General features: G+C 42.9%; 7 protein-coding genes, 2 long non-coding RNA genes and 2 pseudogenes across 19 annotated transcripts in view; 7 read left to right on the forward strand and 4 right to left on the reverse strand.

Annotated features, from left to right (window-relative positions):
• LOC115175647 (ATP-binding cassette sub-family F member 1) overlaps positions 1-13,928 on the forward strand; it is an 18,823-nt gene extending 4,895 nt beyond the window's left edge. For both annotated transcript variants that reach the window (XM_029735054.1, XM_029735055.1), the window contains 13 exons: positions 3,960-4,082; positions 4,764-4,950; positions 5,165-5,304; positions 6,290-6,438; positions 6,943-7,026; positions 7,194-7,318; positions 9,099-9,211; positions 9,307-9,481; positions 9,561-9,635; positions 9,721-9,791; positions 9,913-10,114; positions 10,475-10,612; positions 13,056-13,928. In XM_029735054.1, the coding sequence (XP_029590914.1) occupies positions 3,960-4,082; positions 4,764-4,950; positions 5,165-5,304; positions 6,290-6,438; positions 6,943-7,026; positions 7,194-7,318; positions 9,099-9,211; positions 9,307-9,481; positions 9,561-9,635; positions 9,721-9,791; positions 9,913-10,114; positions 10,475-10,612; positions 13,056-13,222 (1,749 nt within the window). In that variant the 3' untranslated portion in view covers positions 13,223-13,928. The remainder of the gene's footprint in view (positions 1-3,959; positions 4,083-4,763; positions 4,951-5,164; positions 5,305-6,289; positions 6,439-6,942; positions 7,027-7,193; positions 7,319-9,098; positions 9,212-9,306; positions 9,482-9,560; positions 9,636-9,720; positions 9,792-9,912; positions 10,115-10,474; positions 10,613-13,055) is intronic.
• Positions 13,929-15,816: 1,888 nt separating this feature from the next.
• Positions 15,817-21,438, reverse strand: LOC115175648 (28S ribosomal protein S18b, mitochondrial-like; annotated as a pseudogene).
• Positions 21,439-21,598: 160 nt separating this feature from the next.
• On the forward strand, positions 21,599-23,173 carry LOC115175650 (uncharacterized). Its single transcript, XR_003872078.1, has 2 exons — positions 21,599-21,729; positions 21,926-23,173. It is a non-coding gene; the product is annotated as an uncharacterized LOC115175650 (long non-coding RNA).
• Positions 23,174-25,675: 2,502 nt separating this feature from the next.
• LOC115175649 (uncharacterized) lies at positions 25,676-29,123 on the reverse strand. Of its 5 annotated transcripts, XR_003872077.1 has the most exons (7): positions 28,830-29,123; positions 28,532-28,618; positions 28,237-28,334; positions 27,954-28,022; positions 27,735-27,801; positions 26,161-26,245; positions 25,676-25,853 (listed from the first exon to the last, which is right to left on the reverse strand). It is a non-coding gene; the product is annotated as an uncharacterized LOC115175649 (long non-coding RNA). The 5 variants fall into 5 exon arrangements; XR_003872075.1 differs by lacking the exons at positions 25,676-25,853; positions 26,161-26,245 and having other exon boundaries at positions 27,608-27,801; positions 28,992-29,118; XR_003872074.1 differs by lacking the exons at positions 25,676-25,853; positions 26,161-26,245 and having other exon boundaries at positions 27,608-27,801; positions 28,923-29,118.
• Positions 29,124-29,677: 554 nt separating this feature from the next.
• LOC115175651 (serine/threonine-protein phosphatase 1 regulatory subunit 10) lies at positions 29,678-44,311 on the forward strand. Of its 3 annotated transcripts, XM_029735058.1 has the most exons (17): positions 29,678-29,700; positions 29,886-30,182; positions 35,273-35,381; positions 35,573-35,659; positions 35,839-36,026; positions 36,263-36,346; positions 36,458-36,598; positions 36,861-36,969; positions 37,274-37,398; positions 37,972-38,093; positions 38,239-38,578; positions 38,930-39,176; positions 39,294-39,369; positions 39,614-39,850; positions 40,065-40,194; positions 41,571-41,942; positions 42,183-44,311. In XM_029735058.1, exons 3-17 carry the CDS (start codon positions 35,275-35,277, stop codon positions 42,344-42,346), a joined length of 2,529 nt encoding a protein of 842 aa, XP_029590918.1. In that variant the 5' UTR covers positions 29,678-29,700; positions 29,886-30,182; positions 35,273-35,274; the 3' UTR covers positions 42,347-44,311. The 3 variants fall into 3 exon arrangements, with proteins under 3 accessions (XP_029590918.1, XP_029590917.1, XP_029590919.1); XM_029735057.1 differs by having other exon boundaries at positions 29,684-30,182; XM_029735059.1 differs by having other exon boundaries at positions 29,684-30,182; positions 38,239-38,557.
• A 7,286-nt stretch (positions 44,312-51,597) lies between these two features.
• On the forward strand, positions 51,598-54,631 carry LOC115175652 (anterior gradient protein 2 homolog). Of its 2 annotated transcripts, none has more exons than XM_029735060.1 (8): positions 51,598-51,701; positions 52,144-52,280; positions 52,578-52,641; positions 52,885-52,937; positions 53,311-53,387; positions 53,603-53,666; positions 53,866-53,949; positions 54,320-54,631. In XM_029735060.1, the coding sequence occupies exons 2-8, from the start codon at positions 52,157-52,159 to the stop codon at positions 54,367-54,369; spliced, it is 516 nt and encodes a 171-aa protein (XP_029590920.1). In that variant the 5' UTR covers positions 51,598-51,701; positions 52,144-52,156; the 3' UTR covers positions 54,370-54,631. The 2 variants fall into 2 exon arrangements, with proteins under 2 accessions (XP_029590920.1, XP_029590921.1); XM_029735061.1 differs by having other exon boundaries at positions 51,619-51,701; positions 52,148-52,280.
• A 586-nt stretch (positions 54,632-55,217) lies between these two features.
• LOC115175654 (tetraspanin-13) lies at positions 55,218-60,706 on the reverse strand. The gene is made up of 6 exons (XM_029735062.1): positions 60,484-60,706; positions 59,125-59,292; positions 58,318-58,398; positions 57,835-57,948; positions 57,428-57,538; positions 55,218-57,219 (listed from the first exon to the last, which is right to left on the reverse strand). Exons 1-6 carry the CDS (start codon positions 60,544-60,546, stop codon positions 57,145-57,147), a joined length of 612 nt encoding a protein of 203 aa, XP_029590922.1. The 5' UTR covers positions 60,547-60,706; the 3' UTR covers positions 55,218-57,144.
• Positions 60,707-73,262: 12,556 nt separating this feature from the next.
• Positions 73,263-97,187, reverse strand: LOC115175655 (basic leucine zipper and W2 domain-containing protein 2-like). 2 transcript variants are annotated; one of them, XM_029735063.1, is made up of 12 exons: positions 97,093-97,187; positions 79,908-79,978; positions 78,453-78,629; positions 76,614-76,717; positions 76,025-76,090; positions 75,717-75,852; positions 75,516-75,625; positions 75,058-75,228; positions 74,723-74,869; positions 74,419-74,557; positions 74,103-74,225; positions 73,263-73,897 (listed from the first exon to the last, which is right to left on the reverse strand). In XM_029735063.1, exons 2-12 carry the CDS (start codon positions 79,969-79,971, stop codon positions 73,869-73,871), a joined length of 1,266 nt encoding a protein of 421 aa, XP_029590923.1. In that variant the 5' UTR covers positions 79,972-79,978; positions 97,093-97,187; the 3' UTR covers positions 73,263-73,868. The 2 variants fall into 2 exon arrangements, with proteins under 2 accessions (XP_029590923.1, XP_029590924.1); XM_029735064.1 differs by lacking the exon at positions 97,093-97,187 and adding an exon at positions 80,368-80,476.
• A 1,554-nt stretch (positions 97,188-98,741) lies between these two features.
• On the forward strand, positions 98,742-104,932 carry LOC115175442 (ankyrin repeat and MYND domain-containing protein 2-like; annotated as a pseudogene).
• Positions 104,933-108,513: 3,581 nt separating this feature from the next.
• Positions 108,514-112,033, forward strand: LOC115175656 (sclerostin domain-containing protein 1). Of its 2 annotated transcripts, none has more exons than XM_029735065.1 (2): positions 108,514-108,870; positions 109,459-112,033. In XM_029735065.1, exons 1-2 carry the CDS (start codon positions 108,675-108,677, stop codon positions 109,962-109,964), a joined length of 702 nt encoding a protein of 233 aa, XP_029590925.1. In that variant the 5' UTR covers positions 108,514-108,674; the 3' UTR covers positions 109,965-112,033. The 2 variants fall into 2 exon arrangements, with proteins under 2 accessions (XP_029590925.1, XP_029590927.1); XM_029735067.1 differs by having other exon boundaries at positions 108,515-108,870; positions 109,480-112,033.
• Positions 112,034-142,318: 30,285 nt separating this feature from the next.
• Positions 142,319-143,061, forward strand: part of LOC115175657 (homeobox protein MOX-2) — an 11,085-nt gene continuing 10,342 nt past the window's right edge. Inside the window, exon 1 of the mRNA XM_029735068.1 lies at positions 142,319-143,061. This exon is cut by the window's right edge and continues 294 nt beyond it. Coding sequence (XP_029590928.1) covers positions 142,821-143,061 — 241 coding nt within the window. The 5' untranslated portion in view covers positions 142,319-142,820.

Consider the following 143,061-nt stretch of genomic DNA (forward strand, 5'->3'; position numbering starts at 1 on the left):
TCAAAGTTCTTGTAATGTTCCACATTGACTGACCTTCATGTCTTAAAGTAATGATGGACTGTCGTTTCTCTTTGCTTATTTCAGCTGTTCTTGCCATAATATGGACTTGGTCTTTAACCAAATAATCTTCTGTATACCCCCCCCACCCCACCTTGTCACAACACAACTGGCTGAAAAGCATTGAGAAGGAAAGACATTCCATAAATTTACTTTAAACAAGGCACACCTGTTAATTGAAATGCATTCCAGGTGACTACATCATGAAGCTGGTTGAGAGATTGCCAAGAGTGCAAAGCTGTCATCAAGACAAATCAAAGTTTATTTGTCACGTGCGCCGAATACAACAGGTGTAGACCTTACAGTGAAATGCTTACTTACAGGCTCTAACCAATAGTGCAAAAAAGGTATTGGGTGAACAATGGGTAAGTAAAGAAATAAAGCAGCAGTAAAAAAGACAGGCTATATACAGTAGCGAGGCTATAAAAGTAGCGAGGCTACATACAGACACCGGTTAGTCAGGCTGATTGAGGTAGTATGTACATGTAGATATGGTTAAAGTGACTATGCATATATGATGAACAGAGAGTAGCAGTAGTGTAAAAGAGGGGTTGGTGGGTGGCGGGTGGGACACAATGCAGATAGCCCGGTTAGCCAATGTGCGGGAGCACTGGTTGGTCGGCCCAATTGAGGTAGTATGTACATGAATGTATAGTTAAAGTGACTATGCATATATGATGAACAGAGAGTAGCAGCAGCGTAAAAAGAGGAGTTGGGGGGGCACACAATGCAAATATTCCAGGTAGCCATTTGATTACATGTTCAGGAGTCTTATGGCTTGGGGGTAAAAACTGTTGAGAAGCCTTTTTGTTCTAGACTTGGCACTCCGGTACCGCTTACCATGCAGTAGTAGAGAGAACAGTCTATGACTGGGGTGGCTGGGGTCTTTCACAATTTTTAGGGCCTTCCTCTGACACCACCTGGTGTAGAGGTCCTGGATAGCAAGCAGCTTAGCCCCAGTGATGTACTGGGCCGTACGCACTACCCTTAGTAGTGCCTTGTAGTCAGAGGCTGAGCAATTGCTGTACCAGGCAGTGATGCAACCAGTCAGGATGCTCTCAATGTTGCAGCTGTAGAACCTTTTGAGGATCTCAGGACCAATGCCAAATATTTTTAGTTTCCTGAGGGGGAATAGGCTTTGTCGTGCCCTCTTCACGACTGTCTTGGTGTGTTTTGACCATTCTAGTTTGTTGTTGATGTGGACACCAAGGAACTTCAAGCTCTCAACCTGCTCCACTACAGCCCCGTAGATGAGAATGGGGGCGTGCTCGGTCCTCCTTTTCCTGTGGTCCACAATCATCTCCTTAGTCTTGGTTACGTTGAGGGATAGGTTGTTATTCTTGCACCACCCGGCCAGGTCTCGGACCTCCTCCCTATAGGCTGTCTCGTCATTGTCGGTGATCAGGCCTACCACTGTTGTGTTGTCTGCAAACTTAATGATGGTGTTGGGGTCGTGCCTGGCCAGGCAGTCGTAGGTGAACAGGGAGTATAGGAGGGTACTGAGCACGCACCCCTGGGGAGCTCCAGTGTTGAGGATCAGCGTGGCAGATGTGTTGCTACCTACCCTCACCACCTGGGGGCGGCCCGTCAGGAGGTCCAGGATCCAGTTGCAGACGGAGGTGTTTAGTCCCAGGATCCTTAGCTTAGTGATGAGGGTTGAATGCTGAGCTGTAGTCAATGAATAGCATTCTCACATAAGGGTTCCTTTTGTCCAGGTGGGAAAGAGCAGTGTGGAGTGCAATAGAGATTGCATCATCTGTATCTGTTTGGGCGGTATGCAAATTGGAGTGGGTCTAGTGTTTCTGGGATAATGGTGTTGATGTGAGCCATTACCAACCTTTCAAAGCACTTCATGGCTACGGACGTGCGTGCTACGGGTCTGTAGTCATTTAGGCAGGTTACCTTTGTGTTCTTGGGCACAGGGACTATGGTGGTCTGCTTGAAACATGTTGGTATTACAGACTCAATCAGGGACATGTTGCAAATGTCAGTGAAGATACCTACCAGTTGGTCAGCACATGCCCGGAGCACACGTCCTGGTAATCTGTCTGGCCCTGCAGCCTTGTGTATGTTGACCTGTTTGAAGGTCTTACTCACGTCGGCTACGGAGAGCGTGATCACACAGTCGTCCGGAACAGCAGATGCTCTCATGCATGCCTCAGTGTTGCTTGCCTCGAAGCGAGCATAGAAGTGATTTAGCTCATCTGGTAGGCTCGTGTCACTGGGCAGCTCGCGGCTGTGCTTCCCTTTGTAGTCTAATAGTTTGCAAGCCCTGCCACATAAGACGAGCGCCGGAGCCGGTGTAGTATGATTCAATCTTAGCACTGTATTGACGCTTTCCCTGTTTGATGGTTCGTCGCAGGGCATAGCAGGATTTCTTATAAGCTTCCGGGTTAGAGTCCCGCACCTTGAAAGCGGCAGCTCTACCCTTTAGCTCAGTGCGAATGTTGCCTGTAATCCATGGCTTCTGGTTGGGGTATGTACGTACAGTCACTGTGGGGACGACGTCGTCAATGCACTTATTGATAAAGCCAGTGACTGATGTGGTGTATTCCTCAATGCCATCGGAAGAATCCCGGAACATGTTCCAGTCTGTGATAGCAAAACAGTCCTGTAATTTAGCATCTGCTTCATCTGACCACTTTTTTATAGACCGAGTCACTGGTGCTTCCTGCTTTAATTTTTGCTTGTAAGCAGGAATCAGGAGGATAGACTTGTGGTCGGATTTACCAAATGGAGGGCGAGGGAGAGCTTTGTACGCGTCTCTGTGTGTGGAGTGTAGGTGATCTAGAATTTTTTTCCCTCTGGTTGCACATTTAACATGTTGATGGAAGCTTGGTGGAACTGATTTAAGTTTCCCTGCATTAAAGTCTCCAGCCACTAGGAGCGCTGCCTCTGGGTGAGTAGTTTCCTGTTTGCTTATTTCCTTATACAGCTGGCTGAGTGCGGTCTTAGTGCCGGCATCTGTCTGTGGTGGTAAATAAACAGCCACAAAAAGTATAGCTGAAAACTCTCTAGGCAAGTAGTGTGGTCTGCAATTTATCACAATATACTCTACTTCAGGCGAGCAAAATCTAGAGACTTCCTTAGATTTCGTGCACCAGCTGTTGTTTACAAATATGCACAGACCGCCCCCCCTCGTCTTACCGGAGTGTGCTGTTCTATCCTGCCGGTGCAGCATATATCCCGCTAGCTGAATATCCATGTCGTCATTCAGCCATGAAACATAGGATATTACAGTTTCTGATGTCCCGTTGGTAGGATATTCGTGATCGTACCTCATCTAATTTATCGTCCAATGATTGCACGTTGGCGAGTAGTATTGACGGTAACGGCAGCTTTCCCACTCGCCTTTTCCGGGTCCTGACCAGGCATCCGGCTCTTTGTCCTCTGTACCTGCGTCGCTTCCTCTTGCAAATAACGGGGATGATGGCCCTGTCGGGTGTTTGGAGAATGTCCTGTGCGTCTTACTTGTTGAAGAAAAAGTCTTAGTCTAATCCGAGGTGAGTGATCGCTGTCCTGATATCCAGAAGCTCTTTTTTGCCATAAGATACGGTGGCAGAAACATTATGTACAAAATAAGTTACAAATAACGCCAGAAAACCACATAATAGCACAATTGGTTGGGCGCCCGTAAAACTGCTGCCATTTCTTCTGGCGCCATTGTCAGGGTGGCTATTATAAGAATCTCAAATATAAAATATATTTTTGGTTACTACATGATTCCATATGTGTGTTGATGTCTTCACTATTATTCCACAATGTAGAAAATAGTATAAATAAAGAAAAGCCCTTGAATGAGTAGGTGTTGTAAAACTTTTGACCGGTAGAGTATGCTCGACCAGACACAGAAGAAGCTTTGTATTCATTGGAAGTGTGTGTCCATGCCTCTGTGTTTCTAGATAGAATATGAGAAGCAGGTGGCCAGTGTGCGTGCTGCCAATGCCATCGAGGGCGATTTCTCAGTGTCCCAGGCTGAGTTGTCTTCCAGGCAGGCCATGCTGGAGAACGCATCAGATATCAAGGTGACCTGATCGTCTCAACTCTTCTACTGTTACTTTATTCTGAAGAATTAAGTGAAAACTTAATAGAACACAGTTCTTGAATACTGAAGAAAATGTATTAAATGTTTCTTTGTAAGTAAACAGTATGAGGTAGTTCCTTCAACCTTTCTATACTGTAGAAAAGGGATGGGCAACTTTGATGGGCAGAGGTTTTTCAGTTTTTTAACTAATTTCCTGTAATTCTACACATTTTGCCATAGGGTGGAGAGAAATGTTTTCAGTTTTGAATATGATATCTGATTGGGACTGACTAACAAAATCAATGGGGGCTCCCCGGACGTTAATTCGACCATGATAGTACATTTAGATTGCTGGCCGCTAAACTAACTTAGCCCATGTCAGCTAACATTTTTTAGATTTACTGACTGACTTACTATCAGTGACTGACATAACAAGAGAAAAACTGCTAGTGCACAACCAAATTTCGAAATTGCACCTTGTGTTTTCTACTGCTCTAACGTGTGACAGTAAGTTCACACCCCAACTGAGTTTCTAATTAAAAACAAAAATGGAAATTGATCTGAGGGCCTTCGGGCCGCCAGTTGCCCATCCTGCCTGTACAATGTCAAGTGGGAATCCATGAAATTCTATGAGTATCAGAGTTCACTTGTAGGGGTTTCAGTGTTTTAATGTCTCCCTCAGCTGGAGAGGTTCAGTATATCAGCTCACGGGAAGGAGCTGTTTGTCAACGCAGATCTCCTGGTAGTAGCAGGAAGACGCTACGGTCTGGTTGGACCTAACGGGAAGGGGAAGACCACTCTCCTGAAACATATCGCCAACAGAGTTCTCAGTATCCCTCCTAACATCGATGTGCTGCTCTGTGAGCAAGGTATGTCACTTGCCCTCTGAAGAATACCCCCCCACCCCATCATACCCTTCTCTCTCTGTCTCCCTCTCATCATCTGTCTCCCTCTCATCATCTATCTGTTTGCATGTCTTTTGTCCCTACCCCCTGTCTCAACACTCCTCTCTCTTCTCCCTTCACCCCAACCCTCTCTCTCCCCCCTCTCTAACACCCTATGTCTCTCTCCATCTCTCCATAGAGGTGATAGCTGATGACACCCCGGCGGTCCAGGCTGTGTTGAAGGCAGACACGAGGCGTCTGAAGCTCCTAGAAGAGGAGAGACAACTCCAGGCTCTGCTGGAGAAAGGAGAAGACAGCGTGGCTGAGAGACTGGACAAGGTATGGTGAAACATTATAATGAAACCCTAATACTTAGTTAAATAAAAACAAAGATAAAATACAGTTAGATCTGCCAGGCGAAATATCCACTTCCTCATTTCTATGATAATGTATTGGATTCAGCGTTTTTTAATTCAGACTGTGGTAACAGACTTTGGAGTTATTGTCTCTTAGGCTGCATTGAGACAGAAATGTACCGTAAATTCCGGACTATAAGCTGCAACATTTTTCCCAGCTTTGAACCTCGCGGCTTAAACAATGACGCGGCTAATATATGGATTTTTCCCGCTTTCAATTTTTGTATTTTATTTTTTCAAAAAAACACATTCTGTGACGTGCTCAGTTTTTTGCCGGCATGAAGATTTCATTAGACCAATGAAATTGCTGAACGGGTTAAGGTCAAACAACTTTTTTGTTTACTGTTTAGAGTAAATCGAGCGCTCTCAAACTTCCCATCATTCTGATTACGGTAGTCATTTTGTCACCCTCATCATGGCAAAGACACGGAGAAATGCATATGATGCAGCTTTCAAGTTGAAGGCGATTGATCTGGCTGTTGGAAAAGGAAATAGAGCTGCTGCACGGGAGCTTGGTCTTAATGAGTAGAAGATAAGACGTTGGAAACAGTAGCGTGAGGAATTGACAACTAAAGCTTACTGTTCATTTTTTATTTTTTGTTATAAGCCGTATTTCGTTAAAGCCTATTTATTTTTGTTACAAGCCGTGTTTCGTTAAAGCCTATTTATTTTTGTTACAAGCCGTGTTTCGTTAAAGCCTGTGCAAAGTTAATTTGTTTCAATGTACCGGTAGGCACCTGCGGCTTATAGACATGTGCGGCTTATTTATGTTCAAAATAATATATATTTTTTTAATTCAGTGGGTGCTGCTTATATTCAGGTGCGCTTAATAGTCTGGAAATTACGGTAATATCTGTCAATAGACTAAGCCACTGCTTGTCTACATGTTGTGTGTCCGTCTCAACCAGGTCTATGAGGAGTTGAGGATTATTGGGGCAGCAGCTGCGGAGGCGAAAGCCCGTCGTATCCTGGCTGGTCTCTCCTTCACCCCAGAGATGCAGAATCGAGCTACCAAGAAGTTCTCTGGAGGCTGGAGGATGAGAGTCTCACTTGCCAGGTAAGACTTTTTTGGAAATCCAGATGTAGGATCTTAATTTGATCACTCTTTTGTTGCTGAGAATTTGAAAGGCAGATGAGTTTCATGATTTCAATAAATTCACTGAAAACCCACACTACCACATGGTTATTAACAGTATCACACTTTCCATGTAACCTACTTTTGGCCAGCTAATAGCATAACCACCAATCAAGCAACATTATGGACTTAACATTAAAATCCTGTTGCTGCAGGATTATTTTACCGTGACAACATAGGTCAAATGAAGATCCTATATCTGTAGACCCCCCTAGCCCTGCACAGGCACTTCTATAGATCTGAAAGGATTTGATTTAGAGGTTTTAGCTATATGACAATTTCTTCAATTGTTTTTTCTTTAGCTACTTTATTATAAGTGCATTTTTGCAGAGTCACTTTTAGAGATAATAAAACAAAAGCATAACAGAGATAGAAACAGCAGTGAAAACTGTAACCTAAGCTTCCTGTGGCTGTCTCTCCTACCAGAGCTCTGTTCATGGAGCCCACCCTGCTGATGCTGGATGAGCCCACCAACCATCTTGACCTCAACGCTGTCATCTGGCTCAACAAGTAAGGGCACACCACACAGTCTTTTACTTAAATATCATTTGTTTCACAGGGACAGGACACAGTGATAGGCCGCACAACATGCAGCTGCTTACTCAATGGGTCTCCTTTCAGCCCTGCATCTGTGAATGATACACTACAGTGGCTAATATATCAATCTCTCCACCTAGCTACCTTCAGGGCTGGAAGAAGACTCTCCTCATCGTGTCTCACGACCAGAGTTTCCTGGACGATGTGTGTACTGACATCGTTCACCTGGACAACCAGAAACTTTACTACTACAGAGGGAACTACTGTGAGTATTAGCTAAGTACATTCTTTCTCCTTCCCCACAAACTGTTTGCCTGGAAATACTTCAACACAACAAAAAACAAAAATGTGTATTTGGTTATTGACGTACTACACTGAACAAAAATATCAACCCAACATGTAAAGTGTTGGTCCCATGTTTCATGAGCTGAAATAAAAGATCCCAGAAGTGTTTAATGCGCACAAAAAGCTTATTTCTCAAAAATGTTGTGTACAAATGTGTTTACATCCCTGTCCTTTGCCAAGATGATCCATCCACCTGACAGGTGTGGCATATCAAGAAGCTGATTAAACAGCGTGATCATTACACAGATGCACCTTGTGCTGGGGACAATTAAAGGCCTCTCTAAAATGTGCAGTTTTGTCACACAACACAATGCCACAGATGTCTCAAGTTTTGAGGGAGCATGCAATTGGCATGTTGACTGCAGGAATGTCCACCAGAGCTGTTGCCAGAGCATTGAATGTTAATTTCGCTACCATAAGCCGCCTCCAACGTTGTTTTATTGAATTTGGCCGTACGTCCCACCGGCCTCACAACCACAGACCACGTGTAACCACGCCGGCCCAGGACCTCCACATCCGGCTTCTTCACCTGCGAGATCGACTGAGACCAGCCACCCGGACAGCTGATAAAACTGTAGGTTTGCACAGCCAAATAATTTCTGCACAAACCGTCTCAGAGAAGATCTGCGTGCTCGTTGTCCTCACCAGGTTCTTGACCTGACTGCAGTTCTGTGGGTAAATGCTCACCTTCGATGGCCACTGGCACGCTGGAGAAGTGTGCTCTTCACAGATGAATCCTGGTTTCAACACTACCGGGCAGATGGAAAACAGTGTGTTTGGAGTCGTATGGGCAAGCGGTTTGCTGATGTCAATGTTACGAACAGAGTACCCTGTGGTGGCGGTGTGGATATGGTATGGATAGGCATTATCTACAAACACAATTGCATTTTATCGATGGCAATGTGAATGCGCAGAAATACCGTGATGAGATCCTGAAGGCCCATTGTCGTGCCATTCGTCCACCACCTCATGTTTCAGCATGATAATGCATGGCCACGTGTCGCAAGAATCTGTACATAATTCCTAGAAACTGAAATTGTCCCCGTTCTTCCATGGCCTGCATACCAGACATGTCACCCATTGACCATGCTTGGGATGCTCTGGATCGACGTGTGTTCCAGTTCCAGCCAATATCTAGCAACTTCGCACAGCCATTGAAGAAGAGTGGGACAACATTCCACAGGCCACAATCAACAGCCTGATCAACTCAATGCGAAGGAGATGTGTCGCTGCATGAGGCAAATGGTCACACCAGATACTAACTGGTTTTCTGAACCATGCCCCTACCTTTTTTTTTTAAGGTATCTGTGACCAACAGACAGTCCTGTGAAATCCATCGATTAGGGCCTAATGAACTGTAACTCAGTAAAATCTTTGAAATTGTTGTATGTTGCATTTTTTTGTGTGTAGGTACATGTTCAATTAATGTAGAACATGTATCTGATCTCTCCAGGAGTAGCATCAGTTGTTGTCTTTTGCATGCTAGGGGCATCTAACCCTCGCACTTGTCTTTTTCCACTGGCACCGACTTCATTGATAACCACTTTATTGACACAAAATGTACTTAATACAACTGAGATTTGGTTATTTATGACTGAGCTGTCTCAACTAGCTATCTTAAGATGAACTGTTGCACTACATCTGGATACGAGTGTCTGCTAATTTAATAAAATGTATTTTTCACTCTGTCTCTCCCTCAGTGACGTTTAAGAAGATGTACGTTCAGAAGCAGAAGGAGCTCCAGAAACAGTACGACAAACAGGAGAAGAAGCTCAAGGATCTCAAGGCTGGAGGGAAGTCCACCAAACAGGCTGTAAGTTTAGTTCAGCTACCTCTGTTTAGACATGGTTCTACCTGAATCTGTCTCTCTGTACTTCTCCCATCATCCACTGTTTTCTGTCTCTCTAGGAGAAGCAGACTAAGGAAGCCTTGACCAGGAAGCAGGCGAAGGGAAAGAAGAAGGGAGGAGTGGAAGAGGAGAGTCAGGAAGCAACAGAGCTGCTCAAACGACCCAAAGAGTACACTGTCAAATTCACCTTCCCCAACCCCCCTTCTCTCTCTCCTCCCATCCTTGGACTGCACAGTGAGTTCTCCCTATCTCTTTTTTCTCTTCCTCTCTCTTTGTATATCCCTGTTAACCCTCCGCTCTCTGTCTGTCTCAGGTGTGGACTTTGCCTTTGAGGGACACAAACCTCTCTTCAAGAATGTGGACTTTGGTATCGACATGGAGACTAGAAGTATGGAGAAATGATTTCTGTTTGAAAACCTTGGCCATGTCATTAGCCTCCATACTATACCTGACAGCTCTTTATCCTTGTTCAGTTTGTATAGTTGGTCCCAATGGAGTCGGGAAGAGTACGCTACTACTACTTCTCACTGGCAGGTTAAATCCAGTGAGTTTGCCTCCAAACAAAAACAACAAAAGTATCCTTACAAATGCAAATACGGCATCTGCTTTTTCACTGATGGGTGTAACTGTGTGTCAGACTAAATGTGTGTTGATTTGCCTTTCAGACCAAGGGGGAGATGAGAAAGAACCATCGGCTGAAGGTGGGCTTCTTTAACCAGCAGTATGCTGACCAGCTGAACATGGAGGAGGCAGCTACAGAGTACCTCCAGAGGAACTTCAACCTGCCCTACCAGGACAGCAGGAAGTGTCTGGGCCGCTTCGGACTGGAGAGTCACGCACACACCATCCAGATCTCCAAGCTATCAGGTTAGGATTAGAAACATGCATGCACACGCATGTGCAAACACACACCATCCAGATCTCCAAGCTATCAGGTTAGGATTAGAAACATGCATGCACACGCATGTGCAAACACACACCATCCAGATCTCCAAGCTATCAGGTTAGGATTAGAAACATGCATGCACACGCATGTGCAAACACACACCATCCAGATCTCCAAGCTATCAGGTTAGGATTAGAAACATGCATGCACACGCATGTGCAAACACACACCATCCAGATCTCCAAGCTATCAGGTTAGGATTAGAAACATGCATGCACACGCATGTGCAAACACGCACACCATCATCCATCGTCAATCTGTTTATGTTCCTCTCCATCCAGGTGGTCAGAAAGCCCGAGTGGTATTCGCTGAGCTGGCCTGTCGGCAACCTGACGTTCTCATCCTGGATGAGCCTACTAACAACCTGGACATTGAGTCGATCGATGCCTTATCAGAAGCGATCAATGAGTACAAAGGAGGTATGTACACAAATGTAAGAGGCTGTTTGGTATTGAGGGTTTCTTTTGTTTAAATGAAGGATCAGAAAGTAGCCTCAGATATGGGGTAGTGGTGGCCAATTGTTTTCGGCACTGAGCAAATTTCAGGTCTGCTGAGCACAAACTTGAACGTTGTGAAAATTCTGTGTGACTTCTGGTGCGCGTTTACTGTGAACACTGAGGCTGTACCTGCTTTGTTACAGTTTTAATAGTGGTCAAGTAGGCCACTGTGGCTATTTGATCATAATGTGGGCCTATCAGAGTGGCCTACCATAAAATTTTTTGGGGAAAATGCATAATATCCCATAATATATTAACATGGAAATAGCTGTTCTATCATTCATTCTACAGTAGCAGCCAATGTGTGGTGTTAAATGTAAGCCTACATTCCATGAGACTTTTGGGGGGAAAAAACATGTAGGGATTGACATGAACCTGTTTATCCACTTGTCCTTCACACAAGGTGACTGAAAGAAATTGATGCAAGAAACAACTTTACAAAAATCTAAACGCAACATGCAACGATTTCAAAGAGTTTACTGAGCTATAGTTCATATTAGGAAATCAGTCAATTGAAATGAATTAATTAGGCCCTAATCTATGGATATCACAGGACTGGGAATACAGATATGCATCTGTTGGTCACAGGTACCTTAAAAAAAAGGTAGGGGCATGATAAGAAAACTAGTCGGTATCTGGTGTGTCCCGCTGCAAGAGACCACATCTCCTTCGCATAGAGTTGATCAGGCTGTTGATTGTGGCCTGTGGAATGTTGTCCCACTCATCAATGGCTGTGCGAAGTTTCTGGATATTGGCGGGAGCTGGAACACGCTGTCTTACACGTCGATCCAGAGCATCCAAAACATGCTCAATGGGTAACATTGGTTAACAATAGGTAAGAGTATGCAGGGCATGGAAGAACTGGGACATTTTCAGCTTCCAGGAATTGTGTACAGATCCTTGAGACATGGGGCCGTGCATTATCATGCTGAAACATGAGGTGATGACAGCAGATGAATGGCACAACGGGCCTCAGGATCTCGTCACGTTATCTCTGTGCATTCAAATTGCCATCGATAAAATGCAATTGTGTTCATTGTCTGTAGCTTATGCCTGCCCATACCATAACCCCATCCCTCCCATGGGGCACTCTGTTCACAACATTGACATGAGCAAACCGCTCGCCCACACAACACCATACACCTGGTCTGCGGTTGTGAGACCGGTTGGACGTACTGCCAAATTTTATAAAACAATGTTGGAGGCAGCTTATGGTAGAGAAGTGAACATTCAATTATCTGGCAACAGCTCAGGCTGACATTCATGCAGTCAGCATGTCAAGTTGAGGGAGAGTGCAATTGGCATCTGTGGCATTGTTGTGAGACAAAACTGCATATTTTAGTGGCTTTTTATTGTCCCCAGCACAAGGTGCACCTGTGTAATGATAATGCTGTTTAATAATCAGCATCTTGATAATCCATCCACCTGACAAGTGTGGATTATCTTGGCTAAGGAGAGATGTTCACTAACAGGGATGTAAACAAATTTGTGCCCAAAATGAGAGAAATAGGCTTTTTGTGCGTATGGAACATTTCTGGTATCTTTTATTTCAGCTCATGAAACATGTTGCGTTTATATTTCTGTTCAGTCTAAAATTCATTATTACCATACTATTATTAATCAGACAAGTTATGCTACCCTCTGCCGACAGACTACTTAGCTTATTCAAGCCTGTCTCAAAATACAACACTGCTCTTTACCTAACTTGCTTTTCAAAGATGGCTAGAAATGCACACTTTTGTGCTCTTGTAGGAAGCAACCACTGCCCCATTGTTGAGCAGAAAATAGCTATAACTGGGCTAATAACTCACGAACTAGCAAAGAATATGAACAAATGTACACACCTACATGCACTTGTTTTGAGCTCAAAGCAAGAGCTGCATCTACTCTCGACCACTCGTGCTGTAAACACAGTCCAGTTCAAAGTAAATGGCTCAGATCCATATGGCAATGGTCTATTTGCATATAGGGATACTGAGGGCTGATGGCACACCGGCTTCTATAAAGTATGGGCCTGAATCGTGCCTGTCAATGCAGTAGAATCCGACTGCAATGTGCTCTGCCTACAATAAAATCTATTGCATTGTTCGTTTTGTTTTGGTATGTTGATTTGATCACAATTCGCACAGTAGAGGGAAATGTTGTTAACTAGTTTTCCCCTTTAAACTCAACTAATCTCATGCTTCTCTGCGCGTGCTGATATTTCTCCTGCGGGAGCTGCACAGAGCTTAGAGGGAAGTGGTGGTGGCATAAATAAAATGTCTGTCAACATCAAGCATGCTGCTGATGGTGTCTTTTGGTAGACACTTCTGACAGTGTTTTATCATATGTAACATGTTTATTCCTTGCTGTTGTCCCTCCATAGCGGTGATCATCGTGAGCCACGATGCCCGGCTGATCACTGAGACAGCCTGTCAGCTGTGGGTGGTGGAGGACCGGTCTGTCAACCAGATAGACGGGGACTTCGAGGACTACAAACGGGAGGTCCTGGAATCACTGGGGGAGACCCTGGTCCACAAGGTCAAAGAGTGACCTACCTACTGCAGAACCAGCGCTCTATTGGCACTCTATTCCCTGTACTGCACCATTTTTCACCAGAGCACTATGGGCCCTGGTCAAATGTACTGCCTATGTAGGGAATAGGGTGCCATTTTGAAAAGACCCCAGGAGGAAATAGAAATGTAATGCAAAATAACCTACCACTGAAGCTGGCCATGTCATCAGTTCAGTGCTGGAGTGCATCTCGATAGTCTAAAGTGGCTTTGTTTCCTTGTCTCGCCTGATCGTTCACCACTTATTTGAATAAGCGTCATGGCTGAAGTCTCTCCCAAATCAGTTTATTCAAAGAAAGGTGTGATGAGGAAGCCACGTTAAGAGTATTGAGGATACACCCCTGGTGTACTGCAGTATCCTCTCGGCATATGAGATGCATACATTTTCTTAAGTCCAATTTGCCACCTTGCCCCTCAACACAACTGTAGATCTGAAAAGAAAGGGTGTGATTTGGAATTCAGAATTTGACTGGACAAGTGGGCATGTGTCACCCAGGTGACAATGGGACAGAAAGAAAGAGCAATATGCTGAAGTATTTCTATTGTAGAGGAAATGGCAATACATTACCACTGGATTCACATGTAGAAACCAAGCTCTTAACTGGGAATAAACATGTTGACACCTGTATGATCAAGTATTTACTACAGACAAAAAGGCAATTAAATAAATGGATTTTGCATCTTAATGTCTTTATTGTACAACTTGTCTCTGAATATTAAACATAGATATAGAACAGATTAGACATCAGCTCATGTACATGAGTAATCTAAATCACTTATCAGGCATCCTGTTGTAGTCACTTTACCTCTACACATACATATATACACATACAGTAGAAGTCGGAAGTTTCCATACACCTTAGCCAAATACATTTAAACTCAGTTTCAAAATTCCCTGTCTTAAGTCAGTTAGGATGACCACTTTATTTTAATGTGAAATGTCAATAATATTGTGATTTATTTCAGCTTTTATTTCTTTCATCACATTCTCAGTGGGTCAGAAGTTTAGACACTCAATTAGTATTCGGTAGCATTGCCTTTAAATTGTTAAACTTGGGTCAAACATTTCAGGTAGCCTTCCCACAATAAGTTGGGTGAATTTTGGCCCATTCCTCCTGACAGAGCTGGTGTAATAGTCGGGTTTGTAGGCCTCCTTGCTCTCACACGCTTTTTCAGTTATGCCCACAAATTTTCTATAGGATTGAGGTCAAGGCTTTGATGGCCACTCCAATACCTTGACTATTTTGTCCTTAAGCCATTTTGCCACAACTTTGGAAGTATGCTTGGGGTCATTGTCCATTTGGAAGACCCATTTGTGACCAAGCTTTAACTTTCTGACTGACGTCTTGAGATGTTGCTTCAATATATCCACATAATTTTCCTCCCTCATGATGCCATCTATTTTGTGAATTGCACCAGTCCCTCCTGCAGCAAAGCACCCCCACAACATGATGCTGCCACCCCTGTGCTTCACGGTTGGGATGGTATTCTTCGTCTTGCAAGCGTCCCCCTTTTTCCTCCAAACATGGTCATTATGGCCAAACAGTTCTATTTTTTTTTCATCAGACCAAAAAAGTACGATCTTTGTCCCCATGTGCAGTTGCAAACCGTAGTCTGGCTTTTTTAATGGAGGTTTTGGAGCAGTGGCTTCTTCCTCGCTGAGCGGCCTTTCAGGTTATATCGATATAAGACTCGTTTTACTGTGGATATAGATACTTTTGTACCTGTTTCCTCCAGCATCTTCACAAGGTCCTTTGCTGTTCTGGGATTGATTTGCACTTTTCGCACCAAAGTACGTTAATCTCTAGGAGACAAAATGCATCTCCTTCCTGAGCGGTATGATGGCTGCGTGGTCCATGGGGTATATACTTGTGTACTATTGTTTGTACAGATGAAAGTGGTTTGGAAATTGCTCCCAAGGATGAACCAGACTTGTGGAGGTCTACAAAAAAAAATTGAGGTCTTGGCTGATTTCTTTTGATTTTCCCATGATGTCAAGCAAAGAGGCACTGAGTTTGAAGGTAGGCCTTGAAATACATCCACAGGTACATCTCCAATTGACTCAAATTGTCAATTAGCCTATCAGAAGCTTCTAAAGCCATGACATTTTCTGTAATTTTCCAAGCTGTTTAAAGGCACAGTCAACTTACTGTATGTAAACTTCTGACCCACTGGAATTGTGATAGTGAATTATAAGTTAAATAATCTGTCTGTAAACAATTGTTGAAAAATTACTTGTCATGCAAGTAGATAAGCATTTCACTGTTAGTCTACACCGGTTGTTTACAAAGTATGTGACAAATACAATTAGATTAAGTTGTAGCCTGTGAGGAGAAGGGGCTGGAATAAATCAGTGATCTGTGACATGTTTTAGCAAAACTCAACCAAAAGCAATAAAAACAATATTGCCATGAAAACAATGTTTTAAAGCTGCAATATGTAACTTTTAGTGCGACCCCGACCAAATTCACAGAAATGTGAGTTGTAGATCTGTCACTCGTGGAAAGCAAGTCCAAGAAGCAGTAATATGTTCCGTGCACTATTTCTATGCTTAAGTTTACTTTTAGCGTCTTGTTTTTGTACACCATCTGAAAATACACATATTTTGGGTTATGGAAAAGATTTCACACTGCGGTTTAGATGGTACAATGATTCTTTACACTATACTTGCTTGTTTGTTTTGTCACAAACTGAAATTGGACAAACTATTAGAATTTTAGCAACCAGGAAATGGCAGAGCGATTTCTGCATGCATCTTTAAAACTTGCTCTACTACTTCCAGAAAGCCCAAATGAAATCACCAAAAATAATTTCACCATGATTCCTCTGGTAGGCCCTAGTCTATGTCAAATAGGCCTCGTTGGTCTTCTTGACTTCAGTCTCGTGTGGCTGTATGGTACCACCTGTACCAAGGGGTCATGGTGGGGGGAGGAGGGGCCGAGCCAACTGAGTCATAGGAGTTGGAATAGTCCTCCCCTGTGAAGTCCACATGAGGAACCTGGAAGGGTAGTAGCCCTGGAAATATGGACAATATGTATGCACTGTAGAGAACTGCAGTTTCTCTTTTGGTGGCATTGTTGAACCGCTGCACTGGTCACAAAAAAATTAATTCTTCATTACTGTACTGCTCCAGCATTCTGCTCCTTAGTCACAGAGGCTGAACTTACCCTGGTCTCTAGCAATGCCAATCGCCTGATTGAGTTACTTTTTCTGTTTCTGACACTCCTGGATAAAAATGTAGAATAACATAGATTTGGCACTTTAGTTACCTCACAAAAAGTGTTGGTCTTGAACCAGATGTTACTTTATGCAGGACTGTTTTCATCACTTAAACACCTATTGGAAGCCTCTCAGATTCCTGGCTGTGTCAACTGTAAATTCATCATTCATCAAATCAAAGACAACTTATTTCGATGAAACCAGCAAGCATTTAGATAACACCTGCTGAATTCAGCATGGTTGATTCAGATTCATTCATAGAATTGTATACACATTACATAAATAGAAACCATCTTACCTGTCCATGTGGGATCATACACAACGCCTGTATATGGGCTGATAAACTGTTGCTGCAGCTTCACATTCTGCAAAAAGACAATGGTCCATTGCTTACCAAACATAACATTGAATAGCTTGTTAAATCACCCTAACGAAATCAAAGGTAATACCATCTAATTTTCCATCTCTCATAATGATTGTGTGTGTATATTCCATAAGTCAATGTGAGAGACCAAACCTGATAGTGGATGATGACGTTGGGGTCTCGACAAATTGGATGGGGGTTCCCACATATCTTGTCTCATCTCTGATCAAAACAAAACAGAAATAGTGATTAGAGGTTTTTAGTTTTTTTTTCACCTTTATTTAACCAGGTAGGCCAGTTGAGAACAAGTTCTTATTTATAACTGCGACCTGGCCAAGACAAAGCAAAGCAGTGCAACACAAACAACACAGAGTTACACTTGGAATAAACAAACGTATAGTCAATAACACAATAGAAAAATCTATATACAGTGTGTGCAAATGTAAGATTAGGGAGGTAGGGCAATAAATAGGCCATAGTGGCAAAATAATTACAATTTAGCATTAACACTGGAGTGATAGATGTAGAGATACTGGGGTGCAAAATAACAAAAATAAATAACATGGGGATGAGGTAGTTGGGTGGGCTATTTACATATGGGCTGTGTACAGGTGCAGTGATCAGTAAGCTGCTCTGACAGCTGATGCTTCAAGTTTATGAGGGAGATATAAGTCTCCCAGCTTCAATGATTTTTGCAATTCGTTCCAGTCATTGGCAGCAGAGAACTGCTGGCGGCCAAAGGAGGAGTTCGCTTTGGGGATGACGAGTGAAATATACCTGCTGGACCGCGTGCTACAGGTGGGTGTTGCTATGGTGACCAGTGAGCTGAGATAAGGCGGGGCTTTACCTAGCAAAGACTTATAGATGACCTGGAGCCAGTGGGTTTGGCGACGAATATGAAGCGAGGACCAGCCAACGAGAGCATACAGGTCGCAGTGGTGGGTAGTATATGGGGCTTTGGTGACAAAACGGATGGCACTGTGATAGACTACATCCAATTTGCTGAGTAGAGTGCTGGAGGCTATTTTGTAAATGACATCGCCGAAGTCAAGGATCGGTAGGATAGTAAATTTTACGAGGATATGTTTAGCAGCATGAGTGAAGGAGGCTTTGTTTTGCGAAATAGGAAGCCGATTCAAGATTACATTTTGGATTGGAGATGCTTAATGTGAGACTGGAGAGTTTACAGTCTAACCAGACACCTAGGTATTTGTAGTTGTCCACATATTCTACGTCAGAACCGTCCAGAGTAGTGATGCTAGCGATCGGTTGAAAAGCATGCATTTAGTTTTACTTGCATTTAAGAGCAGTTGGAGGCCACGGAAGGAGAGTTGTATGACATTGAAGCTTGTCTGGAGGTTTGTTAACACAGTGTCCAAAGAAGGGCCAGAAGTATACAGAATGGTGTCGTCTGCATAGAGGTGGATCATAGAATCACCAGCAACAAGAGCGACATCATTGATATATAGAGAAAAGAGTCGGCTCGAGAATTGAACCCTGTGGCACCTCCATAGAGACTGCCAGAGGTCCGGACTACAGGCCCTCCGATTTGACACACTGAACTCTATCAGAGAAGTAGTTGGTGAACCAGGCGAGGCAGTCATTTGAGAAACCAAGGCTGTTGAGTCTGCCGATAAGAATACGGTGATTGACAGAGTCGAAAGCCTTGGCCAGGTCGATGAAGACGGCTGCACAGTACTGTCTTTTATCGATGGCGGTTATGATATCGTTTAGGACCTTGAGCGTGGCTGAGATGCATCCATGACCAGCTCGGATCCAGATTGCATAGCGGAGAAGGTACGGTGAGATTCGAAATGGTCGGTGATCTGTTTGTTAACTTGGCTTTCAAAGACTTAGAAAGGCAGGGCAGAATGGATATAGATCTACAACAGTTTGGGTCTAGAGTGTCTCCCCCTTTCAAGAGGGGTATGACCGCGGCAGCTTTCCAATCTTTAGGGATCTCAGACGATACGAAAGAGAGGTTGAACAGGCTAGTAATAGGGGTTGCAACAATTGCGGTGGATAATTTTAGAAAGAGAGGGTCAAGATTGTCTAGCCGAGCTGATTTGTAGGGGTCCAGATTTTGCAGCTCTTTCAGAACATCTGGATTTTGGGGGGGGGGGGGGGGGCAACCAGGTGGAAAGCATGGCCAGCCGTAGAAAATTGCTTATTGAAATTCTCGATTATCGTGGATTTATCGGTGGTGACAGTGTTTCCTAGCCTAAGTGCAGTGGGCAGCTGGGAGGAGGTACTCTTATTCTCCATGGACTTTACAGTGTCCCAAAACATTTTGGAATTTGTGCTACAGGATGCAAATTTCTGTTTGAAAAAGCTAGCCTTTGCTTTCCTAACTGACTGAGTGAGTATATTGGTTCCTGACTTCCCTGAGAAGTTGCATATCACGGGGGCTGTTCGATGCTAATGCAGAACGCCACAGGATGTTTTTATGCTGGTCGAGGGCAGTCAGGTCTGGAGTGAAACAAGGGCTGTATCTGTTCTTAGTTCTACATTTTTTGAACGGGGCATGCTTATTTAAGATGGTGAGGAAAGCACTTTTAAAGAACAACCAGGCATCCTCTACTGACAGGATGAGATCAATATCCTTCCAGGATACCCAGGCCAGGTCGATTAGAAAGGCCTGCTCGCTGAAGTGTTTTAGGGAGCGTTTGACAGTGATGAGGGGTGGTCATTTGACCGCGGACCCATTACGGACGCAGGCAATAAGGCAGTGATCGCTGAGATCCTGGTTGAAGACAGCAGAGGTGTATTTAGAGGGCAGGTTGGTCAGGATGATATCTATGAAGGTGCCCGTGTTTACGGATTTGGGGTTGTACCTGGTAGGTTCTTTGATTATTTGTGTGAGATTCAGGGCATCTAGCTTAGATTGTAGGACGGCCGGGGTGTTAAGCATATCCCAGTTTAGGTCACCTAACAGTACGAACTCGTGTGACTGTCTGTCTGGTGGAGAATATAATAATAATAATAATAATATGGAGTTACACAGCCTAACACAGAGCAGACAGCATCATGGTAGACATCCTCTGATTATCTGTGCACTCTCCAAAAAAGCCTAGACAATAGCTCGGAGAGCTGCCACAAGTCTTCAGGTCTCAGGCAAGATTACAGAACCACTACTGTTACACCTACAATGCAGGTCTTGCATGTCTTCTGAGGGGGAATCGCTCCTTTCTGGTTCCTCCTGTAGTCAGACCACACTGGACTGGTTCCATAGCGCTCTATGTACTCTAGAGATAGGAGAGGTAGACAGACACAAAGTCAATGGTCACAGATATGGATGGATTAACAGTAATTAATTACACTCCATTGAGCATGCTTTCTAGTGCAGGAACAAGGAGTAGGCTTAATCTGGGTCCGATGAACCATTCCTTAGAAAACAGCAGAGCGCATAGAAAATACATACAATCTCTAATCGCCATACCTTTGCTCTCCAGGTAGCCCCATGGTCTGTCCTTGCAGCGGTTAAATTCTCCACTGCCACAGCAGCGTCACTGGGGAGTTCAGGTTATGCTGCAGTGCACAGAGAGAGGCTGGACTTCACACTTGGAAACACAGCCTGGGTCCAACGCATGACAGGTAACCTCTTTGGAAGATAGAAACCAAACAAATACAGTGACTGTCAGTCAAGTCATCAAGTGCAAAACTTGCAACTACAGTGTGCTGTACAGTACACAAGACAATGACGCTGATACATTTGCATAGACTATGGTTCTATGTGACACATATTACGGGGGTTGCATTGTGTAACCGATGTGAAATGGCTAGTTAGTTAGCAGTGGTGCACGCTAATAGCGTTTCAATCGGGTAACGTTAATCGCTCTGAGACCTGAAGTCGTTGTTTCCCTTGCTATTCAAGGGCCGCTGCTTTTGTGTCGTGATGGGTACCGATGCTTCGTGGGTGTCAGTTGTTGATGTGTGCAGAGGGTCCCTGGCTCAAGCCCAGGTTGGGGCGAGGAGAGGGACGGAAGCTAAACTGTTACAATTGGATGATGTACAGTGAAGATGCAATCTCCATACACAGTACACAAAGTCAGGTTGCATAGCGGAGTAACTTCTTAAATCTGTAACTTCGCTAGCTTTAACTGGCTAGTGTTTATTAACCGACGGTAACGTTAGCTCGGTCACTGTTTCGTGATCTGAAAATCTTGTAACGTATGTGTACAGCGGAAGTCCTAGCTTTCGCTTATCTGACGCACTATAGCAAATAATTGTCAAATACCTTATTCTGCCGAAAAATCTGTAAAAGTAGAGGATACACACGGCATAAAATTCTTCCAATACTTGGTATGGACGCTGCCATTTTGCCTTTCACAACTGAGGGTTGAAAGGTTACAGGTGAAAGGGCAGCATTATTTATTGTTGTGCATGGCCGAAGACTCTCCTTTTGGACTTCAATTCATTTATTTTATGAATTTTAGTTAACTATTAATTGTATAATTTTATATTAAACGCAAGGTTTTGATTGTGTCCGCGGGTGTGGCAGGCCACCCGATTTGCATCGCAGCCATTTTGTGGAAATATTATAATCGAAATTATTCCCAAATGTGATATTGTAACTCAATACAAGCACCATATTTTGTGAGTTAGCACTGGTACTCATTCAACTTTGTTTAGATAAGCAACAATAGACTTGGGACGTGAGGTAAATTGAAAAGAGAATATACAAAACGTGCAGCGTAATCTTTCTGTCCTAGTGGACAATGAAAGCACAGATGGAAAACTCTTTAATTAAGGTGTTCTACAACAGCGCGTCACCAAAAACTCAATGTTGTTACCATGAAAAACCCAGAAAATGCAAGCTGGAAGACGCGTATGACGTCAAAACCGTCAGAGGGTATAAATATCAAGCCCCTCCCCTTACCGTTCATTCCTGGATTTGTTCTGGGGTGAGTAACGTCGAAAGAAACACTGCTAGTTATTTATTTTTTTAACAAAAACGACTGCGCAATTATTCATTACTAGTTTTGCCTGCAGTTTGTTCGTTGGAATAGCTATATTTTAGATGCAGGCGTGTATGAACACACGAATAAAATAAGCGAATATTTTAAATGTGTTTTTCGTTTTGTGTGCTCTTTTTTTCAGGTATTGTGTCTCTGAAGAGTGGCCGCCGAGGAATTAGAGCACCCAATAAAAAAACGTTTTCTTCAATTAATTGACATTTCATTACTAGTTTTGCCTGCAGTTTGTTCGTTGGAATAGCTATATTTTAGCTGCCACAACCCCGCCCCAAACATTGTCAGTAGAATGGCCTGTACTGAAGAGCTCAGTGACTTTCAACGTGGCACCGTCATAGGATGCCACCTTTCCAACAAGTCAGTAAGTCAAATTTCTGCTCAGCTAGAGCTGCCCAGGTCAACTGTGAATGCTGTTATTGTGGAGTGGAAACGTCTAGGAGCAACAACGGCTGAGCCTCAAAGTAGTAAGCCACACAAGCTCACAGAACGGGACCGGCAAGTGCTGTAGCGTGAAGAAATTGTCTGTCCTCTGTTGTAACACACTACTGAGTTCCAAACTGTCTCTGAAAGCAACGTCAGCACAATTGTTTGTTGGGAGCTTAATGAATTGGGTTTCCATGGCCAAACAGCCGCACACAAGCCTAAGATCACCATGCGCAATGCCAAGCGACGGCTGGAGTGGTGTAAAGCCAGATAGACGGGGACTTTGAGGACTACAAACAGGTTCTGGAGACCCTGGTCCACAAGGTCAAAGAGTGACCTACCTACTGCAGAACTAGGGCTCTATTGGCACTCTATTCCCTGTACTGCACTATGGGCCCTGGTCAAATGTACTGCCTATGTAGGGAATAGGGTGCCATTTTGAAAAGACCCCAGGAGGAAATAGAAATGTAATGCAAAATAACCTACCACTGAAGCTGGCCATGTCATCAGTTCAGTGCTGGAGTGCATCTCGATAGTCTAAAGTGGCTTTGTTTCCTTGTCTCGCCTGATCGTTCACCACGTTAAGAGTATTGAGGATACACCCCTGGTGTACTGCAGTATCCTCTCGGCATATGAGATGCATACATTTTCATAAGTTCAATTTGCCACCTTGCCCCTCCACACAACTGTAGATCTGAAAAGAAAGGGTGTGATTTGGAATTCAGAATTTGACTGGACAAGTGGGCATGTGTCAGTCAGCCAGGTGACATTGGGACAGAAAGAAAGGGCAATATGCTGAAGTATTTCTATTGTAGAGGAAATGGCAATACATTACCACTGGATTCACACGTAGAAACCAAGCTCTTAACTAGGAATAAACATGTTGACACCTGTATGATCAAGTATTTACTACAGACAAAAAGGCAATTAAATAAATGGATTTTGCATCTTACAATGTTGTCTTTATTGTACAACTTGTCTCTGAATACAAATTAACAGTTTAGACAGATTTATCCCATTGATGGTCCATATTGTAGCATGTACTGTACATGATAATTCACTTATTCTGTTACACGCGTATCTCCGGGCTCCCAAGTGGCGCAGCATCTCAGTGCTAGAGGTGTCACTACAGACCCTGGTTTGATTCCAGGCTGTATCACAACCAGCCGTGATTGGGAGTCCCATAGGGCAGCGCACAATTGGTCCAGCGTGGTTAGGGTTTGTCCAGGGTAGGCTGTCATTGTAAATAAACATTTTTTCTTAACTGACTTCGCTAGTTAAAGATCAAATAAAAAATATCTACTTCAATTACCTTGTACCTTTGCATATTGACTCGGTACTGGTACCCCGTGGATATAGAAAAGTTATTGTTACTCACATTTATTCCTTGTTATTTTTTTTTATGCCTTGTTGGGAAGGGGGCTGTAAGTAAGCACATCACTGTTAGTCTACATATTGTTAGCGAAGCATGTGAGAGAATTTTCACCATGATTCCTCTGATATGCCCTAGTCTATGTCAAATAGGTCTTCTTGACTTGAGCCACTTCAGTCTCGTCTAGCTGCATGGTGTGGTACCACCTGTACCAAAGGGGTCACGGTGGGGGGAGGAGGGGTTGAACCAACTGCATTATGGGAGTTGGAATAGTCCTCCCCTGAGAAGTCCACATGAGGAACCTGGAAGGGTAGTAGCCCTGGAAATATGGACAATGTTTATGTATTGTAGAGAACTGCAGTTTCTATTTTGATGGCATTGTTGAACCGCTGCAATGGTCACAAAAATGTCATTCTTCATTACTGTACTTTTATTTTTTAAATTCACCTTTATTTAACCAGGTAAGCCAGTTGAGAACAAGTTCTCATTTACAACTGCGACCTGGCCAAGATAAAGCAAAGCAGTGCAACACAAACAACACATGGGATAAACAAACGTACAGTCAATAACACAATAGAAAAATCTATATACAGTGTGTGCAAATGTAGTAGGATAAGGGAGGTAGGGCAATAAATAGGCCATAGGCCATAGTGGTGAAATAATTACAATTTAGCATTAACACTGGAGTGATAGATGTGCAGAAGATGAATGTGCAAGTAGAGATACTGGGGTGCAAAGGAGCAAAAAAATATATAACAATATGGGGATGAGGTAGTTGGGTGGGCTATTTACAGATGGGCTATGTACAGGCGCAATGATCAGTATGCTGCTCTGACAGCTGATGCTTAAAGTTAGTGAGGGAGATATAAGACTCCAGCTTCAGTGATTTTTGCAATTCGTTCCAGTCATTGGCTGCAGAGAAGTGGAAGGAAAGGCGGCCAAAGGAGGAGTTGGCTTTGGGGATGACGAGTGAAATATACCTGCTGGAGCGCGTGCTACGGGTGGGTGTTGCTATGGTGACCAGAAGGCTGAGATAAGGCGGGGCTTTACCTAGCAAAGACTTATAGATGACCTGGAGCCAGTGGGTTTAGCGACGAATATGAAGCGAGGGCCAGCCAACGACAGCATACAGGTCGCAGTGGTGGGTAGTATATGGGGCTTCGGTGACAAAACGGATGGCACTGTGATAGCAAATTGGATGTAGTCTGAGTAGAGTGCTGGAGGCTATTTTGTAAATTACATCGCCGAAGTCAAGGATCAGTAGGATAATCAGTTTTACGAGGGTATGTTTGGCAGCATGAGTGAAGGAGGCTTTGTTGCGAAATAGGAAGCCGATTCTAGATTTAATTTTGGATTGGAGATGCTTAATGTGAGTCTGGAAAGAGAGTTTACAGTCTAACCAGACACCTAGGTATTTGTAGTTGTCCACATATTCTAAGTCAGAACCATCCAGAGTTACTATCACTATGCTTGACAGGCGGGCGGGTGTGGGCAGCGATCGGTTGAAGAGCATGCATTTAGTTTTACTTGCAGCGATCGGTTGAAGAGCATGCATTTAGTTTTACTTGCATTTAAGAGCAGTTGGAGGCCACAGAAGGAGTGTTGTATGGCATTGAAGCTTGTTTGGAGGTTTGTTAACACAGTGTCCAAAGAAGGGCCAGAAGTATACAGAATGGTGTCGTCTGCGTAGAGGTGGATCAGAGAATCACCAGCAGCAAGAGCGACATCAATGATATATACAGAGAAAAGAGTCGGCCCGAGAATTGAACCCTGTGGCACACCAATAGAGACTGCCAGAGGTCCGGACAACAGGCCCTCCGATTTGACACACTGAACTCTGTCTGAGAAGTAGTTGGTGAACCAGGCAAGGCAGTAATTTGAGAAACCAAGGCTGTTGAGTCTGCCGATAAGAATGCGGTGATTGACAGAGTTGAAAGCCTTGGCCAGGTCGATGAAGACGGCTGCACAGTATTGTCTTTTATCGATGGCGGTTATGATATTGTTTAGTACTTTGAGCATGGCTGAGGTGCACCCATGACCAGCTCGGAAACCAGATTGCATAGCGGAGAAGCTACGGTGGGATTCGAAATGGTCGGTGATCTGTTAACTTGGCTTTCGAAGACTTTAGAAAGGCAGGGTAGGATAGATATAGGTCTGTACTGCTCCAGCATTCTGCTCCTTAGTCACAGAGGCTGAACTTACCCTGGTCTCTAGCAATGCCAATCGCCTGATTGAGTTACTTTTTCTGTTTCTGACACTCCTGGATAAAAATGTAGAATAACAATATAAATGTGGCACTTTGGTTACCTCAAACCTCACAAAAAGTGTTGGTCTGGAACCAGATGTTACTTTATGCAGAAAGGTTTTCATCACTAAAACACCTATTGGCAGATTCTTGGCTGTGTCAACTGTGTAAATTCATCATTTATCAAATCAAAGACAACTTATTTCGATGAAACCAGCAAGTATTTTTCTTTTTACCCTTTATTTAACTAGGCAAGTCAGTTAAGAACAAATTCAAATTTTCAATGACGGCCTAGGAACAGGGGCAGAACGACAGATTTTACCTTGTCAGCTCGGGGATTTGATCTTGTAACCTTTCGGTTACAAGTCCAACGCTCTAACCACCTGCCGCCAAAATGTAGATAACACCTGCTGAAATCAGCATGGTTGATTCAGATTCATTCATAGAATTGTTTACACATTACATCAATTTAACACATACATTGCATTCGGAAAGCATTCAGACCCCTTGACTTCTTCCAAATTCTGTTCGTTTACAGCCTTATTCTAAAATTTACTAAATTGATTTTTTTTCTTCATCAATCTACACACAATCCACACCCCATAATGACAAAGCAAAAACATGTTTAGGGACATTTTTGCTAATTTATAAAAAAAATATATCACATTCACATAAGTATTCAGACCCTTTACTCTGTTGAAGCACCTTTGACTGCAATTACAGCCTCGAGCCTTCTTGGGTATGACGCTACAAGCTTGGCACACCTGTATTTGGGGAGTCTTTACCATTCTTCTCTACAGATCCTCTCCAGCTCTGTCAGGTTGGATGGGAGCGTCGCTGCACAGCTATTTTCAGGTCTCTCCAGAGATGTTAGATCGGGTTCAAGTCCGAGCTCTGGCTGGGCCACTCAAGGACATTCAGAGACTTGTCCCAAAGCCACTCCTGCGTTGTCTTGGCTGGGTGCTTAGGGTCGTTGTCCTGTTGGAAGGTGAAACTTCACCCCAGTCTGAGGTCCTGAGAGCTCTGGAGCAGGTTTTCATTAAGGATCTCTCTGTACTTTGCGCCGTTCATCTTTGCCTCGATCCTGAATAGTCTCCTTGTCCCTGCTGCTGAAAAACATCCCCACAACAGGATGCTGCCACCACCATGCTTCACCGTAGGGATGGTGCCAGGTTTCCTCCAGACATGATGCTTGGCATTCAAGCCAAAGAGTTCAATCTTGGTTTCATTAGACCAGATAATCTTGTTTTTTATGGTCTGAGAGTCTTTAGGAGCCTTTTGGCAAACTCCAAGCGGGCTGTCATGTGCATTTTACTGAGGAGTGGCTTCTGTCTGTCCACTCTACCATTAAGCCCTGATTGGTGGAGTGCTGCAGAGATGGTTGTCCTTCTGGAAAGTTCTCCCATCTCCACAGAGGAATTCTTGAGCTCTGTCAGAGTGACCATCGGGTTCTTAGTCATCTCCCCGACCAAGGCCCTTCTCCTCCGATTGCTCAGTTTGGCCGGCCGGCCTCATGGCTTGGTTTTTGCTCTGTCAACTGTGGGACCTTATATAGACAGGTGTATGCCTTTCAAAATCATGTCCAATCAATTGAAATTACCACAGGTGAACTCCAATCAAGTTGCTGAAACATCTCAAGGATGATCAATGGAAACACGATGCACCTGTGCTCAATTTCAAGTCTCATAGCAAAGGGTCTGAATACTTATGTAATTAAGGTATCAGTTTTTTTATTTTTAATACATTTGCAGAATTTTTTTTTTTTTTTTTTAATGTTTTTTCTTTGTCATTAAGAGGTATTTAGTTTTTAAATCCGTTTTAGAATAAGGCTGTAACATAACAAAATGTGGAACAAGTCAACGGGTACGAATACTTTCCGTAGGTACTGTATCTTACCTGTCCGTGTGGGGTCATACACAACGCCTGTATATGGGCTGATAAACTGTTGCTGCAGCTTCACATTCTGCAAAAAGACAATGGTCCATTGCTTACCAAACATAACATTGAATAGCTTGTTAAATCAACCTAATGAAATCAAAGGTAATACCATCTAATTTTCCATCTCTCATAATGATTGTGTGTGTATATTCCATAAGTCAATGTGAGAGACCAAACCTGATAGTGGATGATGACGTTGGGGTCTCGACAAATTGGATGGGGGTTCCCACATATCTTGTCTCATCTCTGATCAAAACAGAAATAGTGATTAGAGGTTGCAGTCACGTGTCTGTCTGGTGGAGAATATAATAATAATATGGAGTTACACAGCCTAACACAGAGCAGACAGCATCATGGTAGACATCCTCTGATCATCTGTGCACTCTCCAAAGCCTGGAAAATAGCTCAGAGAGTCTCCAGGTTTCAGGCAAGATTACAGAACCATCTCTGTTACACCTACAATGCAGGTCTTGTGTGTCTTCTGAAGGGGGGATCCCTCATTTGTGGTTCCTCCTGTAGTCAGACCACACTGGACTTATCCATAGCGCTCTATGTACTCTAGTGATAGGAGAGGTAGACAGACACAAAGTCAATGGCCACAGATATGGATGGATTAACAGTATTTAAATTACACTCTAATGAGCATGCTTTTTAGTGCAGGAACCAGGAGTAGGCTTAATCTGGTTCCGAGGAACCATCCCTTAGAAAAAACAGCAGAGTGCATAGAGTAGAAATTCTAACTCTAATCTCCATACCTTTGCTCTGTAAGTGGCAAGAGCCCCCACTGCATCACTGGGGATATCAGGTGAGGCTGCAGTGCACAGACAGGCTAGACTGCACACCTGGAAACACAGTGACTGTCAGTTATTTTTTACCTAACCTTAATTTATCTCTGCCAGTCAAGTGTGAAATTTGCAAATACAGTGTAGTGTACACAAGACAATGATGCTGATACGTTTTCATAGACTATGGTTCTATGTGAAACATATTACTGGGGTTGCATTGGATGATGTACAGTGAAGATAAAATATGCACAATGTATATAGTAAGTACCGGTATGTATTTAGCTATGTTGCTAGCTAGCTAGCTCTGTAACTTCGCTAGCTGTAGCTGGCTAGTGTTTATTAGCCGACGGTTACGCATTACTTTAGCTCGGTCACTGTTTCGTGACGTATGTGTGCAGCAGACGTCCAAGCTTTCGCTTATCTGACGTACAGTAGACAATCATTGACAAATACCAGCTTCTGCCGAATATTCTGTGAAGTAAAGCGGACACACGGCATAAAATCCTTCCAATACTTGGTATGGACGCTGCCATTTTGCGTTTCACAACTGAGGGTTGAAAGGTTACAGGTGAAAGGGCAAAGCACATTTATTTTTGTGCATGGTCAAAGACTCTCCATTTGGACTCCAATTCATTTATTTTATGAATTTTAGTTAATTATTAATTTCATCATTTTAAATTAAACGGCAAGGTGTTGATAGTGTCCAAGGGTTTTTTTTTGTTGATAGTGTCCAAGGGTGTGGCAGGCAGCATGCTCGAGTGCATCGCAGCCATTTTGTAAAAATATTACAATCGAATTTATACCCAAATGTGATATTGTAACTCAATACAAGCACCATATGTTGTGAGTTAGCACTGGTACTCATTCAAATTTGTTTAGATAAGCAACAATAGACTTGGGATGTAAGGTAAATTGAAAAGAGAATGTACAAAACGTGCAGCGCCATCTTTCTATCCTTGAAGGCACATGTCGAACGACCTTCATCAGTGTTTTCTATAACAGCGCGTCACCAAAACTCCATTTTGTTACCATGAAAAACCCAGAAAGTGCTTGCGCGAAAACGCGTTTGACGTCATAAACTCACAGGGTATAAATACCAAGCCCCTCCCCTTCCAGTTCATTCCTGGATTAGTTCTGAGGTGAGTAACGTCGAAAGAAATACTGCTTAGTTTTGGAACAAAAACGACTGCGCAATTATCTATTTTAATCATAATCCATCATAACAAAGCTTTTTAAGATTAAGATGTGTATGAACACACGAAGAAAACAAGTGAATATATCTTAAATGTGTTTTTCGTTTTGTTTGCTCTTTTTTTCCCTTCAGGTATTTTGTCTGAAGAGTGGCGGTCGAGGACTTTGAACATTTATTCAAAAAAAAAACTTTTTTTCTTCAAGTAATGGACATTTGATTACTATTTTTGCCTCCAGTTTGTTCCAGAAGGAAAAGCTAGTTTTTAGCTACCACAACCCCGCCCATAAACCAGTTTGTTCCAGCCATAGATTGTTAACGTTATAAAAACATGACGGTTAACGATATAAAACTGATGTAACAAGAGATCTGTTGCTGTACAGCACAATATACAGTAGTAATATAGCTACTCGAGACGCTGAAGTATTTATAGTAAGTGTTTATTTTCAAAGCAATCTGAACCTAAATTAATGGAATTATTATTTGTTTAGTCGTAGATTTAGGCTAATGTCAAGTGTGCTAGTTGGATTCCGTACGTGGTTAGCTAGCTTTTTTTCAGTTCAAATGCAGCGAACGCTAACGATAGTTTATGAGCTCACACAGGAAAGTGCAGAGTGGAAACGCTCCGTTTCTTTGTGTGTGAGACTGATACAAATAAACTAACACATGTTTTAAGTTAATCATAAGCAATCTACTCATAAAGATTGCCGTAGGAAATATTTTTTGCCTATGAATCTGGATGTTTTTTTTTAAATCTACTAAATAGGGGAGAGATCCTTGGAATTTACACCTACCGCAATCTATACATAAAGATTGCTTAGATTGAAGATTACGGACTTCACTGGAAAAATCGTCCATTTGTGGTAATTTGCGACACAACGTATCGTCGATGTTGTTAGAGCAGGAAATACATTCCCTAGGTGTACGATATGTATACGGCAATCTGAGGATAAAGATTGCCTTATTGAAATGCGCAAGGGAGGGAACCTCCATTCGAAAAATTGCACAAGGCAGACAGACCGGTGTTGTCGGAATTATATCAAAATGGCGGGCTTGTTGTCGTTTTGTCCTTGCAGAACACGCAGCAATAATGGCTGCTGTGTTTATATGGAGCGACAGTCGTATTGGTTTCCCAGAATAGCGGAACGACTTTTCTTCTCGCTGTGTCCTTATCGCATGTGTACCCATTATAGCTAGATACCTTCTCGTTGTTTTTTGTTAATTGTAAATGATTCTCCGGCCGTGCAAATGTGATAGTATGCTAGCTGTGTTGTGGCCGGGTTAGCTGGCATACATTGTTCTTTATGTTCTCGAGGCTGTTGCAGCCACGAAGCCGTTAACAAAAGAGGGCAGGGCCTAGATTTATTTTCGGTGTATCACGGGTTAGTTTTCCCCTTTGAACGGCGAACTCCCCTAGCCTGGTCATTGAACGGGATCTTTATTCTGGTGGTATGGTAGGGCGTGCATGGCAATGACATGCCATTTGTCATAAAGGGCTCCCGGCTGCGTGATATTTAATTATATAACCATCATTAACATGGTGCGTTTGTAAGGCATATACAGATTCAGTAATTTGATTATCTACAGGCTTTCCCCCCATTATTTTCTATTTGTGACTAGTCATTTATTTTAGGAATATCTGCTTGGTCTAGGCTACAAACAGCAGTACCTATAGGACAAGTGTTTTTTTATTTTATATAATAATGATTGTCGACAGGGTTAAAACTAATATTATGTAAACAAAAAATGGCTTGCTATTGGCAGGGGTTTGTGCAAGTGTGACAAGTATTTGTTACATTGTAGCTAAATGATAACATGTGATACCCTTTTCAACTGCATTGCTATATATTTGAGTAAATACAGCAAAGCAATTTTGTGTGTGTTTGAATATTAATTTACTTGACTTTTCCCCCATCAAATTATTCTTTACTAGGCTGTCTTATCAATAACTTCATTCTATTGACGTGTGTGTGCGCGTGTGTAACAGTTGTGACATTTTCAGGAGTTGTGTGTTATGTCCCGTGTTGTGGAGTTCTGAGACTATATAAAACTTCTACTACAACAGTTAAACGGGTAAGACCAAACTGATTTCCTCACATCATGACATTTCAAAATGAAATACTTGGATATTGTCCAAGCAATACTTGGATACAGTAATTCAAAGTATAGGATAATGAACATGGTCATAAACATATTATAATGACTTTTAAAATATTAACATGATAAGGGTTCAGTTGTGCACTGAACAATGAGAAAAATGCATGCAGAAGTCCCGCCCCTACTGTTGGTGTTATGATTTATGCATAGATTGGGTTTGAGCAAGGCCAAGCAAAAATTCTAATTATATTTTACTGCAATGGTTTAATAGGTTAGTGGAGATTTGACTTAGTTTTATACGTAAAGGATCCAGCCATAGTCAGTTTTATACGTAAAGGATCCAGCCATAGTCAGTTTTATACGTAAAGGATCCATCCATAGTCAGTTTTATACGTAAAGGATCCAGCCATAGTCAGTTTTATAAGTAAAGGATCCAGCCATAGTCAGTTTTGTACGTAAAGGATCCAGCCATAGTCAGTTTTATACGTAAAGGATCCAGCCATAGTCAGTTTTATACATAAAGGATCCAGCAATAGTCAGTTTTATACGTAAAGGATCCAGCCATAGTCAGTTTTATATGTAAAGGATCCAGCCATAGTTAGTTTTATACGTAAAGGATCCAGCCATAGTCAGTTGTATACGTAAAGGATCCAGCCATAGTCAGTTGTATACGTAAAGGATCCAGCCATAGTCAGTTGTATACGTAAAGGATCCAGCCATAGTCAGTTGTATACGTAAAGGATCCAGCCATAGTCAGTTTTATACGTAAAGGATCCAGCCATAGTCAGTTTTATACGTAAAGGATCCAGCCATAGTCAGTTGTATACGTAAAGGATCCAGCCATAGTCAGTTTTGTACATAAAGGATCCAGCCATAGTCAGTTTTATACGTAAAGGATCCAGCCATAGTCAGTTTTGTACGTAAAGGATCCAGCCATAGTCAGTTTTATACGTAAAGGATCCAGCCATAGTCAGTTGTATACGTAAAGGATCCAGCCATAGTCAGTTTTGTACGTAAAGGATCCAGCCATAGTCAGTTTTGTACGTAAAGGATCCAGCCATAGTCAGTTTTGTACGTAAAGGATCCAGCCATAGTCAGTTTTGTACGTAAAGGATCCAGCCATAGTCAGTTTTGTACGTAAAGGATCCAGCCATAGTCAGTTTTATACGTAAAGGATCCAGCCATAGTCAGTTTTGTACGTAAAGGATCCAGCCATAGTCACTGGATCCTCAACTGAGGTCGTTCTACTGTTCTCTTTTTATATGGCATTGTAATATGACGTCGGTATTTTCCGTTAACTATTGTTCTTGTTTTAACCACCCACTTGTACTTGAGCCAATCTCCTGCTCAGCTTAAGTATACATTTCAAATATATTCAAAGCCAAATTAAATTACTTTCGTTTGGTGAATTTGACATTTTTTTAAATATATATATTTTGTATAAATTTGCTTTGATACATGTATTCATTAATTAGTAGTTTGAAATGTGGATTTCTTTTGTCCACATTTGCATGGAGGTGTAGTGCTTGTACATTTGATACAATTTGTAATTCCTTGTACTAAGCTATAGGGGGCAGTAAATGCTAAGAAACGTTCCACTACTCCATGGGGGGGAGACCATTGAACCAAGGGGGTTGTCATTGATAATGCTTCAGATTAAATATTCCCTTTATTTTAATGTTAATCATAGGCAATTAACATAGTGGCTCCACAGTAGTCCTATACACTTTTAAGGGAAGTACGTGCGAGGTCAACCACGTACAAAACCAATACTTACAATATCATTTCAATTACCTTCTAAATAATTATTTATACTTACACACACAAAATAGGTTCCTTAGATAACTGAAATTAATAGTACTATGCATTTGTCATAGAATAGGCTTCTTCTGTGCTCTCTTCAACCAACTGTATTCCTTGGAGTTCCTGTGCTACCTGAGACTGACGACTGGTAATATGACTGCACACTTCTCTGTCAGTGAAGGAGCTGGTCAGTCATTCCAACCACCAGTTTAGTGCACCGCAAGCCTGAAACTGAATACCGGTAGACTTTCAGTTTGAGGGCCTTCCGTGTGTGTGTGTGTGTGTGTGTGTGCGCCTCAGTGTTTAGCTTCCAATATGTGTCCTATTAGTAGAGGGGGAAGCTACTCATGGTATTTGCCACCCATACACACGACGTAGACTAGCATCCTCCTCTGTTACCAGAACAGCATCACTAGAGTATTCTAGCTTCTACAGCTCTCATCACCTTTGACATTCAATAGGTTATTTTTCTGAGACTAGAACAGTACAAATGGCAGGTTGACAAGGCTGCTCCTCAGCCCAATGACTCATTTCCCCTCCACTGTAGCTTGTAGGTTTACTGGTTGTTTTGCTCATATCCAAGCCTAATCACTCATGTTTTTAATTTGCACTTACCATGAACTTGTTTGTTGTACATATTATGAAGGCAATCATGAGTGGAAGGTTTTGTTGAAACTTGTTTTGTAATGTTTTAATAATCTGAATAAAGCATAGCTACTTGAATGTATTGCGCCGCCCTTGGGGGAAGTCCACATGAACCTATTCTTAACTACAGCCCAACCTGTCATTTTCTCATAATGTGTGGTGTTGAACTGACTCCTTGCATATTTTCTCTCTCTCTGTTCTATTGAATTACTGACACAGAAAATGAACTAGCAGCATGACCTATAAGCAGTCTTTGTATTAGGTCTACCCTGCTGTCTTAGGGGAATCCCACCGGAGCTACTGGGAGAACAGGGACAGTAGGCTCTCAGTCATTACCTCTTCTCCCTCAGCTATGAGAATAACCCCACAGAACAGACCAATCCATCCCTCTGGAGAAAATGAAATGAACATTATTTTTTTTTAAGAATGAGGCAACCCATCAGTGAGTCATGGTGTTCACTGTGGTACATCATTTGGAATGCGAAGGCAGCACCTTGGCTGAGGGGTTAGTTGGGACTGTCACTGCCCCCCTTTTCCTTGTTTTGACAGATTTCAGTGTGGCTGAAGATCTAGCAATGTGGGTATTTTTGACGTAGGCCTCGGGCCATTGGGATGTTGCTCTCGGCTTTGTAGCTAGGAGGAAACGGTACAATCTATGCAGTATGGATTTCAGCCTTGGTCGGTCGTGTGGTAGAGTGGAGTTTGGAGATGTCTTATGGTTTAGTACCTAAGTTGAATTGTCTGTAAGCCGTTACTTTTTGCAGGATTTAGAGATGAACGGATGGTGTCAGTTCCAAGGAGTCCTCCCAAAACAAAGTCAAATCTGACATGCCTGGGTGCAGTTCAGTGCGAACATCACTTTAGCGGCACATTGAAAGAGACTATAACAATTACTGTTTAGTAAGCGCCAGAGTTATAAGATTTGATTTGACGATATCCTGTATGTTAAGTATGTTTGTCTCTTCCTCTCTGAGCAGAGATGGCGGTGGGCCCGGTGGACCCCAGAGAGGTCCTGAAGGGAGTAGAGAACCTGCTGGGGAAAGATGGAGAGCTCCGCAGCCTGGAGGGAGTCCCCAAAGTTTTCAGGTAATTAACATACTGCCATTTTTTAAATTTTATGATGTGCTTTCGAACTTGTATACCATTTTTCCAGCTTTTACTGTTTAGTGTTTTTCATGAATTATTTTGACATTATTTTGAGTTGCCAGTGTAGACCGGACCATAATGGTAGCATTCTTTTGTTCTGACCGTTGGTTTTCTTGGTCTTTTTTCCACAGTCTCATGAAGGGCTCTCACAAGATGGTGAGCAGGTGTATGTACCTGAATATCCTACTGCAGACCAAGTCCCATGACATTCTCAACCGGTAAGATCTACTCCCATTTTATGTCATTTATTGTTTAGTAACTTCAGTAGGGAGTTTTTTGCCACTGCTACTGCTTGTTCTTTGGGGTGTTGGGGGTCTAGGCCGGATTACTGTAACGCTCTTTGTAAAAATGGGCCATTTAGATTCAATTTGATTGACTCTTCCATCCCTTCATCCAGGTTTATCCGAGTGGGAGGCTACAAGCTGCTGAACGCATGGCTGACCTACTCCAAGACTAGCAACAACACCCCCCTGTTACAGCTCATCCTGCTGACGCTGCAGAAACTGCCCCTCACTGTAGACCACCTGAAACAGAACAACACTGCCAAACTGGTCAAGCAGCTCAGCAAGACTGGAGAGACTGAGGGTATGTTTTTAAACAACTTTCATTTCCCTTGCGGTCCACCCTCTTCAATACCCTGAGCTGACTAAATAGACCTCTGTGAGGAAATAGTTTAGCATTGTATTTGTAACTCACTTTCTCACAAACCCAAAGTCAAGATGATACAGTTCCTAGTGGTGGTATCTGTGCAGTAGATGTAAATAGTTTTATGATGGTGTCTGAGGTTGATGTGTAACTAATGCTGTCTCTCTGTCTCTCAGAGCTGAGGAAGCTGTCTGCTGGGCTGGTGGATGGCTGGATGGCTACCATCCGCTCCCAGAGTGTCTCCGCCACCTCTCCTGCAGGTAACTACTACTCTCCTATCCCTCGTTCCCTCGTTTTTACTTTTTTCCTCTCTAACTCTCCGCTCCCCTGTAATCTCTTCGTTTACATAACACCCTCTCTCTTTCTCTCAGATAAGAAGCGGAAGAAGGAGGAGGGGAAAGTGCCAGTCCGAGAGGTGAAGGCGGCTGATGGAGGGAAGGCAGCGGAGGAGGAGAGGAAGAGGGAGAAGCCCAAAGCTCACGCTCCCAGCCATGCTAAGATCCGCTCTATAGGTACACTACGCTCCCTTCACCGCCATCTGGTCAAACTACACGCACACTCTGTCCTCACAGTTTATCACAAAAAAGTTTAATTTACAAAATATGATTCTGTGTATAAGGTTGTCCTTCGATAGAAGACGGGCAACAGTAATATGCAAATGAAGAAGTCATTGTGTTTCTGGCTGTAGGGATGAAGCTCCTGCTGTTGCAAAAGTGCTGGATGTAGGACTATATAATATCCTGGTCTGACCCTGTCCTGTTTGTTGTCTTCCAGGCCTGGAGATGGATGCTCCCACCCCTGTCCCAGTCAAGAAGCCCCCCGTGGCCCTCCAGCTGGGAGACAAGTACAACATCAAACCAGCCCAAGTCCTCAAGAGACCCAGGTAACCTACACTTCAGACAGTAATAACAGCTTTGTTCATATTGTGTATATTCATCGTCAATCTGTGTTTTACCAGGCAATAACAGGATAAAAATGTCCTAACCACAGCATAAAACACTGCTCAGTGCTTCCCCCTAGGTGGTTAATGAGAGTATTGACCAAACCTGTCTGGCAAATGTATTTGCCATTTGTAATGAATATATTGTAACTCTTACTCACTGAACCTCTCCCATGTATCTCTCTCTACCAGTTTGGGTCCTATGGAGTAAAATTGAACATGTTTCTCTTGTCTTTCTCTCTACCAGTTTTGGTCCTCTGGACCCTCCCCCGGTGGAGAAGAAGTATAAACCCCTCAACACCACTCCTAACCAGACCAAGGAGATCAAGGTGAAGATCATCCCGGCACAACGTAAGACCTCAACAGAAATCGGTATGTACTTTCTTTTTGACCCCTTCACTGCATGTACAGTAGTAGATGAGACCTAACCCATCAACATGGAGAAGATTAGACCTAACCCCTCAACATGGAGAAGATTAGACCTAACCCCTCAACATGGAGAAGATTAGACCTAACCCCTCAACATGGAGAATATATCAAGGTTGAGGTCAATTCCTTTTCAATTCAGGGAGTTAAGTGACATTCCAAGTATCCTAAGTACTTGTCTATGAGAACATTTTGGTATTTGCTTACTTCCTGAGTTGACTGGTTTGAAATTGAATTGACCTCCTCAACCCTGGTAGATACCCACACACTGCTGTAAATGTTCCCCTACTGGAAGGTCTTCAAGACTGAAACATTGCAGTAAACTAAGAGCATACAAACCGTTTCAGAGCATAAACAAGCATTTGTTTCTTTCACATGATATGTTGTTTTGTACCCTACCCCTGAGAAAATAGTGTGATGTGTGTAGTACACACTTTGAAACCCCTCTCCCCCTCAACGAAACCTGCAGTATTTTGACTGTCAGTGACATCACTAAGGTACCCTCCTCTCTCTCTGCAGCCCTTGAGGGTACAGGCTTCCTGGATGCCCTAAACTCCGCCCCTGTTTCTCTCATCAAGATCAAGAAGAAGAAAGGAAGGGAAGGGAGAGACCCCAAAGCTGTCTCTCCCACGTCAAACAAGGTAAACACATACCTTCCTGACCAGACAGACAGCACAGACTACTCTCTCTGCTATGCTGACTCTACACCTGAATCTATGGGAAGGCTGTGCAAATGGAATTGAGTATTCACCCATCTCTCTCTCTTTACATCCCTCCTCCTCTCAGCCGTGTCCATTCGAGGGTAAACCTCACTATCCGTCACCTCAGGGCGGCACCAAGCCCTCGTCCCCAGAGACCCAGGTGGCCTCCACCACCCCTCCCCACGAGGTCCCAGTAGACCTGGAGCAACCCGGCACACCCGTGCCCGCCGACGACCCAGAGGCCATGGACACGGGCAGCGAGAAGCCCAGTGCCCTGGCTGAACCCCGCGGCGAAGAGGAGGGTCAGCTGACCAAGAAGGGCAAGAAGAAGAAAAGCGTGCGCTGGGCCGAGGAGGAGCAGCTCACACAGTACTTCTACTTCGACCTGGACGAGACCGAGAGAGGTGAGAGAACAAAAACTAACGGTAACTTCAATTTAATTTCTTCAGTCGGTGTTGTGTGTAATTGCACGTTAAACTGTGGTTGTATAGTCAAACTAGATAGCCAACAGCCCAATAAAGACATGCTCAACACTTTACATTTGACTTTTCTGTTAAATTTAGTCTTTGGGCAGGGATGTGATTTTCCCCCCCCCCCCTGCTTTTCTGTAATTTATCTTAAATCCCCCCCCCCCGAAAAATACCTATTCCCTCATCAAAATCCAGCTTTTTCTGCTTTTCTATCTTGTCGTGATCACATCCCTGTTGTGTGCCTTGGCTAACCTTCTCATTCTCCACCTCTCTCCTTCGTCCTGTTCCTTCTATCCCCCTCTCCAGTCAACGTCAACAAGGTCAAGGACTTTGGCGAGGCGGCGAAGCGCGAGATGATGATGGACCGCCACACGTTTGAGATGGCGAGGCGCCTGTCCCACGACTCCATGGAGGAGCGCGTCCCCTGGAGCCCCCCAAGGCCCCTGGCCCTTACCGGCCCCCTGGTCAACGCTGGTGCCAATAGCACAGAGAGACTCACACAGAGGGACCGTGAGACGGGCATCCTGCAGGAGATCTTCCTCACCAAGGAGAGGTACGGATTCACACATGCCTTAAAATTATATGGATTTCTATAGCCTAGTAGGTTACCAGGTGCTCAAAGTGCCTCACATTGTGTTGCGGAAGCTCACCTCTTGTCTCTTCTCCTCAGTGTTCCTGACAGCCCCCATGAACCAGAGCCTGAGGCCTACGAACCCATGCCTCCACGCCTCATACCCCTGGACGAGGTGGGATATACCCTTTTCTGTCAATCACTTTGGTGCCGTTTGAAAGATGTGTTCAACTACAATGAATGCACAACCAAACGTTTTGAACATAAAATAGGAAGCATTACAAGTGTTATCAGTTTTGACTTTTACTCTTAAGAGTTTTGCATCTGAAAAAGTGCTAAAGTCCTGTAATGCATAAAGACAACGCTAAAAGCTCCAAACATCCTCTGTGTCCAGTGACCTAACTCCCGCTCTTCTCCAGGACTCGACCATGATGGATGACAGCTACATGGAGCCCATGGACACGTCGTCCCAGCCTGGCTCTGGTGTGGGCCCCGGGGGGGTGGAGGGCTCCAAGCTGCCCCCTGTCCTCGCCAACCTCATGGGCAACCTGGGGGCCAACAACCTTTTGAGTAACCTAGGCAACATTGCCCAGGGCACGCCTGGTGCCCCCGCTAACCCCTCCGTCAACGTACAGGAGCTACTCACCTCCATTATGGTAAGCGATACCAATCCTGTTTTTGTAACCCTGCCATTATGTAATCTCACTGAGAAACTTTATGATTGGATGATTTCAAGTATTAATGTGTTGTCTACTGTAACTGTTTTAAAACAGAACTTCTGAACCCCTGGAAAAGCCCTGGAACCAGTGTATCTGTGATGTTTATTTTAGTCTGTCATGATTTGGCTTAACCCCTCCCTTCCTCCTGTAGGGAGCTAGTGGTGGCCAGTCTACTGAGGACCTGATCAAGCAGCCAGACTTCTCTGAAAAGATCAAACAGCTGCTGGGCTCTCTACAGCAGACCCAGAACCAGGGCCCCCCCACCGGACCCCCGCCCGGAGGTACACACACACCTTTACAACACACACTTAAGCACACATAGACCCCCTACACAACACACTATCGACCATAGTCTGTTACTGGAAAAAGGTATGTGTTTGCTATATTGTGGATAAAGCGTTAACTGTCTAACAGAACACAGAGGGTGTTCTTTAATGGAAGCCTCTCCAACAAAATCCAGGTAGAATCAGTGTTTCCCCAGGGCAGCTGTCTAGGCCCCTTTTTCCATTCTTTACTAACGACATACCAATGGCTTTGAGTAAAGGCAGTGTGTCTGTATGCGGATGACGCAACACTATACACGTCAGCTACTACAGCGACTGAAATGACTCCAACACTTAAAGAGCTGCAGTTAGTTTCAGAGTGGGTAGCAAGGAATAAGTTAGTCTAAATATTTCTAACTAAAAGCATTGTATTTGGGACAAATCATTTACTAAACCTCAACTAAATCTTGTAATGAATAATGTGGAAATTGAGCAAGTTGAGATGACTAAACTGCTTGGAGTAACACTAGATTGTAAACTGTTATGGTCAAAATATATTGATGCTGTAGTAGCTAAGATGGGGAGAAGTCTCTATAATAAAGCGATGCTCTGCCTTCTTAACAACACCATCAACAAGGCAGGTCCTACAGGCCCTAGTTTTGTTGCACCTGGACTACTGTTCAGTTGTGTGGTCAGGTGCCACAAAGAGGGACTTGCAATTGGCTCAGAACAGGGCAGCACGGCTGGCCCTTGGATGTACACAGAGAGCTAACATTAATCATAAAGTATTGACATGTTGAATGCACCGAGCTGTTTGTCTAAACTACTGGCACACAGCTCAGACACCCATGCATACCCCACAAGACATGCCACTAGAGGTCTCTTCACAGTCCAGAACAGACTAAAGGAGGCGCACAGTACTACATAGAGTCTTGACTACATGCAACTCTATTCCACATCAAGTAACTCATGCCAGCAGTAAAATGAGATGTAAAAACCAGATAAAAAATACACCTTTTGGAACAGCAGGGACTGTGAAGCAACACAAACATAGACACATGCATACAAACACACAATAACAAACGTACTATACACACACGTACACACAGATTTTGTGTGGTAGATATGCCTGAGGGTACACATTTAATATGTTGTGAAATCTGTTGTGAATGTACTGTAATGTTTTTAAAAATGTAGAACTGCCTTCATTTTCCTGGACCCCAGGAATAGTAGCTGCTGCCTTCACAACAGCTAATAGGAATCCATAATAAATACACACCTTCCTCTCTCTTGTTCTAACACAAACCAAGTATTCTTACATTTCCTCCTTCTCTTAACTGTATATGATGATATGCGTACTAGAATGGTTGTTAAAGTATGTCTTTCCTCCTCAGTGAGCCAGGGCCTGTTGGGCCACGGTCCAGGCATGAACAACATGCCCAACATGGGTATGCCCATGAACGGAGTGGGGTACCCTCCTGCAGGCAAGCCCCTGGGCCCCGGAGGCCCCCACTACAACCATCCCCCGCCCCCACACAACCATGGACCCCCTGGCTTCAACGCCAACCCCCGCATGATGGGGCCCCCGCCACCCCAGGGCCACGGAGGAGACAACAGCAACTACTGGGGGGACGACTCAATGAGAGGGGGGCCACACCGGGGCGGAGGGGGCCACTTCCACCGTGGGGGCCGAGGGAGAGGAGGGGAACAGGTGGGCTTCAGAGGGAGAGGACGAGGGGGGCCTAGAGGAGGACACAACATGGGAGGTGAGTTGACTTAGAAAGGGAATGTTCCTTCTACTAATTCTATTTCTTTTAGACATATAGGGCCAGTCTGAAACACCACCCTGTGTTGCCCATGTAGGACTCTGCCCCACTGTAGTGCAATAAAAGTAAAGACCAAGTTGATTTCCGTTTGCCATCTTCTAGCCTTGATGCAGTCAGTTCATACGTTTGGTTTGCCTGGCTAGTTGTGTACTAACGCTGTTCTTTTCTCTCTCCTCTCAGACATGTCCAAGAGGCCAGTGTGTCGCCACTTCATGATGAAAGGAAACTGCCGTTACGAGAGCAACTGTGCTTTCTACCACCCTGGTGTCAACGGTCCTCCACTGCCCCCCAACCACCCCGCCCACAACCAGTACAATGACCACGGGCCCCAACACGGGCACTAGACCACCGACACACCTCGAACACTAAGACGTGACAATACCCTGATACTACCACTAGGTGGCAGAACTCTGAATTCATGAGCTGCCGGTTTAGTTTCACCACTGGAACAGATACAGACAGCCTACCAGGCTAGAAAGACAGTCGGATGTGACCATCAATGTGAGAGACAGACAGGGCTGTGTCCTGCAGCCTTAACAGCTGCTCTGGTCTGGTAATCTCAATGTGATTTTTCTGCAGGTCTGTTGAAGAAGCAGTTCCACTACTGTTCTCCTACTGTGTGACTGGGACTTTGATATGAAGGCTCACCAGTAGCAGAGGAAGATACTGAATATAGAAGGCAGAATCAGACATTTGTCTACTACTTCCTCTTCCTCTCTCCCCACACCAACCCAATATATCCCCCCAAGAAATTCTCGACTTCCTACGTCCATTTTTGTTTGCCCTGCTCGCTCAAACTCCCTTGATCAGGGACAGAGGACATTGCTTGTACACCAGAATACACAGATGCTCATGCCCTGGCTTTGTAAAAGTATAGGTACTGCTATAGCTGTGAGATGATCATTTAGTATGTTTGTATAGATGTTTTATTGTGATCATTTTTAACACAGTTGCTTCAGGTTGATGATGTACAGTAACCAGACACTATGACCACTATGACTTATGGTTGCGGTCTGTCACTTTCCCATATAGCCTATCAGCCAGCCCTGTCTAATGCACTAGTCTCTACATCTTTGTCTGCTACTTCAATCAGCACTGAGCTTAGAGGTCAACAATGAAGATGGCAAATCAATAGAAACATCTCCAGGATCTCCCCAGTAGTGAGTCGGACTCCTTGAAGCTAAATTACTCTTCCATCATTCTGCTCTGTAGTTGTGTAGCGTCACTCCTGCCCTGGCTGTGCCTATTGGACCATGCTCCCCTGACAGACAGGATCTTCAGCTAACCATCAGCTCCAGAATGAGTCTAAGCCCCGCCCCTCTCTCCTGAATGACTGAATGTAGCAATGTGGTCCCCTGAGTTTTCAAACTGTAGTCAGAAAGACGTGGCCAAATTACAATGTTCAGTACACCATTTTAAAACCTATTTACGGCCAAGTGGCATGCAAGAAAGACATGCCACTTTTTCAACCGTAGGATTTCAACAGAAAACAAGACAATGAATGTGAAGTCGACCAAATAATTGTAATATTGTTTGATGTTGTTTGCCAACTTCCCCATAGGCAAGAGCGTTATCAGTTAGGAAGCACTTTAAAAGGAAAGATGAGGGCCAAATCCAAGTTGTTTTCACCAGGCAGCCAGACTGACAGGACAGGACCACCACGTTGCTTGTTCTACTACTATATAGCTCCTGCTTTAGAAAACCCTGCCTCAAACAGTTCCCCTCAAGATCAAACCAATGAAACAGTATTAAGAGAACGTTTAACTGAACCACCCATAGAGGAATGTCTAGGCACTGAACGAACAAACGTGTTGCGTTTTCTGATAGTGAGTACCAGTACTCACTATCACAGGAGAGGGAACAACAGGACTAAAAGAGTACATTATAGTGAAAAAAGTTCAGGTCTAATGGAAGCCTCTGATTTTTATATTTCAACAACTGTGACAAAAATGATGGTTGGATGCCCTGTGGCAGACATATAGTCCCCTTTTATATAAGTGCTTCTTCACACACAGGCCTGTATTAGCTTGTATGGGCTTCAGTGTTCGGTCAGTGTTAAATGTCCATTGGGGTAAAACTAAGGAATCATTCTCTGGGTCAACTAATTCAAAGTGTTTTCTGTGAAAACCGTGGCCTTAATGTCTCTTGTGGGACTATAATTATGTCAAATTTAGTTTTGGGTTGGATTTATTGCATTTTTATTTTGATATGATACTGATGAGTTGGATCTCTCCAATAAGGTCCACGTTTTTGTTAAATTCTTGTATCCATTTATTTTGTACATGTATTAATAAATGTCTTAAAATGAATGTATCCGTGTTGTCTCTGTGCTGCTATACTGTTTGTTGCTACTTGGCTACGTGCCAAACTTTTAATGACCGTTTAATGAAGAATCTGCAATTAACAAATTTACTACTGGCTTGATTTTGTTCTCGCTCTACGTTTTTTTTATTCAACTTTCTCACCCTGGACAGTTTCTAGGCATGGTTCTACAGGACCTCCAGCAGAAAAAGCTAAGTAGTAACATTAACCAATGCCATCTAATTGCAGTCGCTGTACTCATAATATGCAGGAGAACTATCTATCGCCTTATGGGTAAGCCGAGTTGCAAACCCAATTTCAGACGCAATCGTTAGGAAAGGATGAAACCGCGTCTGTACCACCAGTAAGTACAGAACTCCCCCCCCCCCATCCCCTTCTGGAGAGGAAGAAAATGCTGTCGGCATGCTCAACCGGTGTCGCTCACTCTGCAGACAAACTTTCAACTGGTTCTCCCCATTTAAGTTACGAGTTCAGAGGTCGAACCTTCTCATGTCTCCTTCCTAGCTGCCAAACATCCCACCATTAGCTCAGACAAATTGAAACCCCTAGTCATTGGCGACTCCATTACCCGCAATATTAGATTTAAAAAGAATCATCCTGCGATCGTGCACCATTTACCAGGGGGCAGGGCCACCGATGTTAGCCAGCACCATCTTCAGATTAGCCTTAAGGCTAAAGCTGGTGAGTGTAGAGAGTACAGGGATATTGTTAACCATGTGGGCACCAACAATGTTAGATGAAACAGAGGTCAGACGTGTAATATAGCTACAGCGTGTAAATTAGCTAGAAAGATGTTGGCATTGAGTAATTGTCTCTGGCCCACTGCCAGTTAGGGGAGTGATGAGCTCACAACTCAATCGCTGGTTGAACATTTTTCTGCCCCTCCCAAAATATATCATTTGTAGATAATTGGCCCGCTTTCTGGGACTCGCCCACAAACAGGACCAAGCCTGGCCAGCTGAGGAGTGATGGACTCCATCCTAGTTTGAGGGGTACTCTCATTTTATCTATCAACATAGACAGGGCTCTAACTCCTTTAGCTCCACAATGAGATAGGGTGCAGGCCAGGCGGCAGGCTGTCTGCTGCTAGCACAGTCAGTGTAGTCAGCTTAGTTTCCCCCATTGAGACAGTGTCTGTGCCTCGATCTAGGTTGTGAAAATATAAACATGATAGTGTTTGCTTTAGCAATCTCACTGAAAATAATTTTTGAAAGATACTGTGATAATGCCTCACCTCAAAATAGGACTACTTCATGTTAGATCCCTCTTCCAAGGCAGTCATAGTCAATGAACTAATCACTGATTATAACCTTGATGTGATTGGCCTGACTGAAACACGGCTTAAGCCTAATGAATTTACTAAGTTAAATTAGGCCTGTCCTCCAGTGACAATATCTCCTCTCCTCCAGTGGCCATATCTCCATGCGCATCCCGCAAAAGCAGAAGAGATTCTAAAAATGTTTTGCTGCAAATTTAAATGTATAAAAAAAAAAAAAAACATTTTTTAAATCTTTTGAGTTTCTAGTCATGAAGTCTATGCAGTTTACCCAAGCACTTTTACAGCTACTGTTTACAGGCCTCCTGGGCCGTATACAGCATTCCCTGAATTTCTATCGGACCGAGTAGTCATGGCAGATAATATAACAATTTTTGGTGACTATCCACATGGAGAAGTTCACAGACTCCAAAAGGCTTTCTGAGCCATCATTGACTCAGTGGGTTTGTCCAACATGTCTCCAGACCTATGCATTGCCACAGTCATACCCTGGATCTGGTTCTATCCCGTGGAATAAAAACTGTGGATCTAAATGTTTTACCTCACAATCCTGGACTATTGGAACACCATTTTATTACGTTTGCAATCACAACAAGTAATCTGCTTAGACCCCAACCAAGGATTATCAAAAGCCGCGTTATAAATTCTCAGACAACCCAACATTTCCTAGATGCCCTTCCAGACTCCCTCCACCTACCCAAGGATGTTGGAGTACAGAAATCTGTTAACCACCTGAGGATCTAAACTGAACCTTGCGTAATACCCAAGATGCAGTCGCACCTCTAAAAACCAAAAACATTTGTCACAAGAAATGATCTCCCTACCTAGCTCCCCACCCGAGCCCTGAAGCAAGCTTCTAGAACATTGGAATGGAAATGGCGCTCCACCAAACTGGAAGTCTTCCGACTAGCTTGGAAAGACAGTACCTTGCAATATCGAAGAGCCCTCGCTGCTGCTTGATCAGCCTACTTTTCGACCTTGATTGAGGAGAATAAAAACAATCCAACATTTATTTTTGATACTGTCGCAAAGCTAACTAAAAAGCAGCATTCCCCAAGAGAGGATGGCCTTCACTTCAGCAGTGATGAAGTCATGAACTTCTTTGACGAAAAAAGATCCTGATCATTACAAAGCAAATTACAGACTCCTCTTTGAATCTGCGTATTTCTCCAAAACTCAGTTGTCCTGAGTCTGCACAGAACTGCCAGAACCTAAAATCAATGGAGACACTCATGTTTTTTAATCCTGTATCTCTCAAAACATTCACGAAAATAGTCATGGCCTCTAAACCTTCCAGATGCCTGCTAGACCCTATTCCAACTAAACTACTGAAAGAGCTACTTCCTGTGTTTGGCCCTCCTATGTCGAACATAATAAATGGCTCCCTATCCTCCAGATGTGTACCAAACTCACTAAAAGTGGCACTGAAAAAGCAAAACCTTGACCCAGAAAATCTATCAAATCTCCCATTCCTCTCAATAAAAATGTTAAAAGCTGTTGCGCAGCAACTCACTGCCTTCCTGAAGACAAATGATGTATAGGAAACGCTCCAGTCTGGTTGTAGACCCCATCATAGTACTGAGACTGCACTCGTGAAGGTGGTAATTACTTTTTAATGACGTCAGACCGAGGCTCTGCATCTTTCGTCGTGCTCCTAGACCTTAGTGCCGCCTTTGACACCATCGATCACCACATTCTGTTGGAGAGATTGTAAACCCTAATTGGTTTACACGGACAAGTTCTTGCCTGGTTTAGATCTTATCTGTCAGAAAGATATCAGTTTGTCTCTGTGGATGGTTTGTCCTCTGACAAATAAATTGTACTTTTCGGTGTTCCTCAAGGTTAGGACCACTATTGTTTTCACTATATATTCTACCTCTTGATGACCTCTTGGTCATTCAGAAACACAATGTCAACATTCAATGCTATGCGAACAACACACAGCTGTACATTTCGATGAAACATGGTGAAGCCCCAACATTGCCTACTCTGGAAGCCTGTGTTTCGGACATAAGGAAGTGGATGGTGGTAAACTATATGCTTTCAAACACAGACAAAACAGAGATGCTAGTTCTAGGTCTCAAGAAAAAAAGAGATCTGCTGTGTCATTCCCTGATCTGTTTCACCTGTCTTTGTGATTGTCTCCACCACCCTCCAGGTGCCGCCCATCTTCCCCATTATCCCCTGTGTATTTATACCTGTGTCCTCGGTTTGTCTGTTGCCAGTTCATCTTGTTTGTCAAGTCAACCAGCGGTTTTGTGTCTCAGCTCCTGCTTTTCCCAGTCTCTCTTTTTCTCGCCCCCCTGGTTTTGACCCTTGCCTGTCCTGACTCTGAGACCGCCTGCCTGACGACTCTGTCTGACCCTGAGCCTGCCTGCCGATCTGTACCTTTGCCCCACCTCTGGATTCTTGACCTCTGCCTACCCTGAGCCTGCCTGCCGTCCAGTACTGTTGCCCCACCTCTGGTTTACTGACCCCTGCCTGCCTTGACCTGTCTATTCCCTGCTCCTGTTGGATTATTAAACCATTGTTAATTCAACATTGTCTGCATCTGGGTCTTACCTTCATACCTGATAGCTGTTTGATCTGACAATTAATCACATTGGTTGTACAGTCGTCTCAAATAAAACTGTGAAGGACTTTGGCGTCCCTTTGGACCGTGATCTCTTTTTTGACGAACATATCAATAATATTTCAAGGGCAACTTTTTTCCGTCTTTGTAACATTGCAAAAATCTGAAACATTTTGTCCAAAAATGTGGCAGAAAAGCTAATCCATGCTTTTGTCACTTCTAGATTAGACTACTGCAATGCTCTACTCTCCAGCTACCCAGTTAAACCACTAAATAAACTTCAGTTAGTGCTAAATACGGCTGTTAGAATATTGACTAGAACCAAAACATTTGATCATGTTAGTCCAGTGCTAGCCTGTCTCAGGCTTCCTGTTAAGACTAGGGCTGATTTCAAAGTTTTTACTGCTAACCTACAAAGCATTACATGGACTTGCTCCTACCTATCTCTCTGATTTGGTTCTGCCGCTCATACCTACATGTACACTACGATCACAAGACATAGGCCTCCTTATTGTATGTAGAATTTCTAAGAAAACAGCTGGAGGCAGGGCTTTCTCCTATTGAGCTAAATTATTATGGAATGGTCTGCCTATCCATGTGAGAGACACAGAGTCGGTCTCGACTTTTAAGTCTTTACTGAAGACTCATCTCATCTGTAGGTCCTATGATTGAGTGTAGTCTGGCCCAGCGATGCGAAGGTGAAAGGCAAGGCACTGGAGTGACGAACTGCCCTTGCTGTCTCTGCCTGGCCGGCTCCCCTCTCTCCACTGGGATTCTCTGCCTCTGACCCTATTATGGGGGCTGAGTCACTGGCTTATTAGTGCTCTTCCATGCAGCCCAAGGAGGGGTGGGTCACGTCGTACCAGGCTTTTTTCGCTATACTCGACTTGAGTGGGTTGAGTCACTGACATGATCTTCTGTCCGGTTTTGAGCCCCCTCGGGCTTGTGCGGTGGAGGAGATCTTTGTGGGCTATACTCAACCTTGTCTCAGGTATCCCTCTAGTGGGGCTGTGATTTGGCAAAGTGGGTGGGGTTATATCCTGCCTGGTTGGCCCTGTCCGGGCGTATCGTCAGACGGGGCCATACTGTCGTCCCTCCCGTCTTAGCCTCCAGCATATATGCTGCAATAGTCTATGTGCCTGGGGGCTAGGGTCAGTCTGTCCTATCTGGTGAAATTCTCCTGTCTTATCTGGTGTCCTGTGTGAACTTAAGAATGCTCCCTCTAATTCTCCCATCTCTCTCTCTCTCTCTATTGTAAGACCTGAGCCCTAGGAGCATGCCTCAGGACAACCTGGCCTGACGACTCCTGGTTGTCCCCAGTCCCCTGGTCGTGCTGCCGATCCAGTTTCTACTGTTTTACCTGCGACTATGGAACCCTGACCTGTTCACCGGACGTGCTACCTTGTCGCAGAGCCGCTGTTTTCGACCCTGTCTCTCTCTATCTCTCTACCGCACCTGCTGTCTCAACCTCTTAATGCTTGGCTATGAAAAGCCAACTGACAATTACTCCTGAGGTGCTGACCTGTTGTACCCTCTGCAACCACTGTGATTATTACTTGACCCTGCTGGTCATCTATGAACGTTTGAACATCTTGAAGAACAATCTGGCCTTAATGGCCATGTACTCTTATAATCTCCACCAAGCACAGCCAGAAGAGGACTGGCCACCACTCAGAGCCTATATCCTCTCTAGGTTTCTTCCTAGGTTCTAGGGAGTTTTTCCTAGCCACCGTGCTTCTACATCTACATTGCTTGCTGTTTGGGGTTTTAAGCTGGGTTTCTGTATAAGCACTTTGTGGTGACATCTGCTGATGTAAAAAGGGCTTTATAAATACATTTAATTTGGGGTGTGAAAATGAGATGTAATCCATTAACAGTTTTGTTTCAAGTTCCTGTCTAACAGATGTTTCATTATATGAATGGAATTTTTACCTCAGTTTCTTTGAAAATAACTGCCATTATTTAAACTTGTTTATTTGGAATATAAATGAAGAAGGTTTCATATAATCAGAAGACCCCAAGAAAGGAACAATCAAAAGTTTCAGGGGATCTTTAAACAATCTCAAGCATCATCATGCACATCACACAACCTAATCCAAGCTCCTACGTCCTATTACCATAGTAGTGTATGGTAGAGCCTGGTAGAGTGTATGGTAGATCCGTGTTCTCAGGGCGAGGCTAATGACAGGTGGCCCAGGTGGCAGACGATGCAATGTGTGACCAGGAGTGGCTTTAACCCTGCCCTGCCCTACACTGCAAATATTGACCCGGGGACAACCCACGTCAGGAACAGAGAGAGAGAGAAAGGAGGATAGTCAGTGCCTTAGGAGCTAAGGACACCTCAGCATTCTGAGAGAGCAAGAAAGAAAGAAGCAAATAGGAGTACCAAGCCTTAGTTAGGGTCACCTCAGCATTCTGAGAGAGGGAAGGATCAAGTAAGAAAGAGAAAAGGCTAAGGACAGCACAGCATTCCACTGCTCCATCATCCACACTAGAATTCATGGCAGCCTGATTTCCGGTCCAATGTGATATACTACGTAGCCCTATCCTTTTGCATTTCACATAGGTTAAGTAGCAAACACTCCACACCAACTCATATTACATCAGAATCCCATAAATCCAGATTTGCATCTTGTAAACAGCATCATTCAAACATGGATTTATGGCACAGTGGAATAAATGGGATTCAGAATGGGATTGGGATGTAATATGCATTGGTGTGGTGTGTTTTAGAGTGTTTCCTAATATGCTTTAGACACATTTCATATTGCATTATAGTCAATGGCAAGTGATGATTCAGCAAAATGTGACAACCAATTATCTCAGTAATGAAACAAAATATATTTTTTTAAACTAAAAAGTAAACTAAAAAACTAAAAGCACAAAAAGAGTGAAAATAAGGCCACAAAAATGGGTTAATTTCCCCTTCAATCTGTTAAATCTTTTTGTTTACTTTATGAAAGGTAGTTTATTACAATTTAATTATTATTATTTTTTCTTCATATTTTATCTTTTACTCTGCGTTGTTGGAAAAAGACCTGTATGTAAGCATTTCACTGTAGTTTATTTGATTTTATTGAGAATGATGTCAATCTTACAGATCTGACCTGATCCATGAACTGACTAATAGCCCCGATATCAAATCAGATTGCTAGATTTAATGCTGACCTGTCCTTGGATCTGTGCCAACTATTACGATTCAACAGTTCCGTTACCCATTCTTATTATAAAAGGAAAACGTACATAACAACACTATCAAATCCTACTTTAACCAACCTTAATGATATACCTTAAAATGTCTGTCTGATAGTGAAATAACGGAGAGAAAGTCAAAATTCTAGAATCAATGGAACTGTCTGCCTCTACACATTCCATCAGAGCTTTGGGGGGAGAGGGTTGGTGTGTGGGAGGGGCCATCAGGTGAGCTTGGGGCCGGTGTATAAGAGCATGTCCAGGTGATAGAGAAGGGACACGGCAGTGCGAGTAGCAGCAGAGAAAAGGAGACATACAAAGGTGCCACGGAGAACAGGTAGGAAATATATCTCTCCCTCCACCATAAATCTATCTCCACTATCCCTTATCTCTCAATCTGATCCTTTTCCTGGTAAATGTGCCTTAAATGCTGTGAACGTTTCCAGAATCTTTCAGTCTATAAAAACGTGAACAACTCTGAATAGATGTGCAATTACTTGTAATTCTGCATGGCAGTTATTTATTCATTATTGTTTCCACTCAGCTATACTTTTGAGTTATAATAATATGAGGACAGAAGCAGATTATCTGTGCAGTTTTGTGACATGCATGTGGTATCTGGGTCTGTATTCACAATGATTCAGAATAGAGGTGCTGATATAGGATCAGTTTTGACTTGTAGATCACAATAATTAAAATGATATGGACAGGGGGAACATGATCCCAGATCAGCACTCCTACCTACTCTGAGATGCTTAATGAACTCTGTTTCCTTCCAGAAAGGTATTAATCATGATCCGAGGTCTGCTGTCGGTGCTGTTGGTCCTGGTGGCCGTAGCCGTGTCTTCATCTCTGGCCAAGCCTGAGAAGAACATCGCTAAGAGGGGGAAGAGGATCCCTCAGACTCTCTCTAGAGGTAACACTCTCTCCCCTTACTATTTTTCAAGGCTTATCACAGTGTAGTGTTTGAATGAATGAAAGAAAGGTTTTAAGAGTACAGTACACTTTCTCATTTTCCTCATTCTCAAAGCGCTGGTCAGTGTGGTCTGAGATCTCTAATGAATAGAGCTGACATACGATTCCTTATTCTACATGTCAGTAGAGGCATGTCTGTTCTACGCTTTATATCTCTACCTGAATGTTCTGTGATGTTGCACCTTCCTGAGCAGACCCCAGGTATTCTGACACTGTTCTTCCTTTCGGCCTCCTGTAGGCTGGGGTGATCAGCTGATCTGGGCTCAGACCTATGAGGAGGCTTTGTACTGGGCCAGGGCACAGTGAGTGAACAGACTTTTATGACTACATGCGAAATGGCATCCTATTTCTTATGTAGTGCACAATAGGGAATAGGGTGTTATTTCACATACATATAATAGATCTGGATAACTGATGTGTTGTCTTTGCAAAAAAAGCAAATACATTTCAAGGCATTCCTTGGCATCTCCTTTCTATTCTATTCTATTCTATTCTATTCTATTCTATTCTATTCTATTGTAACCAGAACTACTTTGTCTCCACAGGAACAAGCCTCTGATGGTCATCTTTCACCTGGAGGACTGTCCCCACAGCGCATGTAAGACCCTGATCTCTAACCTCTGACCTACAGCAAATAAACTGCCACTTTATTGCACCTTCCTGAACAGACCTCAGGTCAAAGTCCCTCCCTTGGCTAGTTATGCATCCTGGCATTCTCCAAAATTGTGATGCATCATTCAGTTGTATTAGATGCCAGGACTTGTTTAAACAACAATTATCAAACTCGTAGTAGAACAAACAGGACTCTGTTTGCCAAGGTGGTATATACCTCTAGCATCCTACTGCCATGTATGGAATCGGACAATAAAACAACTATGTGGGTATGTTACTCAACTGTTAATAGTTGGAGATCTCTTAAGTCAATATAACGTATTCCATCATTTCTTTCATGATGTCTTTCGTGTATCCAGCCATGAAGAAGGCCTTCGCTGAAGACAAGGACATCCAGAAGGTACTTGATGAAGACTTCATCATTCTCAATCTGGTGGTGAGTTTTAAATTCAGACTTTGGAAAACGTTACTAGAATCATGCCAAGCACAATACATACATTAATTATCTTTTGATCTATTTTAGGATTTTACTTTATAGTATATATACTTTTTTGTATTCATATTTTACTTTTCTTTTTGTTTTTTAAACAGACTTTTAGTATTTAGAAAGACATAAATAATTATTTTGTGTTTCTCTCCCTGTGTTATCAGTATGAAACCACAGACAAGCATCTCTCCCCTGATGGCCAGTATGTCCCCAGAATCATCTTTGTCGGTGAGTGATGAGGTCACGTTTTCCATGCAGCATTACATGCTAACGAATTTCAATATTTTGTCTATGATGGCATCAAACAAAAGTGACAGATTTGAATCAATAGTTCTCTCTCGCTCTCTCTCTCCCTCCCCCCTCGCTCGCTCTCTCTCCCCCTCCCCCCTCTCTCTCCCTCCCCCCTTCTCTCTCTCTCTCCCCTCAGATCCCTCTATGACAGTGAGAGCTGACATCACAGGACGCTACTCCAACCGCATGTACGCCTATGAGCCTTCTGACATCCAACTCTGTGAGTACAACTTGATCTTATCTCCCTTTTGAATGTTTGATTGCATACTAACAGTTTACATACTGTTAATAAATCAGTATTTAGGAGATTATAAATATTTAAGCATTTATACACATTTATAAGCTTTTATAAATGTAAGGTATTACAAATTGTAACCAGACATTGTTTTATAATTAATTCAAATATATTACATTTGGCCATTAGTGCCATCATCAACAACAACAAATTATTCCTCTGTGAGAAACAACCTGCTCTTGAGCAACTCTTGTGTGACTTAGTCTTGACTTCTCTTGAGTGACTTTTGACTTCTCTTGAGGGACTTAGTCTTGACTTCTCTTGAGTGACTCTTCATTTTCCCTCCTCCCTACAGTGTTGAGCAACATGCAGAAGGCCAAGAAGCTGCTGAAGACTGAGTTGTAAGCACTGACAAAGCATGTGACCCGTTGACCTTTGTCCTGCGACTTCAGAGGTTTTCTGACCATTCTCAGAATGATCTCTGGAGCCTAGGAGTCAGCCAGTGGCATACTGTCACCATGTAAACCTAAGCACTGGAAAGAACTAGTCTTTACTTTCACAAACTAATTTCAATTTTTTTAATGATTTTCCCTGAAACTCTCTGTCTTTGTAATGTATTGCTGTACATCTAAGATGTATTTTTATTAAATATAGTGCAATTCTTAAATGATGTGTGTATTATTGTAAAATGTAACCAGATTATCTGTATTATATTTTTTGACTGAAGTTAAAAGAGCTATTAAAAAGAGAGAAATGTGTGTAGCTAGGGAGTGAGTGCTGACATACATCCTGGTCACATCCTGAATGGGCAGGGCCGTTGAGGGTATGAAAGGACTTTTCCTGAGTCACTCCTGGTTGCCTGGTTACTGAACCGTCACAGCCTGGTTGCCTGGCTACCGAACCTTAACCAATGCCTTTGTTGTATAACGGGGCTTCCTTCTTAGAAAATACATTTAAAAAACACACACACACACGACCTGAGTAATTATCTTTGCTCTTCATGGGAATCTATGCAAATGATATGCCAGAAAGCAAATGAAAGCATTGCTTACTTACAAAACCGATTTTAGTTTCTTGGAAATGCTTAGGCTTCTGCTGTGAGCTGAGCTCAACATTTTGCAACTTCACTGGTTGTTTCTATTGAAACAGAGCACAACTAACCCAGTGAATGTCAACTGGTCAATTTGACTGGGCATTGGTGGAAAATGGGTTACTATCATCGTTGAAAGGAAAGCCCAAGAACAGAAACGGGATGAAATTGATGTAAAATATCAATTTTATTGTGATTTCTTGTACAAAGGCTCGGGTACCTAGTTCACAGAACCATCAGTAGCAGCAGCACATACCAGCAGAGACATGATGCAGCAGCACATACTAGCAGAGACATGATGCAGGAGCATATACTAGCAGAGACATGATGCAGCAGCACATACCAGCAGAGACATGATGCAGCAGCACATACCAGCAGAGACATGATGCAGCAGCACATATCAGCAGAGACATGATGCAGCAGCACATACTAGCAGAGACATGATGCAGCAGCACATACTAGCAGAGACATGATGCAGCAGCACATACCAGCAGAGACATGATGCAGCAGCACATACTAGCAGAGACATGATGCAGCAGCACATACTAGCAGAGACATGATGCAGCAGCACATACCAGCAGAGACATGATGCAGCAGCACATACTAGCAGAGACATGATGCAGCAGCACATACTAGCAGAGACATGATGCAGCAGCACATACTAGCAGAGACATGATGCAGCAGCACATACTAGCAGAGACATGATGCAGCAGCACATACTAGCAGAGACATGATGCAGCAGCACATACCAGCAGAGACATGATGCAGCAGCACATACCAGCAGAGACATGATGCAGCAGCACATACTAGCAGAGACATGATGCAGCAGCACATACTAGCAGAGACATGATGCAGCAGCACATACTAGCAGAGACATGATGCAGCAGCACATACTAGCAGAGACATGATGCAGCAGCACATACCAGCAGAGACATGATGCAGCAGCACAATCGACTGCCAGTCTTTGAAACACTGTTAGCAGAACAAAGTGGATCATATTTGTTTTCAGGTCAGTCTTCCCCAGAATTTCATTGTGTTGGTATTCAGATGGCATAAGCAATTGGCTCTTACATTAATGCATTTGGTTTAGCAGATTTCTAATAATTAAGAATGTTTACACATAAATATACATAAAGAACAACTTTTTTTGTTGAATACTGTGTAGCATGATGACTTAAAGGCAACAACAAGCTGCTTAAATAGCTGTAGTTATGTAGTTACAGCACACAACTGTCAACAGCACGCTACAGTCCTGTTATTGAGTGTTAAAATGAAATGTACAAATATTCAATGATATCTTCAATCGCCATGCGCTCAAAATAATACAAACTGTTCTTCATTATGTCAGTCATTGTTTGTAATACAGAAGTCATTCAGTAGTCACAATATCACAGTTCACATGCTCTAATACTGGTCTGAGCATACTGAAAGCTTGCCCATCAAGGGTGTATCAAATATCAAATGTATTCTCTGAAAACGTTGATTCCAAGAGATTTATCATCGGAAGCAGAGCCATATATGTACGAGAGGTTAAATACAGGACATGATTCGGATTGGGCGTGGCCTCAGGTGTCCTATTAGGGTAATAGACTCATGCAGCATTTTAATATACAGTTAGGTCGTGTTCTTTAGGGCACACAACAGAAAACATTTTGCAACTGAAAATGTAAAGGAAAATGCGGTTCCTCCTGTCTCAGTCACTTTTCTCCTGTTTAGTGCCCTAATGAACACAACCCAGTTCTTTTCCAGACACACACCTTTATGAAACACCACACAAAGGCCTGCTGCTTCGCTCAGCTGGTGAAAACACACACACGTCACTCGCTTATTTACAAACACAGCCCCTAAAACAGGCGGCAAACCCACCTCCACCAGGAGAGCTACTGCAGGCTTTTGCTTCGGCCCCGCTTTAGCTAACACAACCGATTCAGCTGAAAATGGTCCCGATGAGCATCTAATTCGTTTAGAATCAGCTGTGTTAGTGTTAGAGTGGGGCTGGAGAAAAAGCCTGCACATCCAGTAGCTCTCCAGGAGGAGGGTTAGCCACTTCCAGGGTGTGGGATGAGGGGGGCAGGGCGCAGAGCCAGCAGTTACAGGAAGGCACTGGGATTGGCTCGAGGGTCTTTCTGGTTCCTGTATTGATACGTTAGCCACACCCCCAGGATCTGAAACAGGAATAAAGAATAAACATTACTGAGCCCAGTTTTATCATATTGACCCTACAAATAACAGATCATATACTGTAAATATACATTTTCATTCCCTATTAGATTTCAGAAACTGCGGTTTACTGTAAGTCAATAAGTTCAATTGATTGAAGGCTTGATTAACACACCAGAAGATTCCCTGACTGTATATAAAGGGAGATCTCACCTCAGTGAAGCTGAAGAAGAGGCCTATCCCGCCCACGAAGCGCAACACCTCTCCTGCATGCGCCTGGATGTGCTCAGCACACGGTGAACAGGAGTGGTTGGGGAAACAGGCCTGTAGAGGGACACAGAGAGGCACCGCACAGATGGACCAGTTAGTCAGGAAATCTGCTTTACAGCCACAATACTGAATATACAGCTGCTGATATCATCAGAACCAGTTTGCTAAAAATATCAGAGCCATATCAACACAGATGTATGCGTTAAAACATGTTTTTTAGACAATCCCATTGGTTGTAATGATATATCTTGGTATGTACCGACAGAGCTTGTGACCTGAGATGGAGAGGTCAAAGACAACATACTGTACATTGATTCAGTGCACCAGAGGGTTCATTTGTTAATGCTTACAGCGTCACAGGTCCCGTTGTTGTCTACATGGTAGAAGCCGCAGCAGTTGAGACTCTTCTCTACGTCTCTCTGGGTGGTGTGAGAGTTGTTCCATCCCACCTCCAACAGTTGTTCCTAAAACAGGGGTACAACATCAAGCACTGACCACCATAGATACACCCATATACATATACATTAGGTGCATTACTATGCCTGTATACACAGGACCAGACATTTCTAAGGTAGTCTGCTGTTCTTGAACCAGATGGAGGTAAGTCTGAATAAAAAAGTGATTTTGAAATGTACTCCATGAGAGGTCCATAGATCTGAGATTTCACCACAACATTAATCAATAACAGACACATCCTAATTCATTAGCATATCTTGTCTTGTGTCTATCTAGAATTGAATCACAAGATTTCTGTGATTTGCCTGAGAAGTTGTTTTTGTTCCTCTAGAACTTAAAGGAATGTTGTTGTGATTGACAGGAGTTTGTGTTCCTACCTGCTGATCCTTGTTGATGGCCAGACAGGCGCTGGAGACAGAGAACTGGACGATGAACACCATGAAGAGGATGATCATATACTGGGCTCCACTGTCAAGGAATAACACTCCAATACACACATTCTCAACACAGAGCTTTTGTAGTTTTGAACCAGTTGGTCACACTTCCGGAGGCGAAGGTCACTTATTTTCAACAGTCAACTGTTTTATTTCTCTAAACTTCTGTATTAGTAATATAGAATATTCTAGATTAATACTATAATAATGTAATAATAACACTGTAATAATGACTGAAAGCCAGTCAGTATTATGCCCTGATGACTAAGCCAGAAGCAGGGGTGGGCAGTATCTACGCAGGCTGACTACAATGTGCAATACGATACTGGACCTGGTCTCACAGATGTTATTGCGTGTGCATGCCATGCATGAATGGAACATCAGCAGGGATTTTCCCACAAAATACAGTAAAGTAGGGGTAAGATATCAGTACAGCCTGGAAAACAAGTAATGGATAAATAACAAGCGGCTATGAGTCCTATTGAAATAAAGCACAACGGGTGAAGGAAAAGGACAACGTGGAGAGGATTGTCTCATTCAGACAATCCCATTTGGCGAGCTGCTGAAGCTATTGGAAAAGCTTATTGAAACTTCAGTTATTTTGAATTTAACACATAGCCAACCCAAGGCCTCAATCTACTTGACCTGAAACTTGGCCCCAAACCTGAACTCAAGCCATAATTCAAATTCTAGACCCCAAAATTGGGTCTTGGGTCAGGTCAAGTCTGCCTTGGTGATAGGTTGGGATACGAAGAAGAGCAGGACCTGGTGGTGCTTCACGGCGCCGATGAGGCCGACCAACGCCACGAAGAACAGGAACACCCCCACTCCAATGACTCCGCCCACCACCTGGAAGCTGGACACCAGGCCAAACCACTTCCCCCACGCAGCGATGCCGATCATCAGCAGACTCACCATCTAGAGAGGGAGGGACGGATAGACGGACCGACAGAAAGACGGATAAATAGACAGGCAGGCGCAGACACAAACACAGAGACAGACAGCCAAGATGACCCTAAACAACAGATATCTTATGTCATTGTATGAAGTATGAACAGTATGAACTCTCCACAGTCAAAGAGTAAAAACGGCACTGTGTGTGTGTGTGTGTGTGTGTGTGTGTGTGTGTGTGTGTGTGTGTGTGTGTGTGTGTGTGTGTGTGTGTGTGTGTGTGTGTGTGTGTGTGTGTGTGTGTAAGAGCGAGAGAGAGAGAGAGAGAGAGAGAGAAAGTGAGTGTGGACATTGAACGGAAACTATCAGATAATCTTACAGGTTATGGTATGTAATAAAACAAAGTGAGTGGTGTTATTGCAGTGGTATAACCTGTCAGAAGGACACAGGCTACACCTCAGACTGTGTGCTTTTATAAATAGACAGGGGCGCAATGTCCCCAGTGAAATTTGCGCCCCTGGAAATAGAAGAAGCAACAGTCAAAAGTGTAACATCATTTTCTATCATTAAAACATTTATCTGCCTGTAAATGTATATTCAGTTTAAATATAGGTCACCACTGTGGTCTGTTTTGATGCCACAAACCCTCCGGCGAAACATTGGCTGGTGTTGTGGACATTTGAGGGTTATGTTAAGGGACATGTTAAGGGTTTGTATAGGAATGCTATGTAGTCTACACACACGGTATGGCCCATATAATGTTGTTTTCAGTAACAACCACTTGATAAGAGATATCAGGAATGGTTAGAGCTGAACAAAGGCAGGATACACCCTTGCATTGGAAAGTGTCAGGACTCAGGAGAGAGGAAACGAGATAGGAAATGGAGAGAGGAGATAATATATATAGGCCATTTTAAATATTCAGTTGCCTAAATACTGAATATAAATCTTAATATTTTTACGTGCTGAGGTTGCCTTTGTCAAACAGGAGACGCAAATCGTATTCAAGACAAAGGTTCAGTTTTAATTATTTATAGCAGCAGAGCCTGGTCTGACCAATTGTATTTTTTAAAACAGGCTGTACCGCAACAATGTTTCTTACACACCCGCACAGACCGCATAAAAAACGTCATATAGGCTACCGAACCAACGCCCAAAACCTGTTACAGTATAGCTTAATAATACTCCATATGGTCAATTCTGGAATCGCATACTCACAACATAAAGGATATTGAGCGCACAGAGGGAGTGCTTGGAGCAGGTGAAACCCGAGCAGGCCATCGTTGAGATTTTTGATAATAAGCCAAACGAATAATAGGATAAAGCAATTCCTTGTCAAAACTAAATAAAAATAGAAATATCCCAAATCAAGACGGTTATGATTGTCCCCACTACAAAGTCTGGTCGCGAGATGAACTAGTATTCTGTCAGCAGCACAAACGTTGACGTCACTTGTGTATGGTAATGAGGAAACCTTAAAAAAATAAAAGCCTGGATTTCAAAACATTGCAATGAGGATAACTCATTCAAATGATATTGCATTTTAATCATTGGCCACTTTTATTGTGCCAACAAGAAAATGCAACAAGTAATTTATGAAAATAAATTACAAATAATATGTTTAAAAATGAATAATGTTTATAATGAAAGAAATACAATGTTGACACTGGTATATTGACAATATTGGGCTGTAGGGAGAACACTTTTCTACCTTTCTCAGTTAAAGTGTGGTGAAAAATACTCAGCAGGGTTTCAACTAACCAAATATGGCTAGTTTTGGAGGGGAATGTTTTATGGACATATCAAATCAAATCAAATTGTATTTGTCACGTGCTCCGAATACAACAGGTGTAGACCTTACAGTGAAATGCTTACCAAGAATGCGGTTTTAAGAAAAAGAAGTGTTAAGTAAAAATAGATAAGTAAAAAATATAAAATAAAAGTAACAAATATTTAAACAGCAGCAGTAAAATAACAATAGCGAGGCTATATACAGGGGGTACCGGTACAGAGTCAATGTGCGGGGCCACCGGTTAGTCGAGGTAATTGAGGTAATACGTACATGAGGCAGAGTTAAAGTGATTATGCATAGATAAAAAACAGCGAGTAGCAGAAGTGTAAAAGAGGGGTCTGGGTAGCCCTTTGATTAGCTCTTCAGGAGCCTTATTGCTTGGGGGTAGAAGCTGTTAAGAATCCTTTTGGACCTAAACTTGGCACTCCGGTACCGCTTGCCATGCGGGAGCAGAAAAAACAGTCTATGACTAGGGTGGCTGGAGTCTTTGACAATTTCTAGGGCCTTCCTCAGACACCGCCTGGTATAGAGGTCCTGGATAGCAGAAAACTTCGTCCCAGTGATGTACTGGGCCGTACGCACTACCCTCTGTAGTGCCATGCGGTCAGAGGCCGAGCAGTTGTCATACCAGGCTGTGATGCAACCAGTCAGGATGCTCTTGATGGTGCAGCTGTAGAATCTTTTGAGGATCTGAGGACCCATGCCAAATCTTTACAGTCTCCTGAGGGGGAATAGGCTGTGTCGAGCCCTCTTCACAACTGTTTTAGTGTGTTTGGACCATGATAGTTTGTTGGTGATGTGGACACCAAGGAACTTAAAGCTCTCAACCTGCTCCACTACAGTCCCATCGATGTGAACGGGGGCGTGCTCGTTCCTCCTTTTCCTGTAGTCCACAATTATCTCCTTAGTCTTGATCACGTTGAGGGAGAGGTTGTTGTCCTGGAACCACACGGCCAGGTCTCTTACCTCCTCCATATAGGCTGTGTCATCGTTGTCGGGGATCAGGCCTACCACTGTGTCATCGGCAAACTTGATGATGGTGTTGGAGTCGTGCAGTCATGAGTGAACAGGGAGTACAGGAGGGGGCTGAGCATGCACCCCTGAGGGGCCCCTGTGTTGAGGATCAGCGTGATGGATGTGTTGTTACCTACCCTTACCACCTGGGGGCGGCCCGTCACAAAGTCCAGGATCCAGTTGCAGAGGGAGGTGTTTAGTCCCAGAGTCCTTAGATTAGTGATGAGCTTTGAGGGCACTATGGTGTTGAACACTGAGCTGTAGTCAATGAATAGCATTCTCACATAGGTGTCCCTTTTGTCCAGGTGGGAAAGGGCAGTGTTGAGTGCAATAGAGATTGCATCATCTGTGGATCTGTTGGGGCAGTTTGCAAATTGGAGTGGGTCTACGGTTTCTGGGATAATGATGTGAGCTATGACCAGCCTTTCAAAGCACTTCATGGCTACAGATGTGAGTGCTACAGGTCGGTAGTCATTTAGGCAGGTTGCCTTAGTGTTCTTGGGCAAAGGGCCTATGGTGGTCTGCTTGAAACATGTTGTTATTGCAGACTCAGTCAGGGACAGGTTGAAAATGTCAGTGAAGACACTTGGCAGTTGGTCATCGCATGCTCAGAGTACATGTTTCAGTGTTACTTGCCTCGAAGCGAGCATAGAAGTAATTTAGCTCGTCTGGTAGGCTTGTGTCACTGGGCAGCTTGTGGCTGCGCTTCCCTTTGTAGTTGGTAATAGTCTGCAAGCCCTGCCATATTCAACGAGCATCGGAGTCGGTGTAGTACGATTCAATCTTAGTCATGTATTGGCGCTTTGCCTGTTTGATAGTTCGTCGGAGGGCATAGTGGGATTTCTTATAAGCTTCCGGGTTAGACCCCACTCCTTGAAAGCGGCAGCTCTAACCTTTAGCTCAGTGCGGATGTTGCCTGTAATCCATGGCTTCAGTTGGGGTATGTACGTACGGTCACTGTGGGGACGACAGCATTGATGCCCTTATTGATGAAGCCAGTGACTGATGTGGTGTACTCCTCAATGCCATCGGAAGAATTCCGGAACATGTTCCAGTTCTAACAAAACAGTCCTGTTGCTTAGCATGTGCTTCATCTGACCACTTTTTTATTGATCTAGTCACTGGTGCTTCCTGCATTAGTTTTTGCTTGTATGCAGGAATCAGGAGGATAGAATTATGGTCTGATTTGCCAAATGGAGGGCGAGGGAGAGCTTTGTATGTGTCTCTGTGTGTGGAGTAAAGATGGTCTAGTTTTTTCCCTCTGGTTGCATATTTAACATGCTGGTATAAATGAGGTAAAACGGATATGTTTCCCTGCATTAAAGTTCCCGCCCACTAGGAGTGCCGCCTCTGGGTGAGCGTTTTCCTGTTTGCTTATGGTCGTATACAGCTCATTGAGTGTGGTCTTAGTGCCAGCATCGGTTTGTAGTGGTAAATAGACAGCTACGAAGAATATAGATAAAACATATTTCAGTAAATACTGTGGTCTACAGCTTATCATGAGATACTCTGCCTCAGGCGAGCAAAACCTCGAGACTTCCTTAGATTTAGTGCACCAGCTGTTGTTTACAATATACATAGACCGCCACCCCTTGTCTTACCAGAGGCCGCTGTTCTATCCTGACGAAAAAGCATAAAACCCCCCAGCTGTGTGTTATTCATGTCGTCGTTCCGCCCCGACTCTGTGAAAAATAAGATATTACAGTTTTTAATGTCCCATTGGTAGGATATACGTGATCATGGTTCGTCTATTTTATTAACCATAGACTGTACAGTCGTGGCCAAAAGTTTTGAGAATGACACAAATATTAATTTCCACAAAGTTTGCTGCTTCAGTGTCTTTAGATATTTTTGTCAGATGTTACTATGGAATACTGAAGTATAATTACAAGCATTTGTCACGTCCTGACCAGCAGAGGGTGTTGTTGTGTAGTTTTTGGTCAGGACGTGGCAGAGTATGTCTGTGTATGTGTGTTCTGGGTGTTGTGATTCTATGTGGGTCTGTGTGGCTCCCGATCAGGGACAGCTGGTTATCGTTGTTCCTGATTGGGAGTCATATAATTAGGAGTATGTTTGTCACTTGGGTTTGTGGGTGGTTGAGTTAACAGTGCTGTTCGTTTGTTTGTAAGTATTAGCATGTCACTTTATTTCATTCGTGTTTATTTTGTTTTTCCGTGTTCATCACATTTAAGAAATATGATGTGGAGGACGCAACCCGCTGCGTATTGGTCGTACAGTGATTTTGAAATATCTTCAGACGAAGGAGAAAACCATGACAGCATTTCATAAGTGTCAAAGGTTTTATTGACAATTACATCAAGTTGATGCAAAGAGTCAATATTTGCAGTGTTGACAATTCTTTTTCAAGACCTCTGCAATCCGCCCTGGCATGCTGTCAATTGACTTCTGGGGCACATCCTGACTGATGGCAGCCCATTATTGCATAATCAATGCTTGGAGTTTGTCAGAATTTGTGGGGTTTTGTTTGTCCACCTGCCTCTTGAGGATTGACCACAAGTTCTCAATGGGATTAATGTCTGGGGAGTTTCCTGGCCATGGACCCAAAATATGGATGTTTTGTTCCCCGAGCCACTTAGTTATCACTTTTACCGTATGGCAAGGTGCTCCATCATGCTGGAAAAGTCCTTGTTCATCACCAAACTGTTCCTGAATGGTTGGGAGAAGTTGCTCTCGGAGGATGTGTTGGTACCATTCTTTATTCATGGCTGTGTTCTTAGGCCAAATTGTGAGTGAGCCCGCTCCCTTGGCTGAGAAGAAACCCCACACACGAATGGTCTCAGGATGCTTTACTGTTGGCATGACACAGGACTGATGGTAGCGTTCACCTTGTCTTCTCCGGACAAGCTTTTTTCCAGATGCCCCAAACAATCGGAAAGGGGACTCATCAGAGAAAATGACTTTACCCCAGTCCTCAGTAGTCCAATCCCTGTACCTTTTGCAGAATATCAGTCTGTCCCTGATGTTTTTCCTGGAGAGAAGTGGCTTCTTTGCTGCCCTTCTTGACACCAGTCCATCCTCCAAAAGTCTTCGCCTCACTGTGCGTGCAGATGCACTCACACCTGCCTGCTGCCATTCATGAGCAAGCTCTGTACTGGTGGTGCCCCGATCCCGCAGCTGAATCAACTTTAGGAGACGGTTCTGGCGCTTGCTGGACTTTCTTGGGCGCCCTGAAGCCTTCTTCACAACAATTGAACCGCTCTCCTTGAAGTTCTTGATGATCCGATAAATGGATGATTTAGGTACAATCTTACTGGCAGCAATATCCTTGCCTGTGAAGCCCTTTTTGTGCAAAGCAATGACGACGGCACGTGTTTCCTTGCAGGTAACCGTGGTTGACAGCGGAAGAACAACGATTCCAAGCACCACCCTCCTTTTGAAGCTTCCAGTCTGTTATTCGAACTCAATCAGTATGACAGAGTGATCTCCAGCCTTGTCCTCGTCAACACTCACACCTGTGTTAACGAGAGAATCACTGACATGATGTCAGCTGGTCCTTTTGTGGCAGGGCTGAAATGCAGTGGAAATGTTTTTTGGGGATTCAGTTAATTTGCATGGCAAAGAGGGACTTTGTAATTAATTGCAATTCATCTGATCACTCTTCATAACGTTCTGGAGTATATGAAAATGGCCATCATACAAACTGAGGCAGCAGACTTTGTGAAAAATAATATTTGTGTCATTCTCAAAACTTTTGGCCACGACTGTACATTGGCTAATAGGACTGATGGTGAATGGAGATTACCTACTCGCTGTCAGATCCTTACAAGGCACCCAGACCTTCGTTCTCGATATCTCCATCTCTTTCTCCTGCGAATGACGGGGATGAGGGCCTTGTCAGGCGTCTGAATGAAATCCTTCCCGTCCGACTCGTTATAGAAAAAGTATTCCTCCAGTACAGGGTGAGTGATCACTGTCCTGATATCTAGAAGCTGTTTTCGGCCATAAGACACTGTGGCAGAAACATTATGTACAAAATAAGTTACAAATAACGCAAAACAACACACACAATGGCACAATTGGTTAGGGGATCGTAAAACGGCAGCCATCTCCTCCTGCACCATTATCCATATGCATTTAGTCCTGCATGTATATTAATTCCAAAACAATAAATGAATGTAATGTTGTTGTGTTTAATATCAGTTGTAAAGATAAAACACTTTAACACTCTGTTTGCTTCCAGTGTGAAATAAATGTAAACAACAGTGGAATGGCATACCTGTTAACAGCCTAGATTAGCCTAATGGTGATGGCAGTGGATGCACCTTTACAGATTTAAATCAGCCCAAGGCCAGCATTGATGTGTGCCAAAAAATGCATCAGGTAATTTTCTAGGCATTATCCTAGTAAACTCATGTTGCTATAGGTTTAGCCTTCCAACAATTTTCTTAAACCCACCTTGGTCGCAATCAATCCAAAGGTTGGCCTCTTGGACAATCCAAATTGTAATTTGTGAGAAAATACAAAATATTCTTACTTGGCCTTTGTCTTCTTAGAAGACCTGTCTTATTTAAAGTCCTAAGCAAGCACAATATCAGGATGAAATACCTTTTCACCTGTTTTATATTTGATAAAATAATGGTTGTTTTAACTTGTGCTCCTTCAACCTCGCTTCCTATTGCTGGGTAGCATTTCCTACAGAAATCTATCATTTGATAGGTCTATTTGTTAAAGGGGAGGGGTGGCATATCCCCTCAACCAGTATGAAAGAGACTTAAAGCATACCCTACTTTCACCAGTTTTAAAATATCTGTAGTAAATTGAGTTACAATATCATGATGCATCTACAAATCTTAGATGCATCTGTCTTATTTTTTTAAATTGTAAAATTTCACCTGTATTTTGTACATTTTCACTCCAAATTCCCATTAGCGAAATTCAAATGAAATATTCGGGTCATTTTATGAAAACATTTATTTTGAAAAACCTAACTTATTTGAATAAAACACAAAATATGTTGCTGCAGTTTGTCTATAAATCATAAAAATGGTATAATAGTTGAAGTTTGCATTAAACTACAATATTTATTACATACCAACAGTGTCTGAGGACATACAGTACCAGACAAAAGTTTGGACACACCTACTCATTCAAGGGTTTTTCTTTATTTTAACTATTTTCTACATTGTAGAATAATAGTGAAGACATCAGAACTATGAAATAACACATATGGAATCATGTAGTAAGCCAAAAAATTATTAAACAAATCTAAATATATTTATATTTGAGATTCTTCAAAGTAGCCACCCTTTCCCTTGATGACAGCTTTGCGCACTCTTGGCATTCTCTCAACCAGCTTCACCTGGAACGCTTTTCCAACAGTCTTGAAGGAATTCCCACATATGCTGAGCACTTGTTAGCTGCTTTTCCTTCACTCTGTGGTCCAACTCATCCCAAACAATCTCAATTGGGTTGAGGTCAGGTGACGTGGAGGCCAGGTCATCTGATGCAGCACTCTATCACTCTCTTTCTTGATCAAATAGCCCTTACACAGCCTGGAGGGGTGTTGGGTCATTGTCCTGTTGAAAAACAAATGATAGTCCCACTAAGCGCAAACCAGATTGGATGGCGTATCGCTGCAGAATGCTGTGGTAGCCATGCTGGTTAAGTGTGCCTTGAATTCTAAATAAATCACAGACCGTGTCACCAGCACAGCAACCCCACACCATCACTCCTCCTCCTCCATGCTTCACGGTGGGAAACACACATGCAGAGATAATCTGTTCACCTACTCTGCGTCTCACACAGACACGGCGGTTGGAACCAAAAATCTCAAATTTGGACTCATCAAACCAAAGAACAGATTTCCACCTGTCTAATGTCCATTACTCGTGTTTCTTGGCCCAAGCATGTCTCTTCTTAATATTGGTGTCCTTTAGTAGTGGTTTCTTTACAGCAATTCGACCATGAAGGTTTGATTCATGTAGAGTCCTCTGAAAGTTGATGTTGAGATGTGTCTGTAACTTGAACTCTGTGAAGCATTTATTTGGGCTGCCATTTCTGAGGCTGGTAACTCTAATGAACTTAGCCTCTGCAGCAGAGGTAGCTCTGGGTTTTCCTTTCCTGTGGCGGTCCTCATGAGAGCCAGTTTCATCATAGCGCTTGATGTTTTTTGCGACTGCACTTGAAGAAACTTTCAAAGTCCTTGAAATGTTCCAGATTGACTGACATTCATGTCTTAAAGTAATGATGGACTGTTGTTTCTCTTTGCTTATTTGAGCTGTTCTTGCCATAATATGGATTTGGTATTTTACCAAATAGGGCTATCTTCTGTATACTACCCCTACTTTGTCACAACACAGCTGATTGGCTCAAATGCATTAAGAAGGAAATACATTCGACAAATTAACTTTTAACAAGGCACACCTGTTAATTGAAATGCATTCCAGGTGCCTACCTCATGAAGCTCATTGAGAGAATGTCAAAAGTGTGAAACGCTGTCATCAAGGCAAAGGGTGGCTACTTTGAAGAATCTCAAATATAAAATATATTTTGATTTGTTTAACACTTTTTGGTTACTACATTTTTCCATATGTGTTATTTCATAGTTTTGATGTCTTCATTATTATTCTACGATGTAGAACACCAGTCTCAACATCAACAGTGAAGAGGCAACTCCGGGAGAGTTGCAAAGAAAAAGCCAATAAAAAGAAAAGATAGGCAAAATAACACAGACACTGGACAGAGGAACTCTGCCTAGAAGCCCAGCATCCCGGAGTCGCCTTTTCACTGTTGACGTTGAGACTGGTGTTTTGTGGGTACTATTTCATGAAGCTGCCAGTTGAGGACTTGAGGCGTCTGTTTCTCAAACTAGACACTTTAATGTACTGGTCCTCTTGCTTAGTTGTGCACGGGGGCCTCCCACGCCTCTTTCTATTCTGGTTAGAGCCAGTTTGCGCTGTTCTGTGAAGGGAGTAGTACACAGCATTGCACGAGATCTTCAGTTTCTTGGCAATTTCTCGCATGGAATAGCCTTCATTTTTCAGAACAAGAATAGACTGACGAGTTTCAGAAGAAAGTTATTTGTTTCTGGCCATTTTGAGCCTGTAATCGAACCCACAAATGCTGATGCTCCAGATACTCAACTAGTCTAAAGGCCAGTTTTATTGCTTCTTGAATTAGCACAACCGTTTTCAGCTGTGCTAATGTAACAGTATAGCTTCCGTACCTCTCCTCGCTCCTACCTGGGCTCGAACCAGGGACCCTCTGCAACTGCCTCCCACGAAGCATCGTTACCCATCGCTCCACAAAAGCCGCGGCCCTTGCAGAGCAAGGGAAACAACTACTTCAAGGTCTCAGAGCGAGTGACGTCACCGATTGAAACGCTATTAGCGCGCACCCCGCTAACTAGCTAGCCATTTCACATCGGTTACACTAACATAATTGCAGAAGCGTTTTCTAATGGTCAATTAGCCTTTTAAAATGATAAACTTGGATTAGCTAACACAACATGCCATTGGAACACAGGAGTGATGGTTGCTGATAATGGACCTCTGTATGCCTTTGTAGATATTCCTTTAAAAATCAGCTGTTTCCAGCTACAATAGTAATTTACAACATTAACAATGTCTACACTGTATTTCTGATCAATTTGATGTTATTTTTATGGACAAAAAAGTGCTTTTCTTTCAAAAACAAGGACATTTCTAAGTGACCCCAAACTTTTGAACGTTAGTGTATATTTGTCGTTTATTAAACATGTATTTATTAAATATAGCCTACAGAAAAGTTTTCAACATACCAGTTTTGTGTAAACTTTCAAAAGAAATGCTGGTATAAATAATACAATATTACAAAAAAAATACTTCAAATTATCAATTTATTTTTTCAAAGATGGTTGCAATGCTGTGTAATACAGTTTTACTGCACTAGAGTCCTAAAATACATCGACATTCCCAAGATTTAGCATGTCTTTGCAGGGGGGCTATTCAAATAAAAATGTGTCTGCATCGTGCTGCCAGCATAATATCCTGCTGCTAGGAGAACTGTAATGCGAGATGACATGCCTAAAAGGGAGGTTGCTCCGGAGCTTCCACAGTGCTCTGATTGGTTAAAGGATCACGTTTGTAATTTATATATAAATAATTGCGGTGATGTGGTGGCAGTGATGATGGTAGAGGGTTTCAGGCTGTTGTCTCACCGCCAGGCAGCTCTTACTGGTGCAGGTTTAGGGTGCGTTCCAGATAGATAGCCCATATTTATGTGGTTCCTTTGCCAGTTCAGAATGTCCAGTATGTGTCTGGAACTTACCCAATCGCTCGCCTTTAGTCTGCCATCATCTAAAGTTCTAAATCCAACTGTAGGCCTCGACTCCAACTAACCTCATTTCTCAGGACACATGATAGCCTCCTCTATATCTGAATACCCTCATGAGAATCGGAGCTGGCTAATTAGTTGAGGTTCTCAGTGAGAGTGCATGTGTGGAAGTGCATATAAGGCCAGAGTCACATTACAGATATAGGAAGGCCTAGTTCATGAATAATTCATCATCCTCTGTGGGTCAATCAGGCCCTGCATGGCTGGGATCTCCATGCTCACCTGAACACAGACAGACAGAGACAGGAAAACAAATACAGACAGACAGGTTGGGGTATGGGGACATGCGTTACAAGTGTGACCAGTTTTGGTTTTGTACTAAGAGTTGTGAAAATGTACCACAAACTTGTGAAAATAGTTCCAAAGCAATAAAAAAAACCTGTAATATTCAATAGAGCCATAACCTGATTTCAGACTGTTTTTACCTCGTCCAGGGCCTGAGAGTCCACTCTCTTTGGGGGTTTCAGCTTATTGGTGCATGTAGGTCAAGTAAATGCCTGAACAGCTTTCACTCTGACATAGATATTGTGTGTGTGTGTCATTTCTGGGTATCCCCATACCCCAACCTGTCTGTCTGTATTTGTTTTCCTGTCTCTGTCTGTCTGTCTGTGTTTAGGTACATGCACTTCCACACATGCACTCTCACTGAGAACCTCAACTAATTCGCCAGTCTTTCATTCCAAACCTGTCATTGAGCATTCATTTGGATAGCAAACATTTCTCACCACAAAACTATTGATTCAAAATATATAGTACGTTTATTGTGAAATGTAATGAGAACACTGGTTTAATCACCAAAACACAACATATTGATATCTTTTCAATTTAGTCATTTTAACTACCAGTTAATCCAATAGCAAACAATGCCCTTAGAAGTGCTGAAAGTAATATGCTACAGTACTGTAGATTACAGTAGATTACACCGTTTTCACATTAGGCAATACATTTACATTATGCAAAAAAATTGACAGAAATCTATACCAATCAAAGGTGTGCTCAATGAAGACATCCTCTACAATCATTCATGCAAAAAATCAAAACAAATCCTGATATAATTGCCACTGTCTCTAATCAACTATAAGAAATTAAATGAAACAAATTAAATGAATGAAAATAAAACATAACGCTTAGCACGCATTCATTTGCATCAAGCCTGTCTTGAGTATTTGGCCGATGTGTTTCATAGATACCTGGTGCCACTTCAAAAGGTGTCTGATTGTTGGTAGGCTGAGGGAGGCCACATTGGCAAAGGTGTCATCGTTTTCCTCAATGGCCTGATGTATTTCAGACAGCCGTCTGTCATTCCTGGCCCTCACCATGTCCACCACTGTCCACTCCTGCTGGTCGGTCAGTACACGGCCACGGCCAACAACATGGGGTGTCCTGTCAATTCTGAGGGTAGAACAGAGTATACTGTCAATATATCATACTGTAAGAATACTGGAACATGTTTTGTGAATTTACATGCATTACAATATGTAATTTGCTATAAATGTAATGGTAAAGCATAGTGAATATCCTGCAAACTTACTGTTTTTCTTGGTGAAATGTTATCATGATCAAATTGACAGTTGATCTTTTCAGATTGGGGTGAGATAATCTGTCAGATGTGTCCATGGTAATGCCTCTGTTTACCACATGGTCAACGAAGATGGCCCAAGAAGATGGCCCGGACTTCATTAGACACAACATTTCCCTGCCGTCTGCCTCCCTCTCTCTGATGTCCACCTCTTTGACAGGACCAACGGCCACCTCTTTGACCTCTTTAATGGGGTCCATGCCCACCTTTCTGAAGGGCCCCTTGTCCATGAGCTCTTTCATTTCTTCCTCTCCCTAGCTGTCTATCCTGCTCTGTTGATAGAAATTGCAAGTGTTCAAACATCCCCTTTAGCATCTATATGGTGACCAACTGTGGTTACCACTATGTGAAATCAATTAGCAATAATGAGTAGTCATTATGTATGGTTATCATGTATCCTACATGTCATTTAGGTGTTTATACTTTACACACATTTCTGTAGTTCCCAAAATCCATATATAGTAAACAAAATAGTTACCAATCTATAGGTTTACCAAACAGTTAAGTGATTAACCATTAGTTGGTTGGTTAGCAGTTGGATTAAGTGATGGTCAAATGTATTTAAACAAATGAGAATCATGTGAAAATTGTGAGCATTGCATTGTGAAAGGCAATTACTTTATATGAAAGGTATTTCTAGATAAAACACTGATTAGGTTTGGTGAAAAAGTTGTGATTTTGTGTTGTACTTAGCCTTTTTGATCATGTTTGTACTAAGAGTTGTGAAATTGTACCACATACTTGTGAAAATAGTACCAAACCAAGAGAAAAATAAATAAAAAGGCAACACGCTGCTCTGAGAAACAGACCTACAGTAAATGCAGTAGTATGGCATTGATGTAATTCTCTAGATCTACAGTAGAGGTCCCTGTTGCTCATTAACTCCCTGTCTGTCCCAAATGGCAACCTCTTCCCTATGGACCCTGGTCAAAAGCAGTGCACTAGATAGGGTTTAGGGTGTCATTTGGGATGTAAACCAATTTGTTTACCTAAGGCCCATTAGAACTCTGGGCCTTTTCCCTTGAAGCACAGGACAGAGGTCACAGTAGTGTCAACAGCATTCCTTCACCTGGTCTGTGTATACGCAGGTGTATGAAAGTTACAATGATTGGCTTGACTTTACCTCTCATTAATAGCCATCACAATCACCCACTTTCTCATTCAGTTCTGAGTTACTGAGCACCTAACTAATTAGAGTTTTTCAATAAACTCTCAACCTCCAGACATATGAACAGAAACATTATTTAAGAATACAATACAGAAACAATATTAAACAAGTGAATTCATATAAAAACACTTTATTAATAAAAAGATTAAAGCATTGCCAAGTTACAAAGTTGAGTTTCCATAAAACGAGGACGACAATCTATTGCAGATTGAGGTCTTGACTTCCTCTCTAAACCTGAACAACGTTGGTAAAGGGAGTTCGCTCTGACTGACCTCTAATTAATCCAATCCTTAATAATAAAAAATAAAAAAAAGCTTAAATATCACAGATTGGGTGGTCTTGATAGATGACATCTAGTCTCCTGTCCTGCTGAAGTTGAGTCGGGAGGGTCCCGTGGTTTTTCACTGAGGGTTGCGCTTTGATTGAGGAGTCTAGGACCCCTGGTCGGTTAGGCAATATGGATGGGCGTGTTCCAGGTGGTTTTTATTGCATTCACACATTATCTCATACTTCTTACAATGCCTGGATAAGTATTTCTCTTGAATGTATCAGGAACCACATTAATATGATAGTCTAGCAAATCTTCTAAAATAGTTAGCATGACTGCTTTAAAGACGACCTGGAACGTGCCCTATACGAGATGGGGACTACAGGCTGATTGACATATACAGGCCACAGGATGCAGCAGACTTCAGACTCCTCGTTGGGTTGGTCTGCTAGTCCTCCTCTCCCTCAGACTCAGACTCTACATGAGAAAATAAACAGATTATTATTAAACAGCTCCTCTTAGTGGTGAAAATAGGAACTACAGGTGAGTGCTCATCACAGCCCAAGTCTACAGAATGTTAATAGTCCAGTTTCATTGATTCAACAATGATTTTCTGAAAATGCAATGGCTTTCTTTTCAGTTATTGATTAGGTTACCTGTAACTTTAACCTGTAAATGTTACCTTCTTCTGCATTTTGCAGCCACTCAACAAACTTCTTCATCTGCTCGACAAAGACACCTTTCCCTTTGGTGGTGTGAGTGTCTTTGTACCACCTCAGAATGGCCTCCTCACTCAACACGTCAGCTGGGTGGAGAGAAGACGGACAGAACAGGAACATTTAGCATAGCACCACAAGGAGTTATGTGAAACTGGAATTTCAGTTTACTTCCTAAATTGAAATTAACCCCAACCCTGACTACTAAGACAAATGAAAGAGATCCCTTTTTTTTTTACATAGAAACTGAAACATTGTCCTGTATAAAATGATAACACTGACCTTTGTAGAAGAGCACCACTATCCTGGAGAAGGACTTCATGAAGTGGATATTGTCATAGCAGTACTCCTGGATCCTCAGAAGCAGCACCAGCTCTGACTGGCCCTGGGTGCTGAACGCTGCTAGCAGGGGGGCATAGTGCTGGAGGGGAGAGGATACACACCCCATCAACTCTCATTCATTCATGGTTGATGTTAGCGTTGTGCAGTACTTCGAGGTGTTTGAGGGCCTCCACAGTGACCAGCTCTCATGTTATAGAGTGGTTAGGTTAGGAGTGAGTTAAATTATGAATGGTTGATCATGTACTTTAAGGTGTTTGAGGGCTTGCTCGGTGACCAACTCCTCCTTCTTGTTCCACTCCACAGCGTTCATGAGAATGTTCCACAGCAGACCAATCACAGCCTGCTCCTGGAGGTCACTCCTCTTCATCTCCTCCTTCACGTACACCACCATCTAGAACCACAGAATCATTCTTTACTGTCCATTATGTTGGAGAATGGAATTGATCATTTTTGCTTATACAACCGAACCCAGAGACAAACACACCCCAATGAGGGGTTGAAAGCACAGGGGGTCGCAATGCAGCGCTCTTGGAGCTTGTTCAAGGGCACAAAGGCAGGACATGGTATCTGGTACTACACCTCTCGTATGGGGCAGTCCTGAGAGAGGCGCTCCTGCAGTTCTTTCTGCAGCTCCTTGCGTGTTCCCTGAGACTGCTGCACACGCATGAAGTCTGACAGCTCCTTCAGCCCCACCTCATTGAAGTACTTTGAGAAGTGCTCCATGTTCTGCTTGTTGGCAGGAAACAACTCCTAGAGAAATAACAAGAAGTCTAGGCTCAAACAACTTCCATTGAACTTCAACCCTACAAATTCACTATAACAGTTCCCTCTTGTGGCTGAACCACAGTAAAAAAAAAATAAAAAAATTGCAGCACTGTAAAAGAGTCTCTCTAACCTCTAGGCCAGAGTTTCCCAACCTTTTCCGTTCCAGGGACCACCAAAAGCTCGAGGACCACCATTTGAGGAGTCACTGAATTGTTTTGACTTAAGGTTCAAAACCACTGCTCTAGGCTACCTGCCTAAAAAGTGTTTCTTACCAGGAGTTTCTTATCCAGGTTAGCCTTCCTCAGGGCTGAGGTGACTGCATTGGCATCTTTCTCAGATATCCATGCCTTGAACATCTTCACCGCAAAGGATGCAGAGATACCTGCAAGATACCAATAACAGACAAGAGTAAGAGAGCAACTTGGAAGAAAGCCAGAGATATAAATATATGCCCCCCCCCCACACACACACACCTTCCTTGACAACATTGTCACTGAAGAGGCTGGTGAGGATGGGTGGGGGCAGAGTGCCGTTAGCCAATAGGATACCAGTCAACATAGCGAGCTTGGTCTGCTCTGATTCGCTGAATGCCTTCAGGAACAGCAGGAGCTACGGGATAAAACATCAGGACAGGAAATTATGTAAACTAAAGACAATAGGATAAAAAATATCTACACAGCTGAAGATATAAAGTCTAATCATAAGTACATAGGATAATCCAAAAGTGAAGTAGAACTGCTGTAGTGACTTCATACGAGCCTGTTTCCTATGAATACTTTACCTTTTTCATTTCCTCCTCGAAGGCATTCTGCAGGTACTTGTACCTCCTGATAAGCTTGTTAAAAACCTACAGAAACACACAGACAAACAGAGGGACATGAGATTCAGTGACAGACAGAGCTGGGACAGAGAGGGAGAAACAGATCGTGAAGGAGTGCAGTGACTTTAATCCAGGAGGATTATATAAAAATGATGTCGTCGTGGACACACTGGATACTCCCAGGAGATTGGTGGGTATTAGCAGATCTAATACCACTTCACTGCGGGTGTTTCCCTCCGACATTCCCTTCTACCACAGTCAATGGTAAAACAGAGAGAGTATGTATGTGTGCTCGCGCATTCATGAACAGCCATGGCATGTTCCCCCCACTATCGTCCAGAAAGGAAGGTCAGTACAGGTGCATCAAAGCTGGGACAGAGACTGAAAAACAGATTCCATCTCAAGCAATCGGACTGTTAAATGGCCATCACTAGCCTGCCTCCACCCACTACTCTAAACTTAGTCACTGTCACTAGTCGACTACCACCCGGTTACTCTACCATGCACCTTAGAGGCTGCTGTATTTCATTGTGTGTGTGTGTGTACCAACCTGAGCATAGTGGCGGAGGTTGGCATGGTTCTCCTTGGTGGTAAACACACAGTGTTCTGTCACCTTGGTCTTGTCCCCCTCGTCAATGCGCGTCCCGCCGGGAGCTGAGAGACAGTTATTTACATTACGATTGTAGTGATTGAGGGGGCAGAACCAGCACAGCCGAAGAGGGTAGTGACCCTTGTGCCATAAAGGTTGACACACCACTTCAATGACTATCTATCCTGCTCAGCCATAAAGCGATTAGAAAGAAGAGACGGACGGACAGAACGGTGGACGGACATAGACAGACATGGAAAGTCATTGGGGTCAAGGGTTAAAGGTTTAGCCCTGTTAGCTAGCAGCATGGGTACGTCCTTCCTGTCAGCTATATCTGTAGAATAATCAGAGAGAGACCTACCCATCTACTCTATGTCCAAGACTGATTGATGTAACAAGAAGTTGTGGAGCATAAGGATGAGCGAGATCAGACCCTGATGTACAGTAATTAGATTATTACACAACATTACTACATCCTTCATTACCCTAAAGGGAGGCACTACCCATTCACAGGAAGGAGAGAGAGAGAGAGAGCTTTGTTTCCGCCTAGTCAATCAGCTATTTACTAACATCTCTCCATTTATCTGTTCCACCTGAGGTGGCTGTTGACATAGGATGATCCCTTGTTGTATCCTGTTTGGGATAAATGAGGATGTACATGAGGCCTTAACTACTCACTACACTGTCTTAGATCCCAAACTGCAACCTGTTACATCTGGATCTAATGTTTACTATCTCTGTTGACTTCATAACTGCTTCATAGGACTGTGGTGGATTTTATTTTTAAACATCACTTACTGTATGTATTCATATATCATACCTCCAGTGTAGCACATACTATTAATAGTGTGCCTGCATGAACCAGGTACCCAGCCTTCATGCTACTAAAGGCTAATGTGGTTCCCTGAGAGGCTGGTTCCTTTCATGTAGAGGACCATGTATCCTTGGTTTCCATCTGAGCTGCTCTGTCTCTCCCCTGACACTGCCAGGCGCTTATTATAGGAGCAGGGTAAACCTGTTATCGTTAATGGGCTTGACATGCAGTATGCAGAGACTGACACAGGCCCCATCCTGTGTGTGTGTGTGAGACGGAGACAGACTGACAGAGACTGTAAATTCAATTAATTCTACAAAGATTACACACGGCAGGATGTGAATGAGCATGTGTTTGTGAGCGTGGTCAAAGACACTGTGAGAACTCCATACCATGTAAACAATGTGTGTGGGGAGAAAGACCGTGGTTATAGGGTAAATCTACCAGCTTAGGTCTGCAGGGTCACACGGACCACCAGTTACCAGGACAAAGGGTTCAGCATATTAATCAATGTCCCATCCCCCACCTCACTGAATACAAATATGTCCACAAATACAAAAAACTGTGTTCAAGTACCCTCATCTATTAGTGAGGAAAACTTGGGAGTTAGAACAAGTCCACTGACACATACAGAAGGAACAGTGTATTCGGTTCTCTGGCCAGGATGTCTGTCAGATTACCAGGGTCGTTTCCCATTATCAAAGCCAGCAGTGATCTGTTTGTCCTTGCCTGAGTGGACATGGTCATGCTTGGTGCCCTAGTGTGAATACTGATACGAAGGGACCAGGATGTCCCACTACTGAGCAATGAGCTGAAACCAGGTGCAGATGACCATGATACTATAGCTACCTTAGTACAACTCCTAGCAACCTCATCAAGCGGGGCAGACCTCTTGGTGTAATGGCTAAGATTACTGACTGACAGTCCTGGGACCTGGATTTGAGTCCCGGTCGGGCTGCCTGCTAAATTCGGCGCAATCCACTCACCGAGCATGCTCCCCGCAATGAGGATGTCGAAGAGAGTGTCGGCATAGCGACGGTAGTCGAGTCGGGACCCGGTAACGTCCAGGAACTTGGCTACAGCATCGAGGTCCCCTCCTGCTTCGTTGAGGCCCAGAATAATTGTGTCTCTAAAAACTGTGGGCTCAAACTTCTCCTTTTCATCTGGGTGGGGAAGAAAGAGCAGAGGAGAACATCCTTGTTGCATGTACACTAATGCGTGTTAAAGCTTAACACAGTTAACATCAGAAAGTGAGGTATGGTAAACCATGCATAATACAGTAGATACCTTATGCCAGGGATTATCAACTAGATTCACCTGCAGGATGATTTTCTTTCTTGAGTGGATGGTCAGGTGGCCGAAACAATAATTACAAATAATTGGTAGAATGCAAATTGACTGCAAGAAGCCTAAACAGATATATTTCACTAAAACAATCACTTCAAACCTTGTTTATATTTGTATACATTTGTATACAGATTTTCCTAAATTAAAAATCACCTGAAGCTTATTTTCACAATCTCTAACAAAACAAATAAAATTAAAATGTGCTCAGAAAACTTGTCGGGCCAAATAAGACATCAGTTCCCCAGCCAAGGTGTGATGAGGACAAGGGACCCACTACTTAGCCTGGGGGAGCGTTAGCCTCCCCGATTAATCCTCTGCGTTTTTCACAAAGAACAGTGTCCAAACGATATCCCCTTCATTAACAGATCACTGGGTGTCAACACACGGCTCAAGAGAATCAACAAGGTGCCCCAGAGTATGAACCCAATGTCCCTTTACGTTCTTCTATTCTGTGAGTAATATATATATATATATATAAAAAAATCGACACCCACTGCTTCTGGACTGGCAGGAAGTTCAGCTATAGCCTGGTCCCAGATCTGTTTGTGCGGTCATGTCTGGGAGTTGCCAAGAGAGCACAAACAAGAGCTGGTATTCTAGGAACTTGAACATCTTATTGACTGGGAGCCAGCCTGGATCGCAGTAGGTGTTGTGTAAGAGGGAATGTCAAGCCACAACAATCCATTGCTGCAAGAGAGATGAAACAGAACCCTAGAAGCAAAGAGTATTTATAGTCTGTTTATGTGTGGAGAGGACAGAAGAGAACAGGAGAACCCTGCTAAACCTTTGCTGGTCCCTTACTAAGAAGCAGATCTTAATAGGAGAAATCTAAGCTAAAAGTGTGCATTGACACTCTGGAGGTCGTGAGACTCAAAAGATAATCAAGACATCTCACACAGTTTTAAAGAGGCAGTTGATTTAAGAAACAGGTTCAATTATTTGGTACTGCAACGTAACACTGTCTGCTGTCTTGACAACATATTGGTATTGCAATTTCACACCATGCATGTTGTCTTGACAACATACTGTATGTGGTAAACATTAGGCATTGACATTGGGCGTTGACAGCTGTCTGTGGCTGTAACTCAACTCACCCCTTTTCCTGGTCTTGAACCGCTGGCCTGTTAGCACTGGCTTCTGTTGCTTACCGGTATTCATAAAAGTCCTGAAGAAGAAAACACACACAGAATCAGGAAATGAGCAGACCATTAGCACTACAACATACAATAGTACCATTCCATTTAATGACAGAATCTGTGTTTCCGTCAGGCCTATTGCAACAGCAGCCTGTAAACAACATATTTAAAGGCCTGTAACATTATTCATGTGTTAATATGCCCAAAATATACAATGTCTGACAGTTTACTAACAGTCAACAAACCATTTAATAATAGTTTATAAGCGCTTCAGTAAATCTCAGACCTTCAACACACCTTCAAAATGTCACTGAGCAGCCATTTATTTTCTACAGGCTTCCACAACTAAAAGTCAGATGTCCACATGCTCAACCAGAGTCCAGAAGGCTAAAGGAACAGGTGAAAGCTCTATGCTTACCAGCTGTGAGTCCCTCTTAGCAGTGACAGTGAGTTAGAGTTTCACTGAATGCCCTGTGAATGTCTAAGACTTGTCCTGCCTGTCAACCTTGTGCTATATACTGTATATTGCAGGTTCATCCCTGTCCATGTCCCTGCAGCGTAAACTAGTCTCTCAATGCATTTCCCTCTGAATCCCCCCTGCTTTCTCTTAGACACATGTCAAATTACAACAAGGACATGTCTGACCACGGTAGAGGTCGACCGATTATGGTTTTTCAACGCCGATACCGATTATTGGAGGACCAAAAAAAAAACGATACCGATTGGAGAAAAAAAACTAATTATATATATATATATATATATATATATATATATATATATATATATATATAAAAAACAAAAAAATTAAAAATACAATAAAAAAATTTGGCTAATATTTATTTATAATAATGACAATTACAACAATACTGAATGAACACTTATTTTAACTTAATATAATACATAAATACTATCAATTTAGCCTCAAATAAATAATGAAACATGTTCAATTTGGTTTAAATAATGCAAAAACAAAGTGTTGGAGATGAAAGTAAAAGTGCAATATGTGCCATGTAAAAGCTAACGTTTAAGTTCCTTGCTCAGAACATGAGAACATATGAAAGCTGGTGTTTCCTTTTAACATGAGTCTTCAATATTCCCAGGTAAGAAGTTTTAGGTTGTAGTTATTATAGGAGTATTTCGCACAATATGATTTGTATTTCATATACCTTTGACTATTCTCATAGGGCACATTAGTATTGCCAGTGTAACAGTATAGCTTCCGTCCCTCTCCTCGCTCCTACCTGGGCTTGAACCAGGAACACATCGACAACAGCCACCCTCGAAGCAGCATTACCCATGCAGAGCAAAGGGAACAACTACTCCAAGTCTCAGAGCAAGTGACGTTTGAAACGCTATTAGCGCGCACCCGGCTAACTAGCTAGCCATTTCACATGGGTTACACCAGCCTAATCTTGGGAGTTGATAGGCTTGAAGTCATAAACAGCGCAATGCATTGCGAAGGGCTGCTGGCAAAACGCGTGACAGTGCTGTTTGAATGAACGCTTACGAGCCTGCTGCTGCCTACCACCGCTCAGTCAGACTGCTCTATCAAATCATAGACTTAATTATAACATAATAAACACACAGAAATACGAGCCTTAGGTCATTAATATGGTCGAATCCGGAAACTATCATCTCGAAAAGAAAACGTTTTTCCTGTCAGTGAAATACGGAACCGTTCCGTATTTTATCTAACGGGTGGCATCCCTAAGTCTAAATATTCCTGTTACATTGCACAACCTTCAATGTTATGTCATAATTACGTAAAATTCGGGCAAATTAGCTCGTAACGAGCCAGGCGGCCCAAACTGTTGCATATACCCTGACTCTGCGTGCAATGAACGCAAAAATGACAATTTCACCTGGTTAATATTGCCTGCTAACCTGGATTTCTTTTAGCTGAATATGCAGGTTTAAAAATATATACTTCTCTGTATCGATTTTAAGAAAGGCATTGATGTTTATGTTTAGGTACAGTCGTGCAACGATTGTGCTTTTTTCGTAAATGCGCTTTTGTTAAATCATCCCCCGTTTGGCAAAGTCTTTGTTAGGAAGAAATAGTCTTCACAGTTCGCAACGAGCCAGGCGGCCCAAACTGCTGCATATACCCTGACTCTGTTTGCAAGAGAAGTGACACATTTTCCCTAGTTAAAAGAAATTCATGTTAGCAGGCAATATTAACTAAATATGCAGGTTTAAAAATATATACTTGTGTATTGATTTTAAGAAAGGCATTGATGTTTATGGTTGGAGCAACATGTACCTAAGCGATTATATGCAACGCAGGACAGGCTAGATAAACTAGTAATATCATCAACCATGTGTAGTTAACTACTGATTATGATTGATTGTTTTTTATAAGATAAGTTTAATGCTAGGTTGCAACGTACCTTGGCTTCTTACTGCATTCGCGTAACCGGCAGGCTCCTCGTGGAGTGCAATGTAAAGCAGGTGGTTAGAGCGTTGGACTAGTTAACCGTAAGGTTGCAAGATTGAATCCCCAAGCTGACAAGGTAAAAATCTGTCGTTCTGCCCCTGAACAAGGCAGTTAACCTACCGTTCCTAGGCCGTCATTGAAAATAAGAATGTGTTCTTAACTGACTTGCCTAGTTAAATAAAAGGTCAATAAAAAAAAATATATATATGCCAAATCGGCATCCAAAAATACCGATTTCCGATTGTTATGAAAACTTGAAATCGGCCCTAATTAAATCGGTCATTCCGATTAATCGGTCGACCTCTAGACCACGGTACACACACAGGTTCTTTGAGGGCACAGTCCTCCTTAGGACAGACATATACAGTCTGAGACAGGCCAGTACTAAAGGGTCAAGGGATTAAGGAGCCTTATAATCTACTTTACCACACCAAGACATGTTGTCTGGAGGGGATTCCACAGAGCACACTGTAGTAACCTTGTCCCAGACCTGGATGTGCTTTAGCCAAATTCTGACTATGGGTGACATGTCATAATTGGTACAACAGTGCCAGGGTACAGGCAAAAGCCAGAGTGACAAGTCTGCTGAAAACTGGGAGAAAAAAGAAATATATATATATATATATATATACATACATATATATAGCAACACATCAAAACATTTCTGGCCAGCTACTACACAAACATGCTGAGGATGGCAAATAAAATAGCAGAGGAACCCTCCCATTTGGGTTCAACTCAGAGTTGGCGCTCCTGCCATCAAGGAAGCACTACAGACTCCCATGTGTGCCACACAAACTGATCCTGATGAACAAATGAGAACATTAGGGACATGCCATCTCTCACCATTTCGCAGTGCATTCTCTTGTACGTAAAGCAAAAATCTGAAATTCAGACAAAGAAATATCTAATATCATGTTTGGCATGACAAGGAATGAGCATAGCAGAGAGGACTTGTTTGAATTCTACAGATGGGTTTAGGCTATCTGTATCTGAAATCAAATAAAAAGGTGTATTGGTCGTGTACACAGATTTGGAGAAGTTATCACAGGTGCTCCAACAGCGCAGTAATAATAGCTAGAAAACAATATGCAAATAATCCAAAAGTAAAAATGTATTTATCAGAACGAGCAATGTCAGAGACCGTGATATAAATACAGTACCAGTCAGAAGTCTGGACACACCTACTTCTTACAGGGTTTCTTTATTATTACTATTTTCTACAACGTAGAATAGTGAAGACATCAACACGATGAAATGACACAAATGGAATCATGTAGTCCTTCTGTGTTTCCTGTCTCTGTGCCAGTTCAAGTCAACCAGCGTGTTTTTCTATTCTCTTTTACTAGTCCTTCCGGTGTTGGCCTTTGCCCGTTTTTCTGGACTCCATTCCCGCCTGCCTGACCATTCTGCCTGCCCTGACCTCGAGCCTGCCTGCCATTCTGTACCTCTAGAACTGGTTGACCTTTGGTCGTGGACAGGCAATTCTCTTGCCTACCCCTTTTGGGTTGTTAATAAACAGTCGACTCTAACCATCTGCCTCCTGTGGCTGCATCTGGGTCTCGCCTTGTGCTCTTAAATTGTACGCCGCCTTATGGGACTCCCAATCACTGCTGGATTTGAACCAGGGATTGTAGTGTTGCCTCTTGCACTGAGATGCAGTGCACTAGACCGCTGCGCCACTCGGGAGCCCCGTGTTGCGTTGTGCATAAGAACAGCCCTAAGCTGTGGTATATTGGCCAAATACCAGACCCCCTCAGGCCTTATTGCTTAAATATACAGCACACATTCCAAAATCATGTGCATTAATATGGAGTTGGTCCTCCCTTTGCTGCTACAACAGCCTCCACTCTTCTGGGAAGGCTTTCCACTAGATGTTGGAACATTGGAAGCAAGTCCCCCCAGCATTCAGCCACAACAGCAATAGTGAGGTTGGGCACAGATGTTGGGCGATTAAGCCTGGCTCGCAGTCGGCGTTCCAATTCATCCCAAAGGTGTTCAATGGAGTTGAGGTCAGGGCTTTGTGCAGCCCAGTCAAGTTCTTCCACACTGATCGACAAACCATTTCTGTAAGGACCTCGCTTTCTGCACCCGGCATTGTCATGTTGAAACAGCAAAAGGCGATAACCAAAAACTGCTGCCACAAAGTTGGAAGCACAGAATAATCATTGTATGCTATAACGTTAAGATGTTCCTTCACTGGAACTAAAAGGGCCTAGCCTGAACCATGAAAAACAGCCTCAGACCATTATTCCTCCTCCACCAAACTTTACAGTTGGCACTATGCATTGGGGCAGGTAGCATTCTCCTGGCATCAACTAAATCCTGATCCGTCCGTCGGACTGCCAGGTGGTGAGGAGTGATTTATCAGCGTTTCCACTACACTAAAGTCCAACGACGGCGAGTTTTACGACACTCCAGCCGACACCTGGCATTGCGTATGGTTATTTTTGGCTTGTGTGCGGCTGCTCGGCCATGGAAAACCATTTCATGAAGCACCCGACGAACAGTTCTTGAGCTGATGTTTCTTCCAGAGGCAGTTTGGAACTCGGTAGGGAGTGTTGCAACAGACACAATTTTTACGGTCCCGTTCTGTGTGCTTGTGTGGCCTGCCATTTCGTGGCTGAGCCATTGTTGCTCATAGATGTCTCCACTTCACAATAACAGCACTTACAGTTGACCGGGGCAGCTCAAGCAGAGCAGAAATTTGATGAACCGACTTGGAAAAGTGGAATCCTATGACAGTGCCACGTTGAAACAGATCTTCAGTAAGGCCATTCTACTACCAATGTCTGTCTACGGAGAATGCATGGCTGTGTGCTCGATTTTATACACCTGTCAGGAAAGGGTGTGGCTAAAACAGCTCATTTGAAGGGGTGTCTCCACACACACACACACCACCGATCATTAAATGTTTTAGAACACCTACTCATTCAATTGTTTTTGTTAACTGTTACTATTTTCTACATTGTAGAATAATAGTGAAGACATCAAAACTATGACAACACATGGAATCATGTAGTAACCCAAAAAAAAGTTACAAATCAAAAATATATTTTATATTGGAAATTCTTCAAATAGCCACCCTTTGCCTTGATGACAGCTTTGCACACTTGCAAGCTCTCAACCAGCTTCACCTGGAATGCTTTTCCAACAGTCTTGAAGGAGTTTCCACATATGCTGAGCACTTGCTGGCTGCTTTTCCATCACTCTGCGGTCAGACTCATCCCAAACCATCAAAATTGGGTTGAGGTTGGGGGATTGTGGCAGCCATTTCATCTGATGCAGCACTATCACTCTTTCTTGATCAAAAAGCCCTTACACAGCCTGGAGCTGTGTTTGGGTCAGTGTCCTGTTGAAAAACAAAAGGACAGTCCCACTAAGCCTAAACCAGATGGCGTATCGCTGCAAAATGCTGTGGTAGCCATACTGGTTTAGTGTGCCTTGAACTGTAAATAAGATATCACTGATAGTGTCAACAGCAAAGCCCCCAACACTATAACACCTCCTCAAAATCAAAAGTCAGTCAGTATCTGGTGTGGCCACCAGCTGCATTAAGTACTGCAGTGCATTTCCTCATGGACTGCACCAGATTTGGCAGTTATTGCTGTGAGATGTTACCCCACTCTTCCACCAAGGCTCCTGCAAGTCCCCGGACATTTCTGGGGGGAATGGCCCTAGCCCTCACCCTCCGATCCCAGACGTGCTCAATGGGATTGAGATCCGGGCTCGTCATTGGCCAAGGCAGAACACTGACATTCCTGACTTGCAGGAAATCAGCTATACTGCTCGTTCTGTGCGTGGTGGCATTGTCATGCTGGAGGGTCATGTCAGGATGAGCCTGCAGGAAGGGTACCACATGAGGGAGGAGGATGTCTTCCGTGTAACGCACAGCGTTGAGATTTCCTGCAATGACAATAAGGTCAGTCCAATGATGCTGTGACACACCGCCCCAGACTGTGACGGCCCCTCCACCGCCAAATCGATCCCTCTCCAGGGTAGAGGGCTCGGTGTAACGCTCATTCCGTCGACGATAAACGCGAATCCGACCATCACCCCCGGTGAGACAAAACAGCGACTCGTCAGTGAAGAGCACTTTTTGCCGGTCCTGTCTGGTCCAGTGACGATGGGTTTGTGCCTATTGGCGACGGTGTTGCCGGTGAGGACCTGCCTTACAAGCCCTCAGTCCAGCCTCTCAGCCCATTGCGGACTCTGAGCACTGATGGAGGGATTGTGCGTTACTGGTGCATCTCAGGCAGTTGTTGCCATCCTGTACCTGTCCCGCAGGTGTGATGTTCAGATGTACCAATCCTGGGCAGGTGTTGTTACACGTGGTCTGCCACTGCGAAAACGATCAGCTGTCCGTCATGTCTCCCTGTCTTAGGCGTCTCACAGTACGGACATTGCAATATATTGCCCTGGCCACATCTGCAGTCCTCATGCCTCCTTGCAGCATGCCTAAGGCATGCTCATCTGCGTGAACGTCTTTCTTTTGGTGTTTTTTCAGAGTCAGTAGAAAGGCCTCTTTAGTGTCCTAAGTTTTCATAACTGTGACCTTAATTGCCTACCGTCTGTTAGTGTCTTAACGACCGTTCCACAGGTGCATGTTCATTAATTGTTTATGGTTCATTGAACAAGCATGGAAACAGTGTTTAAACCCTTTCCAATGAAGATTTGTGAAGTTAGTTGGATTTTTACGAATTATCTTTGAAAGACAAGGTCCTGAAAAAGGGACGTTTCTTTTTTTTGCCATATACATATATAAAAGAAATGATGCTGTGGGGACAGCATGTGAATAGAAAAGGTGTACAGCAGTAATTATATAGGATGAGCCGTGACTACAAAACAGTATATCAAGTGGGTAAAACAGTATGTAAACATTCAAGTGACTAGTGTTCAATGACTATGTACAGTGCATTCGGAAAATATTCAGACCCCTTATATTCAGACTTTTTCCACATTTTGTTATGATACAGCCTTATTCTAAAGTGGATGAAATAGTGTGTGTGTCCCCCCCCCCAATGTCCCATAACGACAAAGCAAAAACAGGTTTTTAGAAATGTATATTTAAAAGAAGACCTGGAAATATCACATTTCCATAATTATTCAGACCCTTTACTCAGTACTTTGTTGAAGCACCTTTGGCAGCGATTTCAGCCTTGATTCTTCTTGGATATGACTCTATAAGCTTGGCAAACCTATATTTAGGGAGTTGCTCCCGTTCTTTTCTGCAGATCCTCTCAAGCACTGTCAGGTTGGAAGGGGTGCGTCGCTGCACAGCTATTTTCAGGTCTCTTTTGATCTGGTTCAGGCTCTGTCTGGGCCACTCAAGGACATTCAGAGACATGTCCTGAAGCCACTCCGGTGTTGTCTTGCCTGTGTGCTTAGGGTCATTGCCCTGTTGGAAGGTGAACCGTCGCCCAAGTCTGAGGTCCTGAGCGCTCTGGAGCAGGTTGTCATCAAACATCTCTACCGTTCATCTTTCCCCTCGATCCTGACTAGTCTCCCAGTCCCTGCAGCTGAAAAACATCCCCACAGCATGATGCTGCCACCACCATGCTCCCCATAGGGATGATGCCAGGTTTCCTCTAGACGTGACGCTTGAAATGGAGGCCAAAAAGTTCAATCTTCTTTATAAACATGCTTAAAGTGTTCATTTGTTTACAGAGAATTAGCATTGGTTAAATTGAGATTTGAATGGAGTGGCAGAGTTTTTCCCTGTGAGTGTGGATCGGTTTTTAGCGGAGTGGTTGGAAAGATCTTGGTACAGCCTGACAGGATGTTCTCAATGCATCTGTAGAAGTTTGTGAGGGTCTTAGGGGACAAGCTGAATTTCTTCAGTCTCCTGAAGTTGAAGAGGCGCTGTTGCGCCTTCTTGACCACACTGTTTGTGTGAAGGGACCATTTCAGGTCGTCAGGGATGTGCCTGCCGAGGACTCTGACTCCAAAGGGGAGATTCTGTCATGCCACTGGCACCATCAGTCATAGTGAAATGTAATTTACTGACTAGCCTCTGGTTAGAAAAGAGGTCATCAAAACTTAACCATTTTATCACTGAGTTGTCATTTATATAACGAAGCAGAATATTTCCAAAAGAAAAAAAACATTTAGCATTTCTTATTTTACATTATTACAAGTAATAATGCATTATACCTGCAGGTATTATAAACTCTAAGACATTAAAAAGGCTCATACATGCTTATTACAATCTATAAAGCATTATAGATGCAGGTGCAAGTCTTACCAACAAATCATATTTGATGGTTAGGGGTTACTTAAGGTTAGAGTGAGCCTCGTCTCCCTACAGCTCTGCACACTGTTTATTCTGTAAAAAGACCGAGAGTACCAGACAATACCCACAGCTTCAGTTTTTTTACCCCAGTGAGAGCACAGAGAGCTGGGCTAAGGACCGGTAGTCCGCCCTGGGGGATGGTAGAAGTGGTCCCACAGCAATTATCAGTGTGGAAGATGTAAACAGGACTCACCTGATGTAAACCTCCACACAGTTATGCGTCACCTCAGATGTAACATTGCGAAAAGGAGAAGAAAAGCTGCATTTGTCTGTGATGAGGCATTCAATCTGAATAATGTCCCTTTTCAATACCAGGTTGTCTGTGAAAAGGCCCATTACTCGGTTTTATCCCAAGTAATGGGGGAGAGAATTTTATTAAAACAAAATAATCTCACAATATTTCTCCTCTGTTCATTTAGGCACCTAGAGCCAAATCTCAGGGTAACAGTCTGTCACGAGAGACTCCTCTGTTAGTGGACCTCTTCTCTACTCCAATGACTCCATGACAGAGGACCAATTTGATGTGGATGGCTGCCCTAGTAACGTCGCTGACCAGTTTCATAACCACACGTAGATATGGTCAGTCACAACTACGGTTGCAAAGGGAAGGAAATGGTCAGTCACAACTACGGTTGCAAAGGGAAGGACATGGTCAGTCACAACTACGGTTGCAAAGGGAAGGACATTTTTCAGTATATTTCCAGACATTTTCCATGGGACGTTAAGCCCTGGAATTAGGGGAATTTTGCTAAAATTCATTAAAACATTTTTTAAAGTTAGCTTATAAACAGTGATGTCACGTCCTGACCAGTAAAAGAGGTTGTTTGTTATTGTAGTTTGGTCAGGGCGTGTTTGTTTAGTGTTTCGGGGTTTGTTGGGCTGTTAGTTCTAGTATGTCTATTTCTATGTGGTGTTTATTGGGTTGACCTTCAATTGGAAGCAGCTGCTCCTCGTTGCTTCTAATTGAAGGTCCTATTTAAGAGGGGTGTTTTTTCTATGGGATTTGTGGGTAGATGTTTCCTGTTTTGTGTTTGTGCACCTGACAGGACTGTTTAGTCTGTTGTTTTTGTATACGTGTTTCTTTTGATTTCCTTCTTTAATAAGAAGTTACACGTTCCCGCTGCGTTTTGGTCCAATCCCTACGACACCCGTGACAAGTGAACCTTTTTTTGTGGGAAAAACATGAGGAAATTCTAGGTCTTGCGGCATATTTTGGTTAAACTATCCACAATTGCATGCACAGTGCACTCTTCCATCACATGTACAGCTGATTCTCAAGAGCTTGCACACTAATGAGATGCTATTGAGCCCACACTACTACACTGAGCCAAGAACCACATGCTTTCTGGTAAGTTTTGATTACAATACTGGGTGGGTGAATACAGGACACATGATTTTTTTATTAACTAGTAAATAGTAGCCTACAGCAACATGCGTTAATCATTTCTAAATTGTTAACAATTTCTGCTAGTTAGTTTTTGCTACCATGTGGGTTTTTAGCTTGTTTGAGCCTGCTAACTGAGTGTTAATTCACCTGTTTCCATACATGTTTCATTTTAAAACATTTCTTACAAAAGGAGTTGTTTAATCTAACTGCTTAACTATTTATCTGTACATGGAATTGAATTGTTTTTAACTTTTTATTCTTCAAATCTTTACAGGAAAATGCCACTGGCACTATCTGATGTGTGGAGACATTTCACTGCAGTGAATGTAAATGGAAAAGCTGTGTACATTTGCAAATACTGTGCCAAATCATGTGAAGAATGCAACAAAGGTGCAGAATCATCTTGCCAAGTACATAAAGTTCCCTCAGCGCTCACAACAAGCAAACTCTGACAAAAGTCCCTTTACTTCCTATTCGAGGTGAAAAATGATGAATCAGACACCTTATCGATAGCAACAGCTCATGGTCCTCCTGGAATTATATGTTGTTTTTTACTCAATGGAGGAACTGTCAGAAATGCTGAGGAATGTCTTGCTCGAGCTGTGTATGCAACTGGTTCATCTCTGATGCTCACAGGCAATGTGTATTGGTAGAGATTTCTGAATGTTTTTCTCCCAGCATACACCCCTCCAACCAGACATGATTTATCTACTCATTTACTGGATGCAGAGTTCAACAGAGTTCAAGTGAAGGTCAAGCAAATCAGAGAAAGCAGACTGTGTTGCAATCATCTCTGATGGGTGGTCGAATGTTTGTGGGCAAGGAATAATTAACTACATCATCTCAACCAGTATTCTACAAGAGCACAGACACACTGTTCTCTACATTGCAGATGAGCTGAAAGCAGTCATCAATGACCTTGTACCACAGAAGGTGACAGAATGCTGCGAACATGAACACCCATTGGCTGTGCTTCTCATGCATTGAAGCAGCTCCTCAAGGACATCATGGATCTGAAAACAATGGATACACTCTACAAGACAGCCAAGGAAATGGTTAGGTATGTGAAGGGTCATCAAGTTATAGAAGCAATCTACCTCACCAAGCAAAGTGAGAAGAATAAGGGCATCACATTGAAGCTGCCCAGCAACACCCGTTGGGGTGGTGTTGTCGTCATGTTTGACAGTCTCCTGGATGGGAAGGAGTCTCTCCAAGAAATGGCCATATCACAGTCTGGCGATATGGACAGCCCCATCAAGAGGATCCTCATGGATGATGTATTTGGGAGAGTGGTAAGCAGCCTGAAACCTATAGCAATTGCACGGATTGCGGGACACAATGCCATCCTGTCTGATGTTCAGACTCTGCTTGCAGATGTAAGAGAAGAAATGTGTACTGCCCTGCCCACTTCACTGTTGCGCCAAGCAGAGGAAATTCTGAAATACATCCAAAAGCATGAAGACTTCTGCCTGAAGCCCATACACGCTGCAGCGTACATGTTGGACCCCAAGTATGCTGGCAAGAGCATCCTGTCTGGTACAGAGATCAACAAGGCCTATGGTGTCATTACTACCGTGTCTCACCACCTTGGCCTGGATGAGGGCAAGGTTTTTGGCAGTCTGGTGAAGTACACTTCCAAGCAAGGGCTTTGGGACAGAGATGCAATATGGCAGTCATGCCAACATATCTCATCAGCCACCTGGTGGAAGGGACTGTGGAACTGAGGTGGTTTCCCCTGTTGCCTCCATCATCCTCCAAATCCCACCAACATCAGCCGCCTCAGAGCGCAACTGCTCCTTGTTTGGGAACACACACACCAAAGCACGCAACAGGCTGACCAATACAAGGGTTGAAAAATTGGTGGCCATGCGGGCAAATCTGAGGCTTTTTGAGCCTCACAACGAGCCATCCTCAACAAGGTTGGAAAGTGAGAGTGAAAATGAGGTCTCAGTCTGATGTTCAAGAGGTAGACATTGAGGTCCAGGGAGAAGACATGGAAGCCTGAGAGGAAGACAACCAAAGTCTAGAAACTAAAGCTATCATTTTACAGATGTTGAAAACGTTTTTGGGAGATGCGATGGATCATTCAATATTCCCTTTTGTTGTTCAGTGAAATCATCCCATGTGAAGAGTCAACTCATTTAATTAAAGTTAAATTCGTAACTAAATAGTTTAAAAATGTATATTGGAAAGATTTAAACATTTGCAATTATGTCTCTGCCTCCTTCTTTCCACTCCTCTCCTCTTTTGACCTCACCCTCTCACCTTCCCCCCCTACTCACAAGGCAGGCAATACGCTTGACCTCATCTTTACTAGATGCTGTTCTTCCACTAATCTCATTGCAACTCCTCTCCAAGTCTCCGACCACTACCTTGTATCCTTTTCCCTCTCGCTCTCATCCAACACTTCTCACTCTGCCCCTACTCGGATGGTATTGCGCCATCCCAACCTTCGCTCTCTCTCTCTCCTGCTACTCTCTCCTCTTCCATCCTATCATCTCTTCCCTCTGCTCAAACCTTCTCCAACCTATCTCCTGATTTTGCCTCCTCACCCCTCCTCTCCTCCCTCTCTGCATCCTTTGATTTTCTCTGTCCCCTATCCTCCAGGCCGGCTCGGTCCTCCCCTCCTGCTCCGTGGCTCGATGACTCACTGCGAGCTCACAGAACAGGGCTCCGGGCAGCCGAGCGGAAATGGAGAAACTCGCGTCCCTGCAGACCTGGCATCCTTTCACTCTCTCTCTACATTTTCCTCTTCTGTCTCTGCTGCTAAAGCCACTTTCTACCACTCTAAATTCCAAGGATCTGCCTCTAACCCTAGGAAGCTTTTTGCTACCTTCTCCTCCCTCCTGAATCCTCCTCCCCCTCCCCCCTCCTCTCTCTCTGCGGATGACTTCGTCAACCATTTTGAAAAGAAGGTTGACGACATCCGATCCTCGTTTGCTAAGTCAAGCGACACCGCTGGTCCTGCTCACACTGCCCTACCCTGTGCTTTGACCTCTTTCTCCCCTCTCTCTCCAGATGAAATCTCGCGTCTTGTGACGGCCGGCCGCCCAACAACCTGCCCACTTGACCCTATCCCCTCCTCTCTTCTCCAGACCATTTCCGGAGACCTTCTCCCCTACCTCACCTCGCTCATCAACTCATCCTTGACCGCTGGCTACGTCCCTTCCGTCTTCAAGAGAGCGAGAGTTGCACCCCTTCTGAAAACCTACACTCGATCCCTCCGATGTCAACAACTACAGACCAGTATCCCTTCTTTCTTTTCTCTCCAAAACTCTTGAACGTGCCGTCCTTGGCCAGCTCTCCTGCTATCTCTCTCAGAACGACCTTCTTGATCCTAATCAGTCAGGTTTCAAGACTGGGCATTCAACTGAGACTGCTCTTCTCTGTGTCACGGAGGCTCTCCGCACTGCTAAAGCTAACTCTCTCTCCTCTGCTCTCATCCTTCTAGACCTATCTGCTGCCTTTGATACTGTGAACCATCAGATCCTCCTCTCCACCCTCTCCGAGCTGGGCATCTCCGGCGCGGCCCACGCTTGGATTGCGTCCTACCTGACAGGTCGCTCCTACCAGGTGGCGTGGCGAGAATCTGTCTCCGCACCACGTGCTCTCACCACTGGTGTCCCCCAGGGCTCTGTTCTAGGCTCTCTCCTATTCTCGCTATACACCAAGTCACTTGGCTCTCATATCCTCACACGGTCTCTCCTATCATTGCTATGCAGACGACACACAATTAATCTTCTCCTTTCCCCCTTCTGACAACCAGGTGGCGAATCGCATCTCTGCATGTCTGGCAGACATATCAGTGTGGATGACGGATCACCACCTCAAGCTGAACCTCGGCAAGACGGAGCTGCTCTTCCTCCCGGGGAAGGACTGCCCGTTCCATGATCTCGCCATCACGGTTGACAACTCCCTTGTGTCCTCCTCCCAGAGTGCTAAGAACCTTGGCGTGATCCTGGACAACACCCTGTCGTTCTCCACTAACATCAAGGCGGTGACCCGATCCTGTAGGTTCATGCTCTACAACATTCGCAGAGTACGACCCTGCCTCACACAGGAAGCGGCGCAGGTCCTAATCCAGGCACTTGTCATCTCCCGTCTGGATTACTGCAACTCGCTGTTGGCTGGGCTCCCTGCCTGTGCCATCAAACCCCTACAACTCATCCAGAACGCCGCAGCCCGTCTGGTGTTCAACCTTCCCAAGTTCTCTCACGTCACCCCGCTCCTCCGCTCTCTCCACTGGCTTCCAGTTGAAGCTCGCATCCGCTACAAGACCATGGTGCTTGCCTACGGAGCTGTGAGGGGAACGGCACCTCCGTACCTTCAGGCTCTGATCAGGCCCTACACCCAAACAAGGGCACTGCGTTCATCCACCTCTGGCCTGCTCGCCTCCCTACCTCTGAGGAAGCACAGTTCCCGCTCAGCCCAGTCAAAACTGTTCGCCGCTCTGGCACCCCAATGGTGGAACAATCTCCCTCACGATGCCAGGACAGCGGAGTCAATCACCACCTTCCGGAGACACCTGAAACCCCACCTCTTTAAGGAATACCTGGGATAGGATAAAGTAATCCTTCTAACCCCCCCCCCCCCTTTAAAAGATTTAGATGTACTATTGTAAAGTGGTTGTTCTACTGGATATTATAGGTGAATGCACCAATTTGTAAGTCGCTCTGGATAAGAGCGTCTGCTAAATGACTTAAATGTAAATGTAAATGTAATGTCTAGGTATGATAAGGTAAAAGGTTTGTTTGTCTACATATGATAAATATCTCAATTGCAAAAAACATCACATTTAAATGGTATTAATTTGCATACATTCCCGTTAATTCCGACAGAAAGTTTCCACCTGTGAATATTCTCCAAAATGTGCAACCCAACATGCACACATGGACACATCACATTCTATTAGTCACATGCGCCGAATACACCTCAGTCAAATGCTTACTTACGAGCCCCTAACCAACAATGCAGTTAAAAATATGAGTAAGAATAAGAAATAAAAGTAACAAGTAATTAAAGAGCAGCAGTAAAATAACAATAGCGAGATTATATACAGGGGGGTACTGGTACAGAGTCAATGTGCGGGGGCACCGGTTAATTGAGGTAATATGTACATGTAGGTAGAGTTATTAAAGTGACTGTGCATAGATGATAACAACAGAGAGTAGCTAGGATAATGGTGTTGATGTGAGCCATGACCAGTTGTACGCACAGGCTTTGTAGGCCTGTCCAACTGACATTCAATGCCCAAAATACAATTCCTGGAAACAGGCAACAGTCGCCAGAGAATGCTGACGGGGAGACAGCCTCTGTGGAGCTCAATGTTTCTGATAACTACAGAAAGTGTGTGCTTGTGTGAGAGGATGACAGTGAAACGTGACTACAGTATAAACAGACTGGTCTCATATATTAGACATAACATAGTAAACATATGTTACATTTGGTATGAGAGAGTGGTTGGTCAGGCTGGATGGCTGGTGTATAACGTGAACGTCTAGCAACCCAACGGTTGTGAGTTTGAATATCATCAGGGACAACTTCAGCATTTTTCAACTGCTTACTACATTTGAGCTACTTAGCATGTTAGCTAACCTTATCCCTTTATCTAATCCTTCTCCTAACCCTTTAACCTAACTCCTAAACTTAACCCAAACCGCTAACCCCTAGCCTAGCTAAACACCTAGTTAGAAATCATATATTGTACGTTTTGTAAATTCGTAACATTTAATACGAATTGTAATTTGTAACATATCATACGAAATGGGATGTCTCGGATGTATGTACAGAATAATACATAATGCTCTGAGATTAGGTTGGTATAAAATAACGCACCTCAATAAGTGAGTGAGAAAGACACTTCACCTTAACGCCTGTGTCCCATCATATTGTAGGTTAGCATTTTGTGATGATTGTTCTGGAGGCACTAGCTAGCGTAACCACATAAAATCACATTTTAAACCTAGCCTGAACCTTAACCTCACTGCTGACCCTTAAATAAGACCAAAAACCTCATTTTTGTTTCATGAAATTTTACAATACAGACTATTTTGACTTTGCAGCTGGCCTATCTAAGGGGAACTAGCTCAGTTCTGCCTCAAGGACAAGCCTCATGATTCAGACTTGATAAGGTATCAACCACTACAAAAACGTAAATTAATTATAATTATTATAAATTAATTATAATCCACATAATTCAAATTTCCTGTTGCTACTGTAGCAAACTGTCTCAAATGAAGATCCTACAGTCAAGTGAGCAGCTCTCAACTATAGCCATTTAGCCAACACAGTCCCAACGAGCTCAGCGGCAGAGCGGTTACCTCGTTATTCTCGGAACACTGATAATCTGGACACGTGAAGACAGAGCTGCATATGATTATTTTATTTACTTAACTAGGCAAGTCAGTTAAGAACAAATTATTTACAATGACGGCCAAACACTAACCCAGAAGATGCTGGGCTAAATTGTGCGCCGCCCTATGGGACTCCTAATCACGGCCGGTTGTGATAAAGCCTGGAATCGAACCAGGGTCTGTAGTGACACCTCTAGCTCTGAGAAGCAGTGCCTCAGACCGTTGCGCCATTCCGGAGCCCCGAGGATATCCAATTCCAAATATACCCAAATGCCAGTCTCGTTCTCCAGTAGGCTATTAGGTCTTTGGAGGACGTGGGCACTATCATGTCACAAATAATGTTTATAAAGCTTATTTAAAATGATACATACTGGGTAGTAGCTACATTGTACAGTAGCCCATGCCCGTAGTCATCTCCAAAACCGCCCAACCCCTGCGCGCACCTGTAGCGCACCTCATGGTGGGCAGAACCAGCTTGATATTTGTCGAATAAAACACTTCTGTAAATAAGTACTTACGACGAACAACACAAACATTTTAGGAGAGTGTAAGGCATGATTCCAATTCCGTTACATGACTAAACCTGTCACAAAATCTCGCCAAGCTCATCAAGTTTAACAGTTAAACCTGAAATAGTATTACATTTCACGATGTGAAATACTTGAGGGACTTACCCTGCAGTGGTTGCCTCTACAACAAGTTGAGATGACCGACGAGAAGAAAGAATAGTAATTTATCACAGCGTTGGACTGACCACTTGAAATACAGCCGGGATAAACCAAAGACGTCAGCATAGTGGAATCCAGGCAGAATCAAATATACCAAACGATACATTAACATACAGCGATCTTTGTACTTCAAATACATTTATTACAAACGATTTTGAATATAGAGAGGTATAATACTATATGTTCGATATACATGCATAACATTAACGCATTTTAAATGATGGACAATCTGTCACCGCTTTCTTCACATTGTGGTGTAGTCCAAGGACGGTTTATTCCTTTTAGAAATTTGGTGAAGTAAATCACCTTTTACTGTCGTCATGTCAAATGGAGTAACGAGTTTGGGATAAATACATATCCACAGCAATATATTGTTTGTCAACACTTGTGAACTCAGAATATTAATTACATGTTAACAACAAAGAGAATGGCTGCTCCCAAGATAGGTGATCTTTCAGCACACGAGCGGGAAATATTTAAGATTATTGCTGCAGGTAAATTTCTTGTAGATTTTTTTTTGCCTGACTTTGTAAACACGCTTTTCTGTTATTTTCACTTTTTCAGTGCGTTTTGCCACAATATTGTCTTGCGTTGTCACACCAATATGATTAAAACAATTATCCACAGGCATTTTTGCTTCTTGCATTTTCAGTAGGCTACAATTTTGCTGTTGTCATGTGTACTTCCTCTCCGGCCTCTAGGTCATCAGGCTGCTGATTATCGCGCACACCTGTCAAGGGCACCAGCACCTCATGACCCTCACTGGACTCCATCACCTCCTTGATTATCTTCCCTATATCTGTCACTCCCCTTGGTTCTTTCCTCAGGTGTTATTGTCTCTGTTTTTATATAGGTGCGGTGTTTGTGTTTCGTGTTGATTGGGTTGTTTATTGAAACACTCACTCCCTGTACTTGCTTCCCGACTCTCAGCACACTCGTTACAGCTGTAATAATTTCATTAGCCTAGGTTACTTCCCATAGTAGTCGCAATATCATTATGACAAATTAAATCTTTTTATACCAAACTGCTGGAGTGCAGCTGTTTTCACAATCGCAGTTTCTTGCCAAATTGTAGAGTATACCTATGGGGAGAGAATGAAAGATTGCACAGATCATTTATAAGGGAGAATGTATGAGATCGAGGTATTGCATGTTTCAATCTCCATCTAAAATCTATATTCTCAGGTGATGTGCAAGATGTTGTAGAGCTGCTGGGCTCCAAGGATGTCAGAGTCAACTGTCTGATGAGATATGAATGGGGATAGGGAGTCTTGTGGAAAACTCTGACAAGGTTACCTGTGTTTGTGTCATTTGTCAATGCTAAGATGAGCTTTGTCATTCATTTCCACAAGATACCCTTGTACCAGATCCATATGCTAGCCATAAATACCCCTGAGATGTTTAGAATATTATAAACCATAACTGTCATTTAAAAGTGAATTTCACTAAAATCCTCTACACGCACACGCTAATAGTTTTGACATGGTTAGTGACACAAACAAATAGAGTGATGTAATTGGGATGATGTAGCCATAGAGACATGTATAATGTGGGTGTAGGCCTGCAGCATATGTTTTCCATTGTTATGTAGACGTATGGCTAAGAATGTTGAGGGCAGGATGCAGTACTCCAGGACGTTCCATAATAGCATCACACTGCCACTAGATGTAACCCACAGGCTACTTCAGACCACGTCTGTGTGTATGTGTTGTGTCCAGTCTGTCAGAATCAGATGGGGCAGCAGAGATGACAGTATATACTCTGGTGTCTCTGCCCGCTTTAGATCTAAAGATATCTATCTGTCTGGAGGTGAACGCAGGACACAGAGAGAGGTACCACTGTAACACTCTCAGACCTCTGCTATATAAGCCTGCTGGCTGAAGTCAAGTTTCAAGTTTTATTAGTCGTATGTACAGGATACACATGGTATGCATCGTCCAATGAAATGTTTCCTTAAAGTCATGTTACGGTCAGGGCAGTGCACCAATGTACAAGAATAGTCTGATCTGTTTTGACTGTCTAACCAACTGTATACACCTGGTGGCTGTCTTTCGTCAGTTAGCTGAGGAAACCAAGTTATTTACACGTGTTTTTCTGAGTCAGTTATGAAGTCATAGGAGAGTGTGTTTATTCAGTAGTATACCAAGTGACCTGTCAGTACTCAGCCTGTGGTTTCTGCCACAGTGTCTCTGAAGGTTAGTGCTTCTTTACGTAATAGGACTTCAGTTTGTTGAAACATTGGAAAGTGTTCATTTGTTTCTCTTGAACAGCTTTGTTTGACATGGGGAATCTCTTCTCTAGAACATGATCTGTGACGGCTTCGCTCTCACACACTCTTAGAAAAAAAAAAGGTGCTCTAGAACCTAAACGGGTTCTTCGGCTGTCCCCATATGAGAGCCCTTTGGAGAACCCTTTTTGGTTACAGGTAAAACCCTTTTATTCCAGATAGAACCCTTTCCACTGAGGGTTCTACATGGAACGCAAAAGGTTTCTTCAAAGGGTTCTCCTATGGGGACAGCTGAATAACCCTTTTGGAATCCTTTTTCTACGAGTGCAGAGTAGCTTCCACTATTGGAGCTCAGCAGGATATACAGTACATTATAGTGTTATATAATAGAGTAGTGCGAATACGATGGATTGTTACGTGCTAATTGGAATGGTTCGTGTGGTAAGGAGCAACCAGGCCTTTCTTATTCTCTCTCTCTCTGTCCATCTTTTTCTCACTCCTTTTCAGATTGTGGGATCATTAGGTATTAGTTTTGTACTCTCTCTCTCTCGTTATCTCTCTCCCTCGCTTTTTATAACTCTTTCTCTCCCTCGCTCTTAATAATTCTCTCTCTCATTCTCTCCCTCTCTTTCTCCCTCACACTTTATAACTCTTTCTCTCTCTTCCCCTCCCTAGTTCTCTCTCTCCCCCGCTCTTTATAACTCTCTCTCGTTCTCTCTCCCTCTCTCTATAACTCTTCCTCTCTCTCTCACTTTCTCTCTCCCTCGCTCTTTATAATTCTCTCTCTCGTTCTCTCTTCCTTGCTCTTTATAATTCTCTCTCTTGTTCTCTCTCTTCCTTGCTCTTTATAATTCTCTCTCTCGTTCTCTCTTCCTCGCTCTTTATAATTCTCTCTCTCGTTCTCTCTCTCTCTCGTTCTCTCTCTCTCTCTCTCCCTCACTCTTTATAATTCTCTCTCTCATTCTCTCCCCCTCTTTATAACTCTCTCTTGTTCTCTCTACCTCGCTCTTTATAACTCTCTCTCGTTCTCTCTCTCTTGCTCTTTATAACTCTCTCTCTCGTTCTCTCTCCCTCTCACTTTATAATTCTCTCTCTCGTTCTCTCTTCCTCGCTCTTTATAATTCTCTCTCTCGTTCTCTCTTCCTCGCTCTTTATAATTCTCTCTCTCGTTCTCTCTTCCTCGCTCTTTATAATTCTCTCTCTCGTTCTCTCTCCCTCTCACTTTATAATTCTCTCTCTCGTTCTCTCTCCCTCGCTCTTTATAACTCTCTCTCTCGTTCTCTCTCCCTAACTCTTCCTCTCTCTCTCTCTCACTTTCTCTCTTCCTCGCTCTTTATAATTCTCTCTCTCGTTCTCTCTCCCTCTCACTTTATAATTCTCTCTCTCGTTCTCTCTTCCTTGCTCTTTATAATTCTCTCTCTCGTTCTCTCCCTCGCTCTTTATAATTCTCTCTCTCGTTCTCTCTCCCTAACTCTTCCTCTCTCTCTCTCACTTTCTCTCTTACTCGCTCTTTATAATTCTCTCTCTCGTTCTCTCTTCCTTGCTCTTTATAATTCTCTCTCTCGTTCTCTCTCTTCCTTGCTCTTTATAATTCTCTCTCTCGTTCTCTCTCTTCCTTGCTCTTTATAATTCTCTCTCTCGTTCTCTCTCCCTAACTCTTCCTCTCTCTCTCTCTCTCTCTCACTTTCTCTGTCCCTCGCTCTTAATAATTCTCTCTCTCGTTCTCTCTTCCTTGCTCTTTATAATTCTCTCTCTCGTTCTCTCTTCCTTGCTCTTTATAATTCTCTCTCTCGTTCTCTCTTCCTCGCTCTTTATAATTCTCTCTCTCGTTCTCTCTCCCTCTCTCTATAACTCTTCCTCTCTCTCTCGTTTTCTCTCTCCCTCGCTCTTAATAATTCTCTCTTTCGTTCTCTCCCTCTCTCTTTATAATTCTCTCTCGTTCTCTCTCCCTCGCTCTTTATAACTCTTTCTCTCTTGTTCTTTCTCCCTCACTCTTTATAACTCTTTCTCTCTCTCTTCCCCTCTCTCATTCTCTCTCCCTCGCTCTTTATAACTCTTTCTCTCTCGTTCTCTCTCTTGCTCTTTATAACTTTCTCTCTCTCGTTCTCTCTCCCTCGCTCATTATAACTCTTTCTCTCTCGCTCCGTCTCTCTTTTTCTAACATTCTCTGTAACACTTTCTAACCCCCTTCCCCCAGGGAGTGCCCTCTGCTGGTGGACGTGTGAGCATTAGAGAAGTGTTACCATGTCATGGACCTGCTGTGTGAGCAGTGTGTGAAGCAGCAGGATATGAATGAGGTGCTGGCCATGAAGATGCACTACATTAGATATGTGCTGCAGAAATGCATGGCCTTTCTTCTGGACTGTGATTTCAAGCTAGATGTGCTCATCAAGAGGTGTGTGTTGTCACTCTCCATGCATCATCTTGTTTCTCTTGACAGTAGTTGATGTGATTGATTGCATTGCTAGTATTCTAACCTGTACCCAGGGGCGGAAATCCCGGGGGGGACACGACCCCCCCATCCGGGGAAAAATATGATTTGTACCCCCCAATATATCACTGAAACATAACTATGTAATTTAAATAATATTAATAATACGCAATGAAAGCAATTGTGCTGATTATAGACACTTAATAGCGCGTTTTTAAGTTTCAAAAGATTGCAACCCCCCCACCCTTTGCCTCACAATGGTTTGATCCACTGCCAGTTCCTTAGCTTGCTAGGTAACAGAGAGGTCGTATCTACTGTCTGAAAGGCACTCAATACACGTAACTGACGTGAGGTTAATCCAGTCAATTGCGCACACACACTAGCTGAATATGCAGAGCTAGCGCGCAAATATTAACTATTAAGCTAGCTAGTACCTATTCCATTTATGTGGCGTCGTCAAAGATGGAATCAGCATGCAGATGATGTAAGTTAGTGCTTCAAAGTCCCTGTGATAAGGTTAGCGATAAACTGAAATCCAAACTGAACAGAACTACACTCTCTTCTACCATTGTCTTAAATATATTTAATGGTCTCGTTGCAAAAGCTAAATTGTCGCAAGTGAACTTTTATTTATTTATTTTATTTCACCTTTATTTAACCCGGGTAGCAAAGATTATAGCAAACACCACTGAAACTGAATTGGTGCTCGCTAGCTTTGCAAATTCAGCTATTGTTGGAAGCCAGCCAATATGAAACAAACTATTAAAATTACAAAAGGTTGCAGCATATGTTGTGTAAATGGTGAACTCATACAGCTGTCAACTCTTGTCATTTTAATCCGTTTCACATTTGCTAGCTACCTTTTAGATCGAAGCCCAAATAGAATGATTGAAGATGATAGAAGCCCATCTCCTACTGTAAATAACCTACACACTGTGTGTGTGTGTAGCCAGCCAGCCAGCTAGGTAGAAAAATGGCAGAAAAATAAGACGGACATCAGAGTATTTTTCAATACACCAAAACGCATAGTAAGAACCCTAGTAGCCTAATATCGCAAAGACTAGTTGATCAAATGTTCATAAGAAAGAAATTAAATTCTAATGGAAATGTTTCACAATGATGTCATTAGGCAGAGCAGGCAACAGATGGCACACAGACAGCAGAGTTGGGGACAGATATGCAGGGACAGACTGGCAGAGACAGGGAGTCTCAGGTAAGTTTGTTGAGTCTTTGTTTGGCAACATTATGAAAGGTTCTCCATTTTTTTGACTTGTAAAATAGGAACATAATTGGAAAATGCCATGGATACCCCCACTCTCAACTTAAACTGGTGACTGAACTAAGATTTGTTAAAGGCAATGGTATTGCTGTTGGGATTAGTTGTGTAGTTTTGGGTACCGGTAGTTAGGAGTACGGCAAACACCTTATTTCTTTGGTTCCTCAATATACATTTACCATATTACAATGTAGGCTATGTTTTACAGCACTACTTTTGGTGTCCCCCTCAGGAATTGCTCTTGAGAAAATGTCATGTAATTGTCCCCTCCAAAGTTGATATCAGATTTTCGCCAATGCCTGTACCCATCCAATTTAATTACTTCTGTTCTTGTTAACATTTCCAGACTAACCATTGGGTACTAATTGTTGTGTTTTATAGTGCTTTATATTGCATGCATACTTTATGTAAACTGTATAGACAGTTCCCTAGACAATTTCCATGTTTCATTGTCTTTAAAAAATACAAGTCTCTTCTCTCAGTCTGTTGAAGGGTAGCCATTGAGATGGTTTTCCTCAGTACCAGGAGAAGTTCATTAGAGACTGCATCAGAAAGTTTCCCTACTGTGAAGCTGCACTGCTACAGCAGCAGGTCATGAGCATCGCACCAGTGGAGATCGTGAGTGAACTTCCACTCATTCATCCATTCAAACCTTCCTTTGACTTAGGTCTCATCCCCCAAAAATATTTTAAACTGCATTGTTGGTTAAGGGCTTGTAAGTAAGCATTTCACTAAGGTCTACACCTGTTGTATTTGGTGCATGTGACAAATAACACTTGATTTGATTTGGTGTAAGGCTCCTCCTATGGACTCATGTAATTTGTCCCTGCGGAAATTAATCAATTGAAGATTGATTGGATTTTGCTAAACATTTTAAATGTGTAATTTCCATATTAAGGAGTCCATGTTCATTCTCAATGAATGTAGATTATATTGACAATTGATGTTATTACAAATGCCTTTCCGTATGGCAGCGTTCACTCTTCAATGTTTAACATTCCATGTTCCACTGCTTCTCTCCAGGGTAACGACCCGACAGCGTTCTCGGTGCTAACCCAGGCTCTCTTCGTAGATGCTGATTTCTGCACTACGTGTGGAGAGAGGGGGCAGAGATGTTCCCTCTGCAACATGGTAGGAAAACCACCTCTGATACAGAAGCACTTGGTTTCTCTCATTCGTTTCCCTCTATTACTTTGGTTACACTTAATGATTTCATCCATGACTACGCCATGCTTATATGCTTATAAATGCTTAATAAATGCTAATAAATGTTTTCTTTTACTGCTACAGGTGACTTACTGTGGCCTGATTTTGTCAGCGACTCCACTGCTTCACCCATAAGAAGATCTGTAGAGGACTGCAGGAGAAGGATACCCCGAGACTGAGGGAGCACAGTGGTTAACTACACACTCCTATCTGTTGAAAACACATACAATAGGTTCACTATAGTTATACTGCAGTGTGCTATGGTGCTCCATACTGGACATGCTTTTTAGCCCAGGAATAGGCTTATTCTGAGTTTGGGATACTGGCCTCAATAGCCTACTTTACTACTGTAGCTTGTTACATACTTGTAGCTTTTTGATGCCCTCTAAGTTCAACTTTAGACGGTTTCCCCACTCTCCTCTCTATCCTGGGTCCAGATGAGGAGAGTGACATGGTGAAGGAGACAGCCAGCTTCCTGGCAGAGCTGTGTTTTGAAGGCAGAGGAGCGCATGGCTTCGTCAGGGTGTCCCGGTCCCTCAGCGCCAGACCAGCTGAACTGCCCCTCCACATCCTCAGAGGGACCACCATCCTGCCACCAGGAATGAGAGGGACTGCTGGTGTTCTTTTCTACCAGGTAGTTAATTGATTCATTGATTAATGTTACTGATTGGTCAGAGTTCAGTGATATTAATAATGAAGTTGTATTGAACTGAATTGATTCCGTTCACTTGGTGTATGAGGTCTGAATCAATCCCTAATTAAAGGGGAATGATGAAAATCAGCATTACTACTGATTGGCCAGGATGTCCAGATTGAAAGAAAGGGGATAGTGAGGATGAGTGCTTTACTCACCAAGCAGCTGGACTGGAGTTTAAGGAAGGACTGTTACTATGGACCCAACGAGGTCTATTCGGTTTAGAATAGGGGAGACTGAAGTATTCAGGGTGTGTATATGATGTACAATAGCATATTGGGTGTGTTTACACAGGCAGCCCAATTCTGATCTTTTGCCAATAAATTGTCTTTTGACAAGTCAGATCAGATCTTTTGCCAAAAGATCACAATTGGACTGCCAGTGTATTGTATTGGGTCTAATGTGCTTTGCTTGTTTGCATGTCTTTTGAGCAAATTCCTCTTATTTCAAATGTGAGCCTTGAATATTCTTTAAGTAATGTCTTAAAATAACAATTTCCTCCCTTTCCTTACAGTAGTAGTGTGAAAAATGCACTCGTGGAAATAGGACCACCTTACTGAACAATACGTGTCATATTGTTATGTCATTATGGCAGTGGATAAAACACAATATGAAGGGCTTATTTATGTGTTACTCTAAACTTGGGATTTCCTGCTATAATTTGAGACACATGGATGTCTTACCAGTGATGTATCCATATCAGTCCATGTCACAGATGATCCATGGATGGCCCAATGACGATCGGACTTCAATGCTGGCCAAACCTTTACACCCAAATGGCATTTGTTTTGGAGAGTGCCTTAATAGTTGTCCTTCACTGCCCATTTTGTTGTTATGGGGACATTCCCATATTTTTGTTTTGCCACTAGATGGCAGCTTTCCCCTTTAATGCCATCCATTGCACTGATTCTAATGACTGGTAATATAGCTACTGCACTATGTCGGCAGGGTTCAAAGGGTACTGGAGCATGATGATGTTTTGGCTGAACCTATAGTTCTATACAATATGCTGTCAGACTTTCTTTGCAGAGAGTGAGCATTCTCTATTTATGAAACATGAAACAAAGATCATTCCATTGACCAATTCTCACAGTGCAGACAGTAACCTTTAATTCATAGTCATGTGTCAGCCGGTCATAAAGACACACGGCCTTGATAAACAAATACATCCCCCAATATTTCAATAACTCCATTGTTGACCTTTTTTTGTTGGCGGCCTCCTCTTGGTTGCTATGCCAGAGTGGGTCTTCAACACCATCTATATAACTATAGTTTCCCATGGCCAAGTGCAGGAAAGGAGCCCTCATGGACCATCTTCTCACACAAACATCAGATACTTCAGGTAGTTAAGTCCTACGGCCATGCTGTGGAATTCTATAGACCCCTGTCTCCGCTTCCTGTCAGTATTGTTCTCAAGCTTCCACTGCCCAGGGTCCCACGGGAGAACAGACAGTGGCCCCTGCCTCTTATGGCTGCTGCTGCTCATAGTGTGTGTGTGGCTGCTGCTCATAGTGTGTGTGTGTGTGTGTGTGTGGCTGCTGCTCATAGTGTGTGTGTGGCTGCTGCTCATAGTGTGTGTGTGGCTGCTGCTCATAGTGTGTGTGTAGTTGCTGCTCATTGTGTGTGGTTGCTGCTCATTGTGTGGTTGCTGCTCACAGTGTGTATGTGGTTGCTGCTCATAGTGTGTGTGTGGTTGCTGCTCATAGTGTGTGTGTGTGTGGCTGCTGCTCATAGTGTGTGTGTGTGTGGCTGCTGCTCATAGTGTGTGTGTGTGGCTGCTGCTCATAGTGTGTGTGTGGCTGCTGCTCATAGTGTGTGTGTGTGGCTGCTGCTCATAGTGTGTGTGTGTGTGGCTGCTGCTCATAGTGTGTGTGTGTGGCTGCTGCTCATAGTGTGTGTGTGTGTGTGGTTGCTGCTCATAGTGTGTGTGTGGTTGCTGCTCATAGTGTGTGTGTGTGTGGTTGCTGCTCATAGTGTGTGTGTGTGTGTGTGTGTGTGTGTGTGTGGTTGCTGCTCATAGTGTGTGTGTGGTTGCTGCTCATAGGGGCCAGCTAACTAACGAGCATGGTGCTGTCATGTTGCCTGTCTGTCAATAGAGCAATAACACACTAGTCCCCCATCCTCCACATTCCTCTGTTTCCTCATCCTCCACATCCCCTCTGTTTCCTCATCCTCCACATCCCCTCTGTTTCCTCATCCTCCACATCCTCTCTGTTTCCTCATCCTCCACATCCCCTCTGTTTCCTCATCCTCCACATCCCCTCTGTTTCCTCATCCTCCACATCCCCTCTGTTTCACCATCCACCCCATCCCCCTGTTTCCCCCTCTATTATCCCTCTCCTCACCTACATGTCATGTCACTCACAGAAGCATAAAAGGATTGATCTCAAATTTCCGGTTTTTGAGATGTATAAATGTGCGAATGCTGCCTGCGTCATGGTATCATATAACTTTGATAGTCCTCTTTTAAGCCCCCAGGTCCCCTCTTCTCAGTTTCCCCTCAGCCTCATCCATTCCCCCCCTTCTTCCAGACAGTATGACTAACATTGCTTTTTGGGGGTAATAGGAGATTGTTTGGACAGCGGAGCTTTTAAAAAGAACGAAGAAATAAGATATGAAAAAGAGCAGCTACTTGTTTAACAATATGGCATGAGCCTGGACAGTTTTACAGTGGATTTATTTTCACTCTTATCAAAGGAGGGGACATAGCTGAGGAGACGTTGGGTGAATTCATTGTCAGGGCAGGCCTGGGAACGGAGTGAAAACAGACACTCTGGTTCTTAGGGGCAAGGAGCCGGCAGGATGAATGGGTGGATGGAGGGATGAAGGAGGAGATCTAAACGTTTGTCTTATTCTCTGATTTGGGTAATGCATCATACATCCTGTAGGTGAGCTCACCTGAAGCACCTGAACAGCAGAGATGGAGAGATCACTGGATGAGAGAACACAACATGAGAACTACAGTAATCACTAGCTCTGGTCCAGGGCGCTAAGTGCTTTCCGCAAGGAACGCACACTATCGCCCTGGACCAGAGCTAAGTACTCACCTGGTCTGACTGCAGGGTCTCCAGCTGAGCTTCCTTGCTAACCCAAATCAATCCGTTCAAAAATGGAATAAAATGTTAACTATAAACTTACAAATCATCATGAAATAGAGTATCAAAGGATATGCACGTGACACTCTGATTCTCTACTTATGATTTGCATACATTAATTAATACATTATTTACACACACCTGATGGTGAAAAAACAGTATTATTGCTAGTTTATTATAAGCCTTTATATAGGTGTTGATCATGTTTTATCCACTGGCCTATCCATAGAGGACAGCAACGTTCATCTAACTATATCACCTAACTATATTAACAGAAACATCTATTAAATGTCTATGTGTTCACTCAACTGACTGTTAGCCTATGTACATAGTACTTGGAGGAGTATACAAGCTAAAAAAACGCACTGCCCTTTGCTTTTGTGGGCGTAGCTATGAGTGAAAACGCCTAGGTCATTCAGAAAATGTACGCACTGGATGCGCACTGAGATGTTGTGGCAAAACAAGAGGCGGGTATATAAGCGACTGAACAACAGGTAGAGTAACATCATAACGACCTAATTCCTCCTTTAGATCGCGGCACATACATTCTCTCACTCTCTACCTACCTGCCTGCCGAGTGCCTACGGGGAGGTGCAGAGATGCTTCTTACCACGAGTGGGTACCAGCTTGCGCTATTTTGCCTTCTGATAAGAAGCTGTCAAGCTGTCAAGAACGGCGCCACGGAAACGTTAAACGCTCAGTTGTTAAGTACGGTCCAGGATACACCGAGTAGTAATGTATCAATGAATCAAGCACGCAACGGAGGAAGACGTTTGACCAGCGATGCGAGGAAAGGTGAGTTGTATTTTTATGCACATTCTAAATTGATTAATTCAACAATTTATAGTGGACCAAACAGATTCATTGTATTCACTGATCCTGACTGTGGGGAAACCAGTTTACAAGTGTAATTTAGCAAAAGGTCAATATGTCTATTTCTAAAGTATTTATTATATAGTATTGGAATGATATAATTATGTATATAGGCACATTTTCCACAGACAAAAATGGGAGTTAAATAAACTAAAGTTGAATCATAGACTTGAATGGGAGACTTGAGTGTTTGAATGCGAGAAAAGTTCAAAGTTCGAGCATTTGTAATTGTGTTGGACCTCTTGTTAACTCATGCCGCACATCAGATTACCCTGACCATGCTACAGTTCTTGTTGAACTGTCAAAACTAATCTTTAAGAGCATTGCATGGAATAATCCCAAATGCAACTCCAAAATAAATCAAACACACCTAAAATACTTTAAAGTATTTGCATGTCATTATCATTTGAGGAGCGTTTGATTTATATTTTAGTTAGAATTTTTGGGATTACAAAATTTTCTGCCTAAAAGTTTGACAGCAAGATTAGTTTTTGACTATGTATCTGACAGGTCTCTCTCGCTCCGTCACAGAGCAGGGCCAGGCACAGAGCCAGGTGGGCTGCAGAGAGCTGCGTTCCACCAAGTACATATCAGACGGCCAGTGCACCAGCCTGAACCCGGTCAAGGAGCTGGTGTGTGCCGGGGAGTGTCTCCCCTCCCACCTACTGCCCAACTGGATTGGCTCCGGCCCTGGCTACACCGGAAAGTTCTGGAGCCGGCGGGAGGCCCAGGAGTGGCGTTGCGTCATCGACCGGACCCGGACCCAGCGCATCAGACTGCAGTGTCAGAACGGAAGCTCCAGGACCTACAAGATCACTGTGGTTACTTCCTGCAAGTGTAAACGCTACTCCAGGCAGAACAATGACTCAGGGAATGGGAAGTCAGAGGTGGAGGTTGGGCAGGCACAGGGGCAGAGCTCCACACCCCAGGGGCCCAAGAGGAGGAAGGGAAAGGAAGGGAAGAATGGACGTTCTGGGCAGGAGGACTGGGCTGAAGAACAGCCTAAGAATTACTGAACGGAGACTTCAGAAACAACTGCAGCACCAACAGACACTAGTTTTGTTTAGATGGAGCCAATGTGTTCTCTATGTTTAAAGTAGCTATATGGAAAAGGCTATGCAATGATTATTCAGACCGTGCAACTGGTTTGCCAAATATTGACCACTGTGGATGTGTTTGTAAATGTATGTGTTTTTGTATGTGATAGAATGAGACTAGTTTAAATAGTACAAGAACCAATCAATTTGTAAGTCGCTCTGGATAAGAGCGTCTGCTAAATGACTTAAATGTAAATGTAAATGTAAACCACATTAGACAACGTGAGATGAAGTGTTCCTATCAACAGCTGAGTATGTTGTCCAAATAGTAATGTTTGTAATAACATAAAATGGCATAGTATGTATAGAAATAGTGATTCTATACTCTTTGTGTTACCTTTCAAAGTATACTAGTAAAGAACAAGAAGGCCCTCACCACTGTTAAAGCTCCCAATTCACCGCTTTATTGACAACATTTACATCCCAAACAGATCTTCTTCTGGTCAAACAGACTGAGTGGTAACTTCCCAAAATATACAAATTTCACCTCAAATGACCATGACGCATGGTGGGTGCAAAAACAATTTGTGCATATCTAAAAATGTGATATCAATGAGACGGGCACATATATTAGGTACAGAAAATAATATATATGTACAAAATGACCAAGTAAGAGAGCTGTAAGGCAAGACAAATCAAAGTGACAAATTCATGTAAGAAATGTTCTGATATCAAACTCTTGGTTCAGACCTCTAGGAGACATGGTACACAAACGGTGAATCCAATACAATTCTCTTCTCAGTAATAGATTAGCAGTATCTCACCCCCTCCTAGGAGTCTTAACATGTTCAATACCAATGTATCTCAGAGAGCTAACGTTGTGCCGAGCCTCAGTGAAATGCGCAGCCACAGGGTTTCTCTGGTAAAGTGTCCTGGTATTACTCCTGTGTTCTGCTATCCTTGTTTTCAAAGTTTGTTTTTCCTACATAGCATAGACCACAAATACACTTGATCAGGTATATGATTTTTATTTTGTGGAACATGTAATGATGCCTTTAATCTTAATGGCCTTGCCTGTAATATGGTGATTGAACATTGTGCATTTGTTCATAAAGTTACACTAGGTACGTCGGCCACGTCTATAATTACTTTTCAAAGTATGTAACGGATTACTATGACAATGTAATATATTTTTGTACGGAGATACCTAAACTTAATAGAAATAAGCTAATCTTTTTTTTTGATGTATTTGCTACATTCCATGTAATCACTTTCCGGGCAAATTGTGTCTCAAATTATTTGCCTTTGGATAATGAAATATTGTCTACTATGATTAAATCACTGATTTAATATAAAAAAGGACTTTAATTATTTGTATAATAACTATTCATTTACTTATCAATAAATTGTGCTTTAATCATTAGTAGTTAAATGCCTTGAGCACGAGGCCGCAGACAGAGGAGCTATAACTTCACAGCAAACAGGAAGTCAGTAACAACAGAAGCATTAGCCAGTGATGAAATGTCCTATTGAGTGTAATAGAAACTGTACTCTGTGCAGGAATCCTCTCTCCTTCAGGCACCTGGGCATGTTCCAGTCAGGAGCTACATGTTAACATACATGAATGTATCAGATATCCCTTCATTGTATTACCATGAAAGCTATGTATTTAGTACTTGCAGTGCAATGGGGAAGTTACGTCTTCCTCAAAGAGCATTGGGAACCCTTGATATTCCTAGTTAGGGGATGACAGCTAGTTTTGTAATTAGGACAGCGTGGTTCTAAAACTGACAGCACCAGAGTGATGTGTACCATAAGGAGGAAGAGGCATAGGGAAATCATGTCTGTGAATCTCAGAGCAGAGCTTACGTTATTGACACAATAATACAAGGCTTGTAAAACTTCCTCTCTGTAATTATCCCTGACAACATATTCTCCTCCTGAGTAGCAGTGATGCTATAGGACCATCTACATTTCATTTGAATTGTAACTACCACAAACACGCTGTAAAAAATGCTCTTACAATAAACTTGTATTTGCAAAGTCAATCGGATGCTGTTAAAAAATTATAGACATTGTTCGACACTGCAATCATATTACTTACTCATTCTTTCCACTCTCTCTCTCTCTCTCCCCCTTCTCTTTCTCTCCCGCTCTCTCTTGCTCTGTCCCCCCCTCTCTCTCTCTCTCCCTCTCTCTTTCTCTTGCTCTCTCTCTATCTCTCTTTAATCTTGAAGCATGCAATTTGTAACTTATACCCTCTCATCACATCCTAGCCTGCCAGTGTTTCAATCTCCACACTGCTGGCCCCACCACATCCTCTCTCTCTCTCTCTCTCTCTCTCTCTCTCTCTCTCTCCATCTCTCTCTCTCTCCATCTCTCTCTCTCCATCTCTCTCTCTCTCTCTCTCTCTCTCTCTGTTCAACCCTGGCTCTGTGTAGGACCATGAACCATAATTACATGCTTATGGAAGCACTTCTGAGGCTCAGCCTTGTAATCTTGTAATACTTGACTTGTACAGAACTCCACATCCCGTCGTAGTCTGATGTCTCACACTGATAGAACTGCATCGAATCCTTTCCCAGGAAATGTGACGCACCTTTCTACTTTCTACCTCCAGAACCTATACCTGAGACACCAGTGTCATGTTCATTAGCGCCAGAAGAAACAAGAACTAAATCAGAGAGAGACTACTTGGACTTCATACTATTCCAATCAGAAACAGTCATTTTCATTTTCCATCACATGTTTTGTTGTTGTTTCCTTTTCTATGGTGTGCCCAACTGAACTCAACCAGGTGGTTGATATGATGATAGGGGGTAGATGGTGACCTTCTCACCCCAGCCGGGTGCTGGGCAGGTGGGTGTCGGAGCTGAACTGAGCTGGGTCCATGTGGTAACGATCCATTATAATGAGGCCCAATTAATTATGACATAATTATCTGCTATTACCAGGCTGGCTGCCAAACCAGAGTCTCATTTAGAGCCAATGCCACTACAAGGCTAATCCTCCCTATCACCAACAGTATACATGAGGATACATGGGCTAGCAGCTAACATGATCTGACACTGATGGGAAAAATGATCAGTCACAGCAAGCAGCAACACTCCATCAATCCATCTCATCGCAACCAAACATCACATCCCTTTTGCAAAGCATAGAGCTTATTGGTCATAGTCAAAATAAAATGACTACTTCCGGAATGGCACCCCTGTTTAAAGTATTTAGTGCGCAACATTTGGCCAGAACCTTGTATATGGACGGCGATTCTGAAACCAATAGCCAGGGTGTCAGGGAATGGCTGTCTAATTCTCAGAGAGAGAGAGAGGAGTTTCATCTCTGGGATGCACACCTGATTCTAATTCCTGCAGGATGTTACACAAGGATGTCTTCATCCAGACCGTACAGAATCTGCCCTGCTAGACAAAGACAGTCTGTGATTGGTAGACTACAGCCCAGTGGAGGTCCCTGGGTTTCCGTTTCTAAAAGATCAAATCATAGAACTGAAATTTCAGTTAGTTTCTGTTTCAGAGTACATTGGCGGAATATAATGGCAGTTGACCTCATATGTAAATTCAGGAGAAAATCCAGTGTCCAAATTGACTTGAAGCCAGAGTTTAGAAGTGCAGTGTGGATTTAGTTATCACCCTGTTCTAATGACTGTTTTTTTATACATATTTTTTACATTATATGAGTGGTTTATCCATGCTGTGACAGCTGGCTCTATCCCATGCCCTCATCACCCTTTGTCTCTTTATGAAATATACATTTTCTCCCTTCAGTCTGATATCATTGCCTCACTGGGACAACTACTACAATATGAACTTTTGAGGGTCTGAGTAGAAGCCCAACACCTATCACTGGGATAATACAAAATACACCTAAACAGGTATTTGATTCATTAACATTTTACTGCAGTGGGCTAAATCAGGGTCAAACAGTGTTTCTTGGTAGTCTTTCTACTTTGAAACAAAAGTATACACCTCACACACGTGGTTATGGGCTTACAAAACAGAAGACATCTGTACCATGTCAGATATACAGTTGAAATGTATTACATTTGGAGTTTGTATACAGTACATCACGTTATACACATCACAGAAGACTGAAATATAAGAAAACCGTTTGACATAGAAACACCGGATTTTTGGCGTTTAATTTTTTTTTAAATGAAATTATGAAAAATATTTAAAACATTCCACACATGACGCCACTAGAGAGTGATTTGGTAATTTGACTGCAGGAAAGGGTTTTAACATTCATATATCACTCTGTAGTCAATAGTTCTCAATAGTTTAAATATCAATGGCCAAAACACAACCCACATAGGAAAACGTAGATGAACAGATAGAACATTTTAATTCATGAGCGTGCGAACCTGCTGGATATCTACGTGACCGGCACGCACCATCCAAAACAGCCCACAGACAATAGGCTGTGATGATTAGGCCTACAGGTCAATGATACAATGTAGGCTAACTTTATAATAACCAATCAATGTTATCATTTCTACTCACTTGTGATATTTTGTATAACAACCGTGGAACATGTCTAGCAGTAGGAACGCTCTTGAAAATGCTAGCAGGATAGCTAAACATTAGCAAACTGTGGATGATGCCAAATATGCCAACCCTGGTGACATGTCTGGTGGGGTAAGCGTGTGTGTCAGAGTTGTGTAAGTTGACTATGCAAACAATTTGGGATTTTCAACACATTAATGTTTCTTATAAAAATAAGTGATGCACTCAGTCTCTCAACTCTTAGCCAAGAGAGAATGGCATGCATAGTATTTATATCAGTCGTCTGATTATAATGAAGAGCAAGACGTGCCGCTCTGTTCAGGGCCAGCTTAACTAGGTCTTTCCTTGCAGCACTCGACCACACGACTAGACAATAATCAAGATAAGACAAAGCTAGAGCCTGCAGGACTTGCTTTTTGGAGTGCGGTGTTATAAAAGCAGAGCATCTGCTTAAAATGATTAAAAGACAAAAAAGCGATTGTGACTGTGTTGAATTGTGCATAGCCGATTAATTAGGGCCGATTTCAAGTTTTCATAACGATTAGTAATCGGCATTTTTGGACGCCGATTATGTACGATTACGTTGCACTCCACGAGGAGACTGCGTGGCAGGCTGACCACCTGTTACGCGAGTGCAGCAAGGAGCCAAGGTAAGTTGCTAGCTAGCATTAAATGTATCTTATAAAAAACAATCAATCTTAACATAATCACTAGTTAACTACACATGGTTGATGATATTACTAGTTTATCTAGTGTGTCCTGCGTTGCATATAATCAATGCGGTGCCGGTTAATTTATCATCGAATCACAGCCTACTTCGTCAAACGGGTGATGATTTAACAAGCGCATTCGCAAAAAAGCACTGTCGTTGCACCGATGTGTACCTAACCATAAACATCAATGCCTTTCTTAAAAGCAATACACAAGTATATTTTTTTAAACCTGCAAATTTAGTTAATATTGCCTGCTAACGTTCATTTATTTTAACTAGGGAAATTGTGTCACTTCTCTTGCGTTCTGTGCAAGCAGAGTCGGGTATATGCAGCAGTTTGGGCCGCCTGGCTCGTTGCGAAGACCATTTCTTACTAACAAAGATCGTAATTAATTTGACAGAATTTGACATAATTATGACATAACATTGAAGGTTGTGCAATGTAACAGCACTATTTAGACTTCAGGATGCCACCCGTTCGATAAATTACGGAACGGTTCCGTATTTCACTGAAAGAATAAATGTTTTGTTTTCGAAATGATGGTTTCCGGATTTGACCATATTAATGACCTAAGGCTCGTATTTCTGTGTGTTTATTATATTATAATTAAGTCTATGATTTGATATTTGATAGAGCAGTCTGACTGAGTGGTGGTAGGCAGCAGCAGCAGGCTCATAAGCATTTATTCAAACAGCACTTTTGTGCGTTTGCCAGCAGCTCTTCGCTGTGCTTCAAGCATTTAGCTGTTTATGACTTCAAGCCTATCAGCTCCCGAGATCAGGCTGGCAATTGTCACGCCCTGACCAGAGAGAGACGGTTTATTTCTCTATTTTGTTAGGTCAGGGTGTGGGGTGGGTATTCTATGTTTTGTATATCTTTGTGTTGGGCCGAGTATGGTTCCTAATTAGAGGCAGCTGTCTATCGTTGTCTCTGATTGGGAATCATACTTAGGCAGCCTTTTCCCACCTGTGTTTTGTGGGTAGTTGTTTTCTGTTTTGTATTCGTTACCTGACGGAACTGTTGGCTTTTCATTTTGTTTATTTTGTTCTAGTGTTTCGTTGTTTAATAAATATAATGAACACTTACCACGCTGCGCTTTGGTCCCCTCTCTACGACAGCCGTAACAGCAATACTATAGTGCCTATAAGAACATCCAATAGTCAAAGGTATACTAAATACAAATGGTATAGAGAGAAATAGTCCTATAATTCCTATAATAACTACAACCTAAAACTTCTTAACTGGGAATATTGAAGACTCATGTTAAAAGGAACCACCAGCTTTCATATGTTCTCATGTTCTGAGCAAGGAACTTAAACGTTAACTTTTTTACATGGCACATATTGCACTTTTACTTTCTTCTCCAACACTTTGTTTTTGCATTACTTAAACCGAATTAAACATGTTTCATTATTTATTTGAGACTAAATTGATTTTATTTATGTATTATATTAAGTTAAAATAAAAGTGGTCATTCAGTATTGTTGTAATTGTCATTATTACAAATATATATGTAAAAATCGGCCGAATAATCGGCATCTGCCCTTTTGCCCCCCCCCCCCCCCCCCCCCCCCAAAATAATCGGTACCGGTATCGGCGGTGAAAAATCATAATCGGTCGACCTCTAATTCTGATTAACTCCAGAGATACACAACATCCTGAAATATATGTAGACATAATTGTTAGAAAGAATACTATACATGCATTCCCCTTGACGGAGTGATGCTGGATGTACTCTCCCTTACATAGAGTATGTTCAAGCCTCTACCCAGTCTATAAAATGCAACACAGGGATCTTTTCCTAAGACATTTTTTCATCATTATCCTCACAACTTCACAACGTCTAGATCTTGACAGATCTATAAATGCTTTTATTTCAAGTCTTTTTCCTTTTCTCTTCACTGGCACCTGTAGGATTTTCCCTCATTAGTGAGAAGTGTTGGTTTTGTCACCTCATCTGAAGAAACGGCCATTTTAGTTCCGTAATGACGTGGCACAGTAACTGGCAGCGACACTGAGAGAAATAAATGTCACACGCAGGACGAGTTATGTTCTTTTGGCCCCAGTGTAACTGATGAATGAGATTGAAAGTGTGTGTGTGCGCGCATGCAAGTCTGTGTGTGTGTGTGTGTGTGTGTGTGTGTGTGTGTGTGTGTGTGTGTGTGTGTGTGTGTGTGTGTGGGCACACGTGTGTGCCTGCGTGAGAGGGTACTTTGCACAGAGGCCCTTCATGGGTACTCATGTCCATATCTTCAGCTCATTCCTCTTACCTGACAGAGAGCGTAAGATATCTGGCCCTCGAGAGTTTGGGGAGCGCTTCCAGACATCTACAGAGAGATATCAACAGTGAGAGTGGTCTGGGGAGTGCTAGCCTGAGTATGCTCTTAACACCCTTTCAAGTCAGAGCTGACAGGACGACAAAGAGACACCTGATCGGGTCACATGACAGACTGATTTAAGGCTAAAGAGTACAGTAACATTCTCCTGATCCCAGCGGATGGTTGGTAGGTTTCTAAAGAAATAGGATGACTAGCACAATAGAATGGACATTCCCAGTCAGGTCAACATTCTGTCACATTTCTAGTGATAGTTCAGCCTCTCACCACGACATAGAAGTAACATTTATTTATTTTATTTAACTAGGCAAGTCAGTTAAGAACAAATTCTTATTTACAATGACGGCCTACACCGGCCAAACCCGGACGACGCTGGGCCAATTGTGCGCCGCCCTATGGGACTCCCAATCAGGGCCGGTTGTGATATAGCCTGGATTACAACTCAGAATGCAGAAACCAGATGGGCAAATAAATAACGTTCCTATACTTGAACACTCTAAATATTTATAATCATTATTGTGGTGAAAATGCTGTTAAGAGATCTGACAGTCAGACAGACAGGCAGGCAGACATGCTGTGTGCTGTTGTTTCTCCAGCCATGCTGTATTGTAGGTGTTTCCTTTGATTCATGGGAGTCAATAGTCTACTGTCAGCTAGAGCTGATGGCAGACATCGTCACCTTGTAACATGGTTTAGGGTAGCTGTGCTGTGTATTGTGTAGTATACATTTATGCTGTTGAAATACCACTTGGAGGAGTGATTCAGCATTTTACTCTCAGCCTGTGGTCCTCTCTCTCTATCATTCTCTCTCTTGTTCTCATTCTCTCTTTTTCTCTCTCTCTCTCTGCGTCTTCCCAGGTGAGCTCGTCTGTGTTGTCCCAGGTGTGCCATGAAAAACAAGCCTGTCAGTTCATCAGCTGCAGAAGGCAAAGAGTGTGTGTGTGTCAGAGTGTGTGTGTCACCAAGCTTTGTTGCCGGGATGATGACGATGATAAGCCTCTCTTCCTCCTGGTGAGTGCTCATCAGTCATCGCCAGGAGAGATCACTGGGTTCTACTTGGGTGGGCCGGCTGGGGAGTCACATAACTGAGACTGAGCCAGTATAACAGGGGTAGTCTCACTGGACTCCTTCTCTCTTTCTTCCACTCACTCACTCACTCACTCACTCACTCACTCACTCACTCACTCACTCACTCACTCACTCACTCACTCACTCACACACTCACTCACTCACACACTCACTCACTCACTCATTCACTCACTCACTCACTCACTCACTCACTCACTCACTCACTCACTCACTCACTCAATGAACTCTTTCTCCCTCTGAAATCAAACTCTTGACCTGATCTTGATCTGTACTGAATAAGATCTGTGGAAAATCTATTAATCTCGCGATGATACATATGGATCCAAAAGTACTGTACACACACACAGGAAGTGAACATAAAAGAACGTGTTATCTCCACATGTGAAAGTAACTTTTTCACCCTCTGGAAAAGTTTGGTTAGAAGAACAACAAAGCGTTAGAGAGAGAAAACAGCTTCCTGGCTCTTAGTCAACACTGCTCCTTAAGAACTATTCCTAATCACTGGATAAGTTTTATACTGCAATCTGATTAAACAAGTTATTTTGTTAAGAGTCAAGCTTGGATGAAATATGACAGATTAGCATAGCATGGTTCATAGTCAACAGGACAGGGTCTGTAACACGAAGAGTTACAGGAGATTGACAGCTCACAGCCCCAGGTAAAGAGAGAGAGGGTAACTTTAGGGTAAACTCACTAGCTCACGTAGCACTGTAAAACTGCAACCTGATGATTCATGATGAGTTACATTGGCTTTTAGTACTCCTATGGAAAATGCATATTTGATATTAATTTACCTAATGTATATACATGCATCTTATCCACATCCCTACCTAACATAAGCTATGATTCCTGAAAGTACAGTATGTAACATTTCTGTTCAATTATTATAATTCAATATTTTGCAATGAGATCACGTGTAGAATGACAATGACCTGTCCAAGCAGTGGTAGTGAACTTCTACACTTGCTTCTGCACATGTAATAGAGGTGGTTCTGTTTGCTGCTCTCACATGATGATTCATCTTGTCTGAGATCTGAAGACTTGCGATAGCTCCCCAAGCTAACTCCTAGACTTTAGCTCAGCGGGCTAACAAAGTCTATTGGCCGCCAACCCAGGTTCAAACCCAGTCGCTAGCATAAAGTAGGAGGAAATAATGCCTGAGATGATGAGAAATAGCTACCCACAATGGTGACTGTATCAGAATACATTTTAATCATCTAGTGTGGCAAGCCTTTATATTCATCCTCTTTAAAAGGTTAAGTGCTCCTCTCTCTCTCTCTCTCTCTCTCTCTCTCTCTCTCTGTCTGTGTAATAAGCGTTGCTCACAGCTTTACTGTGAAACCTGTTGATGTCACTGTGCAGGACCACTTTAGGCATGAGCTCAGGCCCCATAATCACTGACGATGAAACTAGGAAGGTGCTATATTGCATACATTAAGAGTACCGGGTATCCCCGTACACAAGACTGTGCTATTGTGACAGACACCTGACCCTGAAAGACAGGAAATAGAAAGAGCGATGTTACTTGTTTCTTGTTGAGTATTGTGTGACTGGAGATGAATACACAACAGCCACCTGATACTCCTGCTCCTCTGTGGATGACTTCATGCTGCTGTTTGCACCAAGCTCTGAAATGACAGAGTAAAGGACTGGTAGTACTCAAGTACACTCTACTGTAGTGTACACTAATCTTAACCCAGTATAACCAAAAGAAAATGGGCCTCCCTTGTTGAGAGATGGGTTCCTCTCAAGGTTTCTTCCTTGTCACTGTGTTTCTGCTAGCTTTTTGGGATCTAGGCCAATGCCATTGAGGTGAACAGACACTAAAGCCCTCATAATTTGGGCAAATAGAAGGTAAAACGTTTGCCGAACATACAAATGGCTACCCGATATCTCTGTGGGTGATTGACAAAGCTCCACAGACCGAGGCCATGTGTATAAAGGAGCTTAGTGGGGAGTGTGAGTGGTTTAGTGGAGGGTAATGGAAAAATAAATCTGTTGAATGGTGAATAATAATAATATTATGGGAAAAGAACATCGCTGTGGATAGAATATCTTCTCCTATGACAAATTATAACTGCAGCTTTAAAATCCTAAAAATCTGTTTCGAGTTACAGAGAAAGCGCTACTGCTTTGCCAAATAGCGTTGTGAGCCCCGCTGACAGAGTTGGCCTCTTATGGTAGTGAGCATCAGATCCCAATTAGGATCATGCAGAATACAGACATGGGTTCAAATAGTATTTGTTTTCTTACTTTGAGTGTTTGATTGAGCCTGCCCTGGAGTGCCAGATGTGCAGGGTTTTGCACTTTTGGGCCTATTCCATTGGTTCCATTGTACCAGGCAAGCTCAGTTGAGCACGGCCAAAGTATTCGAAAGATAACAAAAAGTGATCCCATGTCTGTGTAAAACACAGACACAATGGATGGACTTCCATTGTCGAGTCATTTGTCAAACTATTGGATGTAAGATTCTGCTAACGACCAATGTGATATTAGGATGTCTGTTGGAGTGGGTGGAGATTTGTTACCGTCATTACGAGGCCTTCTAGACTAGAGAGGACCTACAGCAGTGAAATAGCACATGTTTTGGATTATTTGTCAAGGATTTCTCCATTTATAGACTCGATGTATGGTTCTGAAGTTCTGCCCCACATGCAATCCCAGTACAAACTCCAAAGGATTAGATGCAAATAGATTGTTGTTGCAAATCGGCATATTATGGTTATGTCTTCACATATGTCTGAGACTCTAGAACACACATGTATCCATTCTCCCTCCAAACCAGTGCTAACAGTTTGGCCGGCCCACCCACTTAACTCATGGATTTCCCAGTTTTGTCTGCAACTGCGGAATATACAGTGCATTCGGAAAGTATTCATACCCGTTGACTTATTCCACATTTCGTTACGTTACAGCCTTATTCTAAAAGGGATTACATATTTTTTTCCCCTCATCAATCCACACACTATACCCCATAATAACAAAGCGAAAACAGGTTTTTAGAAATTTTTGCAAATTTATTACAAATAAAAAAACAGAAATACCTAATTTATATAAGTATTCAGATCCTTTGCTATGAGACTCGAAATTGAGCTCAGGTGCATCCTGTTTCCATTGATCATCCTTGAGATGTTTCTACAACTTGATTGGAGTCCACCTGTGGTAAATTCAATTGATTGGACATGATTTGGAAAGGCACACACCTGTCTATATAAGGTCCCACAGTTGACAGTACATGTCAGAGCAAAAACCAAGCCATGAGGTCAAAGGAATTGTCCGTAGAGCTCCGAGACAGGATTGTGTCGAGGCACAAATCTGGGGAAGGTTAGCAAAACATTTCTGCAGCATTAAAGGTCCCCAAGAACACAGTGGCCTCCATCATTGTTAAATGGAAGAAGTTTGATTCCACCATGACTCTTCCTAGAGCTGGCCGCCTGGTCAAACTGAGCAATCGGGGGAGAAGGGCCTTGGTCAGGGAGGTGACCAAGAACCCGATGATCACTCTGACAGAGCTCTAGAGTTCCTCTGTCGAGATGGGAGAACCTTCCAGAAGGACAACCATCTCTCCAGCACTCCACCAATCAGGCCTTTATGGTAGGGTGGCCAGACAGAAGTCGACACTCAGTAAAAGGCACATGACAGCCCGCTTGGAGTTTTCCAAAAGGCACCCAATGAGACCATGAGAAACAAGATTATCTGGTCTGTTGAAACCAAGATTAAACTCTTTGGCCTGAATACCAGTGTCACATCTAGAGGAAACCTGGCGCCATCCCTACAGTGAAGAATGGTGGTGGCAGCATCATCCTGTGGGGATGTTTTTCAGAGGCAGGGACTGGAATACTAGTCAGGATCAAGGGAAAAATGAACGGAGCAAAGTACAGAGAGATCCTTGATGAAAACCTGCTCCAAAGCGCTCAGGACCTCAGACTGGGGCGAAGGGACAATGACCCTAAGCAAAAGGACAATGACCCTAAGCACACAGCCAAGACAACGCAGGAGTGGCTTCAGGACAAGTCTCTGAATGTCCTTGAGCGGCCCAGCCAGAGCCCGGACTTGACCCCGATCGAACATCTCTGGAGATACCTGAAAATAGCTGTGCAGCGACGCTCCCCATCCAACCTGACAGAGCTTAAGAGAATCTGCAGAGAAGAATGGGAGAAACTCCCCAAATACAAGTGTGCCAAGCTTGTAGTGTCATACCCTGGAAGACTCGATGCTGTAATTGCTGCCAAAGGTGCTTCAACAAAGTACTGCGCAAACGGTCTGAATACTTATGTAAGTGTGATTTCAGTTTTTTATTTGTAATAAATTTGCAAACATTTCTAAAAACCTGTTTTTGCTTTGTCATTATGGGGTATTGTGAGTAGATTTATGAGGATTATTTAAAAATATATATATTTTAGAATATGGCTGTAACGTAACAAAATGTAGAAAAAGTCAAAGGGTCTGAATACTTTCCGAATGCACTTTATCTTATTGAGATACTGTACAAGATTAAGAGATAGGATTATGATTGTCTAAGAGCTGCAGACTCTGTTTCTGTCCCTTGGGGATATCAGCTATATCTCTGCTCTGTCCAGTTGCCAATAGCTCCATAAATATGAGACGCCTCTAGCAGAGGACCAACACTTCCCTTTGTAATGACACTAGTTGGACACATTTACTTTGATAACTATGAGAGAGAGTGACTGTGATCATCATTTTACCTGGTACAAGTTCATTCAGCCATAGCGACATTAGACAGTACCACAGGGAGCTGTTGACATACAGTGGGTTGCTATGTAATTCATATAATTGTCAGAGAGTGTCTCTTAGCAACCAAACATTTGTTTAAGCTTCATTGCACGAGGTGCCTTACCACAGCAGGTAGTCCAGCCCCATGCACCAGTGTTTGCATTGTCTCACTGTAGGGTAAGCTGTTGTGTAGTAGGCCTGGTGAAGCAGCACCAAGGGTTTTGCTGTGAGAGGTATGCAATGCATCATGAATGGACTAAGACTGATTAAAAACCGTTTCACCAGCTTTTGGAATTTTGGGGGGGAAACTTATTTTGGAAAACTTTTGAAACTTACTCATTACAGTGCCTTGCAAAATTATTCATCCCCCTTGGCATTTTTCCTATTTTGTTGCATTACAACCTATAATTGAAATTGATTTTTATTTGGACATACACAAAATAGTCCAAATTGGTGGAGTGAAATAAAAAAAATTACTTGTTTAAAAAAATAAAATAAAAATAAAAACGGAAAAGTTGTGCGTGCATATGTTGTCACCCTCTTTGCTATGAAGCCCTTAAATAAGATCTGGTGCAACCAATTACCTTCAGAAGTCCCATGATTAGTTAGATTGCACACAGGTGGACTTAATTTAAGTGTCACATGATCTCAGTATATTTACACCTGTTCTATAAGGTCGCAGAGTCTGCAACGCCACTAAGCAAGGGGTACCACCAAGCAAGCGGCACCATGAAGACCAAGGAGCTCTCCAAACAGGGTAGGGACAAGGTTGTGGAGAAGTACAGATCAGGGTTGGGTTATAAATAAATATCAGAAACTTTGAACATCCAACAGAGCATCGTTAAATCCATTATTAAAAAATGGAAAGAATATGGCACCACAACAAACCTGCCAAGAGAGGGCCGCCCACCAAAACTCACGGACCAGTCAAGGAGGGCATTAATCAGAGAGGCAACAAAGAGACCAAAGATAACCCCGAAGGAGCTGCAAAGCACCACAGTGGAGATTGGAGTATCTGTCCATAGGACCACTTTAAGTCGTACACTACACAGAGCTGGGCTTAACAGAAGAGTGGCTAGAAAAAAGCCATTGCTTAAAGAAAAAAATGAGCAAAAACATTTGGTGTTGCCAAAAGGCATGTGGGAGACTCCCCAAACATATGCAAGAAGGTACTCTGGTCAGATGAGACTAAAACTGAGCTTTTGGCCATCAAAGAAAACACTATGTCTGGCGCAAACCCAACACCTCTCATCACCCCGAGAACACCATCCCCACAGTGAAGCATGGTGATGGCAGCATCATGCTGTGGGGATGTTTTTCAGCGGCAGGGACTGGTCAGAATTGAAGGAATGATGGATGGCGCTAAATACAGGGAGATTCTTGAGGGAAACTTGTTTGTCTTCCAGAGATTTGAGACTGGGACGGAGGTTCACCTTCCAGCAGGACAATGACCCTAAGCATACTGCTAGAGAAACACTCGAATGGTTTAACGGGAAACATTTAAATGTCTTGGAATGGCCTAGTCAAAACCCAGACCTCAATCCAATTCAGAATGTGTGTTATGACTTAAAGATTGCTGTACACCAGCAGAACCCATCCAACTTGAAGGAGCTGGAGCAGTTTTGCCTTGAAGAATGGGCAAAAATCCCAGTGGCTAGATGTGCCAAGCTTATAGAGACATACCCCAAGAGACTTACAACTCTAATTGCTACAAAAGGTTGCTCTACAAAGTATTGATTTTGGGGGATTGAATAGTTATGCACGCTCAAGTTTTCTTTTTTTTTCTTTTTCTTGTTTGTTTCACAATAAAAAATATTTTGCATCTTCAAAGTGGTAGGTATGTTGTATAAATCAAATTATACAAACCCCCCCAAAAATCTATTTTAATTCCAGGTTGTAAGGCAACAAAATAGGAAAAATGCCAAGGGGGTGAATACTTTCCAAAGCCACTGTATATTTGACTGCTTCTGTCAGGCTCATGAAAACCTACATTTTACTCATGAAAACCTCTATTTAGCGGCACAATGCGGACTGTGAAGAGACACACACATACACACACGCACACACACTCTATAATACCGACTCTAAAACACCCACTCTACACACACACACCCATACATTATTCTTAGTAATGTCATGTAGTGCTGTAATATTGTAATGTAATAATGGAGAAATGTACATTTGTATAATGCACAATATTTTGTTTGATGTAATGTTTTATCTACGTTTGGACCCCAGGAAGAGTAGCTGCTACCTTGGAAACAGCTAATGGTGATCCTAATAAAATACTACGTCTGAATTATGAGAGGACAGTGTCACCTGGTGGTGTGTGGCAGTAATTCTAACCATATGTCAACTGCTTGGTGAGGACAGAGAGGGCTTTTACTTAGCTGCAATCTTTTCGCAGTGTGGAGTCACGTGTGGTGTTTATACTACCTGAACTTGTCCAATAAGAAAGGCTTGTTTTTGGTTTGAACAAGACCGTAGTTTGTGGTTAGGGATGAGAGGTCAGGGTCAGGGAAGTGTCTCACAGGGCTAGTGTCTACAGTAAGACCACAGAGCTGTGAACAGACATACTCTAGGACAGAATAAACATCAAACCTGCCCTTCCACATCACAACACTGTGGTGGTTTTGTCTTTCCGGTTAGAAAATAAACACAAATAGGCCTTTAGCCACAAGGGAGAAGGAAATATTATGTCAATGCCAGTTCTATCCTTTGCATTCTCAAAATATACAAACCCAAAATTAATGAAGTGAAATGGGCCAAGAAATCACTCATTACCACTGCAATTTCCCCTCTACACCGCACCCCTTTTAGTCAATGAAAATGCAGTGTGTTTACTCTCTGTATTGTTAGTTATTGATGTGAGCTGATATTTAGAGTGGGAATGAAGGGGTGAAATGTTCTGCAGGAGAATATTGATGGCCTCTTTCAGAACACTACGCAGTATAATTTGCCTTGTTGTACATTAGTTTTGCTGTAATTTCCTTAATCTCGAAGGAGAATAATCTTGTTTTACTCAATGTACAGCTCTACACACCTCAGCATTTGTGTATTATCGTCCCCTTCAGTGTTGGAAAAAGTACCCAATTGTCATACTTGAGTAAAGGTAAAGATACCGTAATAGAAAATGACTCAAGTAAAAGTGAAAATCACCCAGTAAAATACTACTTGAGTAAAAGCCTAAAAGTATTTGGTTTTAAATATATTTAAGTATCAAAAGTAAATGTAATTGCTAAAACATACTTAAGTATCAAAAGTATAAATATAAAGTATATATCATTTCAAATTCCTTATATTACGCAAACCAGATGGCACTATTTTCTTCTATTTAAAATGTACTGATAGCCACACTCCAACACTTAGACATCATTTATAAACAAAGCATTTGTGTTTAGTGAGTCCGCCAGATCAGAGGCAGTAAGGAAGACCAGGGATGTTCTCTTGAAATGTGTGTGAATATTTTCCTGTCCTGCTAAGTACTTTTGGTTGTCAGGGAAAATGTGTGGAGTAAAAAGTACATTATTTTCTTTAGGAATGTAGTGAAGTAAAAGTAAAAGTTCTCAAAATATAAATAGTATAGTAAAGTACAGATACCCCAAAACAACGACTTAAGTAGTACTTCAAAGTCTTTTTACTTCAGTACTTTACACCACTTGTCACCTTAGAAATCTAACTAGAGTCATGGCAATTCACTGTACTTATTTGTGTGAAAGTCTTTTTGGGGGAGCCTAAAAACCCCCACATCAGATTTTCAGCCATTTCCACTTCCGGCAGGTACAGGTTGTTTGAGTTATGTAATTGAAACATCCCAGGACAGAAACCTCCAACATGGTGACAAGTTTAGTTTACTGCACTGTGAGATGGGTCCTTGGCTGGCCAGAGAAACTATCCTAGAGTGGCTGGTGTTATAAACCTACACAGCTCTAGAATGTGTTCTAATTATATTTATAAGCTGGCAGGTCACAAGAGAGCAGAATAGACCCTGAATGATTCATGTGGTGATTCTGCTACAGCCTTTGACAACACAAACACATCCACTCTAAGTGTAAAAAAATTCTAACCAAATGTTTCCTCGTTTCGTTGCTGTCCGTGACATAAATAGTTTTCTTTGAGATGGAAAACATGGTGCAGGAGACTCCATCATCGTCAAAACCCTGTCAGCACGATATCTGTGAAAATGGATTTGCAGTGTGTAAATCTGTCTTTAACTATACTGTAGCATGCTTGTTCTAGGTCCCAAGAAACAAAGAGATCTTCTGTTGAATCTGACAATTAGTCTTGATGGTTGTACAGTCGTCACAAATAAAACTGAAGGACATCTGCGTTACTCTGGACCATGATCTCTCTTTTGAAGAACATATCAAGACTGTTTCAAGGACAGCATTTTTCCATCTACGTAACATTGAAAAAAAAAATCTGGAACTTTCTGTCCAAAAATGATGCAGAAAAATGTATCCATGCTTTTGTCACTTCTAGGTTAGACTACTGCAATACTCTACTTTCCAGCTACCCAGATAAAGCACTAAATAAACTTCAGTTAGTGCTAAACACGGCTGCTAGAATCTTGACTAGAACCAAAAAATGTGATCACATTACTCCAGTGCTAGCCTCTCTTCACTAGCTTCCTGTTAAGGCTAGGGCTGATTTTAATGTTTTGCTGCTAACCTACAAAGCATTACATGGGCTTGCTCCTACCTATCTTTCCGATTTGGTCCTGCCGTACATACCTACACGTACGCTACGGTCACAAGACGCAGGCCTCCTAACTGTCCCTAGAATTTCTAAGCAAACAGCTGGAGGCAGGGCTTTCTTCTATAGAGCTCCATTTTTATGGAATGGTCTGCCTATCCATGTGAGAGACTCAGACTCGGTCTCAACCTTTAAGTCTTTATTGAAGACTCATCTCTTCAGTAGGTCCTATGATTGAGTGTAGTCTGGCCCAGGAGTATGAAGGTGAACGGAAAGGCACTGGAGCAACGAACCGCCCTTGCTATCTCTGCCTGGCCGGTTCCCCTCTCTCCACTGGGATTCTCTGCCTCTAACCCTATTACAGGGGCTGAGTCACCGACTTACTGGTGCTCTTCCATGCCGTCCCTAGGAGGGTAAGTGGTAAGTTGGTGGTTGAAGATATCCCTCTAGTGGTGTGAGGACGTTGCTTTGGCAATCTGGATGGGGTTATATCCTGCCTGTTTGGCCCTGTCCGGGGGTATCGTCGGACGGGGCCACAGTGTCTCCCGACCCCTCCTGTCTCAGCCTCCAGTATTTATGCTGCAGTAGTTTATGTGTCGGGGGGCTAGGGTCAGTCTGTTGTATTTGGAGTATTTCTCCTGTCTTATCTGGTGTCCTGTGTGAATTTAAGTATGCTCTCTCTAATTCGCTCTCTGACTCTCTGTCTCTCTGTCTCTCTCAGGCGCTAAGACCTAGGACCATGCCTCAGGACTACCTGGGCTGCTGACTCCTTGCTTTCCCCAGTCCACCTGGTCGTGCTGCCTGTGGCTATGGAACCCTGACCTGTTCACCAGACGTGTTACCTCTCCCAGACCTGCTGTTTTCAACTCTCTAGAGACAGCAGGAGCGGTAGAGATACTCTGAGTGATTGGCAATGAACAGCCAACTGACATTTACTCCTGAGGTGCTGACCTGTTGCACCCTCGACAACCACTGTGATTATTATTATTTGACCCTGCTGGTCATCTATGAACATTTGAACATCTGTTATAATGTTCTGTTATAATCTCCACCCGGCACAGCCAGAAGAGCACTGGCCACCCCTCAGAGCCTGGTTCCTCTCTATATTTCTTGCTAGGCTTTGGCCTTTCTACTGAGTTTTTCCTAGCCACTGTGCTTCTACACCTGCATTGCTTGCGGTTTGGGGTTTTAGGCTGGGTTTCTGTACAGCACTTTGTGACATCAGCTACACTCTCTAGTCATCAAACATGGAATATCCCAGGGTTTGAAATACCATGTACTGTACAGATGTAGGATCTTAATTTGATCACACTGTTGCAGGAGAACCTTCTAGCGTATTTGAGGTTTTACAAAGGCTTCTGAAGCTTGCAATTTCCACTTAGAAATTTCAGACTTGATTTTCGTTTATGAAAAATGTATCAACCCCTACAAAAAACGTCTGTTCATTATAATCCAAATAATAATTCACATTTCCTGTTGCTGCAGGATTATTTTCCTGCAGTAGCGAACTGGCTCAAATTAAGATCTTACATCTGTAGGCCTATGTCTTAAATCCAAATACTCCTATATGACTTCCACCACAAACCAATGGTCCATAAACAGATCAACACATAGAGAAGAGTAGAGTGCAAGCTGTAGAGCAGCTTTCTCTGCATGGTTATAGACTAAACTGAGTGAAATCAAATTTTATTGGTCACATACACATGGTTAGCAGATGTTATTGCGAGTGTAGCGAAATGCTTGTGTCATATCCCCTCCTACCTCTCATATCTCTTATCATCTCTCTCTTTCTCTCTTTCTCTCTTTCTCTCTGTCCCTCCTTCTCTCCCTCTTCCTCCTCCTCCCATCCTCAGCATGCTCAGACGTTGCTGCCTTTCAGTTTGTGGTAAGGTGGTGGTGGTGAGTCATGTTGGAAAAGCTCTCGTCTCGTGCCGGTAGCCCCCTAGATGGAAGATGGAGTCTCCATGCCCTTCCAGGGCCTCTTTTCTTTCCTAACATCTTAAATAGAATGTTTCGGGGCCAACTCCACCACCCTCAGCCCTCCTCTCTCTACCCTCCACCACTCTTCACCCTGCACCCTGAACCAGCCCCCCTTCAGCCCCTCTCCAGCATCCCACAGCAATATTTGCCCTCCTAAAAGCAGGAAATGAAATCATCTTTGTGGTTTAGATGGCATGCGGCTAGCTTCACCCAAACAGTATGCTGGCAAAATCACTTGTGTGATGTAGACATTAACTAATGTGGGGCTCTGGATTTACTGTGTGGCTCACATGACCAGAAGTCTGCGGTCGACCCGGCGGTACCGACATTCTGCGGCCCATCCTGGACCCATCAGGACTGGGTTGATGATGGGTTCCTGAACAGACAATCATGAGGTAGGAGACATAAGCCACCGTAGCCAATTGCAAACCTGTGTTAGCGTTGGCTGTATTGGTGTGCTGAGCCTGCGCCAGGCTATAATAGATATGTTGGTCACTCGTCTGAGGCCCTGTGGAATACCAGTGATCTCTGCGTGTGACTGTGTGTGTGTGTATCCGCGTGTGTGTGTGATATCCTTAGGTCGGTCGTCCACAGGGCATCATCTGGCCATAAATAACACAGCTTTCTTGGTGGAGGAGAACTGCCTGTTTACTGAACTTTCCACCCAGAGAGAGGGAGCAGCTGTATCTTTCATCCCTCAGCTTCATGGCTGCCCTACATGACACGTTGGTCTTGTCTTCAATTAGAGAGCTCTGATTGCATGTGGATGATTCAGCCGTGGTCAACCTCTAGTTCCATATGCCTCAGGATCCTGACTTTAGAAAGAGGCCGTGTTTGGCACTATACCGGCTGGATTCAGGGTTTGAACTGACAGCATGATTTATATTATTCCGCTCTGTCTTATATGAAGGCAAGCATATGAAGGCCAGGGACTATGGGACTAGTGAAAGTGGTCTTTCCTCCTATCACAGCCTGCCAAATAATCTCATTCCTTCAGTCAGATTTAATCGGATTGTTGTTTAGACTCTCACCATTAGTTATAATGGCCAGCGATGCTCTCTCTCTCTCTCTCTCTCTCTCTCTCTCTCTCTCTCTCTCTCTGACGGGTCTGTCTGTCTGTCTCTTCTTTCTCATTGCTGTATGACTGGGCAGAATAGATAGTCGTTGAAGAGGTGTTGACCTTTATGGCACAAGGGTCACTGGTTCAAGTCCCTCTCTGGCTGTGCTGGTTTTGCCCCCTCAATCACTACAGTCATAATGAAAATAGGACTCCCAGGATATTGACATGAACACAGTGAACACATCCACATACTGTGTTGTCCTCCAGACAGAACTGAGAGAACAGAGCCAGGCTACCACACCTGATGGTTTATACACATCTGTTTATCACAGTGTTTATGACAGGCAGTGTGATCACAGAAACACAACAGATGTACTATTTACCCTTCATCACCATCATCACCACAATAAATAGGATTATCTCCTACAATTCTGTCAGTAATTCTGTCAGATAAACACCCTCGACAGGGTCGTGTGTGTGTGTGTGTGCGTGTGTGCGTGTGTGTGTGTGTGTGTGTGTGTGTGTGTGTGTGAGAGAGAGAGAGAGAAAAAGTGTCTGTTTTAAGAGAGTGTGCATGTTTGCATACGCGTGTGTGTGTGTGTGTGTCCATGTCTATATTACCCATGTACACTTGTAACAGAGGGAAGTAGAGAGAGTGTAGCTATCTAACATTTAAGGTTTCCCCTTAATTAGGCCTACAGTGTTTGGGATAAATCAGCTCTGTAAAGAGGCCAGTCTGGTTCCATGTAAACATGGCTCAGCGCTGTGACATGGCCCATTAGCTAAGAAAATGCGGCATTCAGGCCCGTTTGATTGTGGCTTTTTTAAAGGAGCGGTACATGCTGTATTTACGACCCACACCACAACGCAAGCATGGCAGACAGGACTCTGGGTGTGTTTGTATGTGTGCACACTCCCTCTGTTTACAGTTCGTCCTCCAACAGGATCAGAGTTCTGGGGGAAAATCAGAAACTGTGTCCCTGATTAGAGAACAACCAGGACTGAACATGTGCATGTGTGTGTGCGTGTGCGTGTGTGTGAACATGTGGCCCAGGATGTGGGCCTGTGATTTACAGGCAGAATTAAATGCTTAGCCTCGACTGGTGTGTTGTTTAAAACAGGCTGATTGAAGCACCTCATGTATAAACTGAAGTGATTCCACAGTAGGTTTTGTGTCCAAAACTCTGAGATGGTTTGATGATGAACCAAGCAATGCTTTTGTTCTTGACCTCTTGTACTAATCAGCTGCTCCTCAGGACCTTGTTAGGGGAATCAGGTGTGTTAGAGCAGGGCTGGAGCAAAAGCCTGCATGACACAGTTGACCCAGTTGGTCACCCCTGATTTAAGGATCAGTCTATAGGACCATGGATGGGGTTCAGAGTCAGACCTGATACTATCCAGCTGATGTTACTGTACAGATGTAGGATCTTCACTTGAGCCAGTTTGCTACAGCAGGAAAATAATCCTGCAGCAACAGGAAATGTGAATTATTATGTGGATTATAATTAATGGACATTTTTGTAGGGGTTGATCATGTTTGAAATTTTGAAGTGGAAATTACAAACTTCAGAAGCCTTTTTAAACCTCCAATGTCCTGCATTGTAGGAAAGTTATTCTGCAACAGGGTGATCAAATTAAGATCCCACACCTGTATTATCTGGACCTCATTGTGTAATATCACTCCAGACCAGTAGAGGGAAGTGTGTCCAAACAGTAGCCTGTACCCCTTGAGCGGGATACACTGTAGGGTTGAAATTGAATGGACATGTGACCCATTCAGTTTCTATGGGCATGACGCCCCAACATTAGTAAATTGGGATCCAGTCTCAGAGTACATGGTCTGGTATGTACAGTATAGGCACTGATTAGTCACCAGCCCCCATTGAACCGCAGTGGCAGCGAGACATATTGGAACATATTCATCATTGGACTTGATCACAAATGCAGTGAATGCGTGCAACACATTTAGGAGAAATACATTTGTTAAATTCTGTGGCAGGAGGAAAACAGCTGGATGAATGAATCATACATCTAAAGATCATTAGTCATACATTTAGATCTATGTGGGCATTTTCTCAGTACAAAGCCATTGGCAGAATGAAATAGCAGTTAGGATGTTGGCCAGAGAGCCTGAAGACCTTTAGAAGGGAAGGAGAGGAACCCATTAAACTATGACATGTCAGCTTCACTTTTCTGAAATACAGCTGATATTAGAACAACATGTGGAGAGAGAGAGAGGATTTCTCTGTAATTCATGATTGTGACTGCTGAAAAGTGCCAGTGGATTTTGTGTTTGTTAGAAACCAATTGACTTTTAAGAAGGGTTGACAGTGTGATGTACACAGCATGGAATACTTTATTCCTGATATTTGTGAAGAGAGTCTGAGTCACCGACTGGAGTCAGATGGTCTCACATAGATACACACTCTGCACAGTGTCAAATGTCTGCTGGATATTTGCTGTATTACTGATAATACACCAGAAATTCTCCCCAGGTAAAATATGGTGTTTAATTTCATGTTTCTATAAATATGTAAATAACACAACTACACTATTTAAACCAGGGATGGGCCACTTTGTTTGGAGTGGGGGCCACAAAAAACCTGAAATCATTATGAGGGGCTGCAGTGGCTCTCGGATCTGGGTACCCACATCCATACCCACATGCAGTCAGAGCTGGCCCTAGACTTTTGGGGGCCCTAAGCGAAATGTTGTTTTTGTCGACATTTAGAAAGTTTGCATAGAAAATAGACATTTGTCTGCTAGGGTACGTTTCCATTTAACTACACTGAACAAAATATAAACGCAACATGCAACTATTTCAAAGATTTTACTGAGTTACAGTTCATATAAGGAAATCAGTCAATTTAAATAAATTCATTAAGCCTTAATTTATGGATTTCACATGACTGGAAATACAGATAGATTTGCATCTGTTGGTCACAGATACCTTAAAAAAGGTAGGGAGTGGATCAGAAAACCAGTCAATGGCTGTGCGAAGTTGCTGGATATTGGCGGTAACTGGAACATGCTGTCGAACACGTCGATCCAGAACATCCAAAACATGCTCAATGGATGACATGACTGGTGAGTATGCAGGCCATTTTCAGCTTCTAGGAATTATGTACAGATTCTTGCGACATGGGGCCGTGCATTATCATGTTAAAACATGAGGTGATGGCGGCGGATGAATGGCACGACAATGGGCCTCAGGATCTCACCACGGTATTTCTGTGTTTTCAGATTGCCAACATGCAATTGTGTTCATTGTCTGTATCTTATGCCGACCGACACCATGGGGCATTCTGTTCACAACGTTGATATCAGCAAACCGCTCGCCGACACGCTGTCTGCCATCTGCCCGGTACAGTTGAAACCGGGTTTCATCCGTGAAGAGCACACTTCTCCAGCGTGCCAGTGGCCATCGAAGGTGAGAATTTTCCACTGAAGTCGGTTACGACGCCGAACTGCAGTCAGGTCAAGACCCTGGGGAGGATGACGAGCACGCAGATGAGCTTCCCTGAGACGGTTTCTGACAGTTTGCGCAGGAATTCTTCGGTTGTGCAATCCCACAGTTTCATCAGCTGTCCGGATGGCTGGTCTCAGACCATCCCGAAGGTGAAGAAGCCTAATGTGGAGGTCCTTGGCTGCTGTGGTTACACGTGGTTGTAAGGCCGGTTGGACATGCTGCCAAATTATTTAAAATGACGTTGGAGGCGGCTTATGGTAAATTAATTATCTGGCAAAAGCTCTGATGGACATTCCTGCAGTTTGCATTTTGCATTTTGTTGTGTGACAAAACTGCACATTTCAGAGTGGCCTTTTATTGTTTCCAGCACAAGGTGCACATGTGTTATGATCATGCTGTTTAATCAGCTTTTTGATATGCCACACCTGTCAGGTGGATGGATTATCTTGGAAAAGGAGAAATGCTCACTAACGGATGTAAACAAATTTGAGAGAAATAAGCTTTTTTTGCATGTGGAAAAATTCTCAGGGATCTTTTATTTCAGCTCATGAAACATGGGACCAACACTACAGTACATGTTGTGTTTATATTTTTATTCAGTGTATCTTGTGTCGATAAAAACAGCTGGACGTAATGACGTCACACCTAAAGGAAAACACAATTTCGCAAATACCTACATTGTCTAATAAAAATGTAGCGGTTGAAGTGTTTCATTACCCATTTAGGCAAATTGCGCATTAATAAATTGGCGACAGCCTGTATGCCCTCCCACTTGTCTGTTTCTTGTCTCAGGTAGCCAACGTATCGTCAAGGTTTCTGCCATGGTGAAACTTGAACTCCTGTAGATCTGAAATAATTGATGGTGAAACTTGCAAGTCTACCAGAAAAGCAAGGCGAAGCAATTCTTAAAAGTCAGGACAATTCTTTTCTTGCAAAGAAACGTAATTGTTATAGTTGAATTATTTTATTTTGGATGCAATAGGAATTTAGAATTAAATGATAAGTGGAGCTATATTGTTACCATCATTTATTAGAAAAACACATAATTTGGCGCAATTAAGAAAGTTTGACAAGAAAAATCCACCTCTGTCGAACGAATAAAAATGTTGTCGATCATTAGAAAATGTCTCCCATTACATTTTTTTTGCAACATTGTTTTTGTCGAATAAACCTGGGTCAATGGAAACCTGCCAAGAGAAACTGGTCAACAAATCTTTTCCAAATTTCGAAATTGCACCTTGTGTATTCTAACTCCCAACAGTAAGTTGAGCTCCTGACTGATCCCCCCCCCCTAGATTTCTTCAAATCTAGGGAAATGATTTGTAAAGCTATTGCAGTTCATTATTGTACTTATAGTATGGAATAGTAATCTACATTTTCTTCACCATGTCATACTAACTTTCAGACTTTCCCTTTCACTCAACAGACACATAGTGTACAGTATATGACAGTTCAAACCCTATAATAATAACTCTAACACCATGCTATTCAGTAATACAACAGCTGTAAGAGTATGGGATATTCCTTTGTATATGACATCAAAACCCATCCAAATTATATTGTTATATAGAAAGCATCTGAATTGCTTTTGCATGCGTTGAAAGTACATTATCCCTTTGTTATGATAAATTGACTATTACCATGACAACTATGAATCATTATGTTGTTGTAGAAAGAATCTGAAATGTCTTTACATGCTTTGATATAGTTTTATCTCTGTGAAGCAGTAGCTGGCATCTGCAGAAGAAGACGCAACGGCTGTTGAATCTATCTGATACGTTGGCTGACGGCGGGTTTTACAGTTAGTCACACACACACACACACACACACACAGACACACACACACACACACACACGCACGCACGCACGCACGCACGCACGCACACACACACACACACACACACACACACACGCACACACACACACACACACACGCCTACTCCGTTTCTTTTATCACAAAACAACAGAGTTACAGTAGTTTCTAATTTTGTGAGAAATGATCCTAGGGAAACGATCTTTGAGGCTCAACACTAAAAGCGCCACAATAAAGGAATAGGACAGACCAAAGTTAGGCTTTCATTACGGTTCTTCATTTGGTAAGTTGACGTTTTAAAACTCATTCAATTAATATGTAGCAATTTCAGACTTCTGAAAGTATTGAAATTGAAGTTCAGAGGAATCCCAGTATAAAATATAGAAACCTAAGAGCAAACAAGAAAACGGTAAACTCATTATGTATGTTTTATTTCAGTTTAACTTTATTTAATATGATACATTTTAAGACAGTAAAATCTGACAATGATACAATAAATCACAAGCACAATTTTTATTCATATTTATATTTTAATTATCATCACAACAAAACTGAACTATGAAGTTTAGTGAGGCGCTACTGTTTGTAATGCATCGTATGCTAGCGGTATACCCCAGGCTATCCTTCTCACAGTGTAAACCCAGACTGATTGACAAAGCCAGGTTACAGGGTGAGCAACAGCTGCAGTTAAATGTCTAACATCATATTCACTATAGAGGCTATATAAACACACACAGGAACACACACACATGCAGACACACACATTGACACACACCTGTCACGGCCCACAGTGTGAAAAAAGTCAAAGGACTCACCTGTTGAAAATCCCTTTCCCCCAGGGAGCAGTCAAATTATCGACCGGGTGTCAGTTACGGAGGCTTAGGGGTCTCCGTCGTTCTGCGAGAGGGGCTGCAAGTGCATCCCGGACTGGGCTGGAGAGCAACATCTACCCCTGGGGAAACCTACCTCCATGCTACAGCCGGCCTCCATACCCCAGACCAAAATGAAACCATATGAGCGTATAAGTGAGGTCCTAAACCCACGGATTACTTTACACAGCTACTAATTGGCCTAATTTGTAAAGTAAACACAGTATTTTTCTCCAGGACCCCTAGCTACAGGACCAGCGGATGTGCCGGTGCAGCCTAAGACTCTTTGTATACGGCTACAGCTCTGAGAGATCTATTCCAACAGTGGATGGCGGGACGGCTCTCACTCCCTTTCCTTCTGTTAAAACAATTTCCTTGAAAATGAATCTAATTTCCTCTCCCTATACCCGGCTTCATGTGTGTGGTTTCTCCTGCACTGCAGTCGCCTATATGTTTAAAACAGCCAGGACACAGATACATATCAGTAGATGCTTTTAAAAGCAACCCAGCAAAGGAAATATTTCTAACTCAAATGCTAAAGTTTGTTTGAGTGAGATTGAGTGAATTATCGTAGGGATTAGTCTGGAAAGAATTGAATCATAGACATAATCAAAGTCCCCAAAACAAAGACTATTACAAAGTAACCACCATTTTCAGTGCATTTATTTCTCTAATCTAACGTGCTAGTTTTGTTATAGTGTTCATTATGTAGAAATTGTTTGATGAAATGGTGTGAAGGGAATACAAATCTGCTTGAAATTATGAATAGCATAACACTGAAATAAACTGTAAAACATTTATAAGAACCACGCAGTGCCTTCAGAAAGTATTCACACCCCTTGACATTTTCCACATTTTTTGGTATTACAGCCTGAATATAAAGTGAATTACATTGAGATTGTGTGTCACCAGCTTACACACAATACCCCATAATGCCAGTGTAATTATGTTTTTAGATATTTTTACAAATTCGTTAAAAATGAAAAGCTGAAATGTCTTGAGTCAATAATTATTCATCCCCTTTGTTATGGCAAGCCTAAATAAGTTCAGGAGTAAAAATGTGCTTAACAAGTCACATAATAAGGTGCATGGACTCACTCTGAGTGCAATAATAGTGTTTAACATGCTTTTTGAATGACTACCTCGCCTCTGTACCCCACACATACAATTATCTTTAAGGTCCCTCAGTCGAGCAGTGAATTTCAAACACAGATTCAAACACAAAGACCAGGGAGGTTTTCCAATGCCTTGCAAAGAATGGCACCTATTGGTAGATGGGTAAAAATAAAATAAGCATATCCCTTTGAACATGGTGAAGTTATTAATTACACTTTGGATGGTGGATCAGTACACCCAGTCTCTACAAAGATACAGGCGCCCTTTCTAACTCAGTTGCCGGAGAGGAAGGAAACCGCTCAGGGATTTCACCATGGCTGTGATAAGAGAAAACTGAGGACGGATCAACAGCATTGTTACCCCATAATACTAACCTAACTGAAAGAGTGAAAAGAAGGAAGCCTGTACAGAATCAAGTATTACAAAACATGCATCCTGTTTGCAATAAGGCACTAAAGTAAAACTGCAAAAAATGTGGTGAAGAAATGTACTTTATGTCCTTAATACAAAGCGTTATGTTTGGGGTAAATCCAACACAACACATTACTGAGTACCACTTTTCATATTTTCGACCATGGTGGTGGCTGCAACATGTTATGGATAGGCTTGTCACCGGCAAGGACTAGGGAGTTTTGGGGCATAAGGCAGAATCCTATAGAAAAACATGTTTCAGTCTGTTATCCAACAGACACTGGGAGACAAATTCACCTTTCAGCAAGACAATAACCTAAAACACAAGCCCAAATATATACTGGAGTTGCTTACCAAAATGACATTGAATGTTCCTGAGTGGCCTAGTTACGTTTCTTACTTAATTCGGCTTGAAAATCTATGGTAAGACTTGAAAATGGCTGTCCAGCAATGATCAACAAGCAACTTGACAGAGCCTGAAGAATTTCTTAAAGAATAATGTTACCTGAACTCTGTGAAGCATTTATTTGGGCTGCAAGTTCTGAGGCTGGTAACTCTAATGAACTTATCGTCTGCAGCAGAGGTAACTCTGGGACTTTCTTTCACGTGGCGGTCCTCATGAGAGCCAGTTTCATCAGAGCGCTTGATGGTTTTTGCGACTGCACTTGAAGACACTTTCAAAGTTTTTGATATTTTCCGCATTGACTGACCTTCTTGTCTTAAAGTAACGTTGGACTGTCATTTCTCTTTGCTTATTTGAGCTGTTCTTGCCATAATATGGACTTGGTCTTTTACCAAATAGGGCAATCTTTTGTATACCACCCTACCTTGTCACAACACAACTGATTGGCTCAAACATATTAAGAAAGAAAGAAATTCCACAAATTAACTTTTAACAAGCCACACCTGTTAACTTCTATGGGCTACGTGGGACACTAGCGTCCCACCTGCGGGACACAGCCAGTGAAATATCAAGGCAGCAAATTCAAAACAACAAAATGTCATAATTCAAATTTCTCAAACATACAACTATTTTTACACCATTTAAAAGATACACCTCTCCTTAATCCAACCACAGTGTCCGATTTCAAAAAGGCTTTACGGTGAAAGCATAAAGTTAGATTATGTTAGGACAGTGCCAACACATGAAGAACCACACAGCCATTTTCCAAGCAGGAGAGGGGTCACAAAAACCAGAAATACAGCTAAAATGAAGCACTAACCTTTGACGATCTTCATCAAATGACACTCCTAGGACTCAATGTTACACAATACATGTATGTTTTGTTCGATAAAGTTCATATTTATATCCAAAACCCCCATTTTACATTGGCGCGTGATGTTCAGAAAATATTTTGCCTCCAAAACTCCCGGTGAATCAGCACAACAATTTACAAAACTACTCATCATGAACGTTGATAAAATATTAAACTGTTATTCAAAGAATTATAGATAAACATCTCTTTAATGCAACCGCTGTGACAGATTTCAAAAAAGTTTCACGGGGAAAGCACATTTTGCAATAACCTGAGTACGGCGCTCAGAAAAATACATCAGGCAATACAGATACCCGCCATTTTGGAGTCATCTAAAATCATAAATAGCATTATAAATATTCACTTACCTTTGATGATCTTCATCAGAAGGCACTTCCAGAAATCCCAGGTCCACAATAAATGTTGTTTTGTTCGATGAAGTCCATAATTTATGTCCAAATACCTCCTTGTTGTTTGCGCGTTCAGTAAGCTACTCCAAATGCAGGAAGCTCGCCGAGAATTTCATGAAGAAAAGTAAAAAAAAGTTATATTTCTGTTCGTAGAAACATGTCAAACATTGTAAAGCATCAATGTTTAGGGCCTTTTTAACATAAAACTTCAATAATATTCCAACCGGACGATTCCAATGTCTTGAAAAACGTTATGGAACACAGCTACCTCATCACGTGAATGCACGCAAATGAACTCATGTCATTTTCTTAGTCACCCAACTTCCTGGGCTTCTTGTTCGCTCTCTGTTCACTGCAAAAGCCTGAAACAAGGTTCTAAAGACTGTTGACATCTTAGCCTTAGGAAGTGCAAAATGAACACTAAGTCACTATGTGTTAGATAGGCAATGACATGAAAAGACTACAAGCATCAGATTTCCCACTTCCTGGTTGGATTTTTCTCAGGTTTTTGCCTGCCATATGAGTTCTGTTATACTCACAGACATCATTCAAACAGTTTTAGAAATGTCACAGTGTTTTCTATCCAAATCTACTAATAATATGCAAATATTTGTATTAGGCAGTTTACTCTGGGCACGCTTTTCATCCGAAATTGAAAATACTGCCCCCTATATCTTAAAAAGTTAATTGAAATGCATTGCAGGTGACTACCACATGAAGCTGGTTGAGAGAATGCCAAGAGAGTGTAAAGCTGTCATGAAGGCAAAGGGTGGCTACTTTGAAGAATCTCAAATATAAAATATATTTGGATTAGCTTAACATTTTTGTTGGTTACTACATGATTCCATATGTGTTATTTCATAGTTTTGATGTCTTCACTATTATTCTACATTATAGAAAATAGTAAAAATAAAGAAAACCCTGGAATGAGTCGCTGTGTCCAAACTTTTGACTGTTACTGTAATTGTAAATGAAAGCTGGTAAAAACAACTGCCAAATGAATCACTTTGACAAACAATAACTCATTTCATTGCGCTAAATTAGTTTTTCTCACTCTATTGCGTTTATATAACCCCCCTATAATTTTCCATAATGAATTTTTGTTACTGTGTTGCAGTGCAATGAAAACATGTGAATGCGAGTCTTGTCTAATGGCTGAAAAAACTCAGGTCAAAGAGATACTTTGACAGTTAAAACACACGTGAAAAAGGGAAAAACTTAATGAAGACTTGAAACATGAAAATACATTTAAAGAATGACAAAGTGATGTTGAAAGCTACTAGGGCTTAAATGCTTAGGAGTGTGTGTGTGTGTGTGTGTGTGTGTGTGTGTGTGTGTGTGTGTGTGTGTGTGTGTGCGGGTGAGGGGAGTAGAGTGGAGGGGTTAGGGGGTAATGTTAACACATACAATATTTGTAGATTTGGATAAAAAGTTGATCAAATCAATCAGATGCTGAATGGAGTCCAATATTAGGCCACATACATACAGTAAACATATTTTCAAACGACCTATACACCTAAATGCAACGCATCAGCAGCTATATGCAGTAAACACACAAACAGCAGATAATGTTGGGGTGTTGAACCCCCAAACCCCCATATCCAACCCCCTAAAGTCTGACGCAACACTGCACTTCTCAGAAATCGTGTCGAGGGGGTTGGGTGGGTCCAAAATAAATTGCCCACTTTTCTGGAGGCCAGGCCATTGGAATGGTTTAGATTTATTGTGCGTTGCGTTTTGGAGGAAGATCGTATGCATGTGGTCAGAAGCCTAGCAGTGAGTCAGTGCACCAGTGACCCGGCCTCCCTCTCACGTTACGTCCTATATATAACATCCCCGCTCCTGGCCTCCTCCCACCCTCCCTCCCTCTCACTCTCTCTCCCAACTTCCCTGGAACCACCTTCTCCCTGGAACCACTCTGGCCTCAGCCGTCTCTCCTCTCCTCCGTCTCTCTTCTCCGTCTACCGTCTCCCTGTGTCCTGACACCCGAGCTCCAGCTCAGCAGAGTCAGTGTTTACCCGCGCTGTGCCTGGCAACAGGCTGCATGCTCGGGATTACCGGAGGCCCTACCTTTCAACGCTGCGATCTCTGCCTTCCTTCAGCCTCCTCCGATCGCTTTCCCTGGGAACTAACGGGGAGCGCACGGAGGTGAGAGGTGAGAGAGCCGTGGAGGAGAGCCCTGATTTGAGGCTCTGCGTCCACCCACCTCCCTCAACTGGCTTCAGTCTGCTCTACTCTCTGTCCTGCAACATCTCTGTCTTGTGGTCTCAATTAGTCACTCTGGTCGTTCCTGGAAGTTTTTGTGGTTGTGTGTGTGGTGGACTAGGGGGTTCGTCTTTTGGGTGGATCTTGTGGAGCACTGTGATGGATCACTCCCTGTTTGGGTGCCTCCGTAGCCCCCACGCCCCGGCCCAGGGTCTGCACCCCCGCCCTGCATTTAGCCAGTCCCCGCTGGCGCTGCATGGACGCTCTGACCACATATCCTACCCTGACCTGCCCGGCTCCTCACCCCCCTGTGGGGGGTACCCTGGACCTGGGGAGGAGGGCATGTACGGAGGGCAGCCACACCACCATTGTGGAGGACACCCGCATCAGCACCAGCAGC

The sequence above is a fragment of the Salmo trutta genome, chromosome 36, assembly GCF_901001165.1.
Source record: "Salmo trutta chromosome 36, fSalTru1.1, whole genome shotgun sequence".
NCBI lineage: Eukaryota > Metazoa > Chordata > Actinopteri > Salmoniformes > Salmonidae > Salmo > Salmo trutta.

Coding starts and splice junctions, on each gene's coding strand:
- LOC115175654 (XM_029735062.1), bottom strand. CDS start 60,546: ATGGCCTGCTCGGGTTTCACCTGCTCCAAGCACTCCCTCTGTGCGCTC. Junction 57,539..57,834: donor ACAACGGGACCTGTGACGCT/GTAAGCATTAAC, acceptor GTCCCTCTACAG/GCCTGTTTCCCCAACCACTC. Junction 57,220..57,427: donor TCTTCTTCAGCTTCACTGAG/GTGAGATCTCCC, acceptor TTCCTGTTTCAG/ATCCTGGGGGTGTGGCTAAC.
- LOC115175655 (XM_029735063.1), bottom strand. CDS start 79,971: ATGAATACCGGTAAGCAACAGAAGCCAGTGCTAACAGGCCAGCGGTTC. Junction 76,718..78,452: donor CATTGCGGGGAGCATGCTCG/GTGAGTGGATTG, acceptor ACTGTCTCTCAG/CTCCCGGCGGGACGCGCATT. Junction 74,558..74,722: donor AAGCCCTCAAACACCTTAAA/GTACATGATCAA, acceptor TCTCCCCTCCAG/CACTATGCCCCCCTGCTAGC.
- LOC115175656 (XM_029735065.1), top strand. CDS start 108,675: ATGCTTCTTACCACGAGTGGGTACCAGCTTGCGCTATTTTGCCTTCTG. Junction 108,871..109,458: donor GACCAGCGATGCGAGGAAAG/GTGAGTTGTATT, acceptor TGTATCTGACAG/GTCTCTCTCGCTCCGTCACA.
- LOC115175651 (XM_029735058.1), top strand. CDS start 35,275: ATGGCGGTGGGCCCGGTGGACCCCAGAGAGGTCCTGAAGGGAGTAGAG. Junction 35,660..35,838: donor TCCCATGACATTCTCAACCG/GTAAGATCTACT, acceptor CCCTTCATCCAG/GTTTATCCGAGTGGGAGGCT. Junction 36,347..36,457: donor CTCCGCCACCTCTCCTGCAG/GTAACTACTACT, acceptor TCTTTCTCTCAG/ATAAGAAGCGGAAGAAGGAG.
- LOC115175652 (XM_029735060.1), top strand. CDS start 52,157: ATGATCCGAGGTCTGCTGTCGGTGCTGTTGGTCCTGGTGGCCGTAGCC. Junction 52,642..52,884: donor TTGTACTGGGCCAGGGCACA/GTGAGTGAACAG, acceptor TTGTCTCCACAG/GAACAAGCCTCTGATGGTCA. Junction 53,388..53,602: donor TCATCATTCTCAATCTGGTG/GTGAGTTTTAAA, acceptor CTGTGTTATCAG/TATGAAACCACAGACAAGCA.